The sequence below is a fragment of the Sturnus vulgaris genome, chromosome 1, assembly GCF_052056855.1.
Source record: "Sturnus vulgaris isolate bStuVul1 chromosome 1, bStuVul1.hap1, whole genome shotgun sequence".
Taxonomy (NCBI): domain Eukaryota; kingdom Metazoa; phylum Chordata; class Aves; order Passeriformes; family Sturnidae; genus Sturnus; species Sturnus vulgaris.
In genome coordinates this window covers 119,825,996-119,970,174 of record NC_142243.1, presented here as the reverse complement: position 1 = coordinate 119,970,174, position 144,179 = coordinate 119,825,996, and the positions used below count along the sequence as shown (strand labels likewise).

General features: G+C 38.6%; 1 protein-coding gene and 3 long non-coding RNA genes across 4 annotated transcripts; 3 read left to right on the top strand and 1 right to left on the bottom strand.

The window, feature by feature from the left end:
* Positions 1–13,209: 13,209 nt before the first annotated feature.
* On the top strand, positions 13,210–24,156 carry LOC106851272 (uncharacterized). Its single transcript, XR_015807481.1, has 3 exons — positions 13,210–13,313; positions 16,665–16,717; positions 23,258–24,156. It is a non-coding gene; the product is annotated as an uncharacterized LOC106851272 (long non-coding RNA).
* Positions 24,157–25,991: 1,835 nt separating this feature from the next.
* Positions 25,992–42,490, bottom strand: LOC106851271 (uncharacterized). Its single transcript, XR_015807480.1, has 4 exons — positions 42,293–42,490; positions 34,520–34,643; positions 33,664–33,819; positions 25,992–30,653 (listed from the first exon to the last, which is right to left on the bottom strand). It is a non-coding gene; the product is annotated as an uncharacterized LOC106851271 (long non-coding RNA).
* Positions 42,491–51,140: 8,650 nt separating this feature from the next.
* On the top strand, positions 51,141–98,705 carry CA8 (carbonic anhydrase 8 (inactive)). Its single transcript, XM_014873072.2, has 9 exons — positions 51,141–51,286; positions 51,565–51,756; positions 55,407–55,531; positions 73,685–73,780; positions 76,197–76,259; positions 77,593–77,641; positions 80,220–80,332; positions 86,527–86,696; positions 98,044–98,705. The coding sequence occupies exons 1-8, from the start codon at positions 51,208–51,210 to the stop codon at positions 86,659–86,661; spliced, it is 852 nt and encodes a 283-aa protein (XP_014728558.1). The 5' UTR covers positions 51,141–51,207; the 3' UTR covers positions 86,662–86,696; positions 98,044–98,705.
* Positions 98,706–112,360: 13,655 nt separating this feature from the next.
* On the top strand, positions 112,361–114,392 carry LOC148225458 (uncharacterized). Its single transcript, XR_015807471.1, has 3 exons — positions 112,361–112,445; positions 113,300–113,469; positions 114,154–114,392. It is a non-coding gene; the product is annotated as an uncharacterized LOC148225458 (long non-coding RNA).
* The last annotated feature ends 29,787 nt before the right edge of the window (positions 114,393–144,179 follow it).

Here is a 144,179-nt window from a genome sequence, read left to right as displayed (position 1 = left end):
GACTGATGAAGAACATATTCCACACTCTTAGCAAACTCAATTTTGATACCACATTAGTAAACTACAGTCATAGTACTTGCTGTTCTTTACTGTACTGTGCTTATAATTTCAGGAACATTGTAGCTATTGGTCTAGTGCCAAGCCCAGTTGGGAACAATTCATTGCTAGCTGAGTAGCCATGGTGCTTAATTAAAATAAGATTTCCCTTTATAGTTTTTTGATATATTTATGTCCACTGACAGTCTGACACACTGTTTCTTTACTCTCCAAACTTTCTAGGCATATCCATAGAAAGTCATCTTCCTATAGGCTCCAGTATCTCACAAACCCTCATCTTTCCCTCTTATATTTCCAACTAAATTAGTAATCTTAATTTATTCACAGTATTTTATGTGTCAGTGTTTTCTGCTTTGTGTCTTTTCACATGTTATTCTTCTGCATGGCATTTGGAATTATACCATGCTATAACCCTGTATCTCAGTCACTGGTCCCAAATCTACCTTTCACAGAATTAACACTCACATTTTTCAGTTATCCAAGATACCCTGGTCAAATCCAACCTTTATTATGATAAACCAAACTGATTTTAACTGACTTATATGTCCATTTACAGGGAGCTGTAATTTTATACTGGTTTATTTTATTTGATCTGCTTTAGGTTGCTGACAGGCTTTCTTGGAACAGTATGTCAATTTTAGTTTTTCATTATACTGTTTCTGAATTCTACATTCTCTTTTGTACCCATATTGTAGTTAATTCCATTTTCTAGCTCTTCTTTAAGTAATTTTGTATTTGATCCTGTGAAAATGGATTTTTTCTGTAATTCTGTGCCATTTCCTCTCAGACTTCTCTAAATATTCTTTCTTTAGTATAAGAGGTCGTCTATCACTATGTGAAAATCGTTCAAGTATGCATTAGATTATACTTGCAAGTAACTAAGCTTTCTGTAGTAACTTCTCCTGGAGCAATTTGCATCAGTTTAGCTTCTGCTGTCAGGCGTGTTAAATATTACAACTGTCAACTTTAAAAATAGAGGTATATTAACTTCAGGTTTGTAAAACCCCTCATACCGTTGCTTGTATGGGTACCTGTCTTGCCTGTCACATTAAAAAAAACCAACCAAATAAACTATGATTGCTTCCTCCCCTTTATCTCTTTCTTTCAGTTCAAATCCTGAATAAAATAGAATATTTGTAAATATAATTTGGTTTCACCTTAGAGCAGACAGGAATAGACTAGACTACTTCAGTTGGAAGAGACCTACATTGATCATCTAGTCCAAATGCCTGATCAATTCAGGGCTGACCAAAACTTAAAGCATGCTGTTAAGGGCACTGTCCAAATGCCTCTTACACGCTGACAGGCTGGGGGCATCGACCACACCTCTAGGAAGCCTCTTCTGGGGCTTGACCACCCTCTCAGTAAAGAAATGTTTCCTGATGCTCAGTCTAACCCTCTCCCAGCACATTCCCACATTTCCCATGTCCTATCACTGGATACCAAAACTGAGGATTAGCATCTCCCTCTCCACTTCCCATCAGGAAGCTGGAGAGAATAATGAGGTCACCCCCCTCAGCCTGCCTCTCTACAGGCTAGAGAAACTCAAAGTGCTCAGCTGCTCCTCACAGGAAGTGCCTTCCAACCCTCTCACCAGCTTTGCTACCCTCCTCTGGATGCATCCAAAGACCTTCCACATCCTTTTTAAGCTGTGGGGCTGAGAACTGCACACAGCACTCAGGTTGAAGCCACATCAACACTTAACACAGCAGGATAATTGCCTCTTTTTACCGGCTGGTGATGCTGTGTTTGATGCATCCCAGAGTGGCTTGGCTGCCAGGGCACACACACTGCTGGCTCCTGCTGAGCATCCTGTCAACCTGCACCCCCAGATCCCTTTCTGCAAGGCTGTTTCCAGCCACTCCTCTCCCAGTTTATAACTGAGCCAAGTGTTACTTTGTTTTGGGTGCAGAATCCAGCATTTCAACTTGTTAAATTTCATCCCATTAATCACTGCCCAATGCTCTAATCTATCTGGATCCATCTGCAAGACTCCTCTGTTGTTCCTCAACAGAGTCAGCAGCATTTTCCAGATCGGTATCATCAGCAAACTTGATAGCGTTGCATTCAACTCCTAACGCCATGGCCTTAGTAAGTGTATTGAACAGACCTGGCCCTAAAATCGAGCTCTGAGGAACACCTCTGGTGAGCAGTCACCAGCCAGATGTAGCCCCACTCACTACAACACTGTAAACTCTGCCTTTCAGCCAATTCTTCACTCTATGAACTGCTTATCTCACAGCTGGACAGCTTGTCCAGAGGGATGTTGTGAAGACCTGTAGCTATCCCACTAGCCTCTTACAACATGGAACCTTTAAAATATAATTGCATAGGAAAGGCTGAAGGAGCTGGGGTTGTTTAGCCCACAGAAAAGGAGACTCAGACCTTATCACTCTCTACAACTTCCTGAAAGGTGGCTGTAGTCAGGTGGGGGTTGGTCTATTTCTTTGGGCAACCACTGACAGAACTAGAGGACACAGTCTCAAACTGCACCGAGGGAAAATATAGATTGGATGTTAGGTAAAAGTTTTTCACAGAAAGAATGATAAAGTACTGGAATGGTCTGCCCAGGGAGATGGTGGAGTCACCATCCTTGGATATATTAAAAAAAAAATTGGATGTGGCACTCAGTGCCATGGTTTAGTTGAGGTGTTAGGGCATGGGTTGGACTTGATGATGTAAAAGGTCTTTTCCAGCCTAGTGATTCTGTGTGATTCTGTGATATTGGTCTTTCAAAAATGCTTGTTCTAAATCAGTCAGCACTTCACTCTGAGCCTACTGGCTGGGGCCTTGACTCCAAAAGGCCAAATTAAAGACCAGTAGTTTGTTGCAACTGTAGTTCAGACACTGCAAATATAAATTAATTAGAAATTTCTCTCCAAATGGCTTCCTCCTTCTCCTGCTTGGTATAATTCCAAGTAATATAAAGGCCATGTTTAAAGGGGACTGAATCAGGCTTTGTGCTAGTTTCTGGAAAGATACCCAAGACTGACCGAGTTATGTGGGGCAAAGTGACAGCAGCAGTGACAGTGACAGCAACAGTGACATCTGCAGAGCTAGTGCTGTCACTATCAGCAGCACAAATGTGTTCTTGCATCTTTTATGAGTTTAATTCATCAGAGGATAGAATGGATCTTTTGACAAATTCTGTGCTACAATTACAAGTCTGTTGCTCAAAGAAAAGACTTTCTCAACTGAGAAATCAGAGACTTCGGTCATCTGTAGGCTGAATTGCTACAGTAATTTCACACAGAAGCAAGATACATATAATCCAATTATGGGGAGTAATATCTAAATCACTCCTATTTCTTTTTGTAATGGTTTGCTTTGGAATCCATTAGGACAAAAGGGTCTTTATGTATTTAAAATATTAATAAAGTGAAAAATTGAAGTGATCATACTTAGCTGTAAGTGAACAAAGTGCATTCATTTGTGTTCCCCTCCCTGTCATTCTTCTGCAGAACGTGTTGTTGTGGTATCCAACATGGCCATGTCAAAAAGTAGTAATAACAAAGGATGATGGTTAGTGACATGTGGCAGATTACTTTTGCTGTTTGGTGCCTAGTGTGGGGTTGAAAGGGCAAAGATCAAGGTCTATTAACGATTCAGAGGTACCAGCATTCTGAGGCTAAACTCTGAAGAAGTGGGACCAATGATGAACATACATGATGTAGAACAAATGTTAGAGGGGATTTGGAGTATTTTTTTGAGAAATAAAGAGTTGTTAATTTATTATTTAACACTCCCCTCAGCTTCTGTAAACCAGGTTGACATCTTTGAATTAATAACAGTTATTTAGTCAGATTTTACAAGCCAAGATTCTGAGACCCTCTCAATGAAGAAGGCCTTCAGATAAGACCTTTGTTGTGTTGGAGGTCCAAAGAAACCCCTTTGCAGCCTCTGACCAGAAACAGGCTGCTCTCCCGAGTTTGGCAACATGCAAAAGTACACTGATTTAATTTCAAGTATTACATTAAATTGGGTTAGTTAAGACTGTGATAAAGGAAATGTTTATCAGAGCCTCCCAGTCTTTTCCTGGCCTGAGCCTCAAGACCAAATATTCTAGCCAATATTAAGGGTGTAGAATTGCTTTCATATGAATGACATGAATAGAGAGATTAGTTGTCTCGAAAGAATTATTTTTCTGTCCCAGACCTTTAGAAATGTTTTCTAGGGTGCTGGGAAATCAGTGGCTAGTCCAAAAGCAAGACAAAGGAACATTTATAAATATCCCTCTCCTTCCAAATCCAGCAGAAAAGATGGCAAGATTAACATATATGTGGCTGAATAATTTTTTTCTGCTGTCAGTCACCCTTAATCCCTTCCTATCTTAGGGAGGCAGGAAAACACAAGGATTTGAAGGGCCAATTCAAAGGGCAGGATGGCAATCCATTTTGCTTAACTGTAAGACTGCAACTGTGAATGGAAAGAACATTCAAAAAATCTGCATATCACAATCTTAACATCCTGCCAATAGCAACCACCTCCTTGCCCAACTAACTCTTCCCTTGCTGTTTTTATAAGAAAGATAATCTCTACCTTGCATATAAAAATGTTTAGCTGTTGTTGCCTCAATAACAAACTCAGATTTTAGCATAGTTATCTTGAGGCTATCCTAATTTACATCAGAATCGTTCCCAAAACATGGAACTTTTTCTTATGTTGGTCTAGCCATCAGCCCTGCTAACTTCCATCTCCAGTCAAACAGACATCTTCAGAAAGCAAATCAGAGAGCTCCTTCAGATACCAGTTTGACCTGTCATGCTCTGTAAACTACATACAGAGCCACGATTTTTAATTTGGGCAATGTGAAATCAATGTCTTTGTGTCTTGGGCTTTATTTTAGCAGGTAATAAGCAAATAATGAATCTGTGGCACTATCCAATAAAAGCTGAAAGTTTAATTTTTCTAAAACTTTTCCTGTAAATCTTCAATTATGGATTATGTTACAGATGAGAGTAAAGGACCAAGTCTCATACACATAAATAGGCTGCATGTCTCCAACAATATCCACAATCATAACTCTGAATATAATTCTTGCCAACAAACAATGTCTGTCTGTGAAAGGCATTTTAGAATTTCTGAAGTAAATGGTCAATTCATAAAAGAACAATGTGATGGATTTTGTCCATGTACCCCAGATAAAAAAAGGAACAACAGCTTCTTAAAATGTTTTGCATTTATCATTTTTAGGAAGAAAAAAAAAGAATTTGGAATCACTGTCCAATCCCAAGGGATACTTATTCTGTGTCTAGTATGACCCTAATTATAATGATAATATAATGAAGAAATGTTCCCTCTTTTCCTGTAGCTGCACAGTGGCAATCTGCAGAAAATTGCCTTCAGCTGTAGATATATGAATATATGTTTTCTAACAGTGAGCTGTGTTCTGTGCTCTTGTAATAGCACTTTATTTTATAAGACATCACCTCATGAGCTGAGATTAAGAAAGGAGAATCTGTCATGTTATTAAAAAAGTACCAAGTAGCCCAAAGTCAAAACCAGATGGCAGCTTAATTTAATATAGCTGAATAAAAAACCCCAAACCAAAAAAACCCCCACTAAATACAAGAGGGTACCAACATGGATAATAGTGTGAATTATAGATAATTGTGACTTTATTCCAACGTAACATATATATCAACCTGCATACGCTGGTGCAGCAGCTCCAAGTCTGGCTAACAGTGCTTAAATATTCCCCTTGCTAGAAATATTTCCATGTATTAATCATTTCTAGAAATTTCCATTTGCCCCAGTTGCCTTTGCTGATTCATAGGGGGGTTTTTTTGCACAAATTTCACAGAAGACGTCAACTTTTTTTTTCAGTCATGACTAGTAAAGAACGTTTCTTCCCATAATAATATACTTAAAGATGTGCTACAATCCCAGCATCAAAGCAGTAGGTAGTAAACACAATAAAATTTGGCAAAGTAGGAGCTCTGTGCCCCCAAATGTCATTTTGATTCATTTGGTTTGCCTTTCTATATATTGAAAACATCACACAATTCCATAAGGGAATTTGGGAAAAAAAGACCCAAACAACCCAGAGCCATGGAATTATATTAGTTCTTACTCTTGAAGCAGTACTTTGTAGCTACAACCTTATAAATGACTAGCTGCTCAGTATGATGAGATTTCCTAGCAACTCTTGTGTGAGCAAGTATAAAAATCAAGGCATGCTCCTCAATTAAAGGTATTTTTTCAAATGTCTGAGAATATATTTTTCTACTTCTGGTTATTTGTGTTCTGGCAAAGAACATGAGGTCAGTTTTCATTCAGGTAAAAGGCTTCTTTTGTTTGGACTACAAAAGTTTAGGACCCAACTGAATATAAGCATAAAGCACATGAAGTCCCTCCTTTGTGAACATCAGCATGGAAGAGTATTGGAGATGTTTTCCTGCTTGTTACCAAAAGCCTTGTTGTCAAAGTCTCAGTCAGTGAAAGGAACCTGGTAAGCAGGGAAAATCATTACCCAGTCTATCTTCCTGTCTCTCAAGGACATTAATATTTTTTATTCTCAGGAAGAAATAAAGGCGATGTATAAGCAGGAGTAGAAGATGAAATCAGTAGACTATTGTCACTGAAGAATAAAAACCAGAAAACAATATGTTGGCACAAGGCCAGCATAGCTGCAACTGAAGAGCAGAAGACATGTTTCCAGGCAGCAGAACACGGAAGAGGGATCATAATTTTGCCCTCCTGTTTCAGCCACATTCATATGTCTAAGTCTGATGTTCTCTTGTCATTGTGCTTGGGGTGCACGCCTGTATTTATTATACAATATTCTTTGACTTCAACCATGCAGATGACAACTGGAATGCACCAAGGGTCAGCAGATTCCTTTGGGTACACACACTGGCTGAGCATACTGTCAGGCAGCCCCAAAATTTACCCCTTGTACACTGAAAACCAAGTGAAAAGTGTACAGTGAGGGTTGCTGAGAAGATGAGAACTTTTCAAAGGACAGTCATTGGGGCCTGTTAGCTCCACTCCTAGCCTTTGCTGCATACTTTTATTTCTTATGGCTCCAGTTAGGGAGCTGTTGGTTAGAATCTGCAATTTCACAGAATCACAGAATGGGCCAGGATGGAAGGATACACATCTGGTCCAACCTTCCTGTTCAAGCAGGATTGTCTTAGAGCACGTGGCAGAGAATTGTGTTCTGACAGTTCTTAAATAACTACAGGGAGGGACACTCCATAACCTCTCTGGACAATCTGTTCCAGTGCTTGGTCACCAGCACAGTAAAGGAGTTTTTCCTCATATTCCCATAGAACTTCCTGTGCACTGGTTTCTGCCCAGTGCCTCTTGTCCTATTGCTTGACACCATCAAGGAGAGCCTGGATCCATCCTCTTAGCACCCTCCCTTCAGATCCTTATAGATATTGGGAAGGTTTCCTTTCAAGTTTCTTTTCTTGAGTCTGAACAGGCCCAACTCCCTCAGTCCTTCCTCATAAGAGAGGCCAGGAGGCCTTTAAGAATCTTTGTAGCCCTCTGCTGGACCTGCTCCAGGAGCTCCATGTCGCTCTTGTCCTGAGGAGCCCAGAACAGACACAGCACTCCAGATGTGGCCTCACCAGGGCTGAGGAGAGGGGCAGGATCAGCTGTCCCAACCTGCTGGCAATGCCCTTCCTAGAGCAGCCCAGGACACCATTGGCCTTCTTGGCCACCAGGGCACTGCTGGCCATGGACAGATGTTGTCACCAGGACCCCAGGCCCTTCTCTGCAGAGCTGCTTCCCAGCAGCTCAGCCCCCAGCTGGGCTGGTGCAGGGGGTTACTCTTTCCCAGGTGCAGCACCCTGGATTTGCCTTTTCTGAACTTCAGGCAGTTTTTCTCTGCCCTTCTCTCCAAACAGTCGATGTTCTTCTGAAGGGCTGGACACTACTGTGGAGTAATTTAACCCTTTTCTTTCCAGTCAAGAGCTGCTGGATTATTAAAGCCTGCACTCTGATCTCCAGAAATGAGGAAAAGTTATTTGCTCTTGGTGATGGATCATAAACTAGAATCGCAGCAGTAAGTGTACTAAAGTTGCTGTGCTGTGAATGTTCCATGCTTCTGGCTGGCCAAAATTTAATAGGAGCTCAGGGACCTCAGTAACATAAAGAGAAAATAGTAACAGCTCGACAATTCCATAAGTTATGTAATTTGCCCGTATTTTAGCTTTTCCGTAAGGAAGAGTAAATACAACAAAATTCATGTGCTAAGGTTTGTGCCACAGTCAAAACTCAGGCACTGTAGAAGACAGTATTGCATATAATTAATTAATTAATATAATGTCCCATGAACATAAGGAAACAATCTGGTCTTTTCTTGCTTTCTGCCTTACCCTGCAGGATACCGTGTTTAGGTTGCCTAATTTAGCATTAAGAAACCTTTTGTGCTGGATTAAGTACTGTCTTTCTGCTTGGAAGTATACTGCACTGCTTTTGAAGGCTGTACGTTACCAACATACAGGAAAAGATCTCAGTTAAGTCTCTTTTCTCCACTGCTGCTTGTTTGTGATCTGTTTCAGGTAAGTCTCAGCCTCCTGCTGCTGTCTCAGTTCCCCCTCTGTGCAGCAGGGACATGTCCCTGCAGCAGCGCAGTGTGCACGTGAGATGCTGTGCTGACTCAGAGACAGGGTACCCAAGTAAGCCTACCTGCCTCTGCTAGGCTGGGTGCTGTAGGAGAGTCAGCCAGAACAGTGAGAAAATTAAACTGCAACTTCATCAGCGAAAGGGAATGTGATCTCCAGCACTGGCAAATTGAGTTCTGGTAAGTGCACTGAACAAGTCAAGGCACGGTTTTGATGCTAATGTTATATGAGACCAAGTTTATAATGGTGATCTGTATCGAGTCAGGACGTGTGACCTCATTTGTTTGATGTGGGCTCTCAACTATAATCTATACCTTCATTATCTCAAGTGCAGGATAACTGTAACCCACTCTGGCTGTCAAGTCACAACTAAAAACTACTGTGAACTGAAGGTGACTTGAAATGCAGCCGTGCAATTATTAAGTAATGTGTCATGCAAGGAGCACAGTGCATTATACCAATTGCTTTGGAAGTGCACTTGTCGCCAGCAGCCACAGAGGTGAAATTCATACCCTCTGTTTTGACCTTTGTCTGCTGAAGTGGCTGAGGACGAGCCTACCTGAAGGGACTTAAATTCTCTGTGCTGTGTGCTACAGTTGTGATTACAAGTACTGGAGCTTGGGCCAGAGCTGGTCTCAGTAGGTCTGAGATGTGAACTGAGTATTTTGTATAAGCACTTATTTTGTGGGGTTTTTTTGTTGTTTTTTTTTCCTGATTGTTTTGTTTTGTTTTTTAATTTTTTTTCTTCTAGCAGGCTGTTCTTTATAAGTGCAGGGAGGAGTACATGATCCATGCATTTAAGTAGTCTGGGTGATTATATTAATCTGGTTAGACTTTCTGCATGGCAATGTTCCTTCTTTCCCACAGAATTCTTGCATGATGTACATTCATGCACAAATGTATTTTATGGTTTCATCCAGCCTCAAAACAAGAACTTCAAGTGATTTGGAATTTCCTGTACCCCACAATAAGCTGTTCAAATTGCTATTTTTTACTCTGGCACCTGAATGGGATTGTTTTGTCAATGTTATATGAGCAGTTATGTTGCCTGCACTAAAATTTTCTTTTAAATGTGGTTGTTGTTAATATTTGTGAAGGAGATAGGATTGTCTTAAAATAGAACTTCACTACCAAAACCTGGATGAATAAAATATCTGGGGTTGTTTTGTTCAAATGATTTTGTGGATACAGGTTGATTGTTGCAACTGGTTTTACTTTCATAGTTTTCTTGATCTTTATGTTTTCCAAAGCTATTGTAAATATTTCAGTCATGGCATGAAATGAAGTTTTATTTTGAAAAAAAACCTTATTATATAGCTTAAGTATTTATATATTCTTATGTAAGGAACTATTCCTATTACTCAAATGAATCAGAAGCAATAATGATGACATGAAAGGAATTATGATCCTTTGGAGCATTAAAAATGACTCCACTAGGTGGAGAACTTGCATCAGGTATGCAACTAAAAATGTTGGTGCTAACTGAAATGATAGCGGTGCTGCAAAAATTAAACTCCTCATAACAGAATGCTTCATATATCATACTTCCTGTCTATCATTCCTGGTGAAGAGCACTTCTAAATCTGTGGCACAGAAATTATGTGGAGTTGTAAAACACTATATAAGTTCCTGTTTAAAAATTAATAAAAGGATGAACATATATTTCTTGATACATTTGCTGAAGGAGTTTCTGTCTGTAGTTATCAACTTCTCTCCGAAATGTATTAATTTGGAACATTTTTCTTCACCATCCAGCTCATTCTTATGACTTGCTGACAATGCAGACTGTCCAGAGATAGAAATATTGAAAAAATTTGGCCAAAACCAGATATTTAATTTTTAAAAGTCCTATTTAACTAGTTCCCAGCTAAAATTAAACTAAAGAAATATTGTATTTTATTAGTTTCCCTGGCTCTGTCAACATGACCAAGATTAAGACACTAGGAAGAGGGCAAATGCTGACAAAAGGGAATATTTTAATGTGTATTTTTGTATTGGCTATAGGCCCAACCAGAATTAGGGGTTGACTGAAATTTTTGCAGATTCAGAATTCTGTAGCATTGCAGTAGGTCCTATATTGCTGAGAAGAGGATAAAAACTAAAGGGGACAGTTTTTCTTAATCTGCTGGGACTAATCTGTGGAGACAAATTTACTGGGAATTTGCAATCTGCGCATTTGTCAGCTGAAAATAATTAAAAAGTGATATATGGTTTGTGTAAGAGTCAGAATATAAAGCTTCTAGGACCCACGTGTTCAGAAGGGGACGATTTTGAAAGGGTCATTGCTTGCTTGGGTGTGCAAACCAACACCAGGCTTCAAGATAGATTTTGAATTGGGCTTTGGGAGTGTAAGTGAGAATTGCAGAGATTTTCGATTTTCTCGGGGGGGTGAAGAATCAAGAAGACTGCAGGAAAGGGTAAATGCTCTATATATTTTTTTACTATTTACATATGTTTAATTAATACAAATATTATAATTGGGATTTTGGAATTCTAGTCTTCAGGATATTTGTTGATGTCTTTATGTTGGTGGTCTGACAGAGTTACAAAGAGGGCAGGTGATGACATGGCAGGAAATTGGATGTACTCTGTCATTATGCTCCAAGCCTTGCAAATAATTAACATCAGACATAGAGTTTGGAATTGGATTTTCAAGACTCCAATTGAGTCTCTGTGGCTTGCAAACTTCAGAAGACAAGATAACAGCTGCTGGTAAAGGCAGATACTGTGTAATTTGGAGTCTGAATGCATACCAGGTTATAACTAAGTTAGGGCTAGTGGTGGTATTAGGTTAAGGCTCTAATTTGCTTTTAATTTAGGGCTGAGATTAGATTTCAGTATAAGAGGTGTTCTCTCCTATTGACATGTTCCTTCTTAAGAACTCAGATCTTTGCTGCATCCTATTATTACTGAAGAGTTGGGAATGGACAGGTTTTGGAAATGATGAATGTTCTGTGTCATCTTGTAGAGATCAGATTTGCACCAATGCCATGGCTAGAGTAGTGCTATGAATAGGGAATCCAAACTCTATTTTTCTCAATTTATGGGTGGTTATTTCAGGGACAAAGGAAACAGAAAGATGATGTGTTTCTCTATGTGAATATGCTTTTATTTCGCTTTCATTGATGTGATCACTGTTGGTGTTGATATTAACATTAAGATTGGAGCTAGGTTTCAAGTTTTGAGTTTAGTACTGAAAGAGAACATTTTTTCATTCTAGAGGGTCTAGATAAATACAAATAGAGAAAACAGTTGCTTAGGCCAGTGCTTTATGCTCTCATTTACTTCTGGTCTTCCTTCAATTCATTCATATAATTAAATTTTGTGTTAGGATTTGCACTTTGTGTGATTTACAAAGACAGGCAGAATTCATATTTATTTATAGTAAAAATTAGCATAAAATAATAGTTTTCAAGAATTATAACATAATATAGGGGAGAGCAGTAGAAAGGACTCCAGCTAATAATTAGGTTTAGATTCAGAGTTGGAAGTAAATTTAGAACTTAGAAATCTAAAGCTAAAACTACAGTATGTTTTCCTCTTTTGTTTGCCTTTGTCTACTTGAGTTTAGGAAGGGCAATTTCTTAAAGATATTATTAGCATTAGAGGCCATATCTAATTAAACATAATTAAGATTGAATGTAGGGCCGGAGTTATGATTTTGGAAACTGAATAGTTGAAGGTCTGCATTCGTTATGGCCTTTTGTAGGGTTCTTTGGGGTGGAAAGAGGGAATATGTCATTAGGGGGAACACATTAATTTCTTCCCACTCATGAAAGGAAATTCCTGCCAAGAATCAGCCTGTGTCTTCTCCTGACTGGGGTGGTGGAAAGGGATGGGACAGCCTGCTGGTCTCTGCCCTTCTTCCCTAGGGTGTCCTGGGATTTTACCAACCTGTCCAAGGGCTGCAAGAATCGATCAGAGAGAGATGTGTGACAGCAATAGTGAACACTACTTAGGTTTTCTCGTAGAGTATGAATTTACATCGTGGGTATGGCGAAGGCTCTCATTAGTGTTGGTGAACATGAAGGTATTCTTACACTCTACATCTTGCTTGCTCCTTATTTCCATTTCTGGCCCTCATTTTCCTTGATGAGCCATCATGTCCACCTACATTCAGAAGATGGCAATTATTTCACCCAAATTTAAATCCAAGCTCAGTTGATAATTAGCTTTAGGGTATCTCCCAGAAAGTTTGGCAGAGGGTTGCACTGAATCTGATTTTGTCTGCCAGGACATATGTCCTGTACCTGTTTGTGTCAAAAAATCCCAATGTATTGTTCTGTAGGACACACTGCATAGCACATTATACTGGTGGCCAGTGAGAAGGACACTTTTAACTGAAAATAACCCCAAATACAGTAATTAGGTTCATCTGTTGAGTGGCAGCACTCACTGGAAGATGCAGGCCAAACAGTGATAAGGGTAATAGACATAAAAAAGGTGGTCAAAAAGTTGGTCTCCTCTGATTGTGCTGGTAGAGATTTCCTGCAGGTGGATCTACATTGTTGGTGCAGAGAGAGCAAAGGCTGCTGACCAAAGGCTTCACTTTTGCTAGAAGAAATAATCAAAACTGTGTTGATCAACAGGACTGATGCAAACATAGACCTTGATGCTTGTGCTGGACAGTGGTGTGACAGCCTTTTCTTCACTTGATCTGCAACTCTCACGATATGAAAGGTACTTCAAAAATTAGGGAGGGTGACATCTGTCCTTTGTCGTGTATATGAATGATTATCTCCAGCCATTTAATACTGGTTTTAATTTGTAACAACCTTTAGTGATTTGTACTATTTCCAACAATTATTTTCTCTCTTTTCCTTGTACAAGTTTAAAATATTAAGAGACTTTTACCAACAGAAGTTGTCTGGATTGTTGCTACCTTGGGAAAAGGTAAAAGGGTGGCCTACAAAAAACTGTTGCAAGGTGTGTGTTTGTCTTTTCTCCCAAGTAACAGTGATAGGACAGGAGGAAATGGCCTCAAATTATGCCAGAGGAGATTTAGATTGGCTATTAGGAAGAATTTCTTCACTGAAATTGTTAAGCACTGGAACAGGCTGCCTGGGGAAGTGGCGGAGTCACCATCTCTGGAGATATTTACAAGGTGTGTAGGTGTGGCACTTAGGGACATGGTCTAGTGGTGGACTTAGAAGTACTGGGTTCACGGTGGGATTAAGTCATCCTAAAAGTCTTTTCCAAACGAAATGATTTTATGAGTTCATGGAATTCACAGGAGACTGTACAGTTCTCTTCAGTTCTGAAGGCCACTGAGCTGGCTGTCACAAAGGCAGGGCACAAAAAGACCCCTCTCCAAGGTAGAGAAGGTAAATGGAATCTTTTATACTTCTTAAAATTTCCTTTTTGCTGGTTGAATCACTTTGAGTTTGCTGGTAATAAACCCAAAGGATTCAGTTTTCTAAGGAAAGCGGACATCTTTGAATATAAAAGTGTTTTTGTTCCTTTGGGGAGGGGGAATGTGTGTCATCACTACAGGAAAAAGATCCAGTTCAACCCATCACTGTATCTGGTAAATGCAGATTGCTTCTCAGAAACCTAGATCACAGCAACTCTTCTGACTTCTGCATTGTACCAGTTTTGCACCTTCTGGTTTGGTGATAATGAAATACAGTCTTTCAGCCTTTCCTTTTTGCTTTCTGAAAAAAACGATATCCTGTTTGTTTTCATAAGTGCTTAAAAGTGTTTGGAAGTGTTTAAATGAGGCACATGCCAGCATACCAAATTAACATATTAGCCATAAGGAGCGCTATTGTATTTATATCTTACAAATCATCTCCACCCCCTTATTTGCTTTTTGGAAGAACAGTCTGTTCAAAGTTATAATTTAATGAAACAGTAGCTGACAATTGACTTTTTTTGTTGTTGCTGGGGTTTTTGTGTTTTGTTTTTTGTTTGTTTGTTTGTTTGTTTTTAAGATGCAGCATTGAAAAGGATTATTTGATTAGGAGAACAAAATATTATATAATTTCAACACAAGTAGGGAGGGCTTGATAATGTATTTGCTATGTCCATGTTTGAGGTGTCTTGTTCGTGACAATGTTTTAGCTCTGTTGCATGTCATAGAATCATAGAATCTTAGAACAGTTTAGGTTGGAAAGGAACTTAAAAATAATCCAATTTCAACCCCCTGCCATAGGCAGGGACACCTTCCACTATCCCAGGTTGTTCCAAACCTCATCCAACCTGGCCTTGAAGACTTCCAGGTACGGTGTATCTACGACTTCTCAGGGCAGCCTGTTTCAATGCCTCACCATGCTCACAGAAAAGAATTTTTTCCTAATATCTAATCTAAATCTACACTCTTTCAGTTTAAAGCCACTCCTCCCTGTCCTTCCACTACATGCCCCTGTAAAACCTCCTTCTCTTGACTATTCTTCACTGTAAATTTTGCTCTGCCAGCTCTTGTAACCATTGAAACAGCCTGTGTGTGCCAGTACAGTAAGGCTACAGGAGACTGACATGCTCTCAAATATTATGTGATGGACAGAGAGCAGAAAACAATTTATCTAGGTTGTACTTTGAAGCAAGAGAAGTGAGAGCCAGGCAGAGAAAAAACCTTCCTGTTTCCACATCTTTGTATGGAAGCATTCCAGATCGCTTACTACTCTGAGTGATTGTTTTCCACTTAATTAAGGTAGAAAAAAGAGATCAAGAGTCAAGATGTCCAGAGTAGAGATAAAATCATGGGACATGAAGTTCAGGTGTGATTATGGAGCTTTTTTTAAAAAAATTGTGACATCCTTAGAAAAATTGAAAACTCACAAGGGTGAAGGTTGGGAACTCTGTCCTTTCAGCAACAACAATGCACAACATAATGAAATGTCTAAGAAAAATCACTGTCGTTTGGAAAGTGAACACTTTGTGTTCAGAAGACAGCAGATGTAAGCAACTTTTACTGTAACCTGTCAATTCAAGTGTTTTCAAGCTGACATTTTTTGCTTATCTTGCAATTGTTTAGCAGAGTCTGCAGGACTTATCATTTGTAAGGGAAATACTGATTTTCAATCCAGAAGTGCTTCATCAACTCCATGTTTTCATGAATGCAAGGACATTTATACAAGTTCCAAAAGTACTATTCTCCAGGAAACTATTTTAACAGTCCAGTTTCACACTGGCAGTATTATATCCCATTTAATTGGTAAGATAAGTAACCTAGAGCTGCTGAGTGACAGGGAGGAATTCTGATTCCTCTTATTCTCTGTGTCTGTGTTCTCTATCAGTTAAAGAATTTTCAGGGATCAGCTTTTCAGGGTGGATAAATCAACCATTAAGCAATCATAATATATGTATGGAGAATGAGGTGTGCAAGAGTGGGGTCTATGAGAGCACACAAACACAATTAGAAATCTCAAGTGAGCATGAGCCTTACTCTCTAAAAAAGCTAAGGCTATCTCTCTCCTGACAAAATTAGATGCCCATTCTCAGAAATCCCTAAAGCAGGAGACCAACAGATCCACTACAATTTTATTCAGTTTTGTGAAACACTCACTGTCACATTCAGACTCATTCTTCTGTCTTTGTAGGTGGCAGTGCAGGGAGAGTTGAGTGTGGGTTTTATAAATTCTTCTGATGAAACTTTTTCATGCTTTGTGAAGTAATTGATGGACTTAGACGTTTTAAATCTCTACAGTCTCTGTACTCCTCTAGAAATTCTGTTTGTAGAGTGATACAGTTTACTAGGACTAATTGATATAATTTTACTCTTGCTTATTTGAGACACGGTGAGAACATACGCCCTTGGGAAGCAGGTAAGGTAGTTCAAGTCCTCCTGAGAGTTAACCTTGAGTGTCACAGACATACGAGGACAATAAAAGCTAAGGACAAAAGACACGGCACTTTTTTTCCCCTTAATTTTTAAAAGAAAATGTTTGAGGATTATTTTTGTCAAAGAACACCAATCATGTATGGCCTCACAGAGGAGAAAGAAATGGTACTTCTATCACTTGGGAATTCCTTTGAGGACATATGTATTCTGGGTGTGCTCCAGACCGAAATTTTATTTTATTTTTTTAGATAGCTGTAAACTTCAGACTTTTCTGGTGCAATGATCTACTGAAAAGCTCCAGGTAGGTGACTTCTACATTCAGTGTGTAGATCCTGAGCTCTAATTTCTTTGTGAATCCAGCCTTACATTCCCATCCTTGCTCTCAAGTTTCTGATGGCTAAATGAGAAAAGCCCTAAAGAGTGAGAACACTCCCTTTCTATAATTGCAGGGTGAAATCCAAACAAATGTCACAGCACCCATTGACTTCAGGTCAGGCCAGAAATTCACATGTGGTTTTGGTTTTATTGTATGTCTTTCTCCTTTGTTCATGAGCATTGGCAGTGAACCTAACATAATGAGAATTACAGAGCTTCCCTGGACAATATTATTAAAAAGGAAAAAGGAAGCTGTCTAATGTATCTAATAATAACTGAATGATAGCAAACTATTCACATGGTTGTCTTTGCCAGCAGGGAATGTATTTAGTGACTAAATGGGAGGGAGGACTTTCAACCTTATATTCCTATGAAATATGCAAAACACTGAGCAACAAAGAATGACAGAAAATACGCATGTCCAAGTCAAACAACAAAAGTGACCTTTCCTTAAAAACATTTTGAAATAGCTGACTACAATTCCAAGTTATCACTTGGCAAGCAATTAATGAGTTAGCATACAGACTTCTTTTCCTGCTCTTACAAATCAGTCTGCATTTATACACAAAATCCATATTACAATAAACCCCATGTTTTTACAGCCTAAGAATATTGTATTTAATCCAGGTCAGTCTAAACTTTTTTTTGTCCTTGCATCTGCAAAAAGACTTGTATTGTTTCATTAGAAAAAAAGTGTTTCTGCCGTTACTCAGTTTTGTTCTCACTCCTTCAAATATTTCAAAATTAAGTATTGTGGCTACTAATTTTTATACTTCTGTTTTCTACTTGTTCTTTTTCAGACTATGATGCAGGATTTCTGTTCTTACTTGTCATTATGTCTTTTACATTACCTCCTTGTTTTGTAATTAAATGTCTATTACTGAATATCATTACTAAAATGTAATTTTTATGACCAAATTGTTCCTGCCAGTGAGGACATGGAGCATATAGCAAAAATTCTACCACCTACATGTCTCATGGGTATTTTAAACTATAGTTTTACTTCAAATTAAATTATTATTAATTGATTGTAGATTAACTCAATATAGTTATTCATTTTGCTCAATTGTTGTACATATGGCCTGCATTTTTGTTTGCCTATAGGCAACTTCTCTGCTTTTAAACCCAAATTAGTTGTTTTGCGCAAATGTTTGTGTAATGTCCAAAGTGTTCTTCATAACAGTGTTAACAAGAAAGTGATTGATTTACAAATTACCCTAAAATCTGTCTACTTTGGATAGTTCTCTGAGTTTATAATGCAGAATAGTACAAATGAGGTCCTTTATTAGAGACTGCCTTGACTATGGAGTTGGACTCTGTTTTGTATTCTTTTTCTCTTGCTTATTCTCTCATTTAATAATACACGTGCAGAAAATACAGAAAAGGCATTTTAGTCTGTGCTGTCACAATGACCAAGATTTTGTTGCTGGATTTGGTTACATGGTTGTGTTGGTTTGAAAGTAAAACCAGTGCGAGACTCCAAGTCAGTAATACAATTTAATAGGAGAAAAGAGAAAAAAATAAAATACATGCAATAATATAAAAGAAACAACCACCAACACAGTCAGAAATACAACCTGACACCCTGTCAGTCAGGGTGTTGGTCACAGTCTGTATAAATGGTGGCTGCAGTCCTCCTGGATGACAGATGTGGTTCTGTTGAAGCAGTGCTCCTGTAGAAGGTGCAGTTTTCCTCCGAAGATCCAGCAATGATGTGGAAAAAGGTCCGACTTTCCTCTGGGATCCAGTAGAAAGGTCTGCCCTCGGGTCCCAAACCCCAGTTTTTTATCTAGGTAGGAAAGGCTTGGCTCCTGCCCCTGGTTGGGGCATCTCCCAATGGGATGATGTAATCTTATCAGTCACACAATAGGATTTAATGGCCCATTAACGGAATATATCTTCTGGAGGAAGGATGGGTTGTGAATAGATAACGATGATCATCCCCCCCATCTTATCAGATGGCACATCAGCAGAGGATATCTCCCACAGAGATAAGGATCACCACCCCTCCCACATTTTAACAGATGGTGATAGAATACACATTTTTGCATTGTACCCCAGGACAATGGTTCATTCTGAATCCTATCCCTATGGAATAGATACATATGCTTATAAAATTCGCTTAAAAATATTTTTGCTTTTCATTTGCTTCTTTGTTCTCAGTGAACACAGAATCTGCTTTTATCTTCAACACTACTAAATATCTTTCTAGTTGTATCTCTCCACTGGTTTTAGTTCAATGTTTATGCCTCCCTAATTTTGCTAGAGTAACATAATATGTTTCATTGAGTCACACTTAACTTGCATCCTACTTACATGCAGAATTTCCTTTTTCTCTGCAATTGCATATATTCCAGTTAGATGTGCTAAATCCCCACCGATTGCAAAGCACTCCATTTTATCCATGTGTTGGTATGTCTGGCAGGCACTACTTTTGGAATCCCATGCATTGTCCTTCGCCAATGTCATTTCATCCATGAGCAGGGCTTTCCTGAGGTCAGGAGAGGAAAGGGGTGTGCCTCTACAGACCTTTCTGCCTTCCTGCAGAGGTCACCTCTTGGAAGGCGATGAGAACTCCTGGCTCTTGCTATTGTTACACAGGACAGTTCTGATTCTGAGCTGAAAAGTGTCTAGGCAAGACAGAGGATGTGGTGGCCTTTGTGCAGTTCCCTCCACTCTGAGCCAAAGCCTCTTCTCAGCACATGCTGGCATCTTTTGCACAGATACAATTATATGTAAATGTGTGGGACTCAGTTTCATAAATTGAATTCCAAACTGCTGCTAAAACCTTGCATGCCGAAATGTTAGTATTTCCTAATTAAGAATATTACATAGAAATTATGTTTTTATGTTATGTGTAGTTTTTCCCATTCATCAAATTTTAGATTGTATTTTATATTATTGTTTGGATGCATCTAAGCTTTTTGCATCCAACTTTGTTGAATAATAACTTATCTGTCATCTGTTAATGTCTGCTTGATAGCTAAACAGCCAAGTCCTGGCATCACAGCTCGAGATATTTGCTGGTTTAGTGCTGTTGCTTTGATATTCATTGTTGTTTCTGTAATGGCCCTTAAACATTTCCCATGCATATTTGAGCTAGAATGATTCTTTACATAATGCCTTAGAGGAAAACAAGGTTCTTCTAATAGCAATTAAAATTAGCAATGTTATTAGGCTAAGAATTTAAAATTACATATCACTTCTGTGCCAATTCCATTTTATCATTAAAAAAAAATCAATTTTCAACAATATTGTATACCTCATGCATTATACACAACTTCAGTGATTTACTTCTTGTTTTGGCACAGGCTCAGTTGAATGATATAAGAGCTAATTTTGTTTTTCTGCTATAATAGCTTGTATTGTCTGCATAATGAATCCTTGCTGAGTTTCATCAGGGGAGTTATGATGTTCATATACTTCTGTTAGCAAAAAATTTTGTGCTTGCTCTCCAAAAAGTTTATCTTACCTGTAATCTGAAAGAACCATTCATGCAGGTATCAGCTATCATACACCATTCACAGCCATTCACTCAGGTACCAGGAAGAGACAAATCTAGAGATGGGTTTTCTTGTTAGGATGGTGGATATTTCCAAGTGAATGCAGGAAACAGAAGTGTTGAAGGAAACATTGAAAGAAGTTCGCAGTTATGCTACACATTTTGAATAATGACACTGTGATGTTTCCATTGAATCATATAAGAAATGATGTCATACTCAGAGTGGTGGGCAAAGAAATGGCGTTTTTTAGGCAAAGAATGGCAAAGAAATAACAGTGAGGACTAGCAGATCAAGAATTTGAGATATCTGAACTTTTGCAATGTTAGTCCATTTGGAAATATTCCAGAAACTGAGCTCATTTTCTTTTCCTCTGTAAAGATATAGCTCAAATCAATGAATGAGAGGGGAAGCTGGGAAAGCAGCTTTTAACCTAAACTCTCAAGGTTCATTATAAAGTAAATCAGGCAAATAAGAGTAGAGCAAGACTTACTAATAAAGGTAAAGGAATGCCAAAGATCCTAGAAGAAAAAACAAATGCTGAAAGGGTAGGTAACAGCTGAAAGGCAGTAGAGCCATTGGAAGGCAGCAGAGGTAGGGAAAAGATCCTGTTGAGGATGAGGCACTAGGCAGTGAGGAAAGATGGAAGTGTTTATGTGTTAACTCAGGCCAACATATAGTGATGGTTTATTTTTATGTTTCTGAAAGGGAGGCTAGTATGTTTTTGTTTGCAAGTTATCTTAAGCTGTGTAAGATTTATAATAAATGTTTATGATAAATATGTTAAGTGGATAAAAATCTAGCTTAGAAATAAATATATTTTAATTTATAATGTCTTTATAAGGATATTAAGTGGATCAAGATGTAGGAAATTTTTTTGGGGTCATAAGTATGTCTCTGTCTGCCTGGATTTAAACTTAGTGTTTGAATCATATATTTGCTGTGTAAGACAGACACAGAAGGTAAACAATGTCAACATCGAAGACATGTGCTTTGCTTCACATATTTGAAGTTTGTTTTCTGGGCTATATAGGTAGAAAAACATGTTATAAGTCTCGTTGTAGTCATTTCACTCTTACACATGGGATTCCTAGAAGCTAGATTGAATATCAACTGGAAATCAGTGGATAAAAGAAGAAAAACTGTTCTCTGGGTCCTGAGTTACGATATAGACACTCAAACAGGGCTTGCAAAAGCTGAAGCCCATCTTTAGTGCTGAGAAAAAGCAAAGATTCTACTCTTTTGGAAATATTTCAAGAGATTTGATATAGACTGTGATGCCATACAATGTTTTGGCATTTCCTGTAAATCCCTAACAACTGTATCTATCTAAGCAGATTCCAGCTGTGAGACTTAGGAGAAAAAAACAGCATGAGGTGAAAGGCAAATTGGCTGATGATATTCTTGATTTTCATGCTCTTCTGGATAGAGTCATTCACAGATCTCCACCTCAAACATTTTGTGAGAATAAATATTGTCCAGATATACTTTGGAGAATTTTTGTTGGCATTGGCAGTGTTGATGCTGGTTTCTGCAGAGATACCTTGATAAGAGGGCAGATGAAATACAGTGGGACTAAGTTCCAGCATGAACAAATCCAATAATCTAAGATTGGTACCTTGGTATCAGCAGGTAATTTTATTCTAGCTATAATAGTAGTTTGTCATTAATGTTCTGAGAATATGTAGCAAAGATGGAGCAGTTCAAGTTAAGAGGACAAAGACAAACCTGGATGAGCCAGAGGGATTTTGCTTACATGAATACTATTTGAAAAGTACTTTTTTCATTAGCTGAAGATATAAAAACAATAAAAGGGTAAAAACAAAAAATACAAGTAAGTAATAGTAAGGTTATCATAATTTTTTCTTTAGAGTTTGCATATTTCTTAGCCTGGTGAGGAATACAAATATCATGAAACTCAATTATTCAGATGACCTGGCCAATCTAAACAAACATGCCTCCTATAGCAACATTTGGCATGAAGAAATAGATGGGTTGTGCTTTACTCAGCACTAAGAACACTGTATCTCAGTGCCCATTGTGGAAGACTTGAAATTGCAGAAAAACATCTGTGAGTTCTGGGGCTGGAAGAAAATGGATTTTTATGTGTCCTCAACCTTAGAAGTTACTCCTGTCCTCAGTCTAGCCTCATTTTCTCCCTTGGGGTGTGCTGGAAAACATCTCTGTTCTTTACTCCTTTTGAGGAGTTGAAGGAAGGGATGGAAAGCAGGCATGAAAGGTTGGTCCATGTGTGGTGATTACTGAGCGTGGGATGAAGGAAATGTTAAGAATTATGTTGCTCTGGATATCTGATTGTTGGTTCATATTAATTTCTACAAATAAGAATGAAAAGTATACACTGAAATAAATATTTTAAAGGAGATTATACCACTTTGAATATATTTCCTTGACTAAAGTTTCAGTAAAGTTGTGGCAAATGCTGGTGCCTCACTCTGAACTTTAGTGTGGAAATGTTTCCAATGTAGAAATTCAACACAAAAAGAATCTCTTTTCCCAGATCTTACCAACATTGCACAGGAGCAATGCAGTTTTCTCTGCTTTAGCAAGATAGAGCTCGTTGGCTATTGTATTATGTGAGCCTTTGATGTACATTGGCTAAAGACAGTACAGCAACTAAAACATGAGTCATGTTTTCAAAACAGGGCAGCCTGTGCTAATAAAATCATGGAATCATAAAACTGTTTGGGTTGGGACCTTAAAGGTCTTCTTGTTCCAATCCCTCTGCCATGGGCAGGAACACCTTCCACTAGACCTGGCTGCTCAAAGTCCCATCCAGCCTGGCCTTGAACAAGTCCAGAATGGAGCACCCACAACCTCTCCAGGCAACCTGTTCTGATGCCTCACCATGCTCTAATCTAAATCTACCCTTCTTAAGCTTAAAATCATTACCCCTTGTCTTATCACAACGTGCCATTGTAAAAAATCCCTCTCCACCTCTCTTGTAGGTCTCCTTTTGGTATTGGAAGGCTGCTATAAGAGAGACTTTATGAGAACTATATGAGACTTCACGTCATGTTACTACTGGATGATGTGGAAGAGAAGTGCTGAAATTGGGGCTTCATTTTACCGTTTATCATGCCTTAGCTGGCATGCAAAGGTGGTAGATCATAAAGCAAATTGCCATTCTTTGGTAGAAATAAAATTAGGTTCTAATATTATACAGCTACTGTCTGTCCAGTCTTGCAAAAATCAAGCATTCTATATTTGTTGAATATATATTTGGGATATGTTGTATTCCTTTTTGTGATAGAATCACTGTCATACCTCTTGGAATGACTTAAGAAGGAAGTGTTCTCTTGATGTACAATTCCCTGGTATGATGGTTTATTAAACAGGCTCTGAACATATCCTGTAAATATTCCTATTCTTCTCATGAAAAAATAAATGAACCATATGAACAGGCAAGAAAAAAATATGTCAAGTATTGTGTTAGAAATTACATGTATTTTTGAAAGTTGTTTAAGGGATTGTAATAAATCTAGGACCACTTTCAAACAGCTTAAACTCCAGTTAAATTTTTGAGCAGTAGTGCTCTCTATTAACAAGGCATCTATGAAGGTCTAGGGTTGGCCAATGGGAGACAACAGGCCCAGGAATTTAGGCAAAATTTACATCTATAAAGAAAATTTCAGAAAATGTTCTAAGAAGCAAATCCAATTGCAGTGACATATATATGCATGCATACACACACATATATATACACACATATATACTAAGGCTTTCAGGAAGCACATTTTGGATTTTTTTTTTCTTTAAAGATCAAATGCTGTTTTAAGATTTTGGACTATGACTTTTTGATTATCTTATTAAAATAAAAAAATAGTAATTGAAAGTGTTGTTGTAAAAATTATGTCAAATGTTTCGTTTAAAAGGTATCATAAAAAAGTATTCAGTGCCTTCAAATAAGGAATTTCATTAAACAAAGAAATATGAAAATAAAGTATGATGACCTTTTTATTCTCCCTAGCCAGTCCCCATTTCTGGCTGAATTTATTAGTTGATTTGATTCAAAGTTCCCTAGTTCCAGTTGTCCCATAGTTAATTTACTCCACACCAAAGCTTATTTGCCCAGTTCTGAAGCCAGCCTTAAATCTCACCTCTTTTGAGGTGACTAAATTTCTAAAAAGTTGCAAGACTCAGAGAAAGTAGTTTGGTAAAAGACTCTGCTCTCAAAGACTGTATTTTTGTCTTCAGAAGAAAAAATATTGATGCTGTGATGCCTAGTCAGTGTTGTATAGGCAGTGGTAGTCAGTGAGTACAGTTAATATGTTGTAATAATATAATATTTCATATCCTGACCTTTGAAAATTGCTGTCATATATATCCTACACATACTAAATCTGTTTCACAAAGGTTGGAAGAGTTTCTGAAACATTTTGTTCAATATTAATGTGTGTTTGAGCAAAATGGAGAGAGAGATTTTATGGAAAAGAATGACATTTTCTAGGAACACTTAATTATTTTTTGCCTTTGATATTAAAAATATAATGTTTAAAGGGACTTAAGTTTTTTCCATTCCAAGAAGTGAAAAGCATTAAGGGACTGGAGCACCTCTTTTATGTGGAAAGGCTGAGGGAGCTGGGCCTGTTCAGCCTCAAGAAGAGATGACTGAGAGAAACCATCATCAATCTCGGTGGTGCCAGGCAATAGCACAAGAAGCAATGGGCAGAAACCGATGCACAGAAAGTCCCACCTGAATATGAGGGAGAACTTTACTGTGCAGGTGACTGTGCACTGGAGTGGGGCATTACCCATTTGTCTGCCTGTGAATCATAGAATTCACAAAATCTCTGAATCTACATCTCTTCAAAGTGTTTTAACACTTTGAGACTCAAAAACAAAGCTAGATTTTACAGGATGTTACAGACCATAATAACCCGGACATAATTTCCCCACAATGTTACAGCATTTGGGTTCAATTTAATCCAATGCACAACATTTATAGCTGTTATAACCATGCATGGCACCCGGCATGAATATTGTGCTTTTACACACAACAAGGTCTCTGCCTGTCACCTGTAGCCGTCCTGGAGTGGTTCAGCCCACAGAGTCCCCTCTTGTGTTAGGTAGGTCTTGTCTCAGTTTCCCTGTACACATCTGGTCATTTCTTTGTAGCTGATACATGCAAGGGAAACCAGGAAATCTTAATGCCATTCTTTCATTGTGATTCCTAAAAAACAGAGAGGAGGCAAAGCAAAACAGTGCTGCAGAAATGAGTTGTCAGGGATATATTCTATCAGCTCATCCCTGAGGCGCCTTAGAGTCTCACTCTGCTCTCTGCTTTCAACTAATGTAGCTGGATGATTATTTGTATTAATTAATGATACTATTAATATTTATTATTATTTTGGCTGTATGTGCAGAATGTATTATATTTGATAATTAAAAAAAGTTTTAATCATTTTTTCATACTGATAAAAATAATGTTTGATTCCAAAATAACTGAAAGTGAGTTAGTGGTAGAGGTACTACATGGAAGTGTCACTGCAGCAATCCTCACAGAGGAGAAGTAATAATTAAATGCCTTTCAAACACTAGGATCCAAGACTCAGAATTGCTTAGTTTACATGCTGCACCTCCTGAAGCCCACTATAAAGTATTTATAGGATAAAGACTGAAAGGTAGTCAAACTAAGCACTGACAGTCTAAAGTAAATGAAAATAATTAAAGGAAGCAGTATAGTGTATAGCACAATTTATAGAAAGGATAAAAATAGGTGAGGATCAATATATACACGAAATTACATTATATTGGTGACTATTTAACATCTTGTGTCTGTCATGTATTTGTTTTATTTACTGTGAAAGCTAGAAAGAAAAGTTATCATAAAATATTTAAGAGTCAATGTAAATGGAAAAAATGTTTTCCCAAGGTAATGGACTCCTCCAGCTATTAGGCAATGAAGCAAAGTAGAAACATTTATTTTCCAGGCAGAAGGCAGTGCTTCTGAGATAAATTTCTATGAAAATGAACATAAGGCAGACATTCACTATAATGAATCCAGAGGTATCTGGTTTTGCCCAGAGAACTCTGAAGGAGCAGGGATGGCTGTTCTGCACAGCCTGGCTGTGGTGCCCAAGCCCCATTTCCCACCCCAGTCCTGCTGGGCTCCGTGTGCTCAGTGTCCATCTCCAGCAGCGTGTTGGCTCCTGGAGACTGGTGCTGGCTGAGAACATATGTTTCCTTTCCTGAAGAGATGTTTGCAGCATGAGGGGCAGGCTTGACAGACTGCTTTTACTGCACAAATGTCCTTTATTTGCTTCCTATCAATGAAAACCTTTGCAATGGAAGAGACTCTAACCCTCTTTCCCAATGATTTTTGTAGGTGACATTGCTTTCACCCCCAGTTATTTTTTTATGCAACTGCTGCCCACCTGCCCATTTGCTTCAGAAGAGTATTTCCCCTCAGCCTTCCAAATACCCCTTCCTTGGCTTTTAATGCCCCTTCCTTGTGCATCTCCTGTGCTTTACTCTGGGCATAATCAGCACTTTGTTTTCCTGCTGACTTCTCTCAGTTTAATTCTTAATATCTTGCAGTCTCAAATATAATGTATATTTGACTGTATTAGAAAAAGTCTCTGACTTCCTACTTTTCTTAGCACTTTCTCTTTCTTTAATATTTGTTCAACAGTTTAACATTACTTTTATGAATTATCATATTTAAATATCATCTTTGGCTAAGTTTTAATTTTTTTAAACATCTGAACACATATTTCTTCATCAAGTTAAAAAATATTTGCTTTTGCCTTAGTAGTAAGTCCTTTCTAATCCCTCAGGCAAACAGTCACTAGCCTGAAAATGTAAATTGGTATATGTGTTTTTGTTTTTTTAAATAAATATTTAAGAGGGACATTGTCACTAGAATGCATCAGAAGTCAAATAAATAAGGAAATGCAATCTGGTGATACTTTTAAAAATATGCAGGATAAACTTGAGAAAGTCAGAATTAAATAAATGTTTTTGTCACTCTGAGCACTAGCTCAGATCAGGCTCAACTTCCCAAAACTTCCCCTTGTAATTTGAAGTATATGTACCTGATACTTGGACTGTTTGATCTTAAAATGTCACTGAGGCTATTTGTGCCGGGTCATATCACTTCAAACAAAGTATTTATACTCTTCTCCCTCCTTTCCTCTTATCTGATAGGTGGATAGCTCTGCTATTGCCAAATGTAAAACCATTAAACACCCCTTTTTCTCTTATCTTAAATCACTGTTTTCCTAAATTGATACTATTATCTACTTTAAAAAATGGATATTGTGGATGCAAATATATAATAGTAGGTATAAACACTTCTTGATTTCCCCAAAGTGCTGTTAACAGTTTCGCTACCATTGCTCTGTTTTACGGGCACAGTTAATAAAGACAGAAATACCTGGGGACTCTCCCTATGTCTGTGTTCCAATTCTGTATTTGATAACTGTCACTCAACTTATGTTAAAACATTTCATCACAATAATAGGACTCAGGCATCAGCTTAGGCAACTTTGAGTCAACTTTTCAGTATTTTGTAGTCAGATTTGTTTGATTCAATCTTATTGGCCATGTAAAGATTTATGAGCATTCACATGGCAGATGCAGGTACCTGACCTGGCTCTGCCTGTCCAGGGTCAGATCTTGGAGCATTGGGTAGCAGGGATGTGGGAAGAGTTGGGATAGCTGCATGTAAGCCAGGTGGTGACTTGAAGAAATGTGTTGTAGCATAGGTGAGTCTATGCTATTTGCAGGTACTGGATGAGAAATCTGTTCAGCACTGCTGGTCGTAGCATGGGTTTGCCACCTCAGGTCTCAGTGAAGTTGGAGAGACAGTGCTGTTTGGTGAATTGCATTTGGTGCAGGCACTGAAACATTAAGGGATGTTAAACCAACAATATCCCCATCCAGCTGAAGGCAATAAAAAAGTGCAGAAAGGTGAATGTTCTGGAAAACTACTGCAGTCTGATATAAGGCATGTTGCAATGGTAAAGCATTGCTAAGCTTTCCTTAAAAAGCAGGAATTTACATGTGATTGTCTAATTTGGACGTTTAATTTAAATTTGAACCTGTATTTTGCACATTTTCCTCTCCTATCATTTATGACTCACCCCTTTTAAACACAGTAATTGTGCCCTTAGCCCTAGATGAAACCAACTTTCTTGACTGGCTGAAAATCAGAAGTATAATAAACGAAATAATTTCTTAATTATGATTAATATCTGCACAACAGAGAACTCAGTGAGTTGAAGATCATCACACAAATAAGTAGAAAGTCTCCATATGCATGCTAACTTTATTTAAGAAAAAGAAATCTAAACTACACTAGAGGTCACTGCAGGTGAACTTTAGAAATTCTGAACCTCTGAATTCATTTACAGGAAGCTCAGGAAAACTAATGTAGACTGCTGTAGTAACCCTTACTTCTTATTTCAAATTTCCCTCCCATTTTGGTAGGGAAAAAAAAAGGAAAAATCAGTTCAGCTCTTGCAGACATATTATTGTCTGACAATATTTCAAAAGCTGTGCAGGCTGGAAATATCTACATGAGGGAGAGCAAAATTTAAAACCAGTCATTGTAGTCCCAGGCTAGAACTTCTTTTTCTGAGGGACAGAAAGGATAGCCAGCAAAGGGCCCCCAGATGACTGAATAAACACTGCTCTGCAGTTGCTTATGAATATAGGCAATTTGTTTTGTACTACTGTGGTCATGCTTATTATTTCCATGGTGCCCAGGAGGCCTAAACAAGGGTGAAAATCCTATTCTGTACCTCTAAACAACTACTTGGAAAGACAACTCCAGTTCCAGAGAACTTCCTGAGAAGAGATTGTATTCATAAGATGACTAAGGTTGTGTTCAATAGTGACGGTAAGCATACGCAAACACACCCTCACAAATACACCATTATTCAACTAAAAAAGATATTTTCCAGGTAAATAAAGAAATATGTATATTCATCTCAATATAGGAAGCCATAAGTGTCTACCTCCTGCTTCTGAAAATTCAACTCTATGTACATGAAAGTGGAAAACAACAGCTGGGAGGGAGGGAATTTGGAGTACAAAAGAACACCAGACCCAGCTGTAGATTTGCATTCTTTGACATCTGGTGCTGAGTAGACACTGGGGAATTCTGTGACAACATGAGATTTTTTGCATCTGTCAGATAAACTTAGCAATTCTCTTTGGGACAATTGCATGGATGAAGTTGATCTCAGAGAGCTGTTTTAAGCCAGAGAAAATAAAAGAAGAGAACTATGTCTGATTCGGACCCTCAATTCACAGAGCTGGCAGGTTGCATGAATTGGAATCACACATCTGTTCTGCAAGAATTTGCAAGATAACTTCCATAAAATACCAACGTTTAATTTCAGGAGTGCTGTAACTTGGGGCCACTAAAGCCTTTAGCTGAATAATGAAAGGGGTCAAAAGTGTGTGTGTGTGTGTGTGTGTGTGTGTGTGTGTGCGTGTGTGCGTGCACACACATGTATGTGGGTAATTCAATTAAAGAACAAAAAAATCCTATAAAGTTTTAAAAATGGACTTTCAACACTCCTCTGAAGATTACTGGAAAATCATACTAAATCTAGATACTCAAGGAAAAGAAGGGCTGTGACCACATGAAGTAATCCCCTGATCTGAAGTAATCCTGCCCTTACCTTTGTACTTTTACCTCATTCCAGTACAGCTGACCCTTTTTCTTTTTTTTTTTTTTTTTTGAGATGAGAAAAAATCTTGTAAACCAGTTTGTGGTTTACCTGCAAACAAAGGAGCCAGAGTTTGAGCACCATAGACATTTCATGTCATTACACATTGTAAATCCTCATGTGCTCTCTTATCATTGACATTATGTAGTGTTTGACACTACACATTGTAAAACATCACTGCCAAATGAATCAGATCACTAATTCATGGAATCTTACTTTAATCTCTGCTTTACAGTAATTGCCATTCTTAAGAAGGGAGCTGCTTAATTTAACAGGATTCTTCTTCGTGTGCCACCAGGATAAACACACACCTCTTATGAAAGCATTTAACCTCCCTTCCTCACAACTCTGGATAACCAGGGGTGGGTGTAGACAGGGCAGATAGTGGTGCTGTGAAGTCTGTGGCTGTGACCTTTCCACCTCAGACATCTGAGAGCAGACACTGCAGCAGCGCTAATGAAAGTGCCCTTTCCTGATGAACTCATGCTTCACAGTCCCTGCCATGGTGTATTGCAAAATCTGGGATGATGTAAAAACGATCTCCAGTGCAGAAGATGAAATAAGTCTCCTTCCTTCCTTCCCTCCTTCCTTCCTCATCTTCCTCTCCGATAGGCTGCTTGAATTGCTTTTGTTTTGGGATGACCCTTGTTCCACGTGATTTCTGCGCCAAAAGGAAAGCAAAGAGCTTTTTACAGCTGCTGCCAGTAGATCGTGTGTGGACTCCTCAGATATAAATCAACAGGACTATTTCTATGCTGTTGTCTAGTCCCCATTATCTGCACACACTAATCAAATTTAAGCCATTTTCAGATACAGTGATTGAACAACTAATTGTGTTAGAATCCTGTTCTTTTAATGACAAGTGCCATTGTGCTATTGACATGAATATGTGAAATACTCTGAACTGCTTTGGCTCCCAGTTGTCTCTTTGCAAAGTAATCTTTGTGCTACACATGGGGTGGGAAATGTTTCTGTAATACAGCCCCCGACTCCTTTAATTACGGCTTATTACCCTGTGAAGGAAAAAAGCAACTAAAGCTCTTAAATACCATATTAATGACAGCTATAAATGTAGATATTACCTTAGCAGTGCTGTAATGGAGTCTGGTATGCTGAATAAAAGTCCACAATTTTCTAAAAATATACTGCTGTAACTATGAAACAGACACAGGTGGGAACTTACCAGGAGAAAATAGGCTTGGCTGACAACTTGTGGCTGACAAATGTTAAAACCCAATTTCTGAGAAATTCTCAGTTGGTTATAAATCAGGCATGAGAGAAACTTTGCTCCCTTGAGACAACTGCCAAGTTTTTTTCTCTGGATATAGATGCAGTTCCTTAAAAGCAGAATGTATTTACAGCCTGTAAAATACCTGCTATTTTTAATAATGATTCTCAAGAAGATAACAAATATTTTTTGTTTATATTAGAAAGTGTTGGTACGTCTGTGTGGTTTTTTTGTGTGTCCATGTGAATGTAACCCTTGCACATACTATGCAACCTGTGGGGGCCACAGTAGGTGGTATTCAAGTCATGTAATCAATTAAGTCCAGGCCGCCCTAAGGCACAAGTCCCAGGGCGTGCACACATCAACCTTTCTAAAACCGGATCACTAGTTTACAACACTGACACGCCTAAGCAAGGGACTGACATTAACCTCGTGGTAGATTTAAATCATTCCAGGCAGTCTGTTTTGAATTTCCAAATGTGCCGTACTGTTCTAATGAGTTAATTCATTTGGTGTCCATTTCCTCCTGTCAGCTGCTTTTGGAAAATAAATTGTGCATTGTTATCTTAGCCTTGTCTATCCTATTAATGGTTTAGGAAATGCAGCTGAAGATTATCTGGAGTTTTTCTGTGGCAGAGGTTGACCTGTGACAATGTAATGATCAATCACATCTTGAAGGAGTCAGAAACTGCAAAATCATTATTCATTTTGTTTTCTGTCTGCAGTGCAGTTTTTTAAAAAAAATGTTTTCCACCGTTTGTGCAAAGGGATAAAAACAAAACTGTTGTTCAGAATTTTTTAAAAACATCCATTTCAGTGTTTAAATGTCATCCACCCAATGAGGGTGGATATAGCAATATACTACATATTCCACATTTCCCAGCAGTACATTAGAAGTCTTCTCTGTTGCCTTCTTGTTTGGTGTTAGTGATTATATTGGCAATACCCAGATGGTTTCAGGTGATTTGTGGTGCCATGTTAGGCTAGGTGTGAGTGGGGATGGATGAAGTGCTCCCAACCCCACAGCATCTGACAGTGCCAGACTCACAAATGAGCACTGTCCAGAAGCACCCTGGTGTTCCCCAAATACTCATCTCCTTCAGCTCCCTGACACAGCCTTCACCTGTCAAATCCTGTCCCCCACTTCCCAACACATGTTAAAGACGGCAGTACTTGTATCTTCTAATTCACTGTGGTGAGAGGCACTGCTTTTAACTGGTCCTGCCTGAGTTTAGGAAACAAAGCCACCCAGGGGGTCTCTGATTCCTGTTGAAGAGCTGGAAAAAGTCCCACAAGAGATAATTCCTGTCTATTAATCTATTAGTTAGCAAGGGTACCCTTCCCTGCTCTTTCCAATCCTACCACCACTTCCTAAAGCTCACCATTTTTCTTTACACATCTTCCTCAGTTTCCCAGCAAGCATTTCAAATCTGCTATTCTATGATTATTCCGGCAACTAAGTTTTAGAAATGCCTAGGCATCTTTGCTCACTGGTGTTCTGGCTGTGTTGCCCGTGTCAACTTTTTGCACTGTGCTGTGTGCTAACCCCACTGCTGTACACAGCACAGTGTTACTCGTGCCCACACTCTCCCTTCTCTCCAACCACAATTAGATCATCTCAAAATATCTGTACTGCTCAGAGGCTCTAGATCTGATGTGAGGGTTCATAGATTAATTTAGCACAACTAGTTTATCTTGGGATTTAAACAAGCTACTATTTTAACAGCCCTGAATCTTTTTGGCTGTCCCTGTGCTGAAGTCCTGTGCTTCCCATAGGATCTGTGGGAATAAAATGTGTATAAAAAGAAAAAGAAGCACAAAACTCTTAGCCTTTCAGCCCTTCATTTCCCTGTGACTTTCAGACAGTTCTGACTTGCACACTGGAGAGACTCAGACTTATTTTTTATGAGAAACAGATTGAATGCACAGGTTTTCATTGATCTCAGTGCAAGTGAAGTTCACCTCTCTGAAGAATCCCCAAAGAGTCTAACATATGGTGCCAGGTATAGTCAGGACCTTGTACTTGAGTCTGTTTTCTCCTGCACTTCCTCTCTCCTCAGCATGTGGTGGAAAGACCTCTTTATTTTCCCTCATTATGCTTTTCATTGCTGCAAATGGCTTTGACCATTTTAGCCTTACTTTAACTTCAGCCACCGAAGTGGAACCCTGAGTTGCCCTTTAATCCTGAACTGAGGGCTGAGTGGGAACAGAAGCTGCTTACACAGTAGTGAGGAAATCCATTCTCTGAGAAGGAATTCTCTACAGCCTCACGTGGCACTGCCTGAGCACAGTCCTCACCAGCACTGATGTGATGCACAAATCTGAGCTGGGCCAAACAACTTGCACCCTGTGCACATCGGAATTTCCATTTTCTCAGAGTGTTCCACAATGAGCATAAAAACCCTTTCCCCTGGAGGTGCTGGTGACTCTTGGCTCTGTGTACCTTGTGTGGCCTGCATGTGCCTGGTTTTTTACTGGTGTCTGTGGATATCTCATACTTCCCCTGCTGTTGAAGAGCTGCAGTTGTGCAGCTGCACGATACTCCTGGGAGAAATGGACCACAGTTTGATGTTCATAAATAGCCTCTCAAATCCAAGATCTGTGAAAGAAAATGCTGTCAGTGCTTCTATTTAAATTTTATCCTCACTTTTTAAAAATTATAACAATAATAAAAAATATCCTGTGTTCTCTGTAACAAAAACTGGTGAAATCACAGTGGAGTCTGGGCAATTGCATCAAATACGCCAGCAGAAAATCTGGCCCATGAAGGAAAAAGAAATCTCAATAATGTTATACTCTCAAAACGAATATTTATTTTTCTTATTGCCAGTAACAAAAGATAATTTTCACTGTTCAGAAATACGACTGCAGTTTTTACAACCAACAATATAGCTTTTAAATAGAAAAATAGAAAGTATACAATCATAATTTACAATAAAGGTATGATTTTAGCCTTAATTTTCAAGTGAAAAATTACCAAACTAAATTTCAGATAGCGTTTTATTATGTGCAAATCACTGTTGATATAATAACTTCTATTTTAGGTTGCTAGCAAAGAAAAGAACAATGTGACCCATTTAAAAACTGGCTCACAGAAAAATATCAGCAAGCCATTTATAATTTCTGTTTAATTTTGGTGATAAGCACCTTTTGATGGAAACATTTCTTTGTTACAAAACTAACAGTAGCACAGGATATATTTGACCATAACACATGTGCTTTGCAATGGTACTGAGAAATGGACTTTCCATTTGTTGCCAATTGTTTGGAAACTAAGTAAAAAAAGGGAAAATTCTCACCTTTGAATTCTTCAGCAGATGGAGTCTGATTTTTGAAATCTCAGATTAAGAGGCAAATCACACTCACACAGCTGGATTGCTGCAATGGCTGGATACAGCTAGACAGAAGCAATCCAAGAGGGCCCTAGAGTGCATTGAAGGACAATAACATAAAAATAATATTATAATAATAATAATAAATTTTCTGATACAGGTGGCTGAGGAGGTGAAGAGGAGATGCTCTGCAGGATCTGATTTTCACAAACGAAGATGAACTGGCTGGGAATCACAGAATCATTAGGTTGGAAGAGACCTTCAAGATCATCGAGTCCAACCCAAGCCCTAATACCTCAATTAAACCATGGCACCAAGTGCCACATCCAGCCTTTTTATAAACACATCTAGGGATGGTGACTCCACCATTTCCCCAGGCAGACGATTCCAGTACTTTTGTAAAAAACTTTCTCATAATATCCAACCTATATTTCCCTTGGCGCAGCTTGAGACTGTGTCCTCTTGCTCTGTCAGTTGCTGCCTGGAGAAAGAGACCAACCCCAACCTGACTACAAACACCTTTCAAGAGGTTGTAGAGAGTGATGAGGTCACCTCTGAGTCTCCTTTTCTCCAGGCTGAACAACCCCAGCTCCCTCAGTCGTTCCTCACAGGGTTTGTGTTCCAAGCCCCTCTCCAGCCTTGTTGCCTCCTCTGGATGTGCTCAGTCATCTCAAGGTCCTTCCTAAACTGAGGGGCCAGAACTGGACACAGCACTCAGGGTGTGACCTCACCAGTGCTGAGTACAGGGGGAGAATGACCTCCCTGCCCCTGCTGGCCACACTATTCCTGATACAGGCCAGGATGCCCTGGCCTTCTTGGCCATCAGGGCACACTGCTGGCTCATGTTCAGCTGGCTGAACAGCACCCCCAGGTCCCTTTCTGCCTGGGCACTGTCCAGCCACATCATCCCCAGCCTATAACGCTGCAGGGGGTTATTGTGGCCAAAGTGCAGGACTCGGCACTTGGACTTGTTAAACTTCATCTCACTGGACTCATTCCAGGTCTTTCTGCAGAGCCTTCCTACCTTCCAACAGATTGACACATGCTCCCAGCTTAGTGTCATCTGCAAATTTACTAATGAAAGACTCAATTCCCTCATCCATGTCATCAATAAAAGGATTGAACAGAACTGGCCCCAGCACAGACCCCTGAGTGTGAATGCCAGGAGCAAGTGGAACTCGGGATCCTGAGAGGAAACAGAAATTTAACAACCCTGGACATCAGGAAAGCAAACAATGGGACCTCCTTGGAAGAATGCCTTGTGACAGTCTCTTGCAGAAGAGAGGAGTTCAGGAGGGCTGACTGGTTTTCAAGGATCACCTCTTCAAGACTCAAGAGTTGTCAATCCCCACTTGCAGGAAGTAAAACTAAGGTGGGAGGAGGCCTGCATGGATGAGCAGTAAGCTCAAAGGTAAAAGAGAAACGTGCAAGAGGTGGAAATAGAGTTAGGTGATATGGGAGGAATATAAACACTGACCTAGCATGCAGGGATCAGGTTAGTAAAGTCAAAGCCCACTTGGAGTTGAATCTAGCTAGAGATGTGAAGGGCAAAAAGGGAGGATTCTACAGGTAAATCAACAGCAAAAGGCAGACTGGGCAAAATGTTGGCCAACTGCTGAACAGGGCAGGCAACCTGGTGACAGAAGATACAGAATAGAACAGCGTACTTAGTGCTCTTTTCTCATTAGTCTCTACTGGTAAAACCAATCTTCAGGGATCTCAGGGATCTCCATGTGTCCCCAAGAGACATGGAAACATCTGGAATAAGGAAGAATTGCCGTTGTTGGAAAAGGACCAGATTAGGGAATACCTACACAGCCAGAATGAACAAAGTCAATCTGATGGCATGCTCCCACAACTGCTGAGGGAGATAATGTCACTGCAGGACCTTTCTTGAAATGTCATCAGGGAAGGGTCCTGAGGACTGGAAGAAAGCCATTGTCACTCCTTTCTTTAAGAAGAAACTACAGATTGTTTGGAGCAGTGTATGTTGTTATCTTGAGTTTAGAAAGGTTTTTGACACTGGCAGCTGTAACATCCTTCCTGATAAATCAGCGATGTGCAGACTAGATAACAGGACTGAGTTGGACTGAAAATTGCCTGAACTACTGGACTGTGATCAGCTACACAAAGTTCACCTGCAGGCCACTCACCAGAGGTGTACACTGGAGATTGATATTGGGGCCAAAAGTCCTTAACATCTTCATAAGATATCTGGACAATGGGACTGACTGCTTCCTTAGCAAGTTCACAGATGATAGAAAACTGGAATGAGTGGCTGCTATACCAAATGTCTGTGACTGGAGAAACATGCTGAGAAAAACCTCCTGAAGGTCAGAAAAGGGAAATGCCAAGTCAAAGGAACCCATAGAACTGCAGGTACCCATAAAAGCTGTGGGGTCAACCAGCTGAAAAGCAGCTTTAATACAAAGGGCCTTCTGGGCTTCATTTGGAAGAGAGCTGCAGGCAGGTCAAGGGAGGTGATCCTGCCCCTCTACTCAGTCCTGCTGAATCCACACCTGGAGTTCTGGGTCCTGTTCTGGGCTGTCCAAGACAAGAGAGATGTTGAGGTACTGGAAAGAGTCCAGTGCAGGGCCAAAATATGGTTAAAGAACTGGAGTGTCTCCCCTAGCAGGAAAGGCTGAGACAATTGGGGTGATTGAGCCATGAGATAAGAAAGCTCAGGGGGATCTCATCAGTATGAACTGGTGGAGGTGATTGAAAAGGATGGAGTCAGGATCTTTTCAGTGGTGCCTAGTGACAGGACAAGAGTCAATGGAGCAAATGAAACACAGGAAATTCCACTTAAACGTAAGAAAAACAATAATTTCTGTGAGAGTGGTTTAACACTGGCACAGGTTTCCTGGAGAGGTGGTGGATTCTCCATCCTTGGAGATATTCAAAACCCAATGAGTTGTGATATTGAAAATCTGCTTTAAGCCGACCCTGCTTTGAGCAGGGGGTTTTGACTAGTTGGCTTCTAGACGTACTTTCCAACCTCACCCATTCTGTGAAATTATGGCTTATATAATAAACCAAAAAGTGTTGGCTCTGTAGCAAGACCCATGTCACAGTCTGGATGCACAGCTCTTCTGCTGCTAAGAGGTTCTGCTGGAAAGAATTAATGTATAAACCTGCAGGATGTAAGTGCATGTAAGATCCTGACATCCAGGGAGACAGCAGGGATCTTTTGGCACCTGATTCTGGGGTAGCTGGGGGATGCTTTGCTGCTCCTCACCAGCTGCATTCCCTGAAGGCTGGGCTTTCCCATCCCCAGGTAGGGATCACAGTCAGCATGAAGGCCTTGGTCCGTCAGTCTGCTGGAGAGCAGGAGTGAGCTGCTGGTGGGGAACAGCTGGCTCTGCTGGCATTGAGGCACCTGGGGAGCCCTTTTCTCAAGGAGAAGCTGCAGCTGATTTTTCCAGCCTACTTTCTAGACCTTTTGTGCTGATCTCACAAAGCACTAAGGGAATAGAGCAGGCCTGGGAATATGCGTGAAAAAATATCTCCCCCAGCCTTTTACATACTGAAGAGAAGGAGTATGTAATAGCATGACTTTTGTACCAGTTCCATAGAGATAAAACCACTTTGGAAAGCAGCTTTCTCATTGTTTAGGAAAACTAATTTTCTCCCCAGGTTTGGATTAGACAAAGTAATTTTATTTTCTCTCCAAGTTCCTATTAGTGTTATAACTATTATCAGCAATGAATTGTTTTGAACACAAAACATAAGAAGAAAGCTATACTATTTTTTCCCATCATTCTTTTACTAGTAAATTTTGGCCTAGACCACTTACTCTGTTTATGATTAATGCATTCATGAGTCTTATTTTCAGTAGCTATGAAAAAAATACATTTTAAAGCAAATTGAGGTAGGTGATATCTTCTCTAGTGCATTTTTAATGTATAAGAGATTGTAAGGACCAGAAAAGCATTCTATGCTCTGCAATACAATTTGACAACTTAAAAAAACCCAAAAAACAACAGAACAACCCAATAAAGAAGAAAGTAAGATAAAAACAAGATACCAGAACATATGGGAGAGTGAAAGATACAGCCATGCTGTTAGTGTCCAGTTAGCTAATTTTATTGGGATTTCCAGCATATGGAAGATGAATATGATAACTGGTGGGGGTATGAAGATGTTGTGATATTAATAAGAATATAATTCCATAAGAAATTATCTTGTGATTTATATCTAATAATATTACTGAAATGAGGCTAATGAAGGCAATCAATCCTACATAATACAGTTTTGTAAATCTGATTCTCAAAGCATTTCTGATAGAAAGAGGATAGATTTGTCTTCTCCCGGCAATCCTTGATGACATAAGAACTCCCACTGAAATCAACTGACAAGCAGATAGGGGAGTAAATAAACTTCTGTGGATGCACTTCTGCTCTGCCTTGCTTCCGTAGCTCCTCTCTCATGACAATGTCCTTAGAGTCACATTTTCTGTAAGAAAACTGCTCCAGTGCATCTGGAGTGCAGTCTCAGCCCTTACTGCTCTACTAAGGAACTCTGCCTGCTATGAAAGGTGCCTCTGCTCTTGCTGACTTGGGTACACATCACAAAGTCCTTTGCTCTGCTATACCAGTCTCTCCAGACCTTTGGGTATTTATGCAATTAGCTGGTCTACACTGCAGCCCACGCTGCTTGGCTTTACTGATATTACACTAAAGGAAGGCAAGCTTCATTGTATTTCCCCAATCTTTAGGAACACTGCAGACTGCAGTGCATGTTTTCCCACCCCAGCCTCCCTTTCTCTAAGCAACTGAAATAAGTTAGATTTAGCACATCCCTGAAAGCATACAGACACTTATTTCCCTCTTTGTTCCCTTCCTTGTCTGTTTCATTACCCATTTTCCTTGGAAATGAATTTATAATATGATTTATAATATGTATCTTTATAGCATTTGGAAGAACACCTATTTCTTCAGAGTAATGTCATGGGATATATTTAAAAACACAGAAATTTTAGAAATCTGGCACGACTTTGCATGAAGTACAGACTCATAGTTCTCCTTATGAGGGGATATCTACAATGAAATTACCAATCTTGTGAATAATTTTGTGAATGTTAAAGTATGACCTCTGTTCTAGGTAAGACTCTGAAGAGAAGCTCCCAAATGCATTTATCTCCTCATGCCCAACAGCTTCCTCTTCAAGATTCTGGAAATGGACATTCTAACAGAGGTTTCTGTCTCTGTCACCAGGCTTATTTAAGTCAATGGCAATAACCTTTTTGATGCCAGTGAGGCAGGATAAAATCTTGTGTAAACAGCCAGTGCTCACATCTTTCCTCATCTCAAGAACCTTGCTGACATCTGACTTAACACCTTAGATATCCTCCTCATTCAAATACTTAAGTAAGCCCAGATATGTGACAGCAAGGAGGTAAAATGATGAAGAAAAGGATGTGAATATAAGGTTAGATTAAAGGCGTAGTGCTATAGACAAGATCATAAAATCTATTTTTCTGTGCAAGATTTTTCTATATCTCAGTCCAAACAGCTGTTGAGGCAAGCAGCGTGAAGCACAGGAGATTAGGGGGAAAAATATGTTTGAACCATCAGATGCTTGGAAAAACTAGAGTCTTATCTGAGCTTGGTGAGAAGAACCTGAGAAAGTACATGGACTGGAGAAACACTAGTGACACAGCAAACAAGGGAATGGCTACTGCTTTCAAAAGAAAAGCAGCTGAATATATTTTGTCCGAAAAGGAAAGATTTTAGTCCTGACTGTTTTTTTGTGTTTGAGGTTACTTTGAAAACCACTTAGCACAGAGAAGATTAGATCCTGGCACTGTTGTGCTGTCATCACTGTAAATTCATTAATGTTTCACTGAACTGTTTTCTAATGCCATTGGACTGCCCCATGTCACATGTGTTGTGTCTATGAATGCTCTCTTTGTCTCCCTGTGTAGTAAGGAAGGTGAAAGGCACTGGAATTGAACTCATTCTTCAAGTCGAGAATCCTTGCAATCATAAAGTCAGTCCCGTCAGCTTAACATTCATTGCCTCCTTTCTCATTTAAAAACAGATGTCAGCACAAGGAGAAGACAGGTGCAGAGTGCCTCTTTCAGCTGCTTTTGAAGGAAAGCAGGAAGTGAATAAGTCACAGGGAGCTTTGCTGTTTGGATCTTTAGAAAGCATTTGTATCTTCTAGATACGTTCCTGTAATGAGGCTGTGAGATGCCAGCTCTTTGGAAGTTAGAGCATGCACTCTCATCAACTCTGATGGATGCAGTGTGTATGGGAATATAATTTAAACATGAGAATATGAGGAATGATTTATTAAGTTACCATAGAAAGTATTTAAGGAAAAGAAGTCTAATACTAGAAAAAGTGTCTGGCATAATTGAATGCTATATAACCTACAAAATTTGTTATATACTGCGAACCCCCAAATGGATGCTCTCCATACACTGCAGAAGTGTCTGAAAATGCATATAAATACCCCGAATAGTAGCTGTAAAATATTACAGTTTACAACAGCCAAACTCCTGAACCTAATGAAGGCCACAAGCTGATTGTTGTCAATCATATTATTGCTGTTAAAGCCAGCAGCAATGTTATCTGAGACCATACTATGTTTGGGTGTGTGGTGAGAATCTGACTACTGCCATTTCCCCTTTGGCAATCCAACTTCCACACAAAATAGTGTCCTTCTTTATGAGGGCAGGATCAGACACAGTATGATCCATGGTGTCTACAAGACGCCAGACAGAGGTAAGCAGAAGAGAATAAACAGCACTGTAGCCTCTCTCTGTTCTCTTTCCACATCTATCAGGTTTGATGTGGGTGGAAATATGCTATTCTTTGTGAAGAGCTAGCACAATTTGCCCTCATTAGCAAAGCATGCCCACTTTTTTTGCCATTCCTGCTGTACCTCATTTGAAACACCACACGGCAGGGATTTTGTAGTGTCTGGGATTTTAACTATGAAAGGAGAAGTTTACAAGAAAAACGCCTGCAGCTTCCTGGGCTTGATGCACTGCATTGTCTGGCATGGATTTCACTTTCCCTGTGACACTGAAAAAGCACTGCCACAGAACAACTTGCTTTGATGCCCTGTGCTAGCAAAGAAATTCTGTGATAAACAAGCTTTTAATCCTGTACTTCCACACTTTTACTAAGCAAATTGAAACTTGACAAAGCTGTGTGTCAATGACTGTGCCAAAAGCTCAGCCCTGAACAGAGATGGTTAAAGAGGGTAGGAGAAAAAGTGCTCACAGGAAGCACACAGTAGAATTGTACTTTAGAAGCTTTGTCAGTGCTTTGATTTAGTGCCATCAGTCCTACTGCAGCAGGCCTTCTACTAAGTGCTAGTGTAGACAGTCCAGGAAAACTCCCAAGAAGCTATAAATGATGCTTGCGACCTGAAAAGTATCTTCTGCCTCCCTGAATTCTAAGGAGAGATCTGCCAAAACAGAAAACGTGCCAGGACTCACGAGGAGCCTGCCCTTTCATATGATAAGGTCTCTATTCAAAGAACTGTAGTGTAATCAAAGTACATAAGTAGCCAAATCTCAGCATCAGATTTTCAGATTTTGTTAGCCCCTTCCATATGATGCCAGTCCACACGTGTCACAGAGGTGAAGAGCCATCTTCTTCATGAAGGGAATACCCAGCACTAAAATGTATGTTAACATAACCAAGAAAGAGTTTTTCAGCGCCAAAATTAGCAGTTAGAGAAGCAGCACAGGAATGTAAGTAGCAGAGGACCTTTTCTGCTTACCTGAAAGTTGTCTTGTTGCTTGAAATCTTCACAATATCCTGAAGTATTGCACTGTCTCCTGGTGCTACTCCTCTGTTCCTTTTTCAGATGAAGAGAGGCTGAGCTTATCTGCTCTGCTGATGCAGATACAATAAAGCACACTGTGCTACGAACTAACTCCCTTCCTGTGGAACAAACATTAGGAAGCAGCTGAAGAGATATTCAAGACTCCCGTGTTTCAATGTAAACCAGAAAATGCCTGTTTTCAGATTCTTAAACAGGAGGGTGCAGACTGTGTAATACAAAATCTAATCACAAGAATAAAAAGCCTGTTATCAAACTCTTCTTTTTAGTGAAGAAATCTCTGATGCTTTCCCCCTGCCCTTTTTATACAGAACTGAAGTACACAGATGCATTGTAGGACATTGGTAAAGTATTAGAGCCACTGCATGGCTCTAAATTACTGCAGAGAAATCTGGAGCATTTTTTTTTTAAATATTTCATATTCAGTGTGGGAAAGTATTTTTATTTTTAATGGTAGCTGTTTGAAGTTGTTCAGTGGCTTGGAAAGTTACCAGCTCCTTTTAATTTCTGAATATGAATATTTCTGTGTTTGTGTAAGACTTCAATGTTTTAAGGCTGTGGTTCTTTTTACCACACATTTAATCTGAGCCAAGTACTACATTATTTTTGATGATATTATCACCCTGGAAAAATACTAATTCAGGAATCAGTGTTCAATGTTTCTATACAAAACATTTAAATTAGAAGAAAATCAGTTGCTTTTTCCTAGTTAGCTACATGGCATGTGATTAATGATTGGTAAAATATAAATCTGAATGGAAATATCTCCTCTTCCAAGGTTCCAGCTGATCAGTTTTGAATTGGCAGACTGAGGATGTGAGCTAAGAGCCTCTCTAGCAGCATTACAATGACACACTGCCTGCCATTTACTGCCTGTCCTCCTTTTAAGTACTTGTTCCTTCATAATTATTATCTGCACTTGTCCACTGGACTTTGAAACTGCAAACTGCTTTCCATTTATTTTGTTTCCTATTGTATATACATTGAAATCACACGGTTTGTTATCTGTCACTAAGATTACAAGCAGCATGACTTAAAAGGAAAAAGGTAGAAAAATATCAATGAAAATATGGAGCCCTTTTATACTCTATAAAATGTGACACAGCTCTGTAACCAAAAATAGAGCAATAGTACTTGGAATCTGGTGCTGATTCAGTGGTGAATAGAAAAAGAATGAGTACAAAAAAGTAGAAAAAGACTAAACAAATATTGATATGTAGTAGAAATTTCAGGCTATAAAAATATTTATGTGTACTTCCGGAAAAATCAATAACCAGGTTTCATACAAATTTGTAACAATTTTTTAACTAATCAGAATTTTTTAATTAATCAGAGAAGAAACTCAAAGTCATTACTGGCTGAGACAGTGCATTTTTTGATGGTGATAAAGAGATTAAATATTCATAAATATGTTTGGGGTTTTATTTTTGGGGAGGAGTCTGCTTACATCATGTGTGGTTAAAGAATTTTGCATTTTATTAATAGCTAAGTGGTACTGTGCAATAACATAAAGTCAAAATCTGATTTATATATATGTACCTGGATAGATACTTACCAGGGTCTTGCAGAACCCTGGAGTTTTACAAGAGCTGGCTGTACAGATCCTTTTTAACAAATACAGGAAAATGTTGTAAGACATAAATAATGTTAGCATTATGTAAATATTATAGAAAAAAATAGAGAAATGAGATAATTTAGGTAATTTATTTTGAAAAAGTAGCAGGAAAATACAAGAAATATGGACTACAGTCATAAAAACTTGATGTAGAGGACTGATGCTAGTGACAATAGTTTTACTAGAAGTGTGCCTTGTCAAAGAAACCTATAATGAGATTACAGATTTGTTGAGGCATATGATTTGTAAAAAAAACTGATTAAAAAGGAAACTAGGGCTCATTCAAATGAATGGCATTTTGAGTCAGCATAATGCAAAGTTATAATGCAGTTTGTCCACATTCTGTAGACTGGCTCCTGGATACCCTGACTCACAAAGAGGATTTAATCTTTATACTAAATTGCAGCAAACAAGAGAGCCAATACTTGATTCAACAGCAAAAAAAAAAGCCTAATGTGAATCCTAAATGTGCAGATAAAAAAGAAATAAATGTGTACCTAGAGGTGAAACAAGAGCTACACAGGAGAGTTCCATTTTTAATGTGAAAAACGGGAGAATGTGCAGAAAAAAGTTAAACCCAAGATATCTTGCTCTTAACTCTAGTAAGTGTTAATGAGCTCCTTTTGTTTAGACCTAACAGAGGTGGCCAGACTAACACAGGTGAGTACATTAGAGAGAAAACACAAAGCAATAAAGGCTCTCCTGTCAAGGCAAACAAGCATAACAGGAACTGAAAGTTGAAGCCAGAAAAATTCAAATTAGAATTGAATACCCATTAGTTAACACTGAAAGAGATTAACCACTGGAACGAGCTCTCAAAGTAATGAGTTCTTCATGTCTTGACATCTTCAGGTCAGGCATTTCTGAAAAATGTTCTGTGGCTAAACACAAGTTATTATTTATTGATAGCCAAATAATTAACTTAATACATGAGCAATTGTGTGAAAGGTAATAGCTTATGATATAGAAAGACAGATTGTGCTCTGAATGTTGGATTTCATAGCTTTTCCAGAACAGGGCACACGAGCACTTTACCAGCTAAGGATGTTGGCACATTGCTAAGTGAAACTTAATAGAATGAATGATGAACTGACACTCTTCTCACCATCATTTTACAGACTCAAATATGTTGTTATCTCCTTGCCACTTCATGCTAATCAGTGCTTCCTCTTTCTCACAAACTTCCCAGCTGAAAAGCCAACACCTGTAAGCCAACACCTGCTTGTGCTCTTCTAGTGAAAAATATGATCAGGCCCATTATTTAGCTCATCCTCTCCTCTTATTTTAAACTATAGCAGGTATTATATCTTTCCCTGATTCAGTGGTTCCCTTTGAAACATTTAATTTGCAAGTGGTGGATTTAACATCTATCAGTTCCACTGATAAAGAGACACTCCTTTTCAATAGCTATTAGATGAAATTCATAATCCTTCAACAATCTCATATAATGTTAAAGATCTGAAATTATTACAGCTAGGTAAATACATATTTATCATCTCCTTATTTCAGATTTTCCCCCTGAGCTTTCCATCTTCTTCCTTTAATTGGCATCTGGGTGTATCATTAGTTTTGCTTCCTTCCTAAAGAAATAAAGAAATAGGAGTTTTGCCATGTCAGGGCCCTTGATTGTCTGCATTCAATTATTTGCATTCTCTGTTTCAGAGACATCTTATTTCATCCTTTAACTGCCTTTTCCTTTTTGCCTGGTAGCAGGAAAAAATCTCACTTCCCTTCTAGTCCTCTGTTGTCTTCAGGAATTCACTTTACTTTTGTGCTTACTTTGCTTCATCAGCAATTCCTGTTGTCTCTACTATTTTTTTGTAATTATTTACACATTTTCTCCCAGGACTCCATCCTTTTAGGGGAAGGAAAAGCTCCAGGAGACTATGTAGATTACTCTATAAATTTTTTAGTGTGCCCTTAAATACACTGTATTTTATTATTATTTCTTCTGTTCCCTTTTGATAGTAGTTTTTTCAATCCTTAAAAATGACTATTATTTGTGTTTTCTTTAAAAAGTTTGACTTTTTAAAAACACTATCCCCCTGTAGTTTTAGTGTCCTCAAGCTGTATGTCTAAATTCTCATGGGCAGCCATAATAGTCCTGTTTTACATATTTGGATGCCGAGAGAATACACACCAATTATGCCCATAAGTTTGTGGCTTGTTCCCATTTTCCTCTAATCTCTTGGGCATGTAAAAGGTTTATAACTATACTGTTATAAACATCTGTACACACTTGCAGATCAATATGTTGATCTTTAAATTCCCCACCCAGACCATGCACGTTGTAAAGTGAAACATGTGAAGTGTGTGCAGAGCCAGCCTTCTGTCCTACTAGCTGCTAAAACCAGGAAGCACAAATTTACACTTACAGACCATAAAAACACACAAGGCCATGGAAACCACTCTTTGGTGTAGATGTAAGAGAAAACTGGGATTCAGCTGAGATATTTTTGCAATGTTTGCAGGATGGCATTTGCCAATGTAAACCTGAATTGCAAAGATACAGTGTCTTTCACTGTGAATAGTTTATTTTTGCTACAAATGGCCCCTTTTTTTGGAAATGGTTTCCCTTTACCTTTTCATCTTGGACTCTTTGAAATACCCAACCAAATTTCAGTTCTGTAATGCATTACTACAGATGAAGAAAACAAAAATAGGCAAATATTATTATTCCAGAAATACTGGAATATTATTCCTTATAATTAACTAATTCCTTTTAAAATGTGCAGAGAGATTTTCCATATTGGTACATATAAGCTTGTGCTTCAAAAAAAAAAGAAACTCCGTGCTTACACTTCTAAACTTGGAAAAGAATCATACTTATTTGAGAGCATAATCTGGCAAGAAATAAAGATAGAAACAAAACCACGTGGGAGATGTTTGCTGGTCAACCTCATAGTCAACACAGGAAGAAAAATAGGAAGCCCTATTCACTGGAAAAACTAGATGGTCCAGGTCCCTTCAGCTGCCTATCTTGCTGTATGGACATTGCCTTTTCTTTCAGGACACCTTGGCAAGAACAGAGTGCAGAAGCATAAACAGACTCTAAATTACCTCAAATGGAATGCTCCAATATTCCATCGAACAACTTCCTCCTTATCAAAATATTAAATCTTGCATGCCCTCAACTACTCTATGTTGGCAGCAATGTAATAAAGAAAAAAGTAGATAATACAGGAAATATGATAATCTCAGAGTCTGAATTTCTCATCCCTTGCACCAAGGAAATGACTGTCAGCTCTGTGGCTGCAAAGAATCATGCAGGTAGGAATGTATAGTCTAAAATAACTTGTATGTAACTCTGCTTTTCTTTTTTCCCCATAGATTTCTTAGTAATCTGTACAGTTCTCTGCATTGGAATATCCATTTTCAGAGTGGTGAAAGCAGTAAGTAAAGTTGTGGACACATAACTTCTTAAAAAAAGTTGCCAGTCATTAATGACAATTGTCACATACAAATTTTTCAGTGTTTGGATGGAGAATATTGGTTCAGGCCCAGTTCTCCCAGTATATACTTTTCAAGATGTTTGGGGAAGATATATTATCTTCTGAAAAAATAAAAATGTAGAACAAAAAAGTACATCTAGATATAGAAAACAGAATAATAGTTGCTTGGGATCTCACCAGGATTAAGTATTATACTAACATGTTTCAAAATGCCATTTTCTTGTTTGACAAAAGGAATGTCAGAGACTACACTGCTTCTGAACTACCGTTGTGTGAGTTCAAAAAGGAACTATTAAGCCCTGGATCTGTGTCTGAGCTTTTTATTCCTGGTACTATCAAAGGGTGTGATCATTAATCCCAGTTAAACAAGAAGTCAGCATGTTCCACAGAATCAAAGGGTGACTGGGATTCAGGGGAGAGATGTCCTGCTCCTGCTTCTGTTGAGGTGTTATGTCACTTATGAAGGTTGTGTTGACTGAGCTTCTCCTACTTTTTGTTCAGCAATTTAATATTAGCTTAGGGGCCGTAACTACCTATCCAGATTTTTCAGTTTGTTGAGCCAATGTAGCAAACATCATGGGCAATGCACTTTTACAGAATAAAGAGTGCATTTATATGTATTGCAGTTATATATTTAACACCTTTTTATTGTAAATTCAACTATTGGGAGCTTCTACACCAAACAGTTTTACATTTGCCTACATCATTAAAGAAGATCAAATCCTACTGATCTTGAACAAATCTTAGATCATGCCACTATCTCCATCTGATTCTCAGTCCTTTTACTTGAAGCTGGGTCCATAAACAAATGAGTTGGTTTGTGCAGAGATCAGTAAGGTCAATATCTGCTTTTGGGATTGGAGTTTAATGTGAGGGCTCAGTCCCATGCTCCATTTCCTTGTAGAGAAGTGAATTCCTTTGTTACTTACATACTTCACCATTAAAGAAGTCCCAGGAATCTTCAGTGGAATTTAATCTGATTAGATCATGCAGTGCCTGATAGATACTAAGGAAGAAACAGGATATTTGCACCATAACTACACAGCAGACATATGGGAATAAATAAATGTCAACTATTCAGTAAGGATTTACCTGCTATGTGTAATTTTGCAGAGGGATATGGAAAGAATTGAAAGGTTAAAAGGAAGGGCAACAAATATATGGCAAAGTCATGAAAAGAATTTATTGCAAGACAGGAACTCACAGGTCTGATAAAGTTGCCCCTCATATGCATGAGGGGCAAATTCTAGAACAGACATCCCACAGGAAGGTTACAGCAGGAAAGGACTTTAAATAGAGAGCATGAATGAATGAAATACCATATTTCAAGGGCTAAGGGGATGAACCCAGCCTCCTAAGACTGTTTGGTTCATTTCCAAAATATAATACGCTTTTTGAAGAAGAAAATTAATTTCCAGTCAGATGGACCAGAACTGATGATGATTTAGGGTAATGTTTGTTTTTTTCCCCATATGGTTGAACAATGATTCAAAGGAATCTACATTAAGAGAAGCAGCTGGTGTGTGTTTTAGAAGTGAGTAGATGATAAAATTTTAACAACTTAATAAAGCCAGCTGACTATGAGAGATGGGTATGTGTATACAACATGGTACCTCATGTGACTAAAACGCATGTTGAAAATACCCTAGTTTTCTGTTTGTGCTGATGTCAGATACTCAAGACATGAAAAATGTCTGTTTGGGTTTTTTTTCCTCAATGAACTGCACTGTGTTGTAATTTGGGTAGTATGATACTGCAGAAGGAAATATGTGTTTCTTCTCTGCTCTTGAAAAACCCAGACTGGTAAAGTCTACTTCTTGTGCCCTATTTTCTTTTCACATTGCATGCAGCTCATGAACCAGTAGTCTCTTGCTTCATTAATGAAGTTTCATCTCAGTCCTTCTTTTTTCATCTCACACTCACACTGATGATAATTTCTGCTCCCCTGTCAGTGCTGCACAGGAATCACAGGTACTGCTGCTGAGTTGGGGATAACTGAAGCATGATAAGCCCCACACTGAGATCAAAACTTGTATATCAACAACAAAAGATCAAGATGTTATCATCTTAGGATACCAGAATTCGGGGAGGTCTGGTCACTGTCTTTAAGTGTCTTTAAGTAGGATGGTAAACAACAGGCACTTCTTACCATTATAGCAGTGCTCTTTGACTGCCTCTGTTACCTTTTCTTATTGCTGTCAGGGATTGCAGACTGTCAGTACTATGTTCTCGTTTCCCTTCCTGTCACTGATGCAAGTTTTTTGGGCCACTGCCTAGAAGAGATCTCTGTAACAGAGGTCCCTTCTGTCCTTTTCTCCCCTGACAGAATGAATATTCTCTAGTTTCACACATGGCTGTTTTCAAGGGAGAATGAAGAGTCCTTTTATAACCTTGAACTGAGGCATCTTCATCTTGGGGAGAGAACTTCCTGAAACCCCAAATTTTTATATAATTTTCAGTGGGAATTGATGCCACATTTATTCCTTTAGGATAGAAAGGGCAGAAGTGGGCTCCCTTCCTTATTCAGCAGCTTCCTTATCCTCACTGAGGGTCTCCATTCCTCCACAGAAGGGACTCAGTGCTCAGTGAGAAGAAGTAAACACAGTCATAGAATGGCTGATGTTGGAAGGAACTGTTGGACATCATTTTGTTCAAATCACCTGCTCAAGCATAATACCTTCATGGATGGAAACTCTCCAACCTCCTGGGGTCCTGTGCCAGGCTTAGTCATTCTCACAGTAAAAATGCTTTCCCAGTGGTGATGGGCACAAATTGAAACATGGGAGGTTTCAATTTGTGCCCATCACCACTGGTCTTGTTACTGGGCCCCACTGAAAAGAGCCTGGCAGATCTTCTTTGCATTTTCCCTTCGGGTGTTTGTACACATCTGTGAAATACCATTGAGCTTGCTTTTTTCTAAGTTGAACAGTCCCAGCTCTCAGCCCTTCCTCATAGGAGAGATGGTCCAGCACCTTAACCACGGTCATGACCATTTGTTGGACTCTCTCAGTGTGTTCATGTCTCTCTGTACTGGAGCAGCCCAGATCTGAACCCAGCACCCCGGGTGTGTCCTCGCCAGTGCTGAGCAGGATCACCTCCCTCGACTCGTTGGAATTGCTTTGCCTAAAACAGCCCAAGGTACCTTCACCTTCTTTGCAGCAGGGGCACACTGGTGGCTCATGTCTGACCTGATGCCCAGCAGGACTCACGGTGGGTGGCACCCATCCACCCAATGCCAAACTGCATTCCAGTCAGGTAGCCCCTCACCTGTCCCTGGATTTTTCCTCCCCAGTGGCAGGGCTTTGCCCTTCGCCTTGTTGAATTTGCTCTCCCTGGGTGTCCCCGGCTGCACAGAGCACCTGTGTCCAGCTGGAGTGGCAGCGGGAGCTGTGGAGACACCCACCCACCCGAGGGTGGAAGCGGCTGGGGAAGCGGCCTGCGGAGGACGGCGAGGGAGACGCAGGGAGGCTGAGGGGAGCAGCGTCCCGCCGGGCACGGCCGCTGCCGCCTCACCTCACCTCACCTCACCTCACCTCACCTCTGGCTCGCCGCGTCGCGCCGCTGGGACAGCGACCAGAGACCAGCTCCCGGCTGCCGGTGCTGCCCGCGGCCCCCCCTGCCCTGCCCCAGCTCCCGGTGCTGCCCGCGGCCCCCCGGCCCTGCCCCTGCCCCGGCGCTCGCCGACACCCGCGGGCGGGGGCGGAGGGCGGGGGGAGGTCCGGGCGCGGAGCCGAGCGCCGGCAGCGCCTCGCCCCGCACACGCTCGCACTCGGCACAGCCCGCCCATGGCTGACAGGAGCCTGATCGAGGGCGCCGAGCCCCTGCCGCGCCGGGAGGAGCCTCCGGAGTGGGGCTACGAGGAAGGTGAGGAGCGGGTGGCGACTGCGCCGGGGAGAAACTTTGTCCGCGGCCAGGGGAGGAGGCGGTGTGGGGATTTCAGTGGCGGGGTTCGCTGCCCGGCCGTCCCGAGGCGCCGGGAGCGGGAAGCGCCGTCCCGCAGCGGCGGCAGGTCCGTCCATCCATCCCCGCCGGCGGGAGGGCAGCGGCCGCGGGGCCGCCGGGTCCGGCCGAGCTGCCCCTTCCTTCCCTGGCCCGGCAGGGTCTGCCGGGTCCCCCCGTAACCGCTTTTCCCTGTGCCTCAGGAGTGGAGTGGGGGCTGATTTTCCCTGATGCTAACGGGGAGTACCAGTCGCCCATCAACTTGAACTCAAGAGAAGCTAAGTATGACCCCTCGCTCCTGGAAGTGCGTTTGTCACCGAACTACGTGGTGTGTCGTGACTGCGAAGTGATCAACGACGGGCATTCGATTCAGATTGCCCTGAAGTCAAAATCAGGTATGCTGAAACACGGCCTTGATCTTCCCGGCTAAAGCTTGTGTTGCCTGAAGACTCACTGTACTCATGTCCTGGAGTTTAGGAAAAGCAGCCTTTCCCAGCAGCAAGCAGTTGTGCCCATTCAGCATGGACTATGCCCGGTGAGAGTATTGATGTTGACTTTGGTAGGAAGAGGAGCAAGTGTTGCAATGGGAGTTGCAAATTTTGGTGCCAGACAGGATGGTCAGTGAGATTGCTTCGAAGCATGCCCAGAATTTCCTCTTGTGGTGATGGTATCCGATTCACTGCCATTAACAGCTGTCTGCACTCAGAAGCAGTACAGCCTATTGCTAAGACAGTGTAGTGCCAAACTGTTCTGTACAGCTGGCAAGATTTGTTTATGGTTCAAAGACTATGTAAGCTAAAAGTGTTTTTTCCCATTAATTTGAGTGGGTTCTGAATGCTAAGTACAGAATTGGACAGCTTAAGATAGATACACCAGTTATACATCCTCACAGTATTGATGAGGACCAAGTAGAAGGCAGTCCTCATTTCTTAAAGGATGACATTTTTGGTGTTGCTCATCAAATATGATCTAGAAGCAAATAATAAAAGAAACTATTCAAACATAAGTGAAGTTGCAATGTCTTATCCAGACCTTTCATTTAGGTAAATAATTCTGTGTGAAGGAGGCAAGAAAGTTGGGAGGAAAAAAAGTCCATTTTGCTTTCCAGCACTGCAGTAGTTCTTACCATGTGTTTGGAAGAGCCTCCATGTTATTCCAACCAGTCTTAGCTAGTAACAGCCCTTTGGGGGCATTTAAACAGCTGAACATTGTTAAACCATGAGATATTCCAACTTTTGTTTCCTTCTGAGAACTCAGTAGTACTGGGAACTACAGCTGTGCTAATATAGGGAGTCAGTTCAGTTTTACACAGTTTTTTAAAAAGGAAGAGTTTGTTATTTTAATAATGATACTTTCCTTTATAATTTCCTTTCTATGATAATTTCCATGTATTTTTGCAATAAAGAACATTTTTTCCAGGGAATTTTGCAGGTTTTCAATAAAAGAGAAATGTTGTACTTCCAGTCAGTTTTACTGCCTTCATCAGAAGCAGAGTTCTTTTCCCAAGGGATAAGGATCTCCCTGCAGGATTAGGAATTCTCGAATTCTCCTGTGGAGGAAGTGAGAGTGACCACAAGTGATCTCATCATTTGCATGCTAAAATGCAACTCCTTCCATCCTGCCTTTCCCCAGAGCAGTTTGTAACTTAGTAGTGATAATTAATAAGACGGGACTCACGCACCTAAATGCCTTTGCAAAACTATTAAGAGAATTAGAAAAAAGGAAAGACTTCCTTTATACTTGAATGCAATGTGATGCCAGATGGATGAGTCTTGAATTACAAGAAAATGTGAAATAGAGAAAAAGTTTATGACTGAAGTATGGAATTATGATTTAGGAAATCTTGGTTTAGTTTCAGCTTTCCTTAGATTTAATGTTACATAATTTCCCATTTTCCAGTTGTAAACTGGCAATAATTTGGGAGGGAGAAGACAGCATTTATTAAACCTACCAAGAGGATAAAATAGTTAAAAAGCTGTGTTTGAACCTGGCCTAGTAATCTGGCCATTTTTCAGGGATTTCAGAAACTCCTGCAGTTTCTTTTCCTCACAGGAGATCTCTGATGACAAATCCATTTAGCCAGATTATTTTGTTGAGCATTATTGAGCACTGAATGCTTTTGAAACTCTATCCAATTAATGTGCACAATCAAAGAAAAATTCCTTTATGGAAAAAAGTAAACTGATTAAGATACATATTAAAAATAAATTTGTCATTACTGGTGAATGTTTCTATCCTTTGATTCAAGACATGCAGTCCATATGGAATTCTCAAATCCTTCTCATTATTTAATTGCAAACGTTTTCACAGCTGCTTTCATTTTGATGGTAGAATATGTGTTGTACATTAGGTGGAAGAACCATGACCAACTATGAAGTAGTTTTATCATGGGATCAATGTCCTAACTGAAGCCTTGGAAATAAACTCGAAGTTCCTGGAGATCCAGAACTACATCATATAGAGAACATTTTTTCTAGTTACAGTTTTTCTCAGAGCAATGTTTTAAAACAGAAAAAATGCTCAATTTTCCTAATTGAGATTATTATTATTACATTATTGTCCTAATTGAGCACTAATTGAGTATCATGACTCTTTTTATTTATTTATTATCTAGTTTTCTAAATACTTCAATGGGTTGTTTGTGCGAGTGTTCACCAGATTTGTAGATTTTCCTTTTAGGGGATATAGGTATAGACAGAATATAGATAAAACAAGGTTAAGAAGCAAGTCTGAATCTATAACTACATTTAGTACATTTCATTTTAGAAACTCTTAAGGCTATTAAATTAGCTGTAGAGAATTATTAAAGAAGGATTAATTGGAATATTTGACTTTTTTTTCTTCCAGTGTAATTGCTTATGAAAACCATAATTGATGTGTTTTCTTTCAGTTTTTTACAGTTCCATACCTTTGGTTTTGTGTTTGTACAGTTGTTACATGATTCAATTGCTAACTGATGTTTTAGTATTGCACTGCCTATTGTGCTCCAAACTCAGGCAGTATAGTTTGTGTGTCAAAATAGCTGTGTATTATGGAAGTAATTCCCTAAGGCTATATTTCATGCAATAATCCTTATCAATTATCAGAGATTGTAAAAGATTAATTCCAAATCTATGAAATATAAGCTAGAATTTAATGGCTTCTGAGGAAGACTGTGAATGCCCTTAAATAAAAATCAGCCCTGCCTAGAAGTCAATATCAATGATTTTAGTGGGAAGTTACCTCCAGCTTATGGTGTAATATTTGATCTAAAGCAGATTCAGAAATCCCTGGGCGAAATGTTTTCCTTGATTAATTCCATAGCAGATTGGGCCTCACAGTTGCTTGCTTTTACTACTTCTGGTGGAAGTCTCAATGCGAATGTACTGACTATATAATTTTTTTTTGTGCTGTGTTGTGATTGTGGACAGATGCTTTTAAGAAATTCCAGATGTTTAAAAAACAGAAGTAAGGAAAACCCATGGCTGCCTAGAAGCTGTTTTTAAGCAAATGACGTATGCTGCTTTTTCTCTGGTGTGTAGGTTTGATTATATTTTGGTATGGAGGTATTCAGTATCTCAGAAGCCTGACAGGTGGTATATGACTGAACACCTTTACCTAGAAAATACTTGCAATCAAAAGTTTTCTATCCATTTCTGTGATCCATAGTAAATATAGGTGATGGAGGTTAAGCATTTGGACAACTTGGAGGTTACTTCCCAGTTCAATTCAGAGCCCCTGCCATCTGTTTAGAGCACACAGTTAATGTCTTGATAAGACAAATAAACATTCCCTCTTCTGACTGGTAAAGGTACAATTCTTTTATTTGGTGTTCTGCATCATAAAACTAAGAGTTCAGTATGACAGCAGTTTTACTGTTTTTCATAACTGCCTTAATTACTGTTCTGTACCTGCAAGGTTCTTCAGGAGTAAAGGTGACAAGTCTGTCAACTCTTCTCCTTTCTGGTAGAAGACTGCCACAAACTCATTGTTGTATTTGGAGAATATATTCAGTGTCTAGTCTGCTTCAAAAGACAAGTTCTTTACCACTTATTTTCTTTCCCAGTCTTAATAGGGGGGCCATTACCTCGGGGACACGAGTTTGAACTGCACGATGTTCGATTTCACTGGGGGAGAGAAAACCAGCGTGGTTCTGAACACACTGTTAATTTTAAGGCCTTTCCCATGGAGGTAAGAGTGCACTGCATTGTAGAACACCAGTGAAATGCAAAAGATTTTATTTCATAGCCTGAATTCTTCGTAGCCCAAAAGCGACTTCGTTTTAGCTCTGCATGCTTTATTTTTTATTTTTCTGCATGCTTTATATTTCAAAAACAAAGCTGTCTTCCTGAGATGTGCTTTAGTGCAGGTAAATTAGGATATGCATCTGGAATAGAATGCCTCCAGCAGTCCTCACACCATATGATTAATTGGTCATAAAGTTAACTTGCAGAATTATTAACTTCTTTATTATTAGTGTTCTAACAAGATCTGCCATTTCAACACTTCCTATGTCACCTTGACTAATAGCTATAGATGGGGAGAACTAGCCACTGGAAATATTTCCATGGTGAGCTATAACAATTTAGGTCAACTTGGAGTAAATATAGAACAATTTGTTCATGAAACAGCTTTACATACTTGAAAATTGAGGATTATGTGATAGTCCTCTGTATGTTCTGCAAGATCTGAAAGAAGTACACGATTTTGAAATAAAAGCAAAGTGATAATGCAGCCTTAAAATACTCAGTTCCTCATGGAGTTCGTGCCATAGGCAACACAAAATGCTTGGTCCTATTTCTCCTGCCCTCCAGCAGTGGTTTGTTGTACTGCTTCACTTCCCACTGTCCTATTGCTTGCAGCTGTCAAGGAATGGCTTGGAGTATTCCATAGCCCCTGGGCTGCAACACTACTTTAGAAGATACCAACCCTGATGGTTGGTGACTTCAGCTTTGTATCTTTTATTTCATTTGCTGTGCACTATTTATTTTAAAGAAACTCAAGATTTTTCAGAATTGTTTAAGGTTTTTTTGCCTTGTTTATCTATCATAATCCCTCATGAGTCTGAAACTGTTTCTTTTTTTCACTGTGCTCAGTGCTAGGAAATTTTTTATTGTAGTGTTCATGAGTGCCTGACTGCTGGAATAGAATTGTCTTATGGAAAATAATATAAAAATATTAAAGACTATTAAAGCAACTACTGCAAAAATAAGTGTAAAAATCTTGTGGACTTACATCATCCATCTAATTCTTAGGGTTGTTCAAATACTTTCTTTAAGAATTGTGGGTCATTTTGGTCTCTGCTGTTTGCTCTTTTGCACTGGTCTGTCACAAACCCCCATATATAAACTTAGTCATATAGAGTTTTCAGATTGAATTGAGTCAGATTATAGAATCATTTAGGTTGGGGAAGACCTTTATGATCAACAAGTCCAATCATAAACCTGCCATAATACTGCCAAAGTCCTCTCCTAAACCATGTCCCTAAGTGCCACATCCATGTGTGGATCCCCTCTGCAGGTTGATTCCAGACAGGTCCTGAAAATGCAGAATTGCTTAATGGATAAGACTAATCCACCAAAGGGAAAACAAAGGAATGACTTCTGCATCCTGGTTATCTGGCATAATATATACAATATGATTTATATGGACAGTAAGACCTTCAGGATACTGCAGTGTTCCCTTGAGACAGGAAGTAGCCAATTCATTATAAAATTGCTTGCTTTCTTCAAGGCAGATCCAGTATGTGGTGATCGAGAAATATTCATGTCAACTATGCTGAGAACTGTACTTGGCAATCTATTAGGGTTTTCTGTCTCTTTATTAAAGATCACTTACAAATAATCTTGGTGGCATGTGAGAACAGTCTATTCATAATCCGGAGAAAACCTAGAATTATCTGCTCCAGATCAGTCTAGAGAAAAATTTGCTTGACCCAGAGATACAAACCAACAAACTTAATAAGTCATGAAGGGATTTCATTCTTCACCTACTTTAAAAGCAGTACAACAGCTGCACAAACAGAATTCTGGCACAGTTGAAGAACATCACCTGGAGGTGAGCAAGCCAATGTTTTAATTTTCCTGCATCTAAGCAGCTTTCAACTAACTCTAGCTTCCAAGAAATAATTATTGATGCAAAAATCCTCCCTGTGACTCATAATGCACTTTAAGTACAATATGAATGTTTCATTTTGTTAACAGATAAATTCTTGTGGCAGAAAATGGCCAATTCATCATCTTCTGCCCCAAGTTGCAAGAAAGTGCAGAGCAATTTTTTTGACAGATGAACTGCATTTCCTTCTTCTATATGGACAAAGAGCTGTTCTATTAATTCCCTCTCAAATTGTCCAAATCAAATATTATACTTGAGCAATAATAAAACGGGTGCTTGTGGCCACTGTAAATGTTTATGTAGCACAGCTGAGACTCCAGAATGGAAGATTTGCTGTTTCCATTCCAGATATAGCCTTGTCTTCTTTTTTTTTTTTTTGTTTAATTAACAATAGCTTTGATCAATGGACCAGGAAATCTTATTTTCTTAGCATTTCACTTTGGCATTGGTTTATGCGTTGTTGGAAATCATCATCTGAATGCATATTTGCCTTGATTTCTACTGGGTTTCACAGATTGACAGAATATCCTGACTTGGATGGGGCCCTCATGGACCATCCAGTCCAGCTCTTAAGTAAATGGCCCATGTGGGGATTGATCCCACAGTCTTGGTGTTATAAGTAGCATGCTCTAATTAGCTGAACTAAGTTTGTGGTTACTGAACACAAACATCAATTGATGCCTATTTTGGCTACATCCAAGCAATCTAGTGTAGTTTATGCTTTCATACAAAATAAACTGGCAGTTGTTTGTGCATCAAAGCATGCCTAGAAATATGTTGAGCACCAAGTGTGTAAGTTTGGGTCTTTTTCAAGTGTAACAAATCTAGTAGGTCATCTTCCTAAGGAACTAGAAATTATTTCCATGGCAAATGATAGGGATTCTCTTCCCATTGTGAGAGGAAAACAAAGACATAAGCAGTGTTATGAAAATGGAAGTGCTTGGTTTAAGTGGATACATTAACAACACAACACGTTGGCCTATATTACACACCCTACTACTCAATTTTAAAACCTGAGAAGTTCTGCAAAAATCAGCTTTTAGATTGACAAGATTTGAGATGACTATCTGAGACTAATTATTGACTGGAGCAGCAGTTCTGGCTTTTTTTAGGGCTGGAGACTATATAACTTTATTTTATTACACTGGACAAAATAGTTGTGAAACAGCTTCAGATTATCGTGTAATGACCTTTGTAAAAGATTTTGAAAAAGAGTGTAATTTTTCAAAGTTTGGAATACTAATCTTCAGTTACTTTCTTAGTCTCTTCATCTTTGGTACCATAATTTCTATAAAAGAAGTTAGGCAATATCCTGTATTAGTTAGGTAATATCCCATGTTTCTTACTGCAAAAATCCATTATTTCTTACTACACAGCCAGGGCCTTTGCATGTGGTTAGGATATGTAGTTTCATGGTGAAGTTGGTTAGATTACAAAGCTTGTGTAACCTCTGGAACAGCTTCTTGAGCTAATACATATTGTCCTAAAATGTTGTTCATGTGTCTTGAAGGCTGAGTTCTTTGTTTTTTTTATTCACATATGAGGTTCAGCAAAGAAGTGTTTTCCACCTTCCTTGACTGAAGAAGCTAGAATGTAGACAGTGATATGCTAGTGCTTTCATTTTCACTGAAAAATCTGTGTTTGCAATAAGTAAGGAAAGCAGGACAAAACAAAAATGTTTGTCAAAAGTATATGTGGTAACACCTCTTAAACCAAGGAAGAGCAGAGGGCTGTAAGTACCAATACTTCTCTCTTTTTTTCATGAAACCAGATCATGAAGATTGCTCTTGTCCTTTAGCCAGGAAATGGATGGAAATGTTTGTGCAACATTGTCTATAAATCCTTCTCACCAACTACTTCTACTGCATGTAAAAGAGTGATACTTTGCCTTTTGGCCAAAGATATGTTGACCATGATGTGCAAAATATTTAATAATGGCTGAACTGAGAGACTGTTTCTTGCCAGCAAATGGAACAGGGTACCAAATATCTGTGCCTTACAGTACAGATTTCCACAAAGCAGTGAAATCCACGTTTACACATGTGATTTACCTGAAGCTGATTTTGGTGTAGGAAAGAGAGGAACTATTTGGCATCTTTATTCTACTCCTTGATGCCAAGAGTATGGGTTGGTGAAGGAGGAAAGCAAGTGAAGAACTAATGAAACAGACTGTTTCCCTTACCTCTGATGTATAACAGGGAAGAGGACAGGAATTGGAAATTGCTGCTATTTTTTTTTGTTAACAAAGTAAAATGAGAGAAGTAAAAAGAAGTCCCCATTGTATCTGGTCTCTGTATAAACGTGGCATATTATAGTACCAGGCTGAATGAACTTACAGTCAAAAAAGAAATGAAATCAAGCAGGAGAAAGTAAATCACATGATAACATCAATACAGGTTTATGGAAAAAAATTGTTTTTACTACTTCTGAAATGAAAGGAAATAGGGAAAAACATAAGGGGCCTTAAAGTTGTCTCTTCCTTTTAGTCAAATGGTGGTGTGACCAAAGGCATGAACTGACCATAAAGGCATAGTTGTTTCTAGGCTGCTGCTCTGAAATAAAACTATCAGGGAAAACAAAAAGGTTCCTTTCACCACTTGAAATATAACCAGGAGGATAATTCTCTGTAATCCATCCTCTTTAAAATGTAGGATTACATTAGCTGCAAATCATGTGAAAGCTCTCAGTAGAAGTGGGTTGGCAGAAAATAATTTAAAAAAATGTTTCCAAGATGTGCAGGAAGATTAAAAACTATTATTGTCTGTCCTACATTTTTTGAGTAGAACAGAAGAAAATACAGCTGCTGGAAGGACCAAAATCAGTTCTGGACAGGAATAAAAAAACTGTTCCTTTCTGTTGCATAACAAGGAACAGACTAATTAATTCTATAGATTCTTTCAGAGTAACTGAAATACCTGCTGCAATGAAGGTAACATAGTGCAAAATACATGTCCTACCCTCGATTTGATTTAAACCATGATGTTTTCCTTTGTTAACAAGAAATAGTGCCAAAAGTACTCATCTAACAGAGTTAAAGCTTTAGGGCTTTAGGTTAGGCTGTTAACATTACACTTACCTACAAAAGCCTTTACAGTGTTTACCGTGGGGTTTTCTCTGTGCTCCACAGGTATCTCTGAAATCAGGTATCTGCACACAGTGCATCCCCTTTTTGACGTTTCGGAGAGAAGGTATCATGCTTTCAAACATAGAAATTTACTTTTTGCCAACTTTTAATACTCTTTTCCAAGGCTATTTAACCTTGCAGTCTCTTTTCATAATTTTCCTATTACCTTATCTGGACTAAAAAATAAAGCAGGGTATTTGTAATTGTAGTAGAAGGCCTGGGAACCAGCATGCTTGCTGGTGTGTCTCTGCCTCCTCATTCAGAGACTTCCAAGCTGCAGAAGGACTGGGTAGGTGTGAATGGCAAGCAGAATTCAAGCCATGAAGACAGTAGTTTCTTTATCAGGACTATGATCCAAGTAATTAACTCTAAAAGGTAAACCAAGGAGTAAATCTAGTTGCCTTAGTTGGTAGCATTGATTGCCTGCTTGTGAAAAAAATAATGAATTCCTCTCATACTGGCAGCACAGGACTTTAGAATGAAGGATATCTATGAATTTAACAGGAGGCAAAGAAAAGAGATTCCAGAAAAGTTTATGTAGCTTCGTGCTGAGGTCTGGAACTCTGCTCAGACACTGTCCAAGTTTTCTGGTGGAATTTTAACTTGTTACTAATCGTCTTGGACAATCTTCTAAATTTTGGAATCACTGCAGGTGAACACTCTTAGCTGTGATTAAACACAGTGTGCCTTATAAGGAAATGATGACATTCGTGTAATAGCTATATCCTTGTCAGGTTATGGATAAGACTAGTAATAGTTTAAAGTAGATATTTTCATTGGACAGCATCTAATTTTTGAGGACAGAATTTCGGAAAAATACAGGGAAATCATGCCAATATTTAAACAGATGTTTTCAGTTTTGTTTTCTAAATCTCAGTGATTTCTACAGAAGCAATTTTTATATGGACTGTAGGTAAATAGAGTTATGTGGGATCCTAGTCCCAAATGTGCAGGTGTTCAAGTATTTTTCTGCATTTTTCCATGTATCATACACTCTGCAGTCTCCTAATTTATGTGCCTTCCGTTTGGATATTTTTTGCCTTGGGACAAAGCTGTGAGGTCTTTGTCTCCTCCCAGTATACAGGGAAGCATGAAACCAGCAACAAGATAAAGAAAAAATTACCATCATTGTAAAAGCACACATGATCAGCTTGTGACTCCTGAGATTGCTTTTAGTTCTTTCAGTGTTATGTTTTTATTGTTGTTGAGGGTTAATTTGACCTAAGTAAGCACATGCAGTCTCTGGAGCATACTTTGTTTTTGGGTGATTTGTCAATATGAGCTTCAATTGGCCCTTGTTTTTCTCACTCACGTACAGTTTTAATTTTTCAGGAACGCACCTATGTGCTTTCTGTTGTGAATTCCTGAAAGCACATGCAAAAATGAGTTGATGTATTTGCACAAACATGCTTTTAACTTGTCTAACACCTGAAAAAAGTGTGAGTTAAGCTCTGTGGAAAAAGATACAGATCCTCTGCTCTTTAGAGGTAGCAACTGAGATTTCCCTTCTGTGCAAAATGTACACTATGTTTATTAGATTGTGGAAGATGTATGAGCTGCCTGACACCAGGTTAGAGGAGTGGTGTTAGCAGTGTGTACTGATGCCTCTTTATCTTTTTGTCTGCTTTTTAAGAGTCATTTGAGTTTTGTGTAGAGAAGCTTTATGGCCCATATGCACCTAAACCACTTTTGAGGTGGCAGTTGCAATCATCTGTGATTAGTGACTTCTACCAGGATGGAGAATTTCAGTATTCATTGGAGAAATAAATAGTTCAAACTAAAAATGACTGAGCAGAATAGGACAAACTAACAGGAAAAAAAATTGCAAGAGGAGAACAGTTGGGTGAAGGAAAAGAGAATGAGAAGAAAATTAAAAGATGCAACTGAAGAGAGGAGCCCTTCTCTGGGCTCCCCATTTCACCTAATCTCAGTCTATTGTTTTAGTTCTGCCAGAAGGGGCAGGCAGTCTTTGTGTTTTGCCTGTAATAGAGGTTTTGCATCAAATTTTCTTGCAGCCCTGCTGGGCTAAGGTATGATGTTCAGTTGCAGCCTGTTTGGTGGCACTGCATCCTTGTGGAGGCAGCATGTAACCTTGGACAGAACTCTTAGCATACATACTCTGTCTGTGGTAGCAACATTATAGCCTCTGGCACTTTTTAAAAATATGGGATTCTTTTCCATTCCTTGAGCAAATTTATAGCTTTGCCTACTCCTTACTCTACTTTCTTACACAATTATCATGTTGACGGCGCTTGTATTTGTGGCTATAGAGATCATTACTACACAATCCTTATGGAAAACTCTGTTCCCCAGCTCTAACAGAATGGCTGCTTGTGTAGCTGGTGTGGGAGAAGACCTTCTGTAGTCTTAGCAGATGGGACTTCTGAAGAGGATTTAAAACCTAGTTTGCAACTCAACAAGATTGCTGCTCAAGTCTTTGCCATTTTTCTTGGCTGTGTGCCCTTGCTGTGATTTGCTTCAGTTGTACATAATTTTCTAATTTCTGCCATGTTCCTTGCTGGCACTCTGCACGTATTTTGCTTCAGTTCCTGCTGCCTTGGTTTTTCTATTTGGTTTTCCTTGGCACTTTGCCCTAGCCACTAGGCCTAACTGTTTTGCTTATAACTTGTTGAAGAAGGAGAAAGGAGATTACTTATTTTGTTGTTTTCCGTGCTGCATGCTTGAGTCAGGACCAGTTCCAAGACTGGCCCCAATGTGTAAGTAAATACTCTAAAAAACAGAAGTAATAACTTTCTGATGCTAGCCCCAAATTTGTTATTTGTGCTAATGGTGCACTCATGGCCCTCAGGAGGTAAGGCATGAAACTTGTAGATCATCTAAGATCTGAAAACCTTAGGAGGCTTACACAAATATTTGCTGTTATGCCGGAGTGCATCACAAGCACAAATAATATAATCCTTGAAACATCAGTACAAAGGAGATGAGTTCTGCTATTGCCAAGGAGCTGGTAGAAAACAAGTTCAAAGGGATTAAATTGTTTGGCCATGGTCACACATGATGCTTTTTGTAGAAGTGGTGGAGAACTGACTCATGGTTCCTTGATGTTTGAATTCTAGTAAGAGTTTCAGACACTGTAGTGTTGGAATACCTAACTAAAGTTGAAAATCCCATTTCAGTAATTTAACCACAGGGCTAACTGATGTCCTAGTCCATGGGCCACACTGTTGTCAATGAGATACTGGTCATTCCTGACTTTTCACTTTCCCAGCATTAAGCCACATAATGAACTGAAGTGGGAAACAGCTAAAGTTTAGCAAAATTTGTGAAATTCATGGAACTGTGGAAGAGGAGAAAAGTATAGCACATTATTACACAATCTGCAAACTTGAAATTCAAGAGAAAACTGTTGGAGAAGGATAACAAAGTTTATTATTTCAAAAGAACTGTAGCCAACATTACAGGAAAACAAAAACCTGACTGAGTTTCCTAGAGGAGTGTATTGTGGAAGAACAACTGCTTGCTGGATAAGAGTAAAGATTATGACTTAAGAAGATAATATGCAGCTGCAGATTCTCATATCTTAAGACAGACCATTACCTTTGAAACACAGAGAACTGTTGGATACAAATAAACTATTAAAAAACTTGGCAAATTAACAGGGAAGGAGTGTTTTCTATTCAGCCTTCATGAGACAATCTACTATTGAAAATTAAATTGGTGATTTAAAACTTTCCACATACGAACAGTCTGGTTTTAAATCCAAGACAACAGATTGCAGGCAACAATTTGGAACGGGATGCTTTTATTAAATGCTTAGTCATATAAATAACACTTCCAGAATTAAATACTTAACCTATAGCTCTTTGTGTTTTCTGTCTTCTTGATGAAATTGCTAGTCTGTAATATCATTAACTGTCCATGAAGTTCCAGTCATTTTTCCAAGCTTCTCCCTTTTGTGAAGCTGTAAAAGCACATGCACATGCGCCCTCTCAGGCTGCCAAGAACCCAGAGTGAAGGTAGGCTGGAGAATCTTGCAGAAAAATCATGCTTTTTCCTTCCTGGATTTCGTATTTCAAAGGAAGGAAAAAGAAAAGCTTGAAAGTATATTTGTTTCTGTTAGCATAGGTAAAGGCAGACCCAGGGCACTTCAGCTTACATATTTGCTGGGGCTAAACACTGTAGGGAACAATAAGCTGCTCTGTGGTGCTCTTGCTTTGCACACTGAGCAGAAACTTGGCACAGTGAAGAGCCTGACCTATGAATCTGACAGTAATGAGTGTGTAGCTGTTTAGTTTCTTACCATTAGGTTGATATTGAAAGTTGGCAGCATAAAGATAGGGACATTTTGCCTTTTTCGATCCTTTTCTTAGCCTGTATACTTACATTACATTGATTAATTCCTGTTTTCTTTTAATCTCCTGTGTGTGCCAGTTTACATAAGCTGTGCTTGTGATTTCAAACGTGAAGAAAAAATAAATACACAGATAGGACTAATTACGTGTCCTCAGTTCCCCTACACCATATGATGGTTTAGCCAGTGATTTTCCTAAGAAGCAGGCAAGCTAATGTTACATGTCAGCATGTTCTGCAGGCAAACAAGGAGATAGGTAAAAACATCTATGTTGCAGTTGCATTACCCTGAAGATTGCTTTTTTAAAATTTTATTTTTTTTCACTTTTTTTAGGCCTTTTGGCTTCTTTTCCCAGAACAGAAAGAAGAGTGCTGGTTGGACTTTTATGATTCCCATTACTTTTGTTTTTAGTTTACTGTTTGTAGCTGTCGTGTTTTGAGTTTTTCCATGTACATCAGTACTTCCTGCTGTTAATTTCATTTTTTAAATGGACCAATAGTTCTTTGTGTAAAATGAAATGAGGATGCTGCATGTGATTAGACTTTTCAAAGGGAGCAGAGATTCCTGTTTAATATTAGATGTTGCAATGTTTTTATTATTCTGTTATGTAGGTACTTCTTTAGTGAGTTTGCCAAAAGAAACTGCAATAGTGTTTCCTGAGATGCTGCAAATAATTCAATAGTCCCACGATTCACTACCTTTTGAGTGGCACATCTGAAGGTATGCCACACAATTGCTTAGATTACTATTTTCACTAGGTTGGCTTGTTTGGAAAGAGAATAGATTTTGAAAGATGTCTTTGCAGTCCTTCCGTGTATGATTCAACAAAAATAACTTTTTTTTACAGCTTTTCTTCTTTCTTTCAAAGATGTTCAAGGAGAGGAGAGCACCAGTCAGCAAGGGTTCTAGACTGCCCTGGTGTCCAAGTCAAGCATATATTCAGCATGTTTTAGCTGTGAATTCAGCTTTTGACCTGAAACATGTAGTATCTGACACTGTGATTGTGAAGTTGTTTGAACAGGATACCTTGTGCTCTGCTCCATCTTGATTTACATGCACCTCATTTCTCTGATCACAGATTACAGACTTCTTTGTTCAGGGAATGTCATCTTGTTCTGAGCATACTCAGAGCCTGACGATTAATGCCCAGACTAGATCTGCTCGATCTTTAACACTTTCAGTAAATTATAGCAAGCAGAAGTTCAGCAGAAACTGTGCTTTCCCTTCTGCATTATGTTAATCAGGAGATTTTTTTATCCTAACACTGTTGTCATCTGTGTCCATTGGCAATGCTTTCAGTTGTGTCTCTTAGTGGTGAACTTAGTGCTGCTTTCAAAGATAGGCAAAGAGTTCCCTTTATGTAATTTTTTCATTACAATGACCTATGTATGGAATTTTAAAGAGGATTTAAATTATACTGAAATTCGGTTGTATTTTGGCCCCTATCCGCTATCCACTACAGAAGCCTTGAAAAATTCAAGTCTGGAAACATAAACCAAGTGCACTAATTTATAACCTAACAGCATTCTCATCCTCTTCTTCATTTTGCCCAGAGTTAATGATCTAGTAATTTGCTTCTATTAGCATTTGCATTTTCAAAGGAAGCATGTGTATGTTGATTGAACTATAATGTTTAACCATGAAGACTTTTTTACTTTATGAGTATTTGTTTCTTTGTTTTGTAGCATGAAGTATGTACATGTACTCTTGCTTCTCCTAAGACATTTTCAAATAGTCTCTGTATCAATTCCATTAACTTTATTTTCCTAAACCTCTCCTTCAGGCTGTTAATAACTAACTTTCTGGTTTTTTAATCACTTTTCTGGAAGCTGTGTGCCCTGGTCATATCCTTGGTTGGGTCCCCTTGTGAGGATTTGGAACTTAATTACTGTATGTTATGGTCACTGCCAACAGCTTAGTCAATTGCTTCCTGAAACAATTCAGTGCCAAGTCAAGTATCAACTCATAAATTCTTGTGCACATGTAAAATAGCCACAGTTTTTCCACATTTTGTCCTCTTGAGATACTGCTTACGCAATATTTGTGCTGTTGAAATTACACATCATTATTGTACAACTAGACTGTGTTGCCTTCCATTATTACTAGCTGAAATCCTCAGCTTCATTTCATCCCTCTCAATCCAGGAAAAAGCCTTCCTGATGGCCCTAGTTAGGTAGCCAGAGTTTGCTATTTTTACTGTTCTCTACTCCACTTTTATGGCATGTTGTGAATGAAACTGGAATTTACTGATCCCTGGCAAACTCGGGTGAGTCCAGGAGAACATTTATTGTCTTTATGAGAGGAATTCTAAAGCTGCTTTAATTTACCTTAAAGATACAGATTTATCCCAGAGATGGTGTTTATGGAATCAAAAAATTCCATACACTCTTTCTCAGCAGTGACAGAAATATCACAAAACCCAGTCTGCTCAAGATTTCCAGACTGACATGTTTTAGGTGCCCCTCTGATGAAGACATTGTGATGCAGCATTCCCCTATTAGTATTTTGATGTACAGCCTCTATACATTGAAATAAGAGTTGGGAAGATATGAGAGCAATAACAATTCTCTCATCCTTGAGAGATTTGTTGAGAGGTGCCTTCTATCCTGTAATATTATTAGACTAAGCAGGCTTTTCTGGAGCTTGTAACAGCTGGTTGCACAGCTAACAAGGAATAGCTGTGTATCCTAGTTCTGAGCAAGGAACAAAGGTTACTAGAAGATTAATTTACACATGATGCAGCATGCACTGAAGAAAGAAGCTTTTGTAATAATTAGCTTCTCAATCAAGAGTAGAGAGAGTGGAAAAAATGCCGTGGTTAATTGTGCCAGCTGCAGAGTTTTAAGCAGGTCCACTGATGATTGCGGTCAGATATTCCAATTGATCTGAAGAGGAGTTGTTTAAAGATTAAGGTCTTCTGCTGTGCATAGTGCACAAACAGGAGCCTGTTAAACAGAAGAATCCCCCATGTCACAAACTCTTGCAATATGGATTATGGTTGCCAATAAAGTTGAGGCAGAACCTACACCCAGGCTGGTGAGGTGTTTCTTGTTGCCTCTTGCTGCCTGAGCTGCCAATGGTTTTATCAGGCCCCTGTAGAGCCTGGTTCTGGTGCCAGGGGCGTCAGGAGGATTTTTACTGTTGGCACATTTCCCTTTGACTCCTGTGGAGCATGAGCTTGGTGCTCTGTTCCAAACTGCCTGACATAGCCAGTGAAAACACAGCAAATTAGGGTTTCAGTCATGTAGCAGTAAGTATTCACAAAGAAAGGATTTTTACAGCATATGAACTGCTTTTTATGGTTAGCAGGACATTCCAGACTGTGCAGGTTGATAGGAAATTTGCAACATTAGAATCATCCAGGAGTGCAGAAATGTTGGAGCAGAGTCCTTCTTCTCCCCTTACCATTAATCAGATAGATCATAACAGATGATGAGCCGTGATTTATTTCAGGATGTATTTTCCTGTAAGGAATTAGCTTGTGTCATGTTTGGTCTGACATTTGGGTAACACGTGCACACCAGCAGGTCACAGTAAGGGACAGAGCTAGTAGCAACTTTCCTGTCATTTTAAGAATTAGGAAAGCTTAGTTGAAAGTAAGCTTAGGTGAAACATGGTCATGCCAACAAGTGGATGTCTGAGGAGGTTTGAGAAAGAGGCATCACTCAGGAGTCAGTCATGGGATACTGATTTGGTGGTCATAGGCAGTTCATGACTGGGCTCTTGAACAGAGAATCCTGAAGAATGCAAAAGAACGAAGAGGCAATGGACACAGGTTGCAATAGGAGAGATTCTGGTTTGGTACAAGAAGAAATAAATTATGGAGGAGGTCAAGCACCGAACAGGTTACCTAGAGAGGTTGTAAGACCTCCATCATTGGAGATACGCAAAACTTAGTTGGACAAGGACCTCAACAACCTGATCTGACTTTGAATTAATAGCTAACTTTGAAGTTGGTGCTGCTGTGAAAGAGTTGAACTTCAGAGGTGACTTCCAACATAAATTATCCTGTCATTATATATTTTATGTGTGAGCTGGGAATAAAGTAAGGTCATCAACAGAGCTTAACAGAGCTTTTTGCTCTCAGTGAGCTTTAGACCCTGCAGATTTCCACAGAGCAGTCTGGACCACTGACTGCTCTGTACCTTTTTGTAACTGTGTTTTTTATTGAGATACACCGGCTTCCAGAACTGATGAATGTGATAGGTCACATACAGTGACTCTGATTCCTGCCACAAAATGTCATCCCAGGACTCCAATTTTGTCTGAAAATCTACCATCAGGGCTTTTCATATTGACATAGAAGGCATTTCTGTGTTAGAGAAAGGAATGGATTTAAGGGGTAGGGTTTTCATTCAATAAATGTTTATTGATTTTAAAGCTAGAGTCTCAGATCCTTACTCAGTTAAGAGAAAGTCTTGTTTTGAAACAGGCCCCCTGTTAATGTCTGTCAGCTTTTCCTAAATAAGTGTTGGGTTCAGTAGCCTTTTGGTTGAGTGGGGGCTGGATGAAAATTGAGAAGTTTCTCAGAATTTGTTCCATACAGAATAATCTTTTCAGGAGGTCTGCTCTGCTACCTGGAATGATTTCTTAATCTTCACTGTGTAGGAGAGTATTTCCAGCTGTTCACAGAGCAAGTCAACTTTATCAGCTCTTTATTACTGTTTGCCTTCATGAGTTTTCAGTTTATCTGATTTTAAAGAAGTCACTGCTGCAATTCTTTGATTTACAGCTGTAGTGTTAAAAGGCCGAAAATTATGATTTTTTTCAAGAGAAAAGTGGATTTTTTGAGTGCCAGGGATTTTCTGATAACTTTCTGATTATTTTGTAAAAATATACTGTCTGGCACGTCAAGCCAGCCACCGATAATCAGTAACAGCATAGCTGACTCATTTTGGCTGTGTAGAACCATCATAACTACCAAGTATCAAAACATTACCTGACAAGGTGAGCAGAGCCTTTCCTCCCACACATGACATGTGCGGCTGCTTTGTACTCTGAATGAAAACCACACAATGGGAAGCTGCCAATGCACTGCAGCTGATTTTTAAAAAGCCCTGCATGCTTTTGTTCATATCAGGAGCTGACTCCCCCCTTGTGAGTGAGCACTTTTCAAACAGCTGTCTCAAATAAATGTGAAAATGAAGGTTACTAAACTACGAAACATTAATAGCTTCTGTGATTATTCCTAGTTGTCAGATACAGAGGCATGGATAAGACATTGTCCATGTGCATGGGCATTTTATCATATTGACAGTTCGAAGATTTGTGAAAGCACTGAGGTCTTTCCTCTATGCACATCTGATTCCCATAAATATTAACAAGAATTATAGGCCATGTTTTTTGTGGTCTGTACTCTCAAGAGGTCAGATTTTGTAATGTTTGTAGACTTGTTGCCATCTTTTGTTGAAAACTGTTGTCTGATGTTTATATCTGATGTTACATTACAAATAAAAAAGAACACACAAAAATCAGAACAGCTCCAGAGAGCTACAAGTATGCAGGATAAAACATGATTTAAAAAACCCACACAATTTACTACAAACACTTACTTCCTTTCTACCTCACTTTCTGAATGACTTTTTCATGTACTTACCCGGCCCTGCTTTGAGCTATATTTTTCTGGCTTTGTAGAGGAAATAATTTGACTTCCATTTTTTAAGTGCATGACCAAATGTGTTCAGATATTTGAGTATGCATGCACAGTCTTATAAAGTTAAAACAAATGATATGTTGGCCTGCTATTAGGAAGTATCATGGTATTAATTTTTTTTCATTAGGTTGCCTTTCTAATTTCAGTTTGTAAATCTGAAATGATTGAACAGTAGCTCTGTTAGCAGTGATAATTAGCAAGCTAATGATAGAACATTTTCTGTGAATAGCTAATTTTGAATATCACCTTGAGTCAGGACACGGGAACATAACAAATACACTGCAGTGCATCCAGAGTGCTGTTGTTATCAGTACCAATAAAGGATGCTATGTAGAAAGAGCATATGAGCCTGACCACTTTTTGTACTCCCCAGTCATCTATTGTCATAGGACTAGGAGTGCTCTCTACCTGCTTTCTTTAGTGTTTATGACAGCAAGTTTACAACCTGCTGTGTAAAAAAGTATATCACTAATCCATTGTAACTGTGGCCATCTTTTACAGTAGCATCTTAAACACAGATCAGAAGTTCATTCTACTTTGGGCATTAGCAACCTATTAGGAGGTGATGGATCTAGTTTCAAGGACCCTGGTATGGAATTTAAACATCTTGGAGCAGACCCTCAAAGTTACAAAAACCTTTAGACCAGAAATTGTTGATTGCCTGTTTTTCAGTACCTTTAGTGTTGATTACTAAACCTGAACCTAGTCTGGGATTGTCAACATATATGTACTTCTGCACAGGCTAATTCTAGAATCTTAACATTTTGTAGCATTACACAGAGGTTTTGGTGTCGTTTTTCCAGGGGATGTGGCCTTATCATAGGGAAATTTGTGCCCTGATGAACCTGCAGCCTAAGACAGGATGATCTGTTTTTGGATAAACCGAGGTCATTGCTTGAACAATTCGAAGTGCTTGTTCATTTTCCTTTTTCTGGGGTTCACCATTTTCCTTTTGGATCTGTTTAGAGAAAACGTGCTGTTGTCAGAGCACAAACAGATTAGATATCACCTCCAAGGGAATGTAGGGTGCAGAATGCCACAGCAGCTTTAGACAAGACCCACCTGTAGACACACAGGCAAAGTCACTGTCCCCGTACAGTATTTGGGGATTGTCCTCGGTGCTGCAGTTCTGTGACATGCCCAGCCAGGAGAGTCGTGGTGCCACACAGCACTGTCCTCGTATCACTGAGGGTACTGCCATCCCCACTGCAGTCACCACAACCTTCTTCTTTCACATTTCTCTTTTAACATCAGGATTTTGGTGCAGGCTGTGGGACTCCGTGATCCCCCTCTAGTGGGGAGCAGGTGCGAACGCCAGGCTCGTCTCTGCAAAGTGCGGTGCTTTGACTTTATCTTCACAGGTGGTGGTGGCTCTGTGTCTGCCAACCAGAGCCTCAGAGACTGAAATCTCATTACTTGATCCTCTGGCTTTAAAATACAAAGGCAAATCAAATGTGTAACAAAGCTTTTGTACGTGATGAAATGCACACAACCAAGTAAATGCATTGGCTTAGTTCTAACAGGCAGCACTTGTGTATCTAGAAGTTTTGTAGCTCTCAGCAAGTAGATTATTTACATTAGTGTTTCATGCAAAAATGATTTATTGTATTTGCTAAGAAAAATGTTTCTTTTTTTTTTTTTTTTTTTTTTTTTTTTTTGCCACAGCAGATGCCTTTGATCAAAATGAATAGAATTATTTGTGTGATAATCTGGAATTTAATTCAATTTACAGTATGTTCATGTAGAAGTTTGTATTTACTTTTGGAATAACAGTCATCAGGAGGAGTGCCTAAAATTCATACTGAAAGTAAATAAGTGGAGAATGCTTGCTTGAAGAACTGGTATTCTGAAATGCTGAGATGCCTGAATGAACTCCTGTTGTGTAAGGGGCAATAAGCATTTCACAGAGGCTGTTTCTGCGGAGAAATAAAAAACAAAATAGGAAGATACACTGTTTTAAATACTAATTCTGCTGAAGGTGTAAACAAAAATAAATACAAAATAAATAAAATAAGTAATAATAAAAAATGACATTTTAACTTCTTAGACACATGACTGAACAAAACATTGATCTTGATTTTCCAATGGAAATTAAGTCTTAAGAGTTGTCAGATAAACTTTAAAGCAGCTGTACTTAGGATGTTGAAGCTCTGCAGTCTTATCAGACCTAGGCACAGAGATTACATTTACATATATTTCTGGAAAAACTCATGTTCAAAATGCATATTACCTTTCAGTAGATTCCTTCCTTCCTTCCTGGAATCCTTCCTAGAATCCTTCCTTCCTTCCTGGAATCCTTCCATCCTTCCTTCCTTCCTTCCTGGAATCCTCCCTCCCTCCCTCGTTTTCCAGCACTTTTCTCTTCCCCTCAACTCTCTTCCTCTCCCTCCATTCTTTCCTCTCTTTCCCACTTCCTCCTAGTCTGTCTTCCAGCACTTTTCTCAAACTCTACTTCCCAGATTATGCTGTGACACTTCACCTCAACAGACTTTATGTTTACTATCCAGTGTCTACTGGCTCCCATGTATCCATGCATTAGCTCCTTTTCTCTTTACTATCTCTCTCTTTCAGCATTATCCCTAAGGTGGTCCTCAAGTCACTTTTCTCTGCTTGATTTTCTCTGTGTTTAACCTTTTCTGAAATAATTTCTACTCTTACTACTGACATTTGAATGATTTGTCATGGGAGGTAGTGTGTGAGACAAGTGACATTATGATAGTACAGTCAGTCTAATTTGTGTTTGGACAGCCTATGTCCATAATAATTCTCCTATCTTGGGAGAGAGCTGGCTGGCTGAGAGGCACTCTTGGTGGATTTCATTAGGTGACATTATTTCAGTATTCAGATTGAGGGAGTTGTTAAATCCTCATTACTATAGTCATTCACACCTTTGATGTACATTTTTGGTAACTGGCTGTACATCATTTTATCTGCAAATTTATCTGTTTTTTTTCTTGGTGTTCCTGATACTGACAATAGTAAGTCCACTTATCCCTGCATGCACAGCTGTGAGCATGCACATATGTGTAGTCATGCATGTGCATGCAACATGCTGAGGCTTTGTTAATTGATGTAAATTGCTGGTGTTTTTAACTACAAAACATATTTCTCTATCACTCTCTTTGCACTGCTTTGTTTTAGCTTCATCTAATGCACTGGAACTCCACACTGTACAGCAGCATTGATGAGGCAGTAGGGAAGAAGCACGGCATAGCTATTATTGCTTTGTTTGTGCAGGTAAGTTTCCTGTGTTACACTTGTTACTATGCACTGTCATTTGTCTGAGGATAATGAGGACCTTTCCATGTTATTTAATTTTTAATGATTTGATAATAGAAAACAATATATGACTGCTGATATCGTATTTGAAAGATATTTTTCAGTCATGTCTTCTATATGTGTGCCAAGCAATGAATTCTTGTTTAAACAGGATATTGGAAGTATGCTAGTTAAAGAAGGGCTAATACATAGTTAGGCATCTTTCCATGGCTCTGACTATAAGTATACATCCAATCTTAATTTCTCTGAGGGCAGAATGAGGGCTATCAGGAGGGACAAGTGCTTCACTATCTCTAGGATGTATTTCTCTTAATTTCTGGCTGGGTCTGCTGCTCAGGGGTCGAGGAAATAGACAGAGGAGAGGAAGAAAGATTGAAAAAAAGGCCTACAAACCCATTGGCCCTGCTGAAAACTGGTAGTAGGTTTGTGCTTTCCTGAGCACAGGGACAAGTGTGTTTCTTCACACAGGACAAATGCAAGGTGGGGTCATATTACTTTTTCAGAGAATGAGAGTGTTAACAAGACTTTACAGAGACCCTCAGAAAAGCCTAGAATGAGGAGGCTTAAAGCTTCCTGGGGACAAGGTGTAATGAAATCTGGGAAGTTAGCATTGTAATTTAATTGTTGTTGAAGGTTTTTCAAGGTCTGCACCATATAAAGATTTTCAGTTTTAGTCCTCAAACACCAGATTCTCATCTTCCTCATGAGAAATGGCAAACTGTTTTATTTAAATGGGTTTGGAGGAAGAGGTTTAGAGTTCATGCTTAGATCAAATGGATTTTCTTTCACAGTGGTATTATTAATTTGTCGTATTTCATAACGAGTTTATGAGTGCCTTTGAGCTTTACCTCTGAATTTAAAGGTACATTGATTACTGCCTCAACACTCAGATAGAACTGCTAAAAATGGAAGTTAGAAAGCTTCAGCTTTGTGTCCTAGAGGGCTGTGTGATAATTGCTTGTGTAAGTCACCTTCTCATTCCAGCAGAGGTAACCTTCGAGTCAGTTAGAAAGTTATATATAAGTTCTTAAATAAATTTGAAACTTCAATGATACATTTTCCATTTCAGGTCTCTCACCCACATCAATGTGCTTAAGCATTCCAGAAAGCTTTTTCATTAGCCAAGAAAGGCATCATATATTTGCAATTGACCAAGGAAAAATAATATTTAGGCTGCTTATTAAAGGGATAGGAAAACAGGGAGAGGAAATTTGGTGACCATTTTTTTCTTGGTAAAGGCATGGAAAAATAATTTTGTACCACAGTTCTCAAAATACATTATTTTAAGGTCAGTGAAAATATCTAAGTGACAGCCCTTGGGGATTATTAATTTAGAAGCAACATCTTTGAAGTGACTTCAATATATTTTATGCGCTTTGAAGGTTTGAAATTGGAATTCCATTCTGAAACAAAAGAAAATGCTCTTGAATTCCTAGAAATAACAAAGTACCTTTTGTTGACATTCAGTTGTTTCCTTCCAGTGGCTACTGTGTCATTCTATTCCAAGAAAATAACAAACAAAATTTTCAGGGTCTAGTTCTATTCTCTCTCATGCTGACTTGTTTCCTCACCTTGTATTTGTACATGTTGGCAAAGAAATCAAGTGGAAGTCCATTCTGCCTCTTCTGATTTTGTTCTGAAGATAAAACTACGATCCTGGAATGGGTGATTTGAGTCAGAAGCAGCTGAGTTTAGTGTGCAGAGTGAGCAACGTCCATATAAAATTAGAATCTCTTATCTCGATGTGTTTCTTTAGAGCCCCATCTTCTGTGCCTTACAGGCTTTTAGCAGAGGCAGTGCTGCAGCCTGCTGGGAGCCTGGCTTTCCCTGGCAGGATCCCAGAGATGCTGTGAGAGAGGGAATCTGCTGTTCTGCACTCTGCAGGCAGGAAAAAACTCCTCTGAGCTTCAGAAATACCTTGGGCCAGATTTGCAACACTATGGGAACAAATTCAAGAAGTGTCTGTTATGTTTGTTCACTCTGTTCCTTTCTGTGTACTTTTCTGGCAAAAACGGGCGAGGACAAACTGTATCCTTGGCATCTATATGCCACAATACTGCACAGTTTTGACTCCGTGTAGAATAGGTGCTGCAAAACAGGGTTAATCTAAACCTACCAAACTTAATTATGACTCTTGTTCTGTGAGTTTCTGTCTCTGCTTTAAAGTTTTTTAAGCCCTTTTTACTTTTGGCTGGTGATGTTATAATGATTTAATTTTTTGGAGTTGTCATGTATCAGTGTATTTGATTAACACAAGTTGTGTAGCTAAACTAAAAACAGCTATAGTACTTACTGTTCTGGTTGACCTGTGTTTTGCCTCACAGTTTCTGAAATACCAAGATACTGAAAGTCACCTTTGCTTGCTGTATTTCAGATAGGAAAAGAGCATGTGGGCCTAAAGGCTGTTACTGAAATTCTTCAGGACATCCAGTACAAGGTAAGGCATTGTCTGAAGCAATGCTTCCTTTATTGACCAGAGAGGCAGTGAGCAAAAAGTCTGTACAGAGCCAAGAGAAAGATTTCAGATATATCTGTAGTGAAACCACAGGTAAAGGCCATCATTTGGTGGTCAGCATGAAAATCTCAGCATTTTATTCCGATAATATTATTCAGCTAATATATATTTTTTGTACTTCTTTTTCTGGTGGCCAGAAAGTTTGATCTAGACCAATGACTGTTTGCCAGTCCTACCTTTTGAGTGATTTTCATGGAGTCAGTGTGAGTGCAAGCACTGCAACATGCTTAGTGAACACCAGCAGCCATATCTCCAAACTTACCTGGTTTTAATTTGTGGAGGAAAAGAACAGATGAACTGAGCACCCATGTTAACTTGCAGGGATATTAACAAAAACACAATGCCAACTTGTTGAGTGGACTATGTGTGGGGGGTCCTGAAGGACAGATAGCAATCCTAGTAGGGCTGAGGAGATTTGAGTGCTGTCCAAAATGTTGACACTATCTTTAATGACCTTGGGCAAGTTACTTCCATCTCTTTGCTTCATGATCTGTAACATAGAAATAATCATACATACCTTTGATTTTAAAAGGAGTTTGAGAGGTATTGATGGCATGTTTTTTTATTGGTCTGAAGAGATTACCATTCACTACAGCAGATGCTGAAGTGCGGAAAAATTAGAAACTAATTGAAATCTTTTAGTCAAATAACATACGGTAAACTTTAGTCATTATGTTTATTATTATAAACTCTTTATTTATGAAAGTGTCAGAGAACTGAGAATAGCGTATGGAACTCTAATTTCATTACTGAGACAACAGCCAAGCAGAGGAAGGTCATGAAAGGCCTCACCATTGTGTGACTGTTGTAATGATGACTTTCAAAGGGTCAGCATCAAACAGACTTTGGCATACATAACGTTTTCATGTATTAAATATATGGAACCAGCATTACTTAACTGATGTGGATAACACTTTGCCCTTTGTTTTTTTAACTCTTTTTGTGTGAAACCCCTGAATTTCATGTAGAGAATTTCAAGTCTGGGACCTAAAAGAAGTCCAGGTGCTAAAGGCAGAAAGTTACCAAATTGCTGGGATAAGCTTAAAAATGAAATAAAAAAATAGAATAAAAGTATGTGTTTGTGTAGCTGCAAGAACAAATGCAATGATGATTAAATGGGGTCTCTTAATGAGGTTGTTTTCCACAGGAATTCAGGGTTTAATTCTGTAAGAACACAGAATGTGTTTTACCTTGTCATTCATCAGCATTTTTATTAGAAGCTAGAGATGAGATTGATTTGTATTCATTTTTTCAGGGAAAGTCCAAAACAATACCCTGTTTTAATCCCAACTCTTTATTGCCAGGTAGGTGCCTTTGCTTACTTTCGCATGTGTGGATTAGTAGCTGATTGCAGAGGCTGAGACAATCTTAATCTAAAGCCTCGCCTAAACTGCAAGCCTGAGTGTGTCCCATAAGGTGGTAATGCATTTTGGTAATGCACATCCTAACAGGGATAGTGGTGAAGTCCCATTGGAATTTACTGTAAATCTGCACCTTTGTTGTGTGAGTGGGATGTGATACTGTAGTCTGTGCAGTGCTGACAACACTGTGGCTAGCTTTGTTGAGGATTTACCAACTCAGCTAGAGAGACAGCTGTATTCCTTTCTCTACTTGGTCATAAAATAGGAAGTGTAAGGCTGCCCACTTAACAAGGTAGGTTTTTTTTGGCAAAAGACAATGCCATTATGCAATGACAGTTGTATAATAAAAGAAGTGACAAAGGGAGACAAATTCAAACTTACATAGCTAAAAGTTAAAGTGTAACAGTAAGAAATATGATTTAAAAAACCCCAAACATTTCTAGAAAGAAATGTTTCTGCAAGGAATCCATTTGAACTAAACTCAGTCATAGTGGCAAGATTTTTAATTTTTCAAAGTAGCCCAGGTCTATATTAAACTATATTAATGATATCAAAAGAATATTGTCTAGGTTTTAAAATCAAGTGCTCAACAATTAGGAATTGCAGGAATTAAGGCAGCCTGTGCCTCTCATGCATACCCATTATGAGACATCACCTGATTGCATGACCATAAGTTATTTTTTGCAGGACCCCTGCCTCACAGTTCCTGTTTGATGCTGATCAAGTCACATAAACAGAAATTTTCACAAGTCATCTCTAACTATGTGTTCCTCATTTTCTAGGTGCCCGACTTGAGATCATGGGGTCTGATTTGCAGAAGTGCTGAGTGCTTACACCTCCAAGAGAAGTCAATGGGAGCAGTGCTCTGACTGTATTATGTGCTATAGAAAGTTAAATACTCTGAGAAATCAGGTTCTAAGCATGTCATACTGAACACTTCAAATGAATAGATGCATTTGACCTCATCTTTTCTGCCTCAGTTCCCCAGCTTTAAAGTGAGGGGATAATCTATCCTTCCTCACCACTCAAGGGTATGGGAGGATAAATTAATTCACTTAAGCTCTCAGGCACTGGAGAAATGAGTGTATTAGAAATATGAAAAATGAGAAAATATTCTAGCAAGCAGGATTTCAATAGCATGGGAAAAAGAAGACCAAGTGCCTCATATTGTACTGAGAATTCTAAATAATAGTATTACTTTTCAAAACAAAGTCATTTGTCTTTGCAAGTAAACAATGAAAGGTTTGAAATGTTCTCTAGAAAAGACACACATGATCATGTAACAACACCATATCATGATGCATGCACAGGATGGGCTGAATTAATTCTTGCAGTTCTTAACTTTTGAGTGTTTGATAATGCAACTTGCTGTTAATGGATTTGCTACATAATTTCCTAGCTGAGAAAGGAAATTACATCAACAAAACAAAATCTATTTACTGACAATCACAGGCTTCATTAGCAAGATTTAATTCTACTGATATTCCTCTGAGCTAGTAAGTGAAATGACAGTAACAGGTTAGTTCAGCCAAGCAGGTTTATTTGTTTCCAGTCTCCCATTCTGTCAAGCTAGTCACAGCCTTCCCCCTGGCTCTCTATGCCATGATTAACCACACTTTGTCTCCAGTTTCTCTCTAGGTTTGTTTCTTGTTCCCTCATTTACAGTCAGTTTCCTCTCTGTACTCCTTAGGCTGTATGGCCTACAGCAGCAAAGGAAAGCCCTGTGTTGTCTCACTTATGAAGTGCAGTGTGATTGGAATCTATGAGAAATTAAAATTAAAATAATTAAAGTCAGATGTATTGTATGTAGAGTTAAAACTCTGCATGGACAAAATATTGTCCATTTTCTTCAGTGACAACTCTTTATTCTAACAGTTATTTATAAACCTATTAATAAATATATAAACTTAAAAAACCATGTAATTATATGGCAAACCTTGATGTTTTTTCCCCTCCGAAATTCAACTCACTTTTCCAAAGGTAGGAAGCACCAGTGCATCTCAAAAAATATGTCACCAGAACTGCAAAGTAAAAAGCTTTTCTTCAGCTGAATTTTAATTCTTTTTTTTTTCTTGGAAATGAAATAAAATTAATTCTTGAGACAAATCCTAAATGTAGAAGTTAGTAAAATTCAGCCACCGCAGACCCTCTTCCTCAAAACTCAGCGTCTCTTTTAGCTTTTGACATTAACAGGGATTTTTTTATTCCCATAACATTGCTTATTTGTTGTATTAATTTAAAGAGCTGTGCACTTGTTATTTCTCACATCTACAAAGTGGCATTTTCACATCTACAATGCTCCTCTGCAGGGTAATTTACTGTAATATAATGACCACAAGCTCACATACATTCATATGAGGAAGTAGTGGGCAATGCTTGGCAGGTTATAAATTCACACCTTAGCTTCTGCTTACTAACTTCATCATGCAAGTGAGCCCACAGCTGTCACAAGCTGTCATAACTGAAAGACACCATTAACTTCCTTAATGTCATTAAAATTCCTTGTTTCCTTTGATTTCAGATCCTCTTCTGCGTGACTACTGGGTGTATGAGGGCTCTCTAACCATTCCACCCTGCAGTGAAGGTGTCACCTGGATATTATTTCGCTATCCTTTGACTGTGTCCCAAGTGCAGGTAACAGCTGTGCTTAAAGAGTGACCTTGGAATATGGTTATGAGCTAAAGGTTATAGCGTGCAAATGTATATATCAGAGTGTTATGTCTGTTCTCCTTAAAGATCCCATTAGATCAGTACATGGCTTTTCAAGTAAAGGTTAAACCTATTGAGTCACTGAAAGCAATGCAAAGGTCAGAGATGAAAAACCTTGTTATCATTTATCATCTGCATTTAAAATAATGCTTATGTTTAAGTGAACGAAAAGAAAGGAACTCAGTGGGCAAAAGAAATTAAATTCTTTGTAATTGTAAGTTTTCAGATATCACTGCTTTTTAATGTTAAAGGAATAAAAAAGAACAGGGAGGCACTACGTCCTGGAGAATGAAAAACGTTAATGTAGTACAGACTGGCTAGATTGCATTGAACTATATTTAATTTATCTGGCTCTTTTAAAATTCAGTTTTGTAACTAATGTCAAATGGAAACTACCTATTTAAATTTGATTTCACACATGTATTTTAAAATGTTTGGATTTTTTTTCTTAAATTGAATCTAACAGTTGAGAGCCTTTCTATGTAAAACTTTTCAAATCTGTCTACAAATAATCCCAGTAAAAACAAAGAAAACTCCTGATGAATATTCTCCTGCAGTCTGTGAATCTCATCTGAAGGAATGTGCGTTTTAATTTAAGTGAAACTACCTAGAATCCCTGAAGCTGAATGCATTCATTTTCATTGCCTGCTCTGAAGTATGTGAAAAAAGTATAAAAGGTGATAATTTTGGATTTATATTATTTCAGCTTTAATAATTTAAAATTTTGCTAGTGGTGCCAGCACAATATTTTAACATCTTTAACAATTTAAAATTGGCAGCATTTTATGGAAACTGAATACTGGATCTAATCATAGGATAAAAGCAATAGCTCCCAGTAAGTTAGTTGTCTGGTAGCTGCAAATTAAATGCATCCCATCATGAATCTGTTATTTATTTATGAAAATATAAGACTTGTGGCTGCTTACTACTGAGTAAATTCATTACTTACTACTGAGTAAACAGCATTCTGTTAGCATTATTAGATTCAGAATAACTTGTAAAGACATTTTGTAACTTGTCAACTAATTGTCCAGATATGATATTGATAAATAAGGGGACTTAATCAGATCTACAAAGTCCACAGCTATTACACTGAGACATAGTATGATATTGCTAGTTGCAGATTTTGTAGTCTCTATTCCCTTTTAATCCAGTCAGTGCACAGAGGAGAGCCAAATTTAAACTATCCACATGTAGTGGGAGACAGCAAGAGGGTGAACAAAAGAGAAATTAAGAAGATAAATGCAACTCTACTTACTATTACTATGTACTAATTTACCACTAGAAGGCAGGATGTTGGAGTGTTGTGTGAAGGGGTGAGACTCTGAAAAGAATATTGTGCCTGGGGGAAAGTGTGACCCATAGTGCCAGGGGCAAAGGCTGAGATTCACAACCATGGCCTTTGTTTGGTGAGGGGTAGCTGGTTTGTGTTGCTGCATTTCTTTGATAGGTACAAACCCAATCTAAAAACATTGCAGTGATGAAGGGCATGCAAGTCATGGAGGAGCTTTTCCCTCCCACTGGCACTGTATGAGGGTGAGAGGTGGCACTGGAGTCGAGTGATGGATTGGAGCAGACTTATGCCAGGATAAGTCATAGATAAGCATCAAGTAGAAAAATCTTCCTCAGTGATATTTATGATTACAACATTAAAGTTAACGTTGTGCAGGAAAGATAATTATTAAGAGCTTGAAAGGCTTTTGCCAAGGTGGGATAAAAAAATCGTATTTCATCAGATACTGCTTTCAGATGTTAATAAAAAATAAATACATCAATAAAATAATTATGTCAACGAAAAATAAATATGGGGCAAGTGAGAGGAGACGATTCCGGGATTGGTAAATTGTAAGGTATTGTGAGGTCACTGTGATGCCCAAATTAAGATCCTGTGGGTTCTAGAATATTTTGCTATAGCCTAAAATTCCAAGATTTTAAATTGTAATTAGCATTTTGGCTGCAGTGAAATATCTGGCCTCTTTTGTGCATGTGGGCATGAGTGCCTATGAGAGATTTCATTTAATCACAGAACCACAGAATGATTGGGATTGGAAGGGACCTCTGGAGAGCATTTATTCCAAATGCCCTGCTAAAGCAGGTTCATCTAGAGCAGGTTGCCCAGGAGAGATTAAGGAGAGATTAGAAATGCAAAGGCTTTTGTCTATGGAAAATAAGAGGATGTAGTATAGGATATACCATTTTGAATCTTCCATGGAAGGCTGGTAGAGGCATTTAATTTTATTAAGCCAGCTTGTAGCATTAAATCATAGATTCCAGTGCAAACGCGTTTCTAATGGGTTTAAATACATTATTTTTACATGTGTCATTACCTTGTAGAACTTTCTTCTTTGGGATACTAATGAAATGTCAAGTGCTTTATATAAATACTAGTAGCATCTGTGGCTATAGCCAGTGAGAGATAAATTCAAGGCTATTTTCATTTTTCAGGCTATGAAATAATTAAGGTCCGAGTGTCAATAACAAGTAAATAAAGAATTACATAATATAATAAGGAATAGGTTTTATTTCTTTCCTCTGATCAAGCTAGTTCATATAGCGGAGACGATGCTAATTTTCTGCAATTAACACAGCAATATTGATCAGCTTAACAAACTGCAGGTCATAAGGGCAAAAAATGAATAAAATTGCCATTCTGTTTCATGGTCAAACACATAAAATATTTTCACATTTTGTTATTTTGAAATAATGAAGTAACTATTTTGACATAGGCATAATAGGCTGACCATTACAAAGTACAGAACTTTTTTTTTTCACCTGAAGACATTTTCAGATAGTAAAGTTCAGCTGATGAGTTGATACGTTACTGATCTAAGTCAATGTTAAGTGGAAGGAGATCTGGGTGTGCTGATTATATGAATAGCAAAGAGCAGTTCGGGATTGCAGCATCAGGATGCACTTTCCTGGTATCCTAAGGAATGCTATGTCCTCACTGGAAGTAATTTTATTTGCCATGAGAATTCACTTCCATCAAAAAGTCCTTCATGTGTCATTCTGTGCATATTCCTGTCTTCCTATTGTGATTTTTGTCATCCTCTCTTGACTTTCATTGAAATGCACAGCCCAGAATGAACTGTGTTGATTCTTTTTGTGAGATACCTCGCACATGTATGTACACTGCTGAAATTCAGTGGGAGAAAACTCCTATTAAGCCAGTAAAAAGCAGGAAGTAATTGAAAAAGACTTGGTCATGTTTCTCTACACTATATTTTAAAAAAATGGGACATTTGTGAATAATGTGCTTTGTGGTTCACTGAAGCCCAGAACAAGTGCATTGTCTGAGCCACTCAGAGTAGGGATTTTAAACAGTGATGCAGAAGGAGCTGTTGTTCTGCTGTATTCATTGTCAGAGTTAACTGGTCTTTTATTCAATGGTGTGGTCTCTAGTCCTTTTGTCTACCTCATTCAGAATCAAAAACTACCAAAGGACAGATATAGTAACTGGCATATGGAGCTGGAGTGGAAATTGTGCAAAATTTATGTAAACTGTAAAAAAAAGCACTCAGAGCTTCATGGTATTCTGGGTGCTGGGAAGTAGGTTCGTGTTCTTGGAAGGAGTCATGGAGATGTGAAATTTTAAAACAGAAGGATAATGCTTCTATACCTCATATTGAAGAAGTCTTCATAGAAAACATGCAAAATCTTAGTTTGTGTGCTCTATTCTTCAGCAAATATCTAAGTGAAACAGAAGAATGCAGTGTTCAGGATCTAAATACAAGGAGTGGTAAAAAAATTCTACACAGTGTGAGCATGAATGGTTTTACTCAGTAGAAATGCAACTGTTCACATTGTAGATTTGCCTCTAAGATGGTTAGTACTTAATCCTAAATTTCAGTGTGAGCAGGTTTAGGTCATCCTTAAAGTCTTCTGGGCAGGAGAAGAGCTTTTTAAAGTGGCTATTCCTGGTAAAAGTATGTGAATATCTAAGGGTGCTTAGCCATATGCTTCTAAAACATCTGTTTCACTGGCAGTCCTTCAGGGTGTATTTCACAGCAATGATTTAGGAGGGGTTGGGAGGAGATGGTAAGCGATGAAACTGGATGAGCAGGGCACACCTATTACCTTGCCACATGGAAATTTAATAGGGAAAGTAGTGTTGGCAAAGCTGGTGTCCTTTTCTGACAGAAGTACTTCTCATGAGAAAATCACCAAGTGTGTACAGGGTCTCTGTCATGGCAGTCTGAACCGTGGAAGGAACAACTAAACAAGGGGGCTGTTGATCTCAGAAGAAATTCCCCCTTGGAGCAGAGCTACAATTCTTGACTTCCCTAAAGACTAAAGAGCAGGCACAGAGATCAGGTCAGTTCTACTCTCCTGACTGAAGAAACTGGAAGCTGCTTTGTGAAGAGTACCTCCTGGAGAAAGATTTCACTGCAGGAACTGGGATGGGGCATTTGTAGTTACAGTAGGAGACAACTCACAAATGCCAGCTTTGCAGAGTCTGCTCTTCCCTTTCCTTCATCTATGTTTGTTTGAAGTATCTCATTCTCAAAAGATCAAGCAAAAGCCACGTTTTTGTAAAGTGCTCCTTCCTAAACTGCAATTATCTCAGACTTTCCAGAGTTGATTCAGATGGTGAAAGAGGATGCTTTTACAAAACTCCCTCAGTGATTTACCAACCCTTGAGTTCTGAAGACTTTTTCAATTCCAAGCTGGTAGTGGGTTTGCTTTCAGTTTGCTTTAAGTAAACAAAACAACAACAATCTTCCATAACAGGATTCTGCCTCTAAAAGCACCTTCAAGGAGCTTTTTCATTTTTGCAGTCTAAGCTGTTGCCTTGTATCTCAGCTGCCAGAAGCTGAGTGTTGATTTCCAAGTGCACTGTTTTTTTGAGGAAAATGAAGCAGAGAAGAGCTAGCATCTAAATCAAGTAAATAAGTCTGTGTCAGTACTGCTGTAGAGTGGAAAACAAAGAGGGCAGTAATGTTCCAGGTTGCAGTAAGAAAGTATTCTCTGTAGGCAGGATAAGAATAAAAATGCCATTACCTGCTGTTTAGTACCTCATTTAATTTAATTCTAGAACCATGCTTACATTCTCCCTGTAATATTTCCTAGGGTGTTTTTCATGGAGAAATTAACTCTATAATGTCTTAGATGTTAAAATGATTGTATACTCCAGGCTCCTTTTACTTTCTGTGTATCTTCAGTTTCAAGTTAGGGGTGAGCTGCATAGTGAAGCATCACAGGGTCAGTACAAGTACAAAAGCTCAGGCTAGGGGAATCAGCCATCAAGTACATTTGCTGTATCCAGCTAAGACAGCTTGTGAATATGCCAAAGAAAAACGTTTTTTCTAGTAGTTGTAACTATTTAAAATACAAGACTCCTAAAAACAGCAGTGGTGAACAGTAAGGTAAAGTGTTTTATCATGCAGCACTTGATGCTAATACCAAGGATGGAGATGGAAGCTGCTCATATTCTTCCTTACACCAGATTAGATTTAGAAAAATCTAAGAAGAGTCTATAAGCAAGAAACATATTTGTTTTGGCTGAACTGAAGTCTTGTATATTTATTTTTTACTGTATTTGACTTCCTGACTATCTACACCTACGGATCTTTTGAAGCAGCATTTTGTTTTGATCACAGAAACTGTATTTTTCCATATAAAATGTCAACAGGCATCCTCTGAAGCTAAGAATCTGTTCAGTATTCTTCTGGTTTAGAAGATAGCAACAGTTTCAGGCAGTAAGTAAATCACTAGGAGAATTTCAAAGCAATTTATAGTCAAGCAAGTTATTCCTGAAATGCACTTCTTTGAAGAAGACCAGAATTACTGCTCTAAAGACACAACAGTAAGGCTGATTCATAGGATGTAATCTGCAATAGCCAAGGTTATAGATCCTAAAAGAAGTCGTGAAAAGGCAAAGGATAAGTTTACCAAACCATGTGCATAAGAGTTCTTATTTTTTCTCTATATCTCAAATGTTTTGACAGTGCTGATAACTATTTAAAAATGTTATTAATGTATATTGGCCTTACTATATGGTACCTGAGCACTCCAATGTTCAAAGCTGCAGAATTGGCTGGACAAGGCTGGTTTTGATTATTGGTCCCATGGTGAAGAATGTGTCTCAGCTTCTTCATTTCTGCTTTTCTGTCTTTCAGATAGAGGAATTTCGAAGACTGAGGACTCATGTTAAAGGTGCTGAACTTTTAGAGGGCTCTGATGGAATCCTAGGAGATAACTTCAGACCAACTCAGCCACTTAGTGATAGAATCATCAGGGCTGCATTTCAGTAGCAGAGGAGGAAGAACAATGATGAATCTTCAGTCAGGTAAGTAAAAACTTAGCGGAAAAATCAAAACTTTGAAATAATTTAGCTAAAGTAGAAAATGCACTTAATTTTAGCTTATGTTCTGATACATTGTTGCAGTTCTAAATTTTGTCACTGATTTCTATTGCATCCTGTGTATAATAGTTTGGTTGTGTCATGGTTTGACTACAGTTGACAACCAAGCCCCACAAGCAGCTCAGTCACTTTCACGTGCTGGGATGGGGAAGAGAATCACAAGGGTAAAAGTGAGAAAGTTTGTGAGTTGAGGCAAAGACAGTTTGATAGGTAAAGGAAAAGCCATACATGCAAGCAAAGCAATAGAAAACAAGAAGGTAATTCACCACCATCCAGGCAGTGAACCACAATGCCCACTTACATCACAGTTACTTCTTGTAGCTTTCAATTTCTCTTGCTGCAGTGAGGAAGAGCACACTATGCCTTGGTTATGTGGTATATTTCCCCAGGTACTGAGTTTTACTGGTTTACATGTTTCTAGAAGGTCATTGGTGGATCTTTTCACCCTGTTAAAAAAGCAGGGTAAGTAAGTTCTGGAAGGAGGCCTTTAATTCTAAAATGGGGAGGGGGGATTTCATTTTGGTTTTGTTTTTTTTTTTTAATTTTTTTCTTTTTTTTTTTTTTTATTTAATGCTGTTCTTTACCAACAAGACTGAATTTTAGGCAACTCCGGTGAAGGTATAAGAGGAAAAAAATTAAATTCTGTCATGCCTAATTTATATTTCATTCATCAAAGTAGTTGCTGCTTCTTTTCCACCTTCATTGACTCACAGAAGAAGAATTTGAGGATGACATAAGAGAAGTACATATGTGAACCTGCATTAACCCTGCTTCAATTATTAAAAGGTCTCATGTGTTCCCCTAGCCTCTATCATTTACAAAGTAAATCTCCTCAATGCTCAACAATTACTCCTAATCCTTGTTATACTTAGTTAATGGATGTTTTGCTGTAAGGAAAAACCTGGCAGTGAGATTCAAAGAGAGTTAAAGTCCAGGGAAATGGTTGAGTCACCATCCCTGAAGGCATTTAAGATGTGTAGATGGGATTTTAGAGACAGGGTTTAGTGATGGACCTGGCAATGCTGGGTTAATGGCATGATGATCTTAAAGGTCTTTTCTAACTTAAATCATTCTATTATTCTGAGGCAAATTGTTGTCTTGAAGGTAATGAGTCAAGGCACCAGCTTTTTGTTGATTTTGAAATGATGTGATCTTGCCTTAATGCAAATAATAGGAGAGAAAATCTGGGAAAATTTCAAGAAAAGAATCTGTGAATGCTTTCTTCGATAAGTACTACTGCTTTTCAACATAGTAAAATTTTTTCTTTAGTTTCCCACAAAAAACTTTATTTAAATAATAGAAACATTGGGTATTCCCCATTACCCTGTTTACTTTTGAAATACATCATATAAAAGCCTCAAATTTTCTATCTTCACATTTCTTCAAAGCTACAAATAACAGATTCATCTAGGGTTTCATCTGGAAAGCATGCTGCTAAAAGGGTTTTGATAAACTGTTTTGGGTAAGGCTATTTATTTGTACTTTAAATTCTTGCCCTCTCTAGTTCATGTCAGGCTCTGTTGTGGAGTTAAACCCATTCAGAGCATGCTCTGGGTCCAGTTTCCAATTTAATGTAAAGTAACAAATGATCAGGCAGCAGATAACCCATAAAAAAGATTGATAATTCAGTGCTTCCAAAAAATAGATCCATTAAAAGTAAGTGAGAAGATAATCCTCCCTCCTGCATATGATAGAAATTATTAAATTGGCTAGGACAGTGACCAGCAATTTCATGGTCTTTCTGTATAGCATAAGCATTTGATATGGTTTATGCATCTAAACATTTTTGAAGTAAGGGGTTATTGGTATTTTATAACCCAATTTAATATCTGCATCCCAGAAGTTAAACAAAAAACCCAAAACACTGATACCTTTTTTTAATACTATTTTCTCATTCCCGTATTTAATTTTGGGCATATCCTTAAGACCAATTCTCAATTACATGGTTCTCTGCAGTAACCAAATGTTGTCACTTTAATCTTGAAATGGATGTTTCAAATTCATCCCAGCTTCTGCATAAAAATTACTTGGGAAAATCGTAGCAATATTAAAGTACAATTTTTCTCAGAGAGTGATAATGCCCTCAGGCCAGTGCAGGTAATTCAAGTCTGTAACAGTGAAATTACTTGACACACTGAGTTTGAATTTTAAGCATGAAAGACTTTCCTTTACAATGATGGAATTGAAATGTAAAAATTCCCCTTTTGCTTTCGTGTTTGAAATTTTATTACATTTGTCAATACTTATAAAGATTTGTTCTATATAATAAGATTTATCTCGGCTTTGCTTCACAAAATAATCTGCAGTTTTAATTCTCAAATGATGGAAATTTTAATGCAAAGTAATAGTCCTCACTGTAGGGCCATACTAATTATGGACACTCGAGTGCTGAGGAAGAACTGTGACTCCTTGCACAGTGTAACTCACAAGAAGAAATGACACTTGTTTCTCTACACCTGATTGAATTATTTATCAGAAATTCATTTGGTCAGGTCTTTTCAGTTTTGTGTGCATCAGTCCAAGTAGCACTGAATTAATCAAGGTTTCATTATATATCTTTGCTATTTAGTTTAGAGGGCTGAAAAAAATGAAGTGTAAAAAGAAATTACATGGCTTTGTTCACATTTCTTCTGTGCAAAGGGGTAAAAAGGAAAGGAAACAATCCTGCTTACTTTGTAGTGATATCCTCACACCTCTCCATGAGGAAGGTTGAGGAACAGTAGCTCCTCACACAGACCTCAGAAATCCTCAGAAAGATTCCTTCCTTCAGTGGAATGAAGGGAGTCCCTTAAGATTGGATTGCTGGCATCAGCTGAATATTGCTATGAAGACTCAGTAATAGATGGGGAGGTAATAGTTTTCAGAGCAGCATCTTCCTAGTGATTCAGGAGGAGCATTTCTTTTCAAACAACAGATTATCTTTTACTTTAAAGCTCTGATATGTCTTTAATATTACAATTACAAATATACTGGTTGACTTCTTTTCTTACACAGTGCCCCTCTGCCAAGGCTGCTGAACTCCTGTCAGTAAACTTTTCAGTATTTTTTTTTTATTCCAAGCCAATATGGCACAACCACTTGAAGAACCTTGAGGAATGTTAGTTTGCCATGACCTTGTTATTCTGTCGGGGAAAGAAGGAGACAAATGTTTCTGTAAGTGTATCCACAGGAATAGAAAGAGGTTGTTTGAAAGGTCTAATAAATTTTGACTGAATCAGAATGCAGGCTCTATGTACACCATGCTTCCAAAGCTTCAGAACATCTGCTCCTCAGCCTTGATTTAAACCTTGACAAAACTGAGCCCTTTGTGGCTTATGATCAAATGGCATATGTTGATCTTGGATGTAATTAGTTCTAATCTGTTGAGTAAGAAGCAGAGTTGACACAAAGATGGAATATCATGGTGTGTAATACCAGGGAAAGGACTGTTTTCTTAAAGTGTTCCTCCATCATGGAAAAGCCCAGATCTCAAAATACTCCTCTTCAGTTTGAAGATAAAATTTGGCCAGGCTCTAAAGGAGGCCTTCAGGATGACAAAACAGAACTTTGTACCTTCTCTTCTCTCTTTAAACCAGTGGGTTTTAGAATAAGTTTGCTGCTATCTAGTTGGCCTTTCCTAGCTCTGCTTCTTTTCTGCTAAAAACGTATGTCTCTCAGATAGCTTGGGGTTAATGAGTTTTTGGATTCTGTTTTGGTAGGGTTTTTGACATACATCCAAATGACAGACCATTAAATGACCTTTTTATCCTTCTCCTGTAGTTGCTGAAGTTTTCAAATACATATATTTTTTCTTTTGAAAAAGCTGTTTAAAAAAACTCTACCCTCTTTAAATCATACCTAATAGTGAAAGAGCCAGTCAGATGTTAAGGAGTTTGGAGGAAAAGCTACGGAGTAGCTTTTCTGCAAATAGGAGTACAGATTTGCTTTCAGACCTGGAAGGTTAAAAAAATGAGTTCAGATTTACAGAGTAAAGAACAATAGAATAGCAGAGTAGTTGTAATTGAAAGGTGCCTCTGGAGATCTATTAGTTTGATCCTCTGCTCAAAGCAGTGTTAACTACAGTGGGTTGCTCAGAGCCATGTCCAGCTGGGTTTTGAATATCATAAGGATGAAGACTCCTTAATCTCTGAGCAAATTGTACCTGTGTACTCCTGCAGAGAAAAGGTTTTTCTTAATTTTAAATGAAATTTCCTGTATTTCAGTTTGCACCCATTGCCTCTTCTCCTTTCATTGGATGCAGCTGAAGATGCAGTATGGTGCCATCCTCTCTACTTGTTCTCATAAAGTATTTATACAGATTTATAAAATCCCTGTTGAAACATCTTTTCTGGAGGCTGGGCAGTTTCACCTCTCTCAGGCATCCTTTTATGACAGATGCTCCAATCCTTTACCATTCTTGTAGCCTGTTGCTGATCTACAGCATGTCTTTCTTCTGAACTGAGGAACCCAGGACTCCAGATGTTCTCTCAGTGCTGAGTAGAAGCATTTCCCTCCACCTGCTGGCAATGCTTTTCCTGGGTGCAGCCCAGAGAGCTGCAGAATTTCACTGTTGCCTGGGGTGCATTACTGTCTTAGCTTGAGCTTGATGTTTGCCAGGACTTCCAAGTCCTTTTCTGAAAGAAACCAGAAGGAATAACTTCCTCAGTGTTAATGACAGTTTCTTTTTTACTTCCTGCTTGACTCAGAACCCTTGCTATGGGCATTAAGCTACTTCTTGATAGTTTCAGATGATCTTGGAATAAGATTTGTATTTACTATTATTATACAGCAAAGCCTAGCAGTGAGGAAAATAAATGCTACCACTCTTAGAAATCAAAACAAATCTTAAATCTTCCATTTCATTAGATGCTATTTATTTGACAGTTGTAGGCCTGACACACTATTTCTCAGTATGTGAATTGTGACTATTCCAGAAGGCTTGCTGGAATTTTGGGGCTTGCCACCTTTTCTAATGGATAAGTACTTTTTCTGTGCTGCACTCTTCACTGAAGACAGCATTATTTGTGGTTTCCAATGGATTTATCACCCCCTCTTTAAATCTTGTTGCTTTACGTGTAGCTGATTTGGTAGACATGCTTTTCACCTCTTTTATGTCCGTGGAACAGCTTTATCCGTGGATGAGCAAGACTTCTGATTTCAAAGACTTGAATATCAACCTGAATTTGTAATGACAATGAACTCAGTATGGCATACAAATGTGTCTCCATCCCTTTATACACCAGGGTGTATACACATGATTCCATGCACAGAGTAGGTAAATGGCGTTGCTCCTGTTTACTAAGAGGAGGTCAAATAGGTGCTTCTTATAGAAGTCATTGAAATCCACAAGGCTCTTTTAATAGAAGACAGTAAGAACTTGTTCCAGAAAACAATTTGCTAAAAGAGCATTTTCTTTTTAAAGTGATAAAATTTAATCTGTTTTCCTCTGAGAATAATTAATAAACGAAAGAATTTGATCTCCACTGTGTTGTCTCAAAACTCCCCATCTCAGACACAATTTATTTTTTATTCATAAATAATTACCCTCCAAGTGTGATGATGTCTTATACCTACTCCATCTACATACATACATTACTCATGTTTTCCTGAACATTTTTTCATTCATGACTGATTGAGAAATTTCTGAGGAAACATCAATTTTTATATACACAAGTGCATGTACACACTCATACATACACATACATCTGTGGTAGACCTCAGACTGCAAGTAGGTGCAAATTTATCCAATATCCTGTAAATTAAGATAGCAGAAATTAATTCAGTTTAAAAACATGCTTAATATAATGACTATTTTCCTAGTTGTAAATTCAAGATTTGAGAAAAAAATTAAATAACATCATTAAAATAGCAAGGTTTTGCTAGGCCTGGGGAAAAAGAAGGTGTAATTTAGGGTGGGAGGAACAGAGACTGCATTTCTGATGCTGCAGAAACTCTCTGCATGATACTGAGAGGACTGAGCAGACAAGGAGAAACTGGTACAACACAAATTTCACAGCAGTGAGAGGGGGCTATGTGGTGGCTGTATCTGGGGGGTTTTGGGAATGGATAGTGCAAATTCCTTGCTTTTGAAGCTGCTGAGCAGCTGTTCTGGCAACAAAACTATGGTGCCCTTTCCCCAGGATACAGAACAGGGGATCTGGTGTTGCCAGTGGTAATGAACTAGTACTAAACAGGTGGTGGTGCACTCTCCTCATTATGGACTTGTGAATTGTGTGAAAACAGATTGTAGAATATGAAAGAACATTCAAATCCAGAGTGAGCCGTGGAGCTGCACTTTGCCTTTGAAAAATGGGAAGGGTGATGCAATACTATGGACTGTATTTCTATGTTTAAACAGATTGCAGTGAAATTTATATTTTAATGGGCATTAACATTAGCAGTCCATGTGTCTTTACTCTCAGTTTACTAGTAGCATTTGTAATTTATGAAGTTCACAAACAAGTTGCTCTGCAGAAGTTCAAACACTTGGGGATTTTTTCCTTTCCTGTTGTGTAGGTCAAGAGCTGGAATGAGCTGTCTGCAGCCATGCATCATTAGGTTACTACAACTATTCTTATCATTTTCCTGTTTAAAAAACCCAAATCAACCCAACACAAAGATTATCAACATTAGTTCTTTAGAAGTGCAAACACAAATTTCCTAGATTTGTTGAAATACAAGTATTTGTGCTGCTTCTAAGTGAGTGATTTTTTTATTGGGCATTGTTTGTCTCCATGAGTTTAGTTTGCGATTAAAAGGTTGGTTTAATTGTTAAGTTTCAGTCTTTAAAGAAACTGAACTTCATGTTATCACCAAAACTGACTATTGTTCTTCTGTATTTAAGGTCTTATGTCCAGTGCCCACCCTCTGCTGCCACTTCAGAGTTGTTGAGAATGTGCTTACACTTGAGTGCATGACTGTAGGACAGAGGGCCAAACACCATATTTAGAGACCTACTGGAAACAAAACAAAACTTTTGGAGCTTTCAGGCAACCAAAAGCTCCAGGAATGGCTGAAAAATGATGCCTTTTGAGGTTTTTTCCACTGCTTCATTGTAATAGCAGGGAGTAGGGTGTGCCCTGAGATTGCAAGTGAGCCCTGTAATATCAGCATAAATTTTTTTTCCCTCTGCTGATGATTCAAATAAGTGACTAGAAAAACATTTTGGTTGCTTATGTGATGTACCTGTGATACGGGGGCAAGAATGTAGGGACTTGGTAGCCAGAGGCAGCCAAGAGTCATAGACTGGTCTTTGCTGTGGTAGGTACTTATGTGTCCAGGCCAGAGCATCAGTATAACAGGTGACCAAGCCTAAATGAGAAAGAAGACCATTTTGAGTTTTCACAGTTAGTATCATATTGGAATTGTCCTTGTTCAATTCCTCACTGAGGTCTTGTTGGAAATACCTTGTAGAGGAATTGTAGAGGAATGGAAAATGGTCAAAATCCCTTAGCATGTAAAGAAGCAAGGAGGAAAGATAACTGTGCTTCCTTTTCAAAGCTAAAAAAGTCATAAGGTAGTCTAGGAATCAGATCCCTGCTTATGCTTCAAATAAGATACTTCATGCTGACAAGTGCTCCTAAATTTTGTGACCTGTGAGTTTCTACCAGCATCACACAGTCTTTCTTATTCATAATTCACTGTTATCATCAGCTTTTCATCAAAAGAGTTTTGAGAGTGCAATTCCCAGCAGTTTACCATAAACCATGTATGGTTGGTAGACTGCTACTTGGGAGCTGATAATGTAGCCAGGAGCCCAGAGTGCCTGTCATACAAAACACCCTCACAAGCAAGCACAAGTTAGAGTCTGAACATGTACTGAAACTCTGCCATGGTATTTTCACTTATGAGGAAAATGCCACAAATCCGTGATGAGTCAAAATAGTAAGAAGCTGAAATCATCATTGATAAAGCTACACCCGTTTTTAGAGAAAGAGAATAGCACATATAAAATATAATGTAATAGGCTCTCAAATATCAAAGATACTAGAAGGACATATAGGTACATGTATCTGTACAATACAGAGAAAAGAGCCTGCAGTATCCTTTCCTCCTTCGCCAGTCTTGTACAAGTTAGGCCCTGGAAGTGCACTCTGTTTTGCCTGGATGAAATCATACACTTATAAGCAGAACATTATTAGTCCATTGAAACTGAAGATTCGAGTAGGCCCTGATCCTTACTCTTATTGGAATTTTTAATTCTGATTATTTCATATGGATAAAGGTAATGCAATGAAAAACATGCAAAGTCTTGCTAAGCAAACAGACATGTTTTGTAAATAAATAGCAAGTTATTTAGATTACTGAAAATGTTTTTGCAACTGATACTTGCCACTCAAGAAACAGAATGTCAGTGCTAACTGTTGTTAACAATGTTTTATGGATAAGACCAGAGTTTATGACAGAGCAATGCTACTAATAAAACTTTCTTTTAAAACATTTATGCGTCCTCATTGCTCAAGACAAATAAAGGTGTATTTTAGTTAGGTAGACGTAGCTAAATGCCCACAAAACTTGATATTGATTCACTAAATTGTAACCTTATCATGGAAGGAATGCAGAGCATTTCAAGAAAGATAAGGTTTGATAAGGTACTCAGTTCTCTTTTCTGAGACACTCTGAATCCACACCTGGCTGTACTTTCAGCTGCTGTTTTTAGGAAGGTGTAGGATAAATTTAATGTTTTGTCAGTATTGTAGTGGTTTTGCCTCCTATGTCTTTTGCTTTTTTTTTTTTTTAACTCTTCTTGATTTATCGTAATGTTAAGGAGGAGAAGGCAACATCCTTCTGTAAAGGAAACGATAGGACATTGTGTGAGACGAGGGGCGTAAGGAATATGGTAAGACAAAGAGGTGGAAAAACTCTCCAGAAAGGAGATTGACTATTTTTAAGCAGCAGAATAAAGGGTTGGATCTTGTGTATTGATCTTGACCTAGACCTAAAGCTGCTGCTGTGGGACTTCATACTTCTTCCCTATCAGATGGAAAGACCATATTGTGGCCATCCTATTTAATTTCTCCATAGTCTCTTTATTTGCACTTTCTCAACACTCTTGGAAGACTTTGAAAAATAATCCTTTTCACTGAAGTTTTCTCATATCTTCTCTTTTAAATATGTTCTCTCTATTGCTATAGGAACATTGGGACCTTTGGTTCTTAAAAATATACCAGCTTTGCTCCTTAACTTTGCTGCTGCTTCTGCTCCTTGTTTCTGAGATAAAATGCATAGTGTTCCATTTGTCCCAGTTTTGTACCAAAAATTTTGTGAAGTATATAGCTCCATAAAATTTTTATATGAAAGAATTAGATACAAATCTTCGTGGAAAAGTAATGATTTTTTCTTATATTCTGAGGTTGATTTCTGAGCTTTGATTAACCTTGTTAATAATTTTTTTTTTCAAGCCATGGGTATTGTGAAAAACTCGTAAGATTTTGTAGGTATTTACAGTTTATGGCACTGATCCTGGAAGGTTTTCTTTGGGAATAAGTATTTGGTCTGTAGAGGACTTCACCAGAAAGTAGGCAAGGGGTTGTTACACAAGAATAAACAAGGGTAAACATGGATAACAACACTACCAATTCATACAATCAGTCTTTTGTCAGATAATACATTAAGTATTTCTGTAACAAACACAGCTGAAAATTTCAAACTGGATCGTAATTAGGCTCCTTTCAAAAAGTAATTCATTAATACAATAGGTACGAAATCCCAGTTCAACTTAATTTCACTTTGACTTTTGGACTAAAAGCATTAAGCTTGAACTAGCTAAAAATGTACAAAATGTGCATTCAATTAAAGAGTAATTAGATACTCAATCACCGTTACATTGCACTAGGGATTACCCAAGAAAGAAGAGAGGTGCTACTCACTGCAGTGTGGAAAACAATTTTCTTAATTAGTTCACTAATTGAGATTGAGGAAGTGTTACTATGTCACAGCATTAGTTTACCTAAATGGAACCTTAAAAACACAAAGGTTTTGGCTTCTTTTGAACTATCTCACTTGGATTGTTCAGTCTTATTCACTGATCCAGTACTTTCTGGCCACAAAAATGGAAACTTTCTGTTCGGGGAAGTGGGGGGGTTGGTCCCTGCACCCTTTGTATCAGTAGCCCACTTTAAAAATGTGCCAAGAGTTTTTCCAGAAATGGAGAATAACTTGTTATTACTACTTAGTTGTTGTTTTGTTTTTTTATGTTGCACCTTTATACCAAGTGCTTGGTATAATCCTCTGTGCTGTTACACAGAGTGTAAAGCCCGCTGGTTACAGCCTGCCTTAGGAGGCAGCTGGTAGAAAGCTCTTCAAGTGGACCATCGAATGGTGCTTCTGCCTGACAACGTGGCTTTTGGGGGGTATTGAGTGATAACCAGGGAGTATGAAGAAATCACAACACAGATTGTCTCGTGGGTAGGTGGTGACTTCTTAGCAGCTCTGCTGGTTACTGACAACCCCTACACTCCCTTCCACTGTCAGGACCGGAGTGGGAACTCTATGGAATGTGTTGACTCTTCCTGCAAGCAGTTGTAGCCCCAGGTGACCATTTGCACCAGGAGCACTTTCAGATTGTTTGTGTGTACACACTGAGCTATTGTTAGCACTAGAATAACCTCAGGGGGAAAAAAAAAAGGGAAATTATTAGTACAACAGAATGAAGGAATGAAGCAGTCAGACACTCTCATACTCACTGCTTCTGAACTGGGAGCACTGGGACAACCTGTGCACCTGGATTCTTAAGGTTATGCCAAAGCACATGAATATGTGTTTGCATGAAATCAAGCATTGATTAGTGCTGCTAATGAATATTACTCCTATTAGGAGAAAATGGGTGCTTGCTTTCTATCCCTTGAGCCCAACTGACTCCCATGAGAGCTGGTACTCAGCACTTCACTCAGTAAGGCCTCTAAAACAGTAAATGGTAAAAAGTTCTCTGTGACCAGTATATTTTTCTTTCTAGTTCAGTACCATGAGCACCAGGTTAGAATCAATTACCAGACTGATTCAGAAAGCCAATTGTAAAACTTTGTTTTGAATTAATAATTTTACCACTGCTTTTAACTTTGCATTTTTACTGCCATTTCCTTCATTGCTAGTAAATCTTGCAGCACTGGCTTTACCCTAGAAGAGAAGAATCAGTACCATTATGTCACTAAAGTATATACCCTGAAACTGCTCCCACCTGCTGTCATGAAATCCCAGCTTTTAGTTTTCCCTGTCTCCCTGGCTGGACATAAACAGTCTTTCAGACCCACTGTGGAGGAATTTCAGTAACATAATTGTTCCATTCTCTTTTCAGAGAGGGGGGAAGACAATGCTCCCACAGTGCCCGCAGATGAGAAATGGAAACTTTTGAGACTGCTGCTTCAGTTGAACCACAAAGCCTGTATTGTTTGTCTTCATCTAATTCAGCCTTGATAGACAGCTGTGACAGTTGGTCTGTCCACATGGTCCAGTGAAATTCTGGGAATGGGCTGTACATTAAAAGAAGAAAATATATTGAATCTTCCGTTTCACACTGTTAACTATTTTTAAATTGTCATTATCGTTGCTTTTATAGCTACTTTGCCATAGCATTCAATAGTAATCTGTGATCCAAATAGTACTGATTTTAAGCTTGGTATGAATGCTAATATGTAGAAATACTCATTATTGTTTTGAATGTTAGATTTATTTTTATTCCGTATCATCTCTTGTTCTGTCAGTAACAATATTTTCTGTAGAGGGGAGATGCATTCTGCAAAGGTAATAAAAACTCTGTTTGTTCACAAAGAGTATTATACAAATTCAGAATTAATTTTTTGGCAGAAAAGGAGCACTTCTCTGCTAAGCATATGCATTTGACATGGGTTATCTGAATAAAGCTGAATGACATTTACATTACTAGGAACCTTACTGAAAAAAGGACAGTTTGGAACTAAGTAAAATTAACCAATATTACAATAAACGGAATTGTCTGGATTATTTTCTACTTGGTGAGCCATGGAACTTTGCAATATAGTGTTCAATTGAGGCAGAAAATGTTCAGTCTTTGTTCTCCTGTGAATTATGACAGTTCTATTTGTTCTGTACATTGCTGGGGATGGTGGTCTGGGGACTTTCTCTGCATGTCCTGAGCTTGCTGCACAGCATGGGGATTGCCATGCTGGGCCACACATGACTTATCTGCCAGAGAAGATAAAGCAAGGGTAGTCTGAACCATCCAGTCAGCCTCATAGCTCCTAATTCCTGAGAAACACCAAGATCTGAAGGACAGAGTCACTGATGTGGGAGGCAATAGCTTTGATCACCATAGCTATTAGTGAGGTTCCCTGTTGTAGCATGAGGGACCTTGCAGAGATCTGTGTCAGTGGAAGAATCCCAGAGGCAAAGATGGCAACTTCCAGTCTGGGGCACAATGAAGATGGAAACTGAGGGCTCACAAAGAGGAGGCCACTCCCTTGGAGCAGATCAATCATCAATCACAAAGTCATTCCAGGAAATGGTAAATACAGAGTCAGAGGCATCCTTAATCCACCTTGTCAAGGGTTATGGGGAAAACTACTGCTGAAGAATGTTACAAGCCCTCTGAGTAATTTATGTGTATATATGTGTGTATAGTGGCAGCAGAAACAACAGGGCAAATGCACAGAGTGTATGTGAACTGGGTGAGCAGGAACAGATATTATTGACCACTTGATGTGTTTGTAACTGGGTGCCCTGCAGAAAGACATATTTCCTTTGGAGATAAACCTTGGTAGCATGCATTGCAATAAATGCACAGAAAATGTAAAACAAGCAGTCCACCATGAGGTCATCTGTTCATTTGGGCTTAGCAGAATAGCAGTCAGCATGTTGTTCCTTGGGCTTAGAGAAACTTATATTCCTTAAGGTTATCCCCATCTCCTGCCCACATTTCATGAAGTTATCTACTCATTGGGTTCAAGATTTCAGTGCTGGCCAAAACCACACTTTCCACCCGCAGTGTCTGCAACATGTGTATGTAGCAGATTCACTGGCTACTGCCCCTCTTCCTTCAGCAGTTACTCCCCAAGCAGCTGCAGCCAGAGCCCAACCCCAACACCTGATTACCAGACCGTGGCTTCCCACTGATGAATGATGATGAGAATCATACCACAGGGCAGGAGCAGTCTCTGCTGCAGTGGCCTGGCTGGACCGTCTGTAGTTTTTGACAGGAGCCTGATAACTTGTCTTAGTTGTGAGGTTTGGTACTAAAATCTTGGGAAAATAAAATAAAACTCTGTGAGGTGGAAGTCACCTGTTTTCTGCCAGGTGAAGCTCTGTTCTTGTCTCCTTGCACCCAGCAATGAATGAACCCTCCAAAAGTGGAGTGAACCATGTTCCAAACCTGACAGTTCTCAGATGATACACACAGCTCATTCAGATCTCCCTTTGCATACAACATATTATTAACTACTGAGTGTTAACTGACAGGAACTGTAGTAGTAATATGGCAAATATTGACATTATGATGAAATCTGAACAAGATTTATTCTCTAAATAAACATGTTCCTTATCTTGAAGCTGGCTGATATTCCTGTGGCTGTGAAATACAGATAAATTGTGAAGCAAATGATGTAATGTCTCCGCCAAAAAGTCCATTATTTCCCTTTCCTGTGCTCCCTTCCTGTGTTTGCTGTTCTTTCAAGCATTGCCTTGTGCAGCGAAATTCTAGTCATATAAATACTACTGCTGAGGAATTGAAGTTAGTAAATTTGTCTCAACACTTGTCAGACTTTTTTCCTAGGCTTGGCTTTGAAAGAAAAATAAAACCCACTGGTAAAAATACTTAGATCAGTTTTGTGTCTTAAGAACTGGATCTAATTATAGCAACAAATTCATTCAAAAAACAGACCCATTCTAATTACAGATTGGTCAACCCACGTTCGTTGTGTATTGGGAAAAGTTAAATTAGTCTTTCTGGTTTTGGTAGGAATACACAGGGAGGAATTTTTAGGAAGGGCTCTCACTGTATTATTTCAGTTACACTACATTCATGAGAGGTTTTATTGAGTGTGGCAAGGCTCTACTGCTCTCCAGCTGGAGTTCCACATGCCTGACTTTGTATTAATACTTTTAAGAAATTATAAAACTGATAAGGGGTTTCTGAGGGTAGTGTAAGGCTGCAAATTAATAATTTCCTCTTTAAGCCTACAGCTACTAAAATTTTGAGTTAGTTTGCTCTCTGGAAGTATTTTTAAAGGGAAATGTTAATGGGCATAATGCTTCACATAATTTTAGAGATTTATTAGAAAAGTGAATTGTAAGTTTCCAAGAGATGTTGAGCAGTTGCACACTTGTTGGTCTTGAAATCGATGGCATAATACTTAAAAGCAATTTTGTGCTTCATCAGGCAAAAGCTGGCTCCACAGGCTTCTGATAAACTGTAGGAAGGTATTTGGAATAGGAAAAATCCAGCTCTTGAGAGAAGGAAGGTGAATTGGGGCAGATGACTGTTGTCAGTGATCATCCATCTGCAGGTGATGTGTTCTTCAGTTTCCTCTGTAGTTTTCTGGAGCTCTCAGAAAAATTTAGAGCCTTTAAATTCTTAGTTTCACTAGGAAGCGTGGTATGATGTGCTTTGCACTTTGGGCTGTGATCCTGGGCACGCACTTACCCAAATTAGAGGAGCTTAGAAAACACTGTGCCTCCCTAAAGCTGTCTTTTGCCCTGGATAAAACCTTTCCTTTGTGTGAAAATTAAGTCATAGGCAGGTGGACCAATAAATTCTAGGCCTGATCTCAAAATATACCTGGAAGATAAACAGGAATAAATTGATGTGGGTTAAAGAATAGGCTTGATCCCAGACATTACACTGGCAAGCATGGGGTGGTGGCTGTGTATGGAAACAGATGTGAGGTAGGACATGAGTCTTCAGAGGAAATAGAAGTGATCCCTGGCCAGCATCCTGGTCTGCATCCTAAAGGTTGACTCATCTGTGTTCCTGTCTCTCAGAGGGTAATTGAAGACTACTTACTGTTGCTGAGGAGATAAAACTGCTTAACAGCAGGACAACATAAAGGAAAAAAAATTGTATTGAGAAATTTCAGCTGAGTTTTGCTGAGACTGCAGAAGGAACAAGAAGAGATCCATGCACATGCAGCTTCACCAGAAGTCACACCAGTCAGCATTTTCCAGACCCTGCCAGGGTGCAGCTACCATTAGCACAGACTCACTTTCATTGAGTTTGACTGGTGGGCACAGCACTGGTTCAGTAATGGCCTTGGGCAAACGATTCTTTCATGGTTGTCACATCCACTCCAATGAGAATGAAGGGAAGCTTTCTTTCTTGTCGAAACGGGGGGAGTCCCAGGAGGAATGATGGCTGTAGAGAAAAAGGGGAAAACCTCTAGGGGTTGAGAGCTATGGAAGAAGCACAGATTTTGGCATGCTTTTTCTTGTCTGGGTTTCATGGTGGCATCACCAGCCATGGAGTTTGCTTTGAGATGTGTTCTTCCTTTATACAGCAGTGCTTCCTGCTGAAATGTCAGGTAGCTGTAGAGTCACCCACTACACCTTCTGAGGCTGGACCATGCAGGATGCTTTTGGAAATGTTTATGTGCACATTTATTTGTGAAACTCTAGCTGCCATTGTAAGCACACCTATGTGTGTGTATTTATCTCTTTAGAATGCTACATATAAAAAACTGTTTTAAAAAGAAAAGCAATGTAAGATGAACTGTAGAACCTTAATATATTTCAGTCTGAAGACTATATGCCTAGCATCAGCTCATCAGCTCTGTTGGCATTTGTATGATTTCGTTTCTTCCTTTGCTTAATGAATTTGTGTTAAAATCCTGTTCCTTTTCCTCCATTATTAATTTTACAGCCCCAAGTCTTTTATACTGAATGCTGTTCAAGACTTGCTCTGAAGACATTCGCTTTGTCATTGAGCCTTCTCTCTTGCAGTAATTTTTTGAATGCTTCTGATATATTAAAGAACTTATCTTTACAATCACTTTGCATATACTTCTCTAGCATATGAAGATTCCTCCCTGATCACAAGTTATCTGTATGATGCCAGGTATAAGAAAAAGACCCAGCAGTCAGCCCTGTCAGAGAGAGGTTCTTCCTATAGACCTGCAATGTGTGTAGTGTAGTCTTGTTCAGGAGAACTTGTTACATCTTAGTTTAGGCTTACTTGCAAAATAAAAACCCAACATTGACTCAGTAGTCAGATCACCTCTTAAATCTTCTCCCTGATTTGTTGGGATAATTGTTTCTAATGCAAGGTTTGCTTTTCAGTGCTGGGCAATTTTTTGTGATTCTTCCATTCAGTATCTTCAAATGCTTCTCACCAGTGTTTTTCCCGTGCTGTTTACAGAGACAGTGGCAGCTTTTTCTTTTGCTCAGCCTTCCCCAGCTCCTGATCTCATCTTGATCCAAAGAGGCCTCCCCTCCCCAAATATCAGAGAAACAACTGAAGGTGAGGTAAAAGAAGGGAAATATTAGATAAACTTGGAAAGAGCTTGCCCTATAAAGTACACAACGAGCTGTTTAAGCCTTGACTAACAAAGAAAAAGAAAGTATAAAGATAACAAAGCAAAAACAGCATAAAGAAACTTCCCTGAGTGTTCTCCTTTTCACTAGCAGGGATGTGGTTGGAAATACTCCTTTTCTATTTCCATCTCAACTTGCTTCTGTTGGAAGTGTTCCATTCTGGGTTGTGTAACACCAGCTGACTAACCCACAGCCAACTCCCAAATCAGTGATCAGAAGCCACGTCCAGCCAGCCTTATTCCCTGACACTGCTTCTCTCCGGCACCTTTCCCACCAGTGACAGGGAGTTGGCTGCTTGTCCTTGGACAGCAAACCTTATCCTAAACCCTGGCTGTTCACCACATTCCCTGGGTTGGGTTACCTTCCCCCCCCACCACATCTCCTGAGATAGAAGATGGTAAAGGAATAAAGCCAAAACACAAACTCCATTCTTTTATAAAATAAAGCAGTGGAGAAGGCTGGGGCTTCAAGCACATAAGCAACTCCAGTACTTATTATTAAAGGTGAGGTTTGTGTCTGAGATGGAGACAAAACCAACATGATCTTACTTAGACATAAACTCATTTCCTCCCTTAGGCTTTAGTATAAATATACACTACAAACAGTGCTTTCTGAAGTGCCTCCCATGTAAACATCTGACAGTGGTGAGCATGAAAAGGATGAAAGCTGTGATTAGTCAGTGAACACATACAGCTGAGTATGATACACCATGTCAGCAATATTTTAAATAGCAGGTATAAAGCAGTTCTAGAAAATGTGTGTTTAGCCTCATGTTGTGAAGATACCAGGGTTTTTCTTTTTGGTGCACTATTAGTCTGTACAAAGTGAGTTTCATTATCTTGGACCATAAGTTGACAGTGGCTTGGTCTCTTTAGCTGGATAATCATATATGTGGCCAAGCAAAAAGAAAAAAAAAAAACAAACAAAAAGTAGCTGAAAGATTTATTCATGGCTTAGAAACAGGTAGTAGTTCATATAGATAAGGAGATGTTTACTCAAGAGAAAAATAAAAAACAAACACAAAAGAGTCTGAGAGCTGTGTGCTCTTGGCAGGGAAGCCACTGATGATTACCAAATGCATGAGTCTCAGTGTGAAATTATAGTCTATGATTAAGTGGAAGTGCTGCAGCATTTTGAATCTTCCTGATTTTACATTTTGACCACCCTAGTTCCACAAAATTAAAAATGGAAACACATGAGGCCAGAGCATCTCAAAATACCTGTGACTAGGGCTGTAATGAATGAAAAAAAGTTCTTGCAGAGCCAAAGAATCTGTTTGCAATAGGTATATTTCCAAGGTATCCGGCCTTCAGATGATGATATGATGGCATCAAATTTTTACAGGTGTCCTGTAAAGATGTGTTAATTGCATTATATTTTCCAACCACTAGATGTCTGCATACTATAGAGCTTCAGGCAGGGTTTGTTCTCCAACATAAAAGGCAAACAAAGAAAATATGTATCTGCAGATGTGTCTCTCTGTATCATAATTTGGCATCAGTTTTTTTTCTGACCTATGCCCCTTGTCCAAGGAGGGATCAGTGGGCAAAGAGATACTCTGCAAGAAAACTTGTATATATGAAAATGACTGGTTTCTGTTAAAACTAGAAAGTAAACAATAGATTAGGCCATATGTAAAGATCACGTCTATTCAGATAAAATTCACAAATACCAGAAATTAAATACAATAGGGCCACCTGTAGTTTTAGGAGCATGGCAAGTCCCAGTGCTGGTTTGACTCCAATTCTTCAGGAAGTCCCACCAGTTTTGTTGCCATTTTTTGCAAAGTGGAGCATCATCTGCTTGGAGCTGTTAGGAAGTTTAAGGTGAGCTGTGAGCACTGTGAGCCCACAGATATTCCCCCAAGTGCTTGCTTTGTAGTAACAGTGTTAAAACAAGGACACAGCTTTCCTGAGCTGTAGGACAGCCCAGACTAAGCATGCTCTACATGGACAGTTGTTTACACACTTGTTTGGCATAAACACTTTTCTCACAAGGTTTCCCCAAGGCACAGTGTTTAGCAGCCCTTCCTAGGTAATTGCTGTGCTGAAATGCCAAGAATAGGATGGGAAAAATAAAAATCCCATGCTTTCAGGGCCTTTGCTAGTGCCTGGAAAGAATATACTGCTTGAGTTTAGATACCCAGCTTCAGACGTCCCTCTTACCCGAGTTCATGGGAATAAGTGAAGGCTGTGAAGTTTTGTGAAAATTACTGGTTTACAGAAGGCAGTACCTGCAGTGTCTCAAGTGGGCACCACTACAGAGGCAGATTAACTGTGTCCTATAACCCTTGAATTGGAACTCTTCCTCCTCTCTCCAAAGGCCTCTTCATACCTTTAAGCATGTTGCTTTTATTTGTTGCTCCAAAATACAACTTCCTCTTGCTTCTCCTGATCCCACCTTTCCTTGCCTACACATTAAATGTGTTTGGGAAGGAATTCACAACATTAAGGCTGCAGCACACAGACATTTCTTGTGTGCTACTTGATATTACAGTATTCACCCTTTCCCAAAACGTTTTAAATGCTGTTCAAGACTTTTCATGCTTCTTTACATCTCTTGGCTAGTTAATAAATTAACAGTTCCTAAATTCAGTTTCCCATTAACAAAATTGAATCTAATATTAAGGATTCATTCTCATTTTAGAGTTGATACCCACAATTGTGGTTAGTATTACATCACAATTAACTTTGTTTTTAAAAAGGCTAACAAGCTCATTTCACACCACTTTAATTTGGGTTCGTAGAAGTAAAAAAGGAAGATCTAATAGGTGTCCTGCATTTACAAACTGCAGAAACTTTCTTTCACTGTCCTTAAGAGTGAGTGTCAAATTTGTGAAGCTTAGCGACAAATTGATGAGGAAATTTTTCTCTTTTTAAGAAGTGGAAGAATCAATAAAATGTCATTGCTACTTCTTTTTGACTTAGAGCAGAATCCTGTTGCTGTTTATGGGAATGCTAGACTGTGCAGTTCTTCACTGTATTTTTTTTTTAAATTCGTAAGGCCCCTGAAATTATTTCGTGGTGATTATTTGTCTTGAGACAAATATGTGCTCAATCTTAAGGCCTCAAAAGTAAGGATTCAGTGAAGCCCTTGGAAGATGGGTCTCCGTTCCACCTGCAAGAAAAGGAAGGGTCTTCTTGATATTTTTAGAACGTCTCTGAATTGCAATTAAGTTTTAATTATGTTAGAATATGCTAAGTTACTAAGATTTTAAATTTCAGTTTTAGTAATGTTTTTAGGGCTTCTGTTATATTATCTAAATTTCTCTTTTCATTGAGCCTCCAGCTCCAACCTGCATTCTACATTGGTTTTGTTATGTAATTGTTTTTATTTCTCAAAGAGAGATAAAAGAAAACGGAATTATTTTTGAGAAAGTATCTGTCAGTTGTCCTGTAACTGAAGAGTTAATAATATGTGGTTACATTACCAGCTCTTAATAGGAAGACTTTGTGATCTGGAATACACACCTCCTCTTGCTAATTAGCCAGTTAAAAAAGAGCAATCTAGTATTATTTTGGGAATATTTTCATATAGAAAGAAATTCATCTGGGCATAGATGAGATTGATTTTAAATTTTTTAAATAATGCTTCTTTCCTACCAATTTCTAAGAAGGAAGAACCAAAATATATTCAGTTTTGGGCAACAAGAGATCAGGTGAAGAGACACCTCTCTTCCCCTCACTTTCCTTATGCCTTTCCCTTTCCCTGGCAGCCAGAAGAATGAAAGAATCAAAACATGGTGTCCTTTCCAGCAAAAAATTTCAGCTGACATTTTAGCTGTAGTGGACATCTACATGCAGGGATAGGACTGTTATCATCCAAATCAAAGCAGTTGCACCTGTAAAAGGAAAACATTTGGCTAGAGCAAGGAAAAAATGAGAGTCAAGTCTAAATCTGCTCTCAAGGACTCTTCAATTGCTAATTTAATGAGATCATGTGAGGTTTTGTATCTTCTTGTCTTTCATTCAATTTTAATTAGATTTTTTCCTCTCTCCAGACAGTCCTCCCATTTTCTTGTTATATTCTTCTTGTTTGTACCCAGCAGCACAGCCTTGCCTTCAGAACTGCAGCAAAAATACTCTCAAGTCTGTGTGTGCAATCCAGACTGCACCACCACAGTGACTGGCAATTACTTATGACCAACCAACATTAAAGTGGAAAGGTTCACTCTATTAGGCTTGGTCTTTATAAAAGAGACCACAGAAATTCACCCAGTAATTCCTTCATCAAGTCGAGAAGCTTGCATTGACCTTCTGTCTCATCTTGAGTTGCCTTTCATCTGTATCCTCAATGCTTTACATCTGGCACTATGTGTAACCACATTTGCACTACCTGCAGTGTTTGTGTGGTTTTCAAATATTTTCTTTCACGTGCTATGATTAATTAATTAATTAATTAATTTTCCTTTCAAGTCATGTCTGGTTTTTTTTTTTTTTTTTTTTTGCTCATCAGCTTTCCTCCAGCTTTTATACTTTTTACTTTCCTCCTAGATTCTTTCTGTCACATACCATTTCTGTCAACAGGCCTCATGCAGGCTGTGCTTCCACGGTATAAGATCTGTGTGCTCCTGGATCAGCCTGTGGTACAAATCCAATGTGAACAAGGCACGGGCATATTTCTGATGAATTAGCCAGAGTACAGTATATGGATATATGCCAGGGTTTATCCCAGCTATGGGTAAACAGATGATGTGTATTCGGCATAAAATTAGAGTGGGCAGGATGAGCTAAAAACTGATCTGTCAAGACAGATTGAAGTTGTAGTAAGAATTCAAAATATTTGGAACAAATTTGAACTGACAGACTGAAGTTGTTTTAGTGCTTTGTGTCATATGGCCACAGGGTTTTTGATCTCATAATAGGCATCTTAAAACAGGTTTACCATCTTGTCTATTTACAGCCTCAATAACACTAATGTCAGCAAAGTAATGAACTTCCTGCTATTAAGACCAGAAAGAGTCCTTTGGGTAATTTCACCTGATCCTTGAGTGACCCAGACAATAAAATTTCCTTCATTAATCCACAATGTGTTCAATATCCTTCTGTCATCCTATAATATCAAGACCCCCACGGCAGAAAATATGTGAAGCATCCAGTAATACAATGTTGTTTGGACAGTACAGTCAACACATCATCTGGGAAGCACCTGTCTGGGATTTGTACATGGAGTCACACTTTCACACGGGACCTTGGCAAGCCACTTAGGTTAGAAACAGCCACCCTCAGCCTGGGTCTTGGCTTGGCTCCCTGAGGAGTAAAGCACCAGCCATGGATAAGAGACAGCTGTGGCTGGTGGTTGCCACACTGGCTAACTCCACTGCCTGCTGCTTGCCAGCTGAAATCAGCATTTGGCCACTGGAGTCAGAGCATGCTTGAGAAAGGTTTACAGGCTTGGCACATCCAGGACTCAGACAGACACAGGGTGGAAATGAGGTCTAAGAGAGTACCACTGGCCCTTATGGCTGCTAAAGAGAGCAAGCTGAGGAAAAGCTCTTCCATTCCTACCAGGGGAAATCCAGTACTGAACTCTGAACTTTATGAGGTGAATTTTTTTCCTGTTCATTTGTATACCTGCATGTCAGGTATACAATTAGGGGCCCAGTTGAGTGAGACAATAAGAAGGAAGACAGATGCACAAATTGATGGAAATAAATCCAGAATCTTGCCTGACACTGAAATCAGATGGCAGGTCTTAAGTGAAGAGCCAAACAAGACTACTTCCAACAGGGACACAGAAATCTCTTTGTGGATGAACTGAGAGTGACAAAGATCTTTTTACTTTAAAAAGTTTTTAATAAATAAATAATATGAAGGTCTAAAGACAGAGAGAATATGAACTTCTTGGGGAAAATGTTAACACTTTCTACCCACTTCAATGTGAAAGATTCACTGCATCTGATGGTAGAATGATTGGATTTGGCCAAAGTGTTTACGCTTTTCTCCGAAAATGACAAAGTCACGTTTTTGACCTAGTAAACAACTTACCTTTGTGCATGTTCAAGCATCACCTCCCAGAAATAAGTTTCCTGTTTTTTTTAACTCCTGGTAGTCCTTCAGCTCCAGCTGCAGGGCAAATGTGTCTGTTCTCTTTTCCTGACTCCAGAATGTGGGGGTTTTGATGCAAAAATATCTTCCTTTGATGTTCTTTAGGTACTGGACAATCAGTGGGGATGGTCCAAATACTTTATGTCTTCAAAGCTCTGTTAAGGACCTGTCCCTTACATACCACTTCAAGTCATCTCTAAGCAGTAAGAGACGGCCTGGAAGTTATTTATTGCCTGCTTATCGTGTTTCTTGTATACTTGCACAAGTTTCCCTCTAGCCAGGGCTAGTAAGACATTCTAGTACTCAGAGTACCTAATAATTTACCCTTCTAATAATGCAGTTTGAATACAGAATCATAGAATAGCTTGGGTTGGAAGGGACCTTAAAGGTCATCTTGTTCCAACTCCCCTGCCATGAGCAGTGACACCTTTCACTAGACCAGGTGGCTTGGGAGCCCATCCAGCCTGGCTTTGAACATTTACAGGAATGGGACATCTACAAATTCTCTGGGCAACCTGTTCCAGTGCCTCACCACCCTTACAGTAAAGAATTTCTGCCTAATATCTAATCTCAACCTACTCTCAGTTTAAAGCCATTATGCCTTGTTCTATCACCACATGCTCTTGTACATCCTCTCTCTCTGTCTTCTAGGCTTCCTTCAGGTAATAGAAGATGCAATTAGGTCATCCTGAAGTCTTCAGGCTAAATAATTCCAACTTTCTCAGCCTTTCCACACAGGAGAGTTGCTCCATCCCTCTGATCATTTTGATGGCCTCTTCTGGACTCACTCCAACAGGTCATTGTCCTTCCTGTGCTGGGGACCTCGGACCTGGAAGAAGTTCTCAAGGTGGAGGTCTCACAAAGATGGAGTATAGAGACAGAATCACCTTACTTGACCTGCTGGCCATGCTGATTTTGATGCAGCCCAGCATACAACTGGCTTTGATATTTTTTTCAAATACTTAAATTCTCAAATAAATAATTCAGCATTAGAGTTGCAGGCACTAAATATTGATTATTCACAGAAAGTTACTACAAAATGGATTTGCTTCTGCCTAACCATGTTGTCAGTCTCTTAAAAAAAGAATTGATGGTATGGCTAAAAATGGATGGGCTCAAAGGTACCTGCAATGAGATCACATTTGCTTTGGAAGACAAAGGCAGGGCCCCCCCAGTGGCCCTGACAGAGGTCTGAAGTTTCACTGCTGTGTCCACGTGCTCAGATTTTGAGCTGGAAGGACTTAATGGAACTGCTGGTTCCTTCCTGATTCACTGAAGGAGAGACATCAAGGGGTAGCCAAAATAAAGCTTTATCCACCCTGCTATGTGCCCTTCTTGGGTGAAGGCACCTTGAGGCAGGCTCGGCAGGAGCACACGCTCCCTGGGGAGGTCTCCCCTTGCTGTACCCGAGCCTGTTGCTGCTGTAAAACACAGGGATGTTGAGCTGCCAGGTCTTGTCCTATCCCAGCACTGAGGCAAGAGTGGCTGATGTACATGTGTATGTGTATGTGTATGTGTATGTATATATGTATATATATGTATATGTATGTATATGTATACGTATATGTGCATGATGTACAACTTGCTTTAGAGACCTTCCCATGTGAGCTTTCCCCATCTCCTTAGGAAGCTTTTCCTCCGGGCTGACTGCACTCAGCTACAGTGACCATGTCCCCCTGCCTTGTCCCCATCCCTCAGGGGTTCTTCAGGGTATGGCAGTGCAGTGGGGAACCATGAGGGCTCCCTGGGGTGGCAGGGCTGGGTCTGGCAGGGGCTCCTGTCCTCTGAAAAAAGCCTGGTGCCCATGTGCACTCTTTTCTGCACCAGAAATTTTTCTTAATTTTGTTGTGTCTGTTATCTCTGTAGCACAGAGAAGCCACCATCCCACCTGAGGATTGTGTTGCAGGTGAACACCAGATGCTACTGATCCCAGCTGGTATCACCTCCTGGTGGTTCCTGATGTCCCTCTTTCCTGACCTCTATTCCTCCCTCTCGGGGCTTACCTTGGCAGACAGAAATTTGACATTGGCACTGTGAACTCTGCTGAATCGCAAAATCTGCACAACTTAATTTCATGGGCCTCATCCACAAGTCTTGGTACTAAAGCAGCTGATTAAACAGTAACTAATCCCCCTTTGTTGTTGGAGGGAAAAGTAGAACAAATAAAACCTCTTGCATGTTGCTCATCACCTGAAGTTAAAAGGGTAAAAAGAAAAACAGCAAATAACTATGCTTTGGATAAAAGAGAAAATCCTCCAATCAGAAAAAGAGCTATTTACACATGGTCCTCAAATGATCATGTTCTAGCCAATTTTAAATTAATATAATTTCACACCTATTTCATAGCCCTTTCTTCATTCCTTGTGTACATTATTAATCCATAAGTGGCATCAAGCAGCTCACTGGCTTCTAGTGGTGAGGAGTTTTGCCTGAGCAGTCTGGGAAGAAGAAGCAGAGAGAGAGGTGAGGAGACCTCATGGTGCTGGTTCTCAAAGGCCAGGCACTCCTCTTCTACTCAGTCAGGTTCATCCATCCTCATGGAAACTGCTTCAATAGTCCTGTATTAAATACAGGGAGTCAGTCACCTGTACCTTCCTCCTTGGCACAAGGTTTTACCACCCAGGCTGAGTGCCAGTGCTTCAAAAAGGCTGCTGCAGTTTCCTTGGGCATGAGGAAAAAAAACCCCACAACCAACCTCTTTCACAATTTTGCTTCTGCTCCATAAAAACAACAGTTTGAGGTGGCAGGATGGCACGGAGGTGTGAAAAAGAAGATGATCATGCCATGAGCCCTCTGAACTCTTGTGGTGAGCAGCTCTGTGACCCCATCCTGAGGCAGCCCAGCCTGGGATGAAGGTGTTCTGCTCACCTCTTGAACGTTCTTGCCCACTGTGTTTCTTCTGCCTAAACAGGGAAAAAGCAGCTCTAATACATAAAGGCAGAAACTGGAGTCAGTTTTTTCGAGCACCCGACTGATGTTTCCAAGTGTTGCCACCAGAGGATGTACCAAGCACATTTTTTGCTGTATCAACACATAAACACACAAACAGATTAAACTAGCCAGATTTACCAGCAGAGGTAGCATAACTTCTGTATCAACACAGGAAGTATCAGTGTAAACAACAGTTCTTGCAAAAGAGAACAGAGAGAGAGAGGTAAGGAAGTTACACACTGTATTTTCTGATGCATTTATCCCAGCTCTGTAGTGTTTAACATATTAAATGGTAAATGCATTTCTGATTTCTCTAATGCATTGCTAATAATGGGAATGTCTAGCCTGGGCCACTTTCAGTATTTAAGGGAGTTTCTATCAAAGACAGCAGCCATTTTGATGTTTGAATATTTTTCATTGCAGTAATTCATCTTCTAGATCTGAAGTAGTCAGCAATTTAGACACCAGGCAGAATAGTGTTCAAAGAGACAATGGCTACTGGAGTGAGGCACTGACTAAAAAGCCTTTTGAAAAATGGTTGCTATAAAAAGGAATGGTAAGAGCATCAACTGTAGATAATGAGACAGCATTTAAAACTGGTGTTTCAGGGAAAGATCTGTAATCTTCTCAGAGACAATTGTCAAAGATTTCTTAGTAGTTACACTCTGTGTCAACAAGAAAGTATATACCTTTAACTGAAAAAAACCAAGTCAGTCTCACCCTGGAATTTTCCCCCTTATTACAGGCACTGAATGTTTCTAGGAAGCCACAGGTATACTTCAAAATGTACATTCTAAAAGTGTATAATGTTGTCAAACATTCAGGAATACTCACCCTTCATTAACTTTTTTTAGACTTCATTAATGCTCTGACCATTCAGTGTCTGGTTCAGTGACAAAACACCTCATTTAGTGGAAGAGAATCAAGCCTTGAAAAACAGATACTAAAATTGTTTGCCATCCCACTCTGAAATAAAGATAATGTTTTACAGGAGTTTTATCTTTTGTGGATAAACTGAGTTATGTAGTCATGATCCTATCCTGGAACCAGCTCATTTATGTCTCTGTGTTTGTTTAGGCACCAAGTCTCAACAAGTAACTCAGGAGTTATTAACTTTCTAAAACAACCTGTTTACTCAACACATGACCCCTCTGTATTATGATAAACAAACGTGAAAACAGATGGATTAAGGAAAGATTCCCTGCTCTCTGTTGAAGTCTTTGGAGAAGAATTATTCTGGATACATGGTAAATTGCAGTTATTGTTTATTTGAATGTGCTTGTCAGTATAAAAATTAGCAGAATAATTTCCCTTCAATTACAGTGTTCGCAACATCTGCAATTGCTGTAGTAGAGAGCAGTGGATGAACCTATTCATCTTCCACATTGTAAATACAATCATGTTCTTTAGTTGTCAGTGTACTAGGGTTCATTTTTTTAACCAATCATACATTTATTGTTACTATCACTAGTCACTTAATCCTGTCCATTTGAACTCTACTTGCAGGTGCTGAGAAGCTTGAATGTTGCAATAAATTTGTTTATTCATCGTACAATTATCAGACAAGTACTTTTTATTTCTTCCTAATGGCAAACAAGCAAATTCTGAGGACTTTTTTGTACTCTTGTATTCTCATGGCCAGTGTTGAATATCTGTCCATGACTGCTAGAGCAAACCTGTAACACATCAGGTGCTTGAACACTTCTTCTGAAAGTGGGAAGTCATTCCTCCCCCATCTCTTTGAGAGCAAACGGGGAATCTGTAGTCCTTGGCAGCCCAAGTCCCTGCTCACACTTTGGCCCATGCAGTACACAAGCCATCATCTAAAGCTTCTCACAGTACTTTCTTTGATTCCTTAGCTCTAAGAAGTTAGGATATAACATTCCTACTCTTGACTTCCTTTGAATTTTCTGTTTCCTTTATTTCAATAGCACAAAAGGAAACCAAACAGACCGCACAAATCTTATATACAACTGAACAAACAGAACCCATTCAACATCTAAGCCACAGAGGAAGAGAACAGTTCAAATATTAGTGTATTTTTGTTAGAGTTTGACTGACTGACTGACTCTTCACAGCCCATTCACTCGTTGTCTCCAGCCTGCTGGTGTAGGGAGGAAGGCATCCTCTGGATACAGGATCCACTGAAAGCAGCTGTACCCCAGACAAGTCATTACAGCTAGAAACACTGGGTAAACAGACACCAGGGGATCCACAGGTTGGTCTGGGGAAGAAGTTGCCTCTGAGAGCCCTTTTTATGAAGAGACTGGAGAGCCAGGCATGCCTGGTCTAGTCAAGCCATTCCTTGTGATGAAGTCATTGCTGCTTGCTGCTGCCATGGACCCAGCTGTGCAGTCCCACACCTCCGGAGTCTGCACCTGAGCCTCAAAGAGTCACAACCTCCAGAAGAGCCTTCAAGCAGGGGTCAGGATTCCTGCAGCCCCCTCCTCTCTCCTGCTGAACTTTCCCTACACTCAAAACAATTCCCTGTCCTCAGGAGCACCTGGCACCCTTTTGCTCTTCTGTTTTTAGCAAGGTGTCTGCCATGAGGTGTCACTCGTGCAACTGAAGAGTAGGCAAGCCCCCCGCAAGATACAACAGGTAGGACAATGTCTGAAAAACTCCAGTGAACAGTGCCAGAGCTGGTTAGAGCAGCCTTTAGTCCTGGCAATGCTCTTAGCTCTGGTATTTGCACACATGCCCCTAAATCTGATTTCTTTTTTCACAGCTGTAATGTCAGAAATCTCAAAAGCATTTTTGATTAGCTTGTTGTGGGAGATTTCAGCTGTACTTCACATGGTCTTCTCCTCTGTAGTGGACAAATCTGGAGCCAATTTCTCGTGTGTAACTTCATCCAAAAGCTCACTGTAGTTACTAGAGCTTCTGAGACTTCTCAGATGGGTGGCTGACAGGAAGCTGCCTGGTTACATGAGTTTTAACACATCTTTCATCTGACTCTGAGACTCAAATGCAACATCTGCTAGAACACACAAGGATGTCATGTGGATTTATGATATTTGCTTGAGGATTCTGGAGCCATAAACCAATGAATGGACTACAATGAGAAAATGAGTATTTCTTGTCTGTCAAAGGCAATTCTGTCCTGATACTTTTCAATGCATTATTTAATTGAAAGCAGTTCCCATTTTGCTCAACCTAGCAATCTGAAAGTTTAAATGATAAGCTACATTTCTTTGTTTGACTATACTGTCAAATGCACTTGAAAATAAAATTCTCAATCACGATAATGTTAAGACTGCTCTTTATGTTTGTGGGTTTAAAATGTTAAACCTAATAATACTCCTTTTTTGAAACTGGGCCAACGCTACTTCACTTGAAGTCAATGGGAATTTTGCCAATGACTTAAATGAAAGCAAAGTTGGGGACTACATGTCAGCTTCAGGCTTTAGGACTCCACGGGAGCCCAGTACTTCCACTTTGCGAAAATTAAATATTTCCAACTGCACTGATCTCTCTGACTTTAATTTGCTGCCACATCTCCAAAAATGCATTAAAATGAACACTGACAAAGAGGGAAATATTTTGTTATATTGCTGCCAGATTCTAAAGTTTTAAAGCAACAATATACCCTCGCTTTTTTTCTTCTTCTTCTTCTCCCTGCCTGCCCCCGAAAATATTTGCATTTCTCAGAGATATGGGACACGGTGCCAATCCTCCAGGCAACTACACACAAAGAGAATTGTGAAGCACAGGTAATGTCTGCATGTCTTCAGCAAGCCTGTGCACAGCCTGGGAGCCCACCTACACACAGTGACTGAATAGCTATAGCTGCTCTAGGGACTCCAATGGTTTTTTGAAGACTCTTGTCTTTTAAAAGATTATTAAAAATATTGATGTGTTTTTCTAGTACTCATCTGTCTTGTTTTGTCACAATGGATCAAAAGGAAGGCTAAGAAAAGTTTAAACATTTTGTAGCCAATTCTAACCAAATTGATTAAATAAGCTCCTTTACAGTTATTATGAAATCCTAATAAACTCAGTAGGCAGATGAAAGATGGACCAGATAAGTTAAACCTGATGCAGATAATGAATAGTCCTTTCAGCACTCAGTCGTTAGAATGAACACTTGATATACCTCACAGAAAATAGTTTCTGTATTTGGATCAGAGCTCTATGAACCCCAAGTTATTGCAACCAATGCTTTAATTATGGCCTGAGAATGCAAGTAAACATGAAGAAAAGCAACAAAGAGACAGGACAAAACTCACTACTTCACTACCCTACTTACACTTCAAATTTGAGATGTCTGTCTCTCCATACGCCAAATTAATCACCTGGTTTTGGAGAGGCTCCCTTCCTCTCCTCATTTGGTGGTCAGATATCTCAGAGGTGAGCACTGCAGCTCAGCTACAAATCAGGTGGCTCAGTGACACAGTCACTATCCCTGCTTGCCTGATTTCCTAGAACCAGCACACCTTCCAGGCTCAAGCTGAGGGTTTATCTGCAAAGGAATTCAGAAAAAGTATGAATACACTTCTGAAATCACAGAATCGTGGAGTGAAAGGGACTTTTAAAATTCAACTAGGTCAACACATAAATGTAATAAAAATATCATACTTTACCCACAATTTCTTTTTTATACATCATTTCAGCACAGAGGATACTAAGAGTCATGTTCTCATTGCTGTGACATACCAGAAGCCATGGTCTGTCTCACTCTGCCCAGCAATTTTGAGGAACTAGTTTATCCACCCCTTGAAAAAAAATCCCAGTATTTTACAAGTAACTGAGTAGCTCTGCATGCTTTTCAGGGAAACACGCAGAATTCATTCTCTCCTTCCCTCTCCTGCTATCAGTAGGTGGGGCCTGATTTAGAGACTCAGAATATCTACAATATCCAACAGACGCTGAGCACTTTTGAACAGCAATGCTTCTTGAAAACCAAAATGTCTGCATGAGTTTTTTCCACAGCAGGATGTTCATTTGCAAGTTCAACTTGAAGTATATTAAAAGTGTGTTATTATGTCTTTTTATTAATTATATGTATGTGGTAATAATTCCTTCCTACTCTGGATGGATAATGACAGATTTGTTTTATTTATCTGAGAAAGATGGGGTACAATGTAGTGGTTAAATAATTGCCAAGTCACCATAAAGACATTACTCCATCTAATGTGCACAATCTCACATTCAGTCAACTGATGATACAGCCAAGCAGAACTAATCAAAACATTGAAGGTGGATGCTTGCTGCCAGCATCTCTCCCGCATTTACCAGACAAGCTATTTACAAACCTAGAATGTGAGCTACTTAACTGTGAGTGAATTGAGTTTTGAAAGTAAAATGTAGCTAAAATTAAATAAAAATGTTCACTTAGAAGAGCTGGAGAGTTGCAGGCTGGCTGCATATTAGATTTTCAGTAGTCATATCATTCACCAGTGATGATATCTTCACTTTTAGGCTTTCACTGACCTTCTGAAACCATTGTTTCATAGAAATGGATGTTGTCATTAGATTTCCCAAAATCTTAGGAAACACAGCTGTAAATATGCTCCAGAGATCATCTCTTCACCTCTTCAAAGGGATCAGCTGTCCTAAACCTTTCCTAAGGGAAGTATATAAGTTCATGCAGCCTGTTATAATTTTTCTAATATTGTAGGCCAAGACCCTGTGTGCTGACACAGTTATCTTCTGCTGATTCCTCCAAGCTGGCACTGGGGCTCATCCTGTTAGGTGATCTAGTGTTTCAAGTGTTTAAACATAAATGTGTTTTTCTATGTGTTATATCATGACCAAAAAAAAATAAAAAAAGAAAAAAAAATAGAAGAAAAGTTAAAGGAAATCAATTAGCGAAACTCACCAAATTAGATGGAGGATTATCAGGCTTAGTCAGATCTATTGATCTATTTTGCTTTTAGTGACAATCTGTTGCCTTTCATTTTGAGCAGCAATCACTGATCCCTTGGTTTGTTGCCAGCCAGGTGCCAGCCAGGCTGCTTGATAACTTCTCCCTCCTAGCAGGGGCAGAAAAAGTTCACAGAATGAGATAAGGAGAGGGAGATCACTCCCCATTTACTGTCTCAGGCAAAACATACTTGACTTTGCAAAATAATATGATTTATTAGCAACTAATAACAGAACAGATAAAACCAAAACCAAGCCCACTTTTCACCTGTGCCCCCGTTCTTCCCCTACCATCTTTCTAGTCCCAACTTCACACACAATTCTTCTGCCTCTTCCTGCCCTGTGAGTGGCACTGAAGGATTGAGAATGGGGGTTTCCATCAGTCCAAAAATCATCTTTGCTGCTCCTTCTTATACTCTTCCCCTCCAACATGAGAGTCCTTCCATTGGATGGAGTCTAATCAACAATGGGATACAGTCTTCCACCAGCTTCTCCAATATGGTTCCATTCCATGCACTGCTGTCCTTCAAGATCTGCTCCAGAATGAGTCCTTTCCAGAGTAAGATCTTTCAGTCGTGGACTGCTCTAGTGTAAAAATGGGGTAAACAAAATGGGTAAATGGGTAAAAAGTAAAAATGAGGGATGAATAAAGTAGTGCAAGGTATAACTTGATTACTGGAAGACCTGGATTCTGAAATATCCATGAAAATATCAAAGTTGTAATATTCATAAAAATATGGACAGTCTCTATACCAAACTCTTTTGGTATCTTAAAATATGAATAGTAGAAAAGACTTTTCAAAAATTGTGTTTGTGTACATCATATACATTAAAATTGCTGTTTTAAAATTGACTACTATGTGCTTATGTGATTAATTGTAATGAATGGACTCAAACCCACTTCCTTAATTTCAGAATTTTCTAGTTTCTGAGTGTTTGAACTGGAATTTAAGATTCCGTTGCCTTATTTTTCATCCAGAAATACCTATTTCTAGTGACAGCCAATATTTAAGTATGCCTCTAATGCTAAGAGTTAGGAAAAGAGCTTTATTTATTTGAAAAAAGAAGTCAAGAAAAAATGACTGTGGAATGGATATACAGCAATATTCCAATATCACCACATAGGTAGGCTTCATAAAGCTGCTAACAATTTGTGTATAAATCTTGACACTTGGTTTCATTATTTGTTTGTTTTTTATTTATATTCCTCAGCAGGCTTATAGATGTTCTCAAGTGTGTACTTTCATCAGCTATCTTTCTTCCTTACCTGTTAAAGCTCATTTTGATTCTCCTAGACAAAGCATCTTCATCTGATATCAGCCTTCTCATATCGGTAATTCTATTTCCTTCTGTGAAAGGCCTGATGATCTGGCTGCCTGCTAGTTACCACGATTATCTGACACACACTATATCTGTGCTGCTACTTCATTGCTTCCCACCATTAAGCAGGAGGGGAAAGTGATGTCAGGAGACAAGAGGATGAGAGAATTATTTTGCATTAATAAAGCCCATAGCCATGACTGACTGATAAGGAACTAAGTGGAAGTACAGCTTCACTCTCTTGATGGATGGAAAAGCGAAGGTATGTCTAAAAGTCATCACAGGAGCTGCAATGGGTCTTAATCAGGCATATCAGTACCTGATAAGTGAATGGCTTAGTGAAATGCTGAGTGAGAAATCTAAATTGTCAACATGTGCCTTGTTAATTTCACTGCATGGTGACAAGCAGTTCACAAAGACCAGCACTGAAGACCCTGTTTATCTCTTCAGTTAGGATGTTGCTGTCTCCTTAAACAGACACTGAGCTGAAAATAATAAGAACTACATTTTTAACAAAAATGAGTAAGTCAACATTGGCCACATGAGAGGAAGAAGTGCAGGATCCTACAGGTTTCTGATAGGCAAGAGAAGACTTCTTGGATAAGTGCTGCAAGGACAGACGTACCCTTTTTGTTTCACATCACCTATAACAAGATTAACTTTGTATATATCAGGAAGCTGTCTGATAATAAAATATTAGTCTTGGTGGGTTTTTTGGGGTTTTTTTTGCTTTTTTTTCCTTCATATTGCATCCATAAATCAGCTTCACAAAATAGAAATTTTGACCACTCTGACTTGTGATCATGACTAGAAGTTTGGCATTCACACATTCTGTACCTAAACTGGGAGCACCAGAACTGTTTTCAGGTTCATGGGCAAGTGTGTGAGTCTGGACTGTGTCCTAAATTCAACTAATTCAGCAAAGATGAAGACAAGAACACACAGACTGCCAGCAACCAATGCTCTGGTTAGGTCCCCAAGGTAGAGATCCACATGCATGGGTGCCCTTCTAACAGATACAATCACTGATGTGAATCTACCAATACTCTTGCTTTTACTCAGATTTAAAAGTTAAGTAATTTTGGCTGCATGAGTGAGCCAAAAATTTTTTCTGGTGCTATGCCACCTTTCTGTAGCTTAAATTTATAACAAGAGTTTAAAGCAATACTGACAATACTTTCAGATCTATTCCCCTGCAGACTTACCTTTATATTTACCATCTACTCAATTAATTTATGTTTCTTTAGAGATAGTACTAGGTATTGCATTACTTGAATAATGTCCTGTAATGAATACTAAACTGGTAATTTGGGCAGTCTCTGCTGATAGTTCTGGTGAGACCAGGCCAATTTTCACCAGGAAAGAACAGTAAATAACGAGTAAGTATTTACTGAAGAATAATATCTAGAATGTAGGGGTTTTTTAGGTGAGAAAAGCAAAGAAGGAATCCAAAATACATTGTCACAATAAATCTAGCGTTCTCATCTGTTCCTGGTTTAGCATTTTCACTTGACAGATTAACAGAGATGTGTAGCATATGGATTGCTGTTCTATGAATTACTGCATGTGGTATTCAGGCCTAAACTACATAACTCTTTTAAAATGATCTTCTATGGAAAATTGTAAGTAAATTTTTCCTACCTGGATCAATGCTAGTATTAGTGACAGGAAAAAAATCAATTTAAGAATCAGCTAAACCCTGAAGTTCCTTAAAATTCATAACTATATGGCTAATTTTATTAAATATTCCATTTTCCCATTTCTGGTGTTCCTGGTTACAGCTTATACGAAAACAAACAAACAAAAAACCAATCCCCCCACAAGAAACCATACCCCAACTGCCCTTCAAGAACTCCCCCAAAAACCCCAAAAAGCTACAGAAACCATCCCCCAGTCCCCCTAGTCCTTCAAGAAAACTTTTCACATACTGTTTATGGCTAAAACTGCAATGAAATGAAATTCAATTAGACACAGATGCATACTGACAACGCTATGATGACAGTTCAATTATCATAATGCATTCAACACAGAATGCACTTGTGAATTTGTGACTTTTTTTCTTAAATGACCCTACTGAGAGGTTCCATAGTTTTTACCAATGCTTAACCAAGGCCCTGAATAGCTTTTACTAGTGGTTTTAGACACAATGAGTAAAATCCTAGCCTTGTGAAGTAAAGGCAACTTTTATTATGTAGGTAGTGAGTCTCTGCATTTTCAACTTACTGGCTGTCTGCTGAAAATACAATACAGAAGACAGGAAACTGTCCAGGAGATTCCTAGTGTGTATGGAAGAAAACTTCCTGACACAGCTGTTGAGGCAGCCACTGGTTCCACTTTTTGTGAACAGAGAAGGATTGTTGGGTGATGTGGCTGTTGGAGGCCACTGGGTAAACAGTGACCATGAAATTATGAAAAAAATGATAGAGTTTTTACTTCTTGGAGAAGTAAGAAGAGGAGTCAGCAGAACTGTCACCTTGGACTTCCAGAGTTTGGACTGTTTAGGAGACTGATTAAGGTTCTGATTCTTGGGAGGCAGTCATAAAGGGCCAAGAAGACTAGAAAGGCTTTAAATTTTCCAAGAAGGAAATCCTGAAGGTGAAGGGCCCGCTGTCCCCATGTGCCAAAAGACAAGATGGCAGGGAAGAAAAAATCTTGACTGAACAGATTTTTCTAGAATTCAGAGTAAAAATGTGAGTGTATGATATTTGGAAGCCAGGGCAGGCAGCTCAGGTTGTGAAGTTATGCAGGGAGTACATTAGAAGGTCCAAAGCCCAGTTAGAACTTAATCTGTATAGCGCTGCAAAAGCCACTAAAAATGTTTCTATAAATACATTCACAGCAAACAGAGGGCTGAGGAGAATATCCATTCTTTTTTGGATGGGGGAGGGGGCGGGGAACATAATAACAAATGATAAGAAATAGGCTGAGATACTTAATGGTTTCTTTGCCTCAGTCTTCAATAATATCAGCATTAAGACCGGCTAATAAGACCAGCTTTTCTTTTGTTGCCCAGCTCCCTGAGCTGGAAGACAGGGATGAGGAACAGAATGAAGCCTTCATAATCCAAGGGGAAATGGTCAGTGACCTGCTGCAACACTTAAGACACACACAAGGCTACATTGGAAGGATGGGATTTACCCAAGGTTAGTGAGGGACTTTCCATAGTTTACCAACAGTCCTGGTTAATCAGGGATATCCCATGTGACAGGAGGTTGGCAGATGTGACACCCATCCACAAGAAGTGCAGAAGGAGTACCTGGGGAACTACAGGCCTGTCAGCCTGACCTCCAAGCTTGATAAGGTCAGGAAGGATGGAACAAACCATCTTGAGGGCCATCCCACAGCACGTGCAGAACAACCAGGGCATCAGGCCCAGAAAACATGGTTTAAGAAAGTCAGGTCCTGTTTGACCAACCTTCTATGACAGTGTGACCCATCTACTGGATGAGGGAAAGACTGGATGTTGTCTACCTGGACTTTTACACTGACTCCCATAGAATTTTCCTGGAGAAAGTGGCTGCCCATGGCTTGGATGGGTGCTACATCTGCTGGGCAGAAATCTGGCTGGATGGTCAAACTCAGGCCCAGAGAGTGGTGGTGAATGGATTTGAATCCAGTTGGGAGATGGTCACAAGTGGTGCTCCCCAGGGCTCAGTACTGAGGCCAGTCCTGTTTAATGTCTTTATTAATGATCTGGACACAGGGATTGAGTGTACCCTCTGTCAGTTTGCAGGCAACGCTGGCTGGGCTGGGAGTGTTCATCTTCTGGAGTACAGGAAGGCTCTGCAGAGAGATCTGGACAGGCTGGGTGGATGGGCCAAAGCCAATGGTGTGAGGTTCAGCAAGGCCAAGTAATACAGGCTGGGGCAGAGTGGCTGGAAAGCTCCCCAGTGGAAAAGGACCTGGGGGTGCTGGTCAACAGCCAGCTGAACATGAGCCAGTGTGTGCCCAGGGGAATAAGAATCCCTCTGGCTTCCTGGCCTCTATCAGAAATAGTGTGGCCAGTAGGACCAGGGCAGTACTGAGGTGCTGGAACATGTCCAGTTGATGATCTTGAAAGACTTTTCCAACCTCTACAACTCAAGGGTTCTATATTCATATTCTCTTTCCCCAACAGGCTATACAGTGATGCTAAGGGTTCATGCAATTGTCAAGGAATGTTCCTGGCACAATCCAGAGAGTCCTTCACACTGGATTACCAGTGTTGTGGTCTTGTGCGCTATATCACACTCTCTTTAATGACTAAGAAAAAAGAGTAGGTTAAATCTTTATTTGAACTCTCAGGGGAGTCTTGTCTTTCAGCATTACCCTTTCATTTTACTAATTTCTGAATTTCATTTCACTATGTTTATTTTAAACCTCAAACTAATAAAAACTATTGAGTGGGTAGTCAGAGCTGCATTACAAGAATTTTCCAAGTAAGTCTATATTTAAAATGAAGTGTCTGTAATTCAGTTAAAGAGAATGAATTTCACAGTTTTGAAAAAAATTCATTTTTGATATGACTCATGACCATGAAGGCAATTACTGTCATCAGATGTATTTGGAACAGATATGGTTTTATATCTAAAACCGCTGCCATTTTAATCTGCTGAATAAAATAATTTAATGTTAGTAATAATAATAACAATAATAATAGCTGTAAAAAAAAAAAGCCCTCCCATGTACACCTGGGGTTTTTTAACCCCCCAAAAATGAGAACAAAAATGTTATTATATTTATACATACTGTGTTTTAAAACCTATTTAAATATCAGGGCAAATCTAAGGATATGTGCTGCTGGGCCATATAATTTTTTACATGTTAAGTCCACATTGGCCTATTATAAGACACGAGCTCTATAAAGCTTCATTTATGTGCAGCATCGGTCTATTGAGAAAATTCATATAAACTGCTCTTACAAAGCCTTAGATACATTAATATCTCTATCCAAGTTAAGGCGAGTCTGTTACATGAATGAGAATTGTGTAAATATTAAAAAAGCATATATGGTTAAATTTTGCATTTGCATTAATTTTGCATAATAATTCTGGAATTTTCATTTGGTACTTTCTCATGAACATTTAAGTTTACTTCTTAAGCATAATATCTTTCTGAAAAATTTGCTTTTTAGAGTATATAGCAATAAGAAAAAAGGATTATGTCAAGTCAACACTGGCTATTTGAAGTGCTTCTTGAAGTCTAGTACCACATGCCAATATTGTGTTCACCTATTGTAACTGAAGTGTGCTGCAAACTTTGGAAATCACATTGCCTCAACCATACAAAGCATTACTCTTCCTTGCTGCAAAACAAATAACTCAAGTAGCGTCTTTAATCATGTGTTTCTTCCTTAAGGAAGAAAAAATTGGTATTTTTCTTACCACTGCTGATACTTGCCATCTATAAAAATGTTGCCTGGGTTTCTACAAATTCTTTTCACAGGCTTCACTGCTCTTCTCTGGATAGACATGTTGCCCATTTCTGACAACAACAGATGCAGTGCTTTCAGACTCTACAGAAAGTAATGGTGCCTGACATTTCCAGGGTGAAAGTCTCTCTATGCTTTTAGTGCTAATGGAAACAGACTTTTATTCTTCTTGAAAATCCTAAGCCAGAATGTAAATGGCTATATAGTAAACAGAACAGACTCTTTTTTAATCACAGAAAATAAAGAAACCCTCTTATTATAAAGTTATAGAAGTTTTGAAACAACCCAACACTTTCTGTCCAGAGTTTGTTTTCTTTAGTACCTATTAGATAACATTTATACTGAACATCTACCAATATTTATACTTTATACAAAAGGGAATTTGACAACAGTTTGCATGGCATCAGTGGTAAGTATTTACAAATGAGAACAAACCTCAGCCAGATTGGCTATAGAGATTCACAGAACTGTTTTAAGTTAGGATGGTGTGTTCAGATGGCTTATACTAAATGAAAATCTCACTTACTCTGAATTAGTCCTATAGTAGTTCTGATGAATATTCTCTACTTAGCGAAAGAGACTTTATAGATAATATTTTGTTTCTTTTCATAGGAGCTAAGGATCCAATGTAAAGGATTCTCTGTGGTCCAAAATAGGAAGTGAAATTTTAAAATATTTTAGAGGATAATTTAAAGGGCAGGGAGTTTTCATAATTGTTGTTTTCCTAACAATGGTAAATGTACAAGATTAGCATCTGGGAAGTGATATTTCATGAATAATTAGTACTGAACAACGGTCCTTGGATATTGTCTAATTCCTGTAATAACACATTTTCAGTGTATAGAACAGCCTCTTTAGAGCTCTTGCTTCAGGCCTGAAAATCTGTGATATTCTGTGTTTGACTACCATCATATTTACATCAGTCTGAGAGTACTGTTACTCATGGTACTAAAGCCTCAACACCCCAGCAGACGAATCCATTCTGATGCATCTGTGTACTGTATGTGCAGCTGAACACGATGGGATTCACCCACACTCCATGTTAACTGAATGCTTCACACTTTGTCACACAGTGGCCTAAGTCCTTGAAAGTCATCCATGGTCAAAATTTCAAGCTGACCACGAAGTCTCAAGTTTGCAGAGGTACTAGGTTTTTGCATGCTGCACTCAGCATTATGTGGCTGGGCTTTTGCCCATTGCTGTCAACACTGTCATGTCCGGGCTTTTGGAAGAGAGTAGGTCTGCAGAGGCCAGTTCTCAGGCACAAGAAACTCTTAATGTAACAAAGAAATCGGGCCAATTACAAGAAGTTTTTAAAAGAAAATGGTTTAGGTTCCTTAGTTCAGAGAAATATTTTAATCTGGGCAAAGCAATCTGCAACGATTCTCAGTGGGATTGGAAGACATAAAACCTAATTGAAATAGCCCCATGAAGCATATCAATTTACAAAAACTGCATGATCTATCAGAAAATTGTTCTGATGGAAAAAAAAATCTGTGCTGGTCTCTTTGAAACTTTACTTCAGGTAATATACAAAGATTTCCTTCCATCCTTTGGCTTCTTAAGAAACCACATATTGGTGTCTTAAATCAGAATGCCACTGATCTCAGAGCAATTGTTTGGTTCCATCAGCAACTGTTCAGAGATGTGATTATACAGTCATTAAAAAGGCAGGCTATGAAGTGATTACTTTTTAGTTGTGCTCTTCTGGAAGTTCCAAACCCACATAAACCCATTAGGTATTCTTCATTTGAAAGCTAGGAGTGAAATGCCTTGTTTTCATTATTTTTTTTTCACTTAAATTTTCTCTGGTTTTGTTTCACTTAGCCTGTTTCCTTCTGGCCTCTATGTGAACAATAGTCTCCTATGATCATCTCAAAACATCGAGCCTGTGATCATCTAAGTCTCCTTGGCTTGTGAAATTACTCTTTTAAAATCTGTGTCTTTTAATGCCATGTCTGATGCTATTTGGAGTCATTTTAGAAGACCATAGTCCCCCTGTCTAGATATAGAAAAGGATTGCCCTAGCTATTAAACCAGATGCTGAACCTCTCTCCTGCTTTTATGTCCCCGGTTCACTTGACTGTAGAAATCAATTTTTTCTAGTAGCCTTGATTATATCAACAAAGTAAAGAGTTAATCTCAGCTGGGTAACTTATACAGATGTGTGCATAAAAAGAGTGTGCAGCAGAAGAAGAGCAGGAAAGTTACACAGATGGAAAGTCATCAAACTCCTGAACACCATCATTAATGCAGAATTTTGTCACCCACAGAAGTTTTGGTTTTGATTTGAGTTACAATCACCATTTCAGGTCTCAGTTTTTTTAGTCTAATCATATTGTGGCAGTCTATTGGTTTCCAATTACTTGGAGAGTTTACATTTGGGAGTTTTACACTGTACTTTTTCTGTTGTTGTTTTTTAATTTAAAAAAATCATAATATTCTGATGAAATTTCGCCAAGAAATTTCATACTTCAGTTTTCTGTTGTCATCTGAGTACAGAACTTTTCAAAGTTAGCAACCATCAGCAGAGCATAGTTATATCAGAGCTCACCAGGGACAGTGACTCAGCAGGTGTCAAGTTCTTGCTCTAAAATGAACACTCAAAACTGAATTAAAGATTAAAACTAGACAAGAACTTACCAGAAAAAAATGGGAGAGATATATATTAGCACATGTATATTCCGCAAATGGTCATATCACTTTGGTTCAGCCTGGATCACTGGAACTCATAACATCAATCCAGGCAAATTTTGTGTGAAAAGAACATTTTCTCCAAAACCAGGCAAGATTTTCTCTTGAATAAAATGACATTAAGTGGTCCCAGAGTCATGTGAGTATTAACATTCAAATATTTCAGTACTTTCAGGGGAAGAGAAAGACAATCAGGGTACTTACTCTGGCAAAAACCTGCAAAATATAATGACTAAGATTTAAAACAACTTAAGTAGAAATACAGAAGTATTTTTCTAACAATGAGGTAGTTTATGGTACAGGTTACCAAGAGAAATATGAAAATTTGTATGGAAGGTTTTGTTCCTTTCCAGTCAAAATTAAGTATCAACCTCAGGAAGAACGCTTACTCAAGCACAGGAATGCAGAAAATATCCCGTGCTTGATTCAGGAGCCAAAACAGGAGTACCCAGTGCCATCTGAGATGCTCTAGGAGATGTGATCTGGTTTCCAGACACTGTGCAAGTATTTGTCTGTCTTTAGAGCAGTGTCACAGCTGCTTATCCTAAATGTGAGTTTCGTGCCCTGTGGCATCTGAATTGGCTCTGGGTGTTTATGTGTGAGCAGCTTGTACAATAGCAAATTGAGCTGATCTGCTAATAGTTGGCCTTCCTGCACTATTTCTTACCATTTTCAGATGAAATGGAAACCAGATTGCCATTAATTTTTCTGTTCTGTAACATCAAACTTGCAAATCCATGAAGATACTCCAGTAACCTTATTTCTGGAAATTTGCAAGAAGATACATGAGTTTGCTTTCTCTGAAACGTTCCTAATGGGTTTATTCTGTGCTGGCTCATAACAAAAGTAAATTTCAAAAGAACATGCATTGTGAATCTGTTTGAATTTAGCCTTAATTTTTGTGTTCCAGGACAGTTCAAAAACCCTTAACTCGCTTGCTATCTAATGGCATAACTGACTAAAGACCAAGCAATGGACACATAATTTTCCTGTTGCATTTCTTATCTGGATTTTTTATTCATTTCTGAGTAATGCTATTCATCCAGGAGAGCTCTGTGAAAATGTAAGTGTAAATGCTACACAATGTGAGCCAGGGATAAAGACAGAAGCAGTGGATTCAAGGCTTTTGGGCAATAATGTGCTGCTTTCTAGATAATAGTCTCTCGGTGTTATAAAGAAAAGCAAACATATCATTAAGAAAGAGCTCCATAAAAACTGCCTGTCAAATATATTAAGCTTCATTAGTTTAGTTTAATGACTTACTTGATCTACATGACAATAGGTGAAGCAAATCTTTGTTTATTTATTGACAATTCAATGTAACTGTGACATGCATAAACAGGCTTCCTTCTGATTAGTTCCATGTTTTAAAGTAACTTTGTGTTATAAAACTTGTTAACTACAGTATCATTTTATTGAACTCTGCTCTGTGAATGATGTGATCTACATTGAAAGGCGTCAATATTGCAGCCATTCCTGGCAGGCATTGGAGCATTATGTACACAGATTGGAGTAGATATCTCATTGTACAAATCCACAGACCCAGAAAATGTCCAGTTATTGAGACTGCACTGAAAGGACAATGTTTTATTCATAGGATCTGTGATGCAAGGTCAGAGAATGAAACATGAACTAAGTGTAAGGTTCAGATTAGTTTCACGGTTTTGCAGAAGACCTCCCTGAAAGTTAGGTCTGTGAAAGCACCAGTCCTTTCCCAAATATCCATGGCAAGGGTTTGTAGCACACAGCACAGCATATGTATGAAAAAGTTGTTGGGGAGTGATTTCCAGTGTGAAGCTCCTGTAAAGCCCTGCAAGAGGGAGACAGAGTGGCAGAAATTGAGTTATATAAGCTTTTTATAAAAGAACAACTATTCCAGAAAATGTTTGTGGAGTAATGGTATGAGGATGTTGAATTTTGTCACGTGTTTTTGTTTGTGTGAAATAATTTATATTTTGTTTCATTTACAGTTTGGAAGCTATAGTACCATTGATATCCAGTGGTTCTCCCTTATTCATGCTCCTGAAAGCACATTGCTGAAAGTGTTTTTCTTTAGCAGTAGCCATTTCAGGCAGAAGAGGTCATGTTGTCTCTTATGCTACTTTCATACTTTCAATTATAAAGATCTGTTTTCACTGACTGATAAATTTGCCAACTTGTTTGGGCTTATATTTTATAGATTCAGTGCTGACTTCAGGCTACAACTCTTGGAAAAGCCAACCAAAACCTTTCAAATGAGCTGATATAAGGATCAAGGTCAAGGCAAAGAAGAGGTCAAAGAAGGGAGGAATGAGAATAAAAAAGGCTTTGCTCAATTTGCACATGGCTGGGTGAACACAAGTGTCCTGAGTCTCACTATTGTTCTGCTGCTGGTAAAAATGACAAAGTAATGGCAAACTGTTATCTCAGGGTTCCAAAGCTGACCTGCAAGAACTACTTTGCTGCTACCTGCTCTCTGCTAAAATCTCCACAGTTCTTCTCCACCTCTGTTACTTGTTGTCACAGGAAAGAATTTCTTCCATTTTCTTCTTTTAAAAACACTCAAGAGGTCACATGTAAAAACACACATGAGAAAAGCCAATAGGGTAAAAATATTAAAACAATTTTTCCTCCTAAATTGTGAAGGAAATGTCTTCTGCAAAATACGTGGGTCCAAGAGTTAATCAAATTATAAAAGGGGCACTCACTAAGGTGAGGCTATTGGAGAAAAAGACCCTTAAAATTAATTCCGAGTGTCAACATTTATTGCAGAAGAGGACAGTGAGATTCCTTCTCCAATGCTATACTTTACCAGAACATAAGCCCACAGGACTGCTTCCATCAGGAATTCTTAAGCAACAGAAATAAACAACTACTAAACTATCATCTGTGAATAATAGTGTGTCATTTAAATAACTTGTGTTACCTGAAGAATGGAAAGTGCCATACGTCTCACCAACATTTTAAAAGATTTTCTAGATTAACTCTGATGACTACAAACCAATAAATTATATTTATGTAAGAGTAAATCTGTAGGAATATTCCATTTCACAGACTGAATAATAAAAGAGAAAAACATGATATACTAGGAAAAACCAACCTAGCCTTTGCAAGGAGAAGTCATGACTCATGTATCAGTCATCTTCAGAGGAGCCACTGAGCATATGGTTCAGGTGAAAGTATAAGAAACAGATGGTAGGAGTGGGTAGCTGGTTTTCAGAGAGAAAGGAGCTCAAACATATTCTACATGTGAAAAATGTGCCATTCGACATATTCCTAAATGGATATTGCTTGAATGATAAGGAGAGAAAAATTTGAAAAAGATCCAGAATTATTTGGGATACTCTAAAGCTGATTGTGAGAAGTTGTCAAGGAGCTCAAACTTACAAGATGCTGATGAATAGTTAGATGAAATTATATGTTGAGAAATGGAACTTAAAGCCTAGGAAAAGAAATAAAGTACAAGTGTGGAATTTAAAGCCTAGGAAAAGAAATAAAGTACAAGTATTAGTAAAGGATGGTCATCAGTGTAATTACTACCATTCTGTAAAGAGATTTTGTAGCTGCAAACTGTTCTTCAAAACAACAGCTTAGAATTCAGCAATGTCTATAAATATAGCTAGAATCTGAAGAATAATTAGGAAAATAATTAGGAGCATAACGAAGTACATAATCATGTCCCAGTGTAATCAGGTATTAATATTTCAAGATTTCATTATTCTAAACTTAAGAACACTGAGGTTCTAGGATTGCCTGAACAAAAGAAAAAGGTATAATAGAATTACCAAAGATCCAGACAAATACAAAAATAAGAAGAGATGTGGATTGTCTTTCACATAGCTAGAAAGCAAAAAAAAAAAAAAAAAAGTTACAGTACCAGTGATATTTGTAGAATGGAGATGATCAATAGCAAACAACTGACAGTGCAAGTAACACCACTAAACGAAATTGTCAGAGAGGACTTTGATAGACTCAGAAGGTGTACTTCTCATGCAAAGAAGCTATGGATTTAAAAACAATTTTAGAAGGGGAACTCAGAAATTCAGGCAGGCTAGATCCACTGCTGGCCACCACACATGATGAGCTCTAACTTCCAGAATAAGTCAGTCAATTCTTGCTGGAGGCTGGCTCACTCTACTCACTGCTCAAAGGAGAGTGAGTCTGGGCTCACCTTCAAATCCACCCCTTCTGCCTACATTTACATTCGACAATCAGAAAAGAGAAAACCGGAAAATTAAAGTTCTCTGTGCAACTCTTATTGAAAATTCCTTTTTGAATATGTATTGTGACATAAGTATTTATTGCTATTTATTATTATCGTTTTGCCCTTTTCATCTCCTGCAATGCTCTGCCATTCTTGACAGCCCTGGCAGAACATATTTTCAGCAGTTGCAGTTGTCTGGTGACTGTCACAGGGAACTTCAAGAAAATAGCAGATCAAATGTAGTCCAAATCCCTTGAATGCAGCCTGCAGAACCCTCTCCTATGGTACCTTAGCTTGTGTGCTAAGGATGTCTTGCAGGCAGATATCCACAAACTTCCTGCCTTTGAACTGCATACCATCAGCACTGTAATTATAGCCAACCTATGGGTGTTAGCTGGAGACAGGCTTTCCATACTCTGCTCCCTCTTTGGGATCTCTTCTTAAAGAAGGGTTTAATTCCAGTCAGTTTGGTGGAATTCAAGCTCCCAACCAATAGGACATAAAGCCAAAAACATTACGAAGTCACATCAAATTGGAATTTTTACGGCTCATCACAAATTTTTACTATACTATCAGGGAATCTGAATGAGGAAAGTATTATGAACTTGCAATTTCAGATAAATTCAATAAGATTATGTAAGCTGCTATATGGTGTGAAATGCTGTGAGAGGTCTGATTTTCTTCTGTCTCAAATTCTGCTTGCTAATCACTGGGAAGATTTGTTTTCACATATATGTTTACCATTCTGGCTACTGCATGATGTTCATGTCACTCTTCAGCTCATAAAAGACTGATGAAAACAATTCATTTATATTTACATATCATTCAGTTGTGGATATAATGAGTCTTGCTGAGAAGAAAAATGTATTCTTCTCACTTTAAATCCATGTTTTAGTAACAGATATGGCCAGATGTTTCAGAATGAAAAGGAAAAACCTAGAATATTGACTAAATTATTATTATTAAGACAATTTTGCATGTTGAATGAGGCAGGTTGAATGTGAGGAATTATTTTGTAATTGAAGACAACAGTAAAAGGCAATAATAAAAATATATGCACACAGCTATACAATGGCAATCCTAATTTTGACATTTCCTAGCTACTGAGAACTTGCATTGAAAGCCTGCTTTTTACATGTGTGATCTGTGTGTAATTTAAACCATAAGCTTTATATCAGAACTGATTGTTAGAAATTTTATCTATATAGATATCCAACTGACACTTTCAGTGTAACATTTTTATATGAATTGAAAATAAATGTATTCTAAGGCAATTTTAGGAACATTCACATTTTATGGTTTAGCCTGTCCAGAGTAGTGCTAGATTTATGCATAATAATGTCATCACATTCAAAGGAAATAGAGAGTTCAATGGTGGATGGGTTATTGCAGATCAGTGAAAACAGAAAATTGGTTTTCCCCTTCATATAGGGTCTATATTTAGCAGAGTGTGACCATGCCATGACACCATACAGAAAAAAGTGATAAAAGCAAGGCTGTACTACCAGACTACTTATCTTGAAAATATTTCACTTTCTATTATACCAAAGTGATGAGAATATTGTTTTCTAGGAATCTTTAATATTTCTAGACCATACTTTCATTGTTGGTGTCATGGGCAGCAGAAGCACATACTCTGTGTCAACAGGTAGAGTCTGAATAATGTTATTTGTAATTTTAAAGAAAATGACAGGTACTAAAACAGTCACAATATCCCAGAGTAAAATCACAAAATCTGCTTTTAATTCATCATTCTCCTTAAGAAATTAGTTTTCTTCTATGACATCACAGAAGATTCTATTTTTGAAGAAGAAGAGGTTAGGACAGAAAAATTAAAAAAAGTTCTTCAGCTCCAAGATGGGATGACAAGAGTGGTCATCTGCTGCCTTTGCTCCTTTCATGTGATATCGGTCTGAAGGAAATTGTATTCTCAACAATTATTCAGTTTCTCAGGAAGCATAAAAAAATAAAATCCATATTGTTCTGTACTTCAGTCCTAGAGGAAAGTGGTTTATACCTGTAGGAGACTCTTAATGAGCTTGATGGAGCAGTCAACATGAATTTTTATGTATTGTATATATATTTTTTTGTCTTAAATTAATAGCTGCAATCTATCTTTCTTTCTCTAGTAATCTTTTATGTGGTAGCTAGCTACTTTGTATCACAAACATCTGGAAGATAAATGTTAGGAGCATGAAACATTACTTTTATCCTCTATCCATGTTGAAGATCATACATTCAGGTTAATGTTAACATAATACTCTGTATGTAGAGTCAGGGAAGCAATCAGAAGGAACTGCCTGCAGGTCAGGAACAGATATGTGGAATTTTCTTTGAAATTTGTGTGTGGTGAAGGGCTTCAGCTATGCAGGCTGTGCACAGAGGTTTGGTCCCTTGTGTTCTTGCCTCTTCTGAATCGCACTGAGTACTGCCCAAACCTGTTAGCTGTTCTCTGAGGCAACATCTGAACCAAGTTACTTCACTGAGCTCTTGGTATTGCTCTCAGTAGGTGTCAGCACCAGCAGGAAGGCACAGAGCTGCCTATATGGCATGGGTGCAGCATCTCTGTTCACAAGAAAAGCGTTTTTTTCTAGCTCCAGCAGCTACAAATTTGCTGATCTCAGAAGCAGTAAGGTTTATATCCCTTCCTAACTTAAAACAAATCCTGTTTAACTGAATTTAAAGCACACTTACTGCCAGTATAAATGCATGATCCTTTTCAAATCCTGCTAAATCACTGGTCTGAGTGATTTCTCTGGCAAGGAAAAAGCCAACGGAAGCACAGTGCAGATTAGGATGTGGATCCTGCCTGAGAAAGAATGGTGTCATGGACCAGGCAATAGAGACAGGAGAGCATTAAAAGGCCCAGGTCCTCTCTCTGTCTGATTTGGGAATGTTCCCATTCCAGGATGGCACAGGGGAAGAGATTGAGATATAGTTAGATGTCTAAGACTTATCTGTTGGTTTGCCTGTAGACAGATATTTTGCTCTAGATTGCCCAATTCAAGACAAATAAAACATTTTTCTTTGACTTGATAACCCCATATGACAGGACATCCATGAATATCCTTTACTTAGCTTAGCTTTATACAGATGTATGTGTGCAGGGGAAGCTTTTAAAGCCAACCCTTCATCTGTTTAAGTTAGCATGGCATCATTGACTTCAAGAAAACAATACCAATTTGCAGTGGCTAACGGTTCAATATTTAGTGCTATATTGAAATTAATATTTCCCCCCACAACTCAGGTGTCTAAGTTGGCTGTCAAACTAGGAAAAAAGTTTGCTGTGCCAAACTTTTGCTCAATGGATACTATTCCTGTCCCTTTGCCAGATCTCAGAGGACATACTCAACTTTGTGGGATATAGCAGGCACCTAAAGCCAAGGGCATTGATTTATCCCATAATGAAGGTTTTTGAGTGGAAATGATGTTAAAATATCTCTTTGGTCAAAGAACATAAAAATATACATCAGCGAAAGAGAGACCCAATCTCATAGCCTCTAATCATGCTGAAACCTGCAGAGTTCTGTAAAATGCCTAGTGGATAAAGACTATTATGCTTAATAAAATTTATGCAAGGTTTTTTTTTTTTCCTATTGAGAAAGAACAATAGAATACACCTCATTTATTTCAGTTTTAAATAAAAGAATGACTGAGAAGCCACAGACTGATTAGCAAACAGGAAATGGAGAAAGACCTCTGAGTTGTAACTTTGAGACAATATTCTACTGCAATATCTTTGAAAAATAATGGAAACAGACTTTAATATTAACCTGTCATTGCACTGTAAAAGGATGTAGAGAGAACAGTAAGCAGTATCAATGAAATTAATCTCATGACATTTTATTGTTGCCACAGACTAAAAATCCAGAAATTCGACCAACAAAAGGAAAATATTCTATAATTTCATACTAAATTATGCAGTTACAACAATTTTGTAGATAGTATTATGGGGTAAAAAAAGTTCATTTTCAAATTTAAAAGCTCAGTTTTCATAAGAGCTCTATTTCTCTTGTTTCTGTAATCCTGCTTTGCTGCAAGAATAAATTTCAGCAGTGCTCTTGTTAAACAGGATGCGCAATAATTTTCACTGTGCTGTTGAAACTCCCTGCCTCTACAACACAGACAGGTAAGAAGTGTAAGTTAAGATTGAATCCAAAGCTTTTAAACCCTACATTAGCTTAAGTTTATCTTTATTGAAATACAACATTTGTTTTATAAAACAACAATTAGCGGTCTAATGTAATTTAAATTGCTGCCTCCAAATAAGATGCTAGAAGAAAAATGTATTGTTCCATTGAGATAGTGAATAAAAACAAACCTCAAAATAAGAATAAATGGAGGTATTATCCCATGAGAAAGGGCCTTCTGAATTGATCTATTATTTCGCAGCTTGAAATGTGCCACTATTGTACTTCCACTTGATTATGAGTCTTGTTATCACTTCCTCCAGTTGATCCAAATTGAGTGCTTCTGACATTTGCAAAGTTACTCGCATATTCCACTGCACAGCAGGGAAAACCTTGTTAATGAAGAAATAACAAGCAGAAGAAGTGAATAAATATTTAGCTGATGGTAAAGAGTTGTATTTGCTAGTATTTAAATGCTGAAAATAAAAAAATAAACCCACAACTCAAGCCACAGTAACATGCTTGTTCATGTCCTCTAAAAAGGGGTGCTAGTGGTGTTTTTCTCTGTGCCACAGGGCACTTTCATTTCCTGATTCTATTATACCCTAAGTGGCCACCTGAACCTGCCAATGAACTTGTTCTATTGTGTTTTTCTATTTTTAATCCAAAAGGAGTAAACACATTTCTCATCAGATGTGTCACACACTGCTCTACATTGGTGAGATTTATGAAGGTGTCACCAAGTTATTACAGAGCCATTCATTTATAAATAGGTGTCCATTCTTCAGGAAATCATAAATGATAGGAGTATTGCCACCATTTCACAAAATCTGTATTGTAAGAATGCCCATTAGTGATATTTTTTGACTGCTCTATACAGGTGTAATTTGTTTTTTATCCCTCCCCCATTACTCCAAGGCTTTTTTTCTACTTTATGATTATGTTCAACCAGATTCCTGCACTGGATGGACAGTAGTAGAAGAGCAAGGAACATAACAACTATTTCAATAGTTATCTTTACATAAAAAATAGCACTTACAAAATTTTCTCTTTAACCAGGCAGGCTTGCACACCCTGAGTCAGCTGTCCTGTTCTGTATATATTTTTTAAATGGTCTTCAAAAGTTGATGTAGAGGTATACTTAGCAGATGCTTTTCTTAAAACACCTACCACAGTTGCCCAGGAGTGGATATGAATGCTGCTGTAGCCATATGACAACGACATCTCTCAATATCTCCTGTCAAATTTCTTACTAGTGAAGAATCTTTAATGTATCATTAGTGGCATTTTAAACTAACTTGAGAGAAAAACTTCTTTTGCCAATCATAAGGAAAACTTGTCTGTTAAGAGAATTGCTCCAGAGACACGAGAATCTGAGGCAAATTGTAGACAAAAATATAGTTGTATTGAAGGGTTCTGCAAAAGCAAAAAAACCAACAACAAAATAACAAACAAACAAAAAAAAAACCCCAAAAAACCAAAACCAAACCAAAACAAAAAAACCCCCAAAGTGTCAGCATCCTCTAAATTTACAGTTCTTTTAAATTGCATATGAGATGTTATGGCAAAGTAATTAGGTCACATTAAAAAAGACTGGAGCATATTTTCTGGCTTATTAGTCTTCCTTTAATGTTCATTTGGCACATGGCACATGACACATCCTGTCAGATTTTTCATTATTCTAATATTTCAAATATTATTTTTACAATCACCAGCACTCAAACCCAGAAGGAAAGTATTTGTTTAGTGTGTTTGATGCCACTAGATTTTGAATATTTCACCTGACCATGCAAGCTAAAATGAAGTCACATGCCACAACATATTCCACGCGGTAGTGTTTTTTGGTTTTTTTTTTTTTTTTTTTTTTTTTTTTTGTTTTTTGTTTTGTTTTGTTTTGTTTTGTTTTGGTTTTTTGGGTCTGTTTCAGGGTTTTTTGATTGTTCATGTGTGCATGAGCTTCATTTGCCGTGAATGAGTCAGGAAAAACCCAGAAAAAAAAAAACAACAAAACCCCTTACCTTTGCAGATGTCATCTAATTTCCTTTTAAAAATAGAATAATGGGATGGTTTGAAGGCTTTGAACTCTTCAAATTTGATTTTCATTTGATATAGAGGGCTAACAATGGTATCTTTGTTATTCTCTCCTATGTCCTCAACAGAGTTATGATTTTGTTCTGACAGCAGGAGCTTTGTTCCACTTTTGAAGTCCTCTTTCACGCATATAGAACATTGTGTTAGAAAAACAAATGCCTTCATTCTGGCACCAGCTTTAACAGCTAAGAAATAACATGAAAAATCCATGTACAGACTCCAAACAGCAAATGGGATTGATTGACGTATGTTTAAAATAGATCCCTTTCTGCACTTCAACTGATTTCCATTCCCAGTCTTTGGAGTCTAAGAAGCACCCAGGAGTGTAAAGTCTGCCTGGGCTCCAAAATGAGGATTGTGTCTGCATGTGTGATGTGTTAGATGAGAATTTTCTACTCACCTTTGCAAGGGACTACCCTTATATACAAAAGTATTCTTGCTCCTCATGCTGAGCTATATTTACAAACCACTGCAAAAATATGTGTTGGTAAATATATTTCAAAACCATAAATGTGCTCTGTGGATCTTCTCTAAACATATGGGGGGACAGAGGTTCCACAGATTCTCTAATAGCACAAGTATCAGCACAAAAACCTAATGCAGCAAAATAGATTTAATGAAAAGTAAGAGGGGGAATTTTTTAATGATTCATCCACTCTCCATCATGAAGCCATGCTCCTCTCCACATGCTTCCCACTGCTCCCATTCGTTGCAGAAGGTGGAGGTCTCTTTTCCTCTGCTGAAGTAGTGCCCCTGTGTCACCAGTTCTCTACTTCTCTCCATCTTCACATTTAGGTGTATATACACGTTTTTATTCTTCTCCCTTTCATGTATTTTTATTTATACTGATCACTAGTAAAGTAGTTCTCCAGATTCATGTAATAAAATATCGCCTTTTCTTTACTCATGTCCCTCTTAAAACACCCATCTCCAGCCCCATATACCAAAGCTGCTACTCATCCACTGAAAAAACAAACCAGACAATTCCAATGGAAATGTGCAGTCATATTTCAGCTGTTGGTCAGGATCGAAGAGAAAAATCCTGCTACACTTGTGTCTCTTTTTCTGTCTTTTTTACTCTGCTTTGAAGAAAAGAAGGTAAAGCTCCAACAAGTACACCAGAGTAAAAGAACCCAAACAAAACCACAAAGATTCCTAAGCATCACTGCATCAAAAAAGTAAGTCAGGACTAGTTTTAGCTTGAGTCCAGCTTTGCTTAATTGTTTCATGTTGTAGCAGGGAATAGGTTTTAAAAATACCTAGATCTGCTACTTGCTTTTTCAGCTGAACATATACCAAGCTCCTCAGGGCAAAGACAAGTTTCTTGTTCTGTATAGATCTGCTCAATAAGTAAATAATAAATGGTTTGACTCAGAGGCATCAACTGCAATCAATTTTACCCTATTTTTAATGTGATGATATCAGCTATGTTGTGATACTGACTTAGATATGGGCAAATATCAGTCTCTTATTAGTAATATCTAATAGATTAGACATTGCTCAAAACATTCTATGAAAAGGAGACCTAGTTTTGGGATTTTTTTTTGTGTAGAGTGTATAGCATATCTGAATCTTGGTCTGTCCCACAGTTCAGTAACTGGCACCTGAGGTACTGCCCCCTGCAAAGGATTTTACTTTCACTCATTATATTTCTTCTCTCACCTATACCTAGCACTAGCTTGCATCTAGTAAGGGGATGGTGATAAGGGGTTTTGCATTTGTATTTTCCTTCTTGACCTTTAAACTTCTTAGAAAAACAAATTACTTCCCTTTCTTTTATGGAATAACACCTTTCTAACTGACACAAACTCCCTGGGGGGAGCAGGACGAGCTGATAGCATCCCAGACCAGTTTTCATCATGTGGTGCTGAGCCCTGAATAGAGTATTTTTAGTTATTATAGCAGTACACAAAACCAGTGACCTGAGTACAATAGCTGTGACCCATAGATTGCGGTGTCAAGGAATTTTTCCAGGATACAGTGAGAACTGAGTAACTAGCAGTGTCTTATTTTCTGTGCCTGTGTACAGACAAAACCTTGTGGGTGTGACTTAATAGAACTAGGCCATAGCTTGGAGAATTAATCCAGATAATTAGAGAGCACCGTGTAACATTCTTCTGTGCAGAAGGAAAAACAATATTTTAAAGGACAGGATTCACATACCAAAATGTTGCAGATAATTTAGGTAATGCCTACCCAGCTTTGCAACTTTTGTCCACAGGGTTTAAGGAAGCATACAATGCACGATGTGTTGGAAATTATGGTCTTGTAATTTTTTGATCATTGTCTGGCCTGAAAAAACCCATAGACCCACAGAACAGAAGCATCAGCGTCAGTATTGATGGTCCAATATCGCTGGCAGCAGATGATCCACTTATATCTCCATAGTGATGGTGTTGGAGGAATCACATAAGGAGAATTGCAGGCCATCTGACTGCTTGTCTTTTTACTTTGCTTTTGCAGTCCCAGACATTTCCATTAAAACTGACATCCAATTGAATAAACAGAGGGCTTTAAATCTGATGTTTGTCACATAAAGAAAGAACCCTTTTTTTCTTTTTTTTTTTTTTTTTTGCTTACAGACTTTAGCAACTGCACTGAGGCAGAGGCAGAAATGGAGGGTTTACAAAATAACTGCAGGTTGTGTCCATGTGTCTAAAAGGGGAAAGCACATATTTTGTGTTGCAATGAGATCCCAGAGAATACTGCATCATCATCTCAGACTCTGTGTATAACCCATGTAGTGTTTACGTGCATCTGAACTGTGTACATTTGAATTTAATGAGGAAGTTAACCATACAGCCTACTGGAAAAGAAAAAGGGCCATTACAAGAAACTTGGACTTGAAGAGTATTGGGACTGAGTCTGAGCAGACAGCTGACAAGATAATTGAGTGTTTGGTTTCATAGGTCATCCAAAATTCAAGTGCTTAGAGCTCTGTAGAAAGTTTTGTTCTGCAGAAGAAATATATACGGTAAATAAATCAAGGTAGAATGAATAATTTAGTTTCTTTCTGATATTTAGCAGCCCATTGACCATCAAATTTAGGGGAAGCAGCACTTTCTCAGTCTTGGAAAAAAACCTGATTCTTCTCTAGCTCAGCTGTGAGACGAACTGTATCTGAATTTATATATAGGATACCATGGACCATTTGAACCCCTTTTTTCTCCTTGTGATTTGAGGGTGCGTGGGGGAGAGGGGTTGATGATATCATACTGCCATCTGGTGACCATTGCCAGAAAATTTAACCTCGAGGAGGAAACCCCAAATCCCAATGGCAGGATTTAACTTGTAAGTGGGTGAGGAAGGGGTGAGGGAACAGGGGCAGGCAGCTGCCAGGGCAGGAGCAGCTCTCTCTCCCTCCCAACCCGAGCCCGGACTGCCTCTCCTCGCCCACATCTCCTTGCACTGGTGCTGTGCAGTGTTGGCTTTAAATTTAATTATCAGGAGAGCTCATTCATTCACTCACTAAGAGAACCTGAATATTCAGAGACTAGGGTTTCTCTCTCTCTCTCTTTTTTTTTTTTTTTTTTTTTCTTTTAAGAGAGGCTTAAATACAGTTTCCATGGCAGTTAATCCAACTTTGACCCAAATTAAATTTCAACGTCTAAAAATTCATTCAGCCAGAGAAGGACAATGCTTAGCCCTATCTGAACGAGGCACAGAGCTGTGTGAGAACATTTCTCCTCCCCTGTTTTGCTCTTTGCAGCAGGAACCTCTGTAATTGTGGAGTCAGTCGGTGCTGCTGAAACCCTCGCCTGGATGCTGGAAGCAGCCCAGTGGCCTTCCCAGGGATCCCGTTCCTACACTTGGTCCACTCAGGACAGAAGGATTTGGTGGCGTATTGCAGCCTCACAAGGCAGGGCTAGGAAAGGCAACCATTCAAAAATATCTTATTTCTGTTTCAAAATGAAGATTAATCCATTTTGTGTCCTTCTGAGGAAATAATGTTCTCATTGATGCTCACTCTCATAAAACACTATTTTATGACACTATCAGTACAAAACAAGTAATTTAGGTATTATAGCAGTATTTTAGATGATACCTACTATCAAAGATAGTATCAAAGAGTCTCTCACCATAATGGTGCTGAAGCACAATAGAGCTTTTATAATATAAAAGAACTTTCCCTACCTGTTATCATGCTGATGGGGACACAGTCCCCGTTTCAGTCCTGCCCATAGTGGCAAATTACTTTTAACATACTATATATTTCAGTGATATCTAGTTAAGATTTCATTATGACATTTCAGTATAAAATAGAATGTACATTTCTACAATGTTTTCCTAAAACATTACTGTGGGTGAGATTTTTCACATTAACCACAATTGCAGAAATGACTGATGTTTAAATCTGAAGGCAATTTTAGTCATTATTAAACTTCATTATAAAATAAAATACGTGGGTGGAATTGTGGTTTGATGCTTTTGTAATTTGCTCTACCTTTTCAATGTACTTTTCAGTTACATTAACTGAATCATTTCGTCTTATAGATGCAAAGATGAAGGAGAAGAACAAAAACATGCCCATTAACTGAAGCAGTGCAAATGTGCATAGTTAATGGAAACCATTTTGACATTTGGTATTTGATTCCATGGTGTGTCTACTCAAACAATTTCAATGGCATATTAGAACAAAATGCTACATTGTGCTCTTCACTAAGAATGCAAGTAATAGACTTCAAAAATTACCTTTCGACTGAAAGTATTATCTGTTGGAAATGAAATGTTTTACATTATGAAAGGCTAATAGCAGTAAGGGGGAGCAATGGGCTGCAATGAGAATTGAGGCAGAGAGGGTTTTTTGACCCTGTGTTTCCCAAATGCTTGTGTTTTTTCAAGTTATGTCAGAATTACTTAGATAGTGGCATAAACTCATCTGTTTAATGGCAATTATTTCATCATGTTACAATTAAAAACTTTTTATGCAAGATCATGTTAAGTATTGTGGCAGTATTTTTTCTATCACAGATGAGATATGTCTTTGTTTTTACAAAACCAGTTGTTTTTTTTCCCATGATTAAATCAATTCAAAACCAGATGCTGTCTGAAACATATTTCCACTCTGATGCTATAGCAAGGTTTACCTCTTCAACAAATTCCGTGTTTCATCACAGGATAATTTATCTGCTGGCAAGCATTCATAATTATGCAATATGTATTTAATCCTGGTTGATGAAAGTATTTTTAATTTCTTGTCATTTTCAGGCCAGGTAAAATCATTGTATCTTAAATTTCACATTTGAAACTTCATAGAGGTACCATTCTTTTGATTGCCTCAAAAATATTACTCTATAAGCACTTCTCTGTGGCAATACAGCCACTAAACTTAAGAAAAACTGAACTGCAGCTCTGGAATGCAACTAGAAAAACAAAAACCTCTGCATATACATTTCAGGTAAGTGCTGGTTTTGGCATTTCAGTGAAATGTTTGGCTATGGATTTTTGCCTCATTGAAGTACACAATTGAGTGTTTGGCTGATGGATAGACTGCAAGCCCCTGTAAGCAAATTCAGTTTTACAAGAGCTTAGGCTATGCTTGCCTTCCTTCTGTCCTCCTGCCTGTTTTCTGTGTCAAGTTTTCTTTCCAGGTGATGTCTGGAATTCTACAACTGGCATCAAAAACTTGTTATAATTTCTAGTTGTTATCCTTGATTCACTCCAGGGAAGAAGGTTGTCACTTTTTGGCTTCACTTGATTGCTCTACCATATACCTACCATTTCTGGTGACTATTGCAATTTTTCACAAGAATGAGATATCAGAATTTCAGGACTTGTTATGCATTTCAAAAGAGAACAAACCTCATTCCCTTTAGCTTCCAGATCTTCTCTAGTGCACTGTTCACCAGTTTTTGCTCTGTAAGTCACTTCCATCTGACAGACATTTAAAAAGTGAAAATACTGCAAATTAAAACAAACAAAAAATAAATCCCAATCCTGTAAGCATTGACTTCCATGTAATAAAGAAAATAGACAAATTGAATGAGGTAAAACAGAGCCAAAAGACAAATATTTAGCATTTAGGCTAGCTCTTACAATATCAGTATCAGCTGAAAGGTATAGGTAGGAGCCAGCCACTGATTCCTATCAGTTCTTGCCTGCAGGCAGAGGGGCCTTCTTTACTAATTAATTTTTTATCATAGTATACATATAATACTCCTAATCCTTGCATAATGATAAGTGTTTCTACCATGAAATATTTGTAATGGAAGAGTGAAACTAATATCTTTTTAAAAAAGGGACTGTTTCTTCTTCTTACAAAGC

Excerpts from the sequence above, each read along its gene's own strand:
- CA8 (XM_014873072.2), top strand. The coding sequence starts at position 51,208 with ATGGCTGACAGGAGCCTGATCGAGGGCGCCGAGCCCCTGCCGCGCCGG. Across the intron at positions 77,642-80,219 it reads TCCCAACTCTTTATTGCCAG|ATCCTCTTCTGCGTGACTAC; the intron begins GTAGGTGCCTTT and ends CTTTGATTTCAG. Across the intron at positions 80,333-86,526 it reads TGACTGTGTCCCAAGTGCAG|ATAGAGGAATTTCGAAGACT; the intron begins GTAACAGCTGTG and ends TCTGTCTTTCAG.